Source organism: Harmonia axyridis, chromosome 1, assembly GCF_914767665.1.
Source record: "Harmonia axyridis chromosome 1, icHarAxyr1.1, whole genome shotgun sequence".
Taxonomy (NCBI): Eukaryota; Metazoa; Arthropoda; class Insecta; order Coleoptera; family Coccinellidae; genus Harmonia; species Harmonia axyridis.
In genome coordinates this window covers 63668589-63812767 of record NC_059501.1, presented here as the reverse complement: position 1 = coordinate 63812767, position 144179 = coordinate 63668589, and the positions used below count along the sequence as shown (strand labels likewise).

General features: G+C 34.5%; 6 protein-coding genes across 13 annotated transcripts; 4 read left to right on the top strand and 2 right to left on the bottom strand.

Moving 5' to 3' along the window:
* Nucleotides 1-42282: 42282 nt before the first annotated feature.
* On the top strand, nucleotides 42283-44401 carry LOC123685878. The gene is made up of 2 exons (XM_045625742.1): nucleotides 42283-42387; nucleotides 43005-44401. The coding sequence occupies exon 2, from the start codon at nucleotides 43061-43063 to the stop codon at nucleotides 44201-44203; it is 1143 nt and encodes a 380-aa protein (XP_045481698.1). The 5' UTR covers nucleotides 42283-42387; nucleotides 43005-43060; the 3' UTR covers nucleotides 44204-44401.
* A 3268-nt stretch (nucleotides 44402-47669) lies between these two features.
* Nucleotides 47670-49757, bottom strand: LOC123685864 (high mobility group protein 20A). The gene is made up of 4 exons (XM_045625725.1): nucleotides 49389-49757; nucleotides 49070-49332; nucleotides 48688-49006; nucleotides 47670-48145 (listed from the first exon to the last, which is right to left on the bottom strand). Exons 1-4 carry the CDS (start codon nucleotides 49564-49566, stop codon nucleotides 48003-48005), a joined length of 903 nt encoding a protein of 300 aa, XP_045481681.1. The 5' UTR covers nucleotides 49567-49757; the 3' UTR covers nucleotides 47670-48002.
* Nucleotides 49758-50752: 995 nt separating this feature from the next.
* On the bottom strand, nucleotides 50753-52198 carry LOC123685871 (translin-associated protein X). Its single transcript, XM_045625735.1, has 4 exons — nucleotides 51949-52198; nucleotides 51507-51738; nucleotides 51047-51453; nucleotides 50753-50955 (listed from the first exon to the last, which is right to left on the bottom strand). The coding sequence occupies exons 1-4, from the start codon at nucleotides 51956-51958 to the stop codon at nucleotides 50771-50773; spliced, it is 834 nt and encodes a 277-aa protein (XP_045481691.1). The 5' UTR covers nucleotides 51959-52198; the 3' UTR covers nucleotides 50753-50770.
* A 9-nt stretch (nucleotides 52199-52207) lies between these two features.
* On the top strand, nucleotides 52208-130284 carry LOC123685826 (cAMP-regulated phosphoprotein 21). 6 transcript variants are annotated; one of them, XM_045625712.1, is made up of 17 exons: nucleotides 52235-52401; nucleotides 86779-86833; nucleotides 95732-95832; nucleotides 97532-97663; nucleotides 97729-97842; nucleotides 101785-101990; nucleotides 102476-102614; nucleotides 104999-105353; nucleotides 111980-112262; nucleotides 115375-115616; nucleotides 116265-116720; nucleotides 119915-120098; nucleotides 122271-122791; nucleotides 125341-125479; nucleotides 128414-128510; nucleotides 128569-128617; nucleotides 128770-130284. In XM_045625712.1, exons 4-16 carry the CDS (start codon nucleotides 97566-97568, stop codon nucleotides 128606-128608), a joined length of 2874 nt encoding a protein of 957 aa, XP_045481668.1. In that variant the 5' UTR covers nucleotides 52235-52401; nucleotides 86779-86833; nucleotides 95732-95832; nucleotides 97532-97565; the 3' UTR covers nucleotides 128609-128617; nucleotides 128770-130284. The 6 variants fall into 6 exon arrangements, 5 of the variants coding, with proteins under 5 accessions (XP_045481660.1, XP_045481668.1, XP_045481661.1 ...); XM_045625704.1 differs by having other exon boundaries at nucleotides 52208-52401; nucleotides 97532-97842; XM_045625705.1 differs by lacking the exon at nucleotides 52235-52401 and adding an exon at nucleotides 80492-80659 and having other exon boundaries at nucleotides 97532-97842.
* A 2668-nt stretch (nucleotides 130285-132952) lies between these two features.
* Nucleotides 132953-138187, top strand: LOC123685803 (putative gamma-glutamylcyclotransferase CG2811). Of its 3 annotated transcripts, XM_045625701.1 has the most exons (4): nucleotides 132957-133088; nucleotides 135096-135287; nucleotides 136275-136518; nucleotides 136586-138187. In XM_045625701.1, the coding sequence occupies exons 1-4, from the start codon at nucleotides 132995-132997 to the stop codon at nucleotides 136620-136622; spliced, it is 567 nt and encodes a 188-aa protein (XP_045481657.1). In that variant the 5' UTR covers nucleotides 132957-132994; the 3' UTR covers nucleotides 136623-138187. The 3 variants fall into 3 exon arrangements, with proteins under 3 accessions (XP_045481649.1, XP_045481657.1, XP_045481659.1); XM_045625693.1 differs by having other exon boundaries at nucleotides 132953-133088; nucleotides 136275-138187; XM_045625703.1 differs by lacking the exon at nucleotides 132957-133088 and adding an exon at nucleotides 133374-133446 and having other exon boundaries at nucleotides 136275-138187.
* Nucleotides 138188-139853: 1666 nt separating this feature from the next.
* Nucleotides 139854-141796, top strand: LOC123685794 (protein CDV3 homolog). Its single transcript, XM_045625682.1, has 3 exons — nucleotides 139854-140108; nucleotides 140217-140617; nucleotides 141335-141796. Exons 1-3 carry the CDS (start codon nucleotides 139932-139934, stop codon nucleotides 141477-141479), a joined length of 723 nt encoding a protein of 240 aa, XP_045481638.1. The 5' UTR covers nucleotides 139854-139931; the 3' UTR covers nucleotides 141480-141796.
* Nucleotides 141797-144179: the final 2383 nt, after the last annotated feature.

Here is a 144179-nt window from a genome sequence, read left to right as displayed (position 1 = left end):
TTCTTTGTCAGTTGGTATATTACCTCGGCTTGTATTGTTGCAAGGTGGGAGTCGTATAACTATTATGGAACTTCATCAGTAAGGAATACTTCATGACTCAGGAATCAGGATGTACCCAACTAACAGATCTTAGTGAACTAATTGATGCGTGAAATAACACAATAATACATAAATCGGCTTGCGAAGCATCAAGCAACTTGCTGGGTGAATTCAAATACAAGGATTAAGATTGCTGTTCGGCGGTCTACCAATATGCAACCCCTCTGAAGCCTCCCGCAGAAAGTGTAAAAATGTTACAACCTTAGACAGAGGGCATTCATTATTCCTAATTGAAGATTCCAGGCACGAGAGAATTATTGTTTCACCAGAAATGACGTAATTGACGAACGGAGAAAATGCAAATTATCCTTTTCATTCTTTTTCACACAAAAAACCTCCTCGAATGGGTATCAAAAATAAAGTTTTAGTGTGAAACTCTCAAAGAATCAGTAATGAATTCGCTTGGATTAGCAGTGCTGTGAGGATTAATCTTAAAATCGCCACAAAATAACTTGAAAGGTTTATTTCTGAATTGAAATAATAATGAAATTTCTCTGTTGAAAATATAGTCTTATGTCATATAATCTTTATTCAATAGTATGAAATGAGAAAAGCATGGTTGTAGGCGAAACATTAGTTGAAAAAACGATTAGCTCGGAATCATAAAACTTCGTTAATCAATTTCGTCCATTTTTCAACGTTCGTTCCCTGAACAGACCGCTTACACTGGGTGGTATGAATAAAAATGAAAAACATGTTACTGCTAGAAGTAAGAAGTATTAGCGTTTGCTATAATGGATATACTTCAAACTTTATTTCGAAGTAGATACTTGTTATTTTTCCGAAAGCTACTATATCAAGTTGCACCCTCGTGAAAAGTATTTACTACACTTTGAAGTACTCCTAACAGCAGAAACTTCGATTCAAGAAGAAAATTATAGTATTTACTTAATGATAGCGAAGTTGTAATAGCAACTTCACTGGTCATTGTACGGTTACTTCTCTTGGAAAATGGATCGAATACGCAGAAGAAAATTATACTGTGCAATTCTTTGAATGACTGGATTTTTGTTGTTAATCATTAGATTCAATTTTCTATTCTCTTCGATTATGTATTTTTTTCATTTTGCTTTTCTTGTTATTAATTTTGCTCAATACTTCTTTACTATTTGAATATTCTAAATGGTGTTGTGAATGTCTATTAGAACTAATGGTTGGTTCTTTGAGGATTTTGTCTTTTGCAGACTTGATGGCTGCTCTAATTTTATTTCATCCAGAAGTGTTTGTAATGTATGTCTTCCATTTGGGAATCTTCTTCATTGGGCATTTCTTCACCTGGTGACATTTCTTCCAGTCCCATGCATACGCAACCAATTCAATACAATACAATACTGGCAAGTATGAAAAATATTATGATTTCTAAATTGACTCGACAAAACGAAACAAATAATAATGAACAGTATAGTTATATCTTGGTCCCAAATAGACCAAGTGGGATATATGCGACACATAACACGCCAATTGAAAAGTCCTCGGTCTACCATAGTAAAACAAATTTTTTTTGGCAAATTCGATTTTAATATTCGACATAGTTACCTTCGAGGGCGATACAGCGATTATAGCGACCATTTCTGTAGTACGATTTTTCTTTCGCTTCACAATTGGCCTCAGTTTCGGCGATTACTTTTTCATTGGCGCTAAATTTCTTTCCAGCCAGCATTCTTTTGAGGTCTGAGAACAGAAAAAAGTCGCTGGAGGCCAGATCTGACGAATACGGTGGATGCAGAAACCATTCGAAGCCCAATTCATGCAATTTTGCCATTGTTTTCATTGATTTGTGACACGGCGCATTGTCTTGATGAAGCAGCACCTTTTTTTCTTCAGGTGGGGCCGTTTTTCAACGATTTCATTCTTTAAACGATCCAATAACGCTATATAATAATCGCTGTTGATGGTCTGGTCCTTTTGGAGGTAATCATAATGAATATTATACCTTGCACATCCCAGAATACTGATGCCATAACCTGCATACTGTTGGTTTTTCCTCGCTTAACAACTAACTGTTGGTTTTTCCTCGCTTTGGATTCGGTTCATCGTGTGCAGTCCACTCAGCAGATTGTCTATTGGACTCCGGAGTGAAATGATGGAGCCATGTTTCATTCATTGTCACACATCGACGCAAAAATTCAGGCTTTTTGCACTTAAACAGCTTCAAACACTGTTCAGAATCATTCACACCTTGTTGCTTTTGATCGATTGTGAGCTCGTGCGGCACCCATTTTGCACACAGCTTTCTCATCTACAAATATTCGTGAATTATATGATGTACACGTTCAGATGATATCTTCACAATGTCCTCTATCCCGATCAACTTCACTTTAGGGTCATTCAAAATTATTTTGTGAACTGTTTTGATTTTTTCGTCGGTGACAGCCTCTTTTGGTCGTTCACTGCGTTCGCCGTCTTCGGTGCTCATTGCACCACGTTTAAACTCAGCATACCAATCAATGATGGTTGATTTTCCTGGAAACTTTTTATCAAGCCAAGATTTTGCTTCAACTGTCTGTTCATTATCACCTTTTGGGAAGAAGTTCAATATTACATTACTTCTAGAATAGTGAACCGATTTTGAAAATTTTAACTGAATTGTGCACAGAACATAAATAACTTTCAAACTACCTAACACTCGACACCTCTCCCCTATTCAAAGAATGTTGGGGGTTGATGCCACCTTCATGGGGTGGTTTTTTCGGAACAAACTCATGATGGAAAATCATCCCCTTCAAAACAGAAGTTGACCTATTTTCTCAAAGTCTTCGAAAATTCTTTGTTTCTGAGTTCTGGGGCGGTCAAATTTTCGTTGGGACATACTGCATAATATAATAAACAGTGTAGTACCTACATACTTCGACCTTCAATTACTACTATCGGAACCGAATTTGATAGAGTAAATTGAATACTTCGAAGCAGATCACGAATGTCGCGTTCAATTAGGGGAAATCCCAACTAAGGATTTCGTAATTATCACAATTTAAAATTATGTTTTTCTGATAAATTCAAAACATAAAAATTCATCGAAATGAGATAAGAACTTCATACAATATTTTAAGCTCATCACATAATCAGAACCATAAATAATCCAAGAAATATATTGGAAAAGAAAAACCCATTATATAAAATTTCTAGTGCAAAATTTCTTAATGATAGTGTCGTCAAGACAAAAGAAAATTCAAGTAGAATATTGAAAAAATGAGGTCTGCAGACATTTGCGCCCTTGCGAACGTTTCGAGTGTATACACTTCTGTGGTCTCTAAAGGCCCCAATTGGACATGAATGAACAAGCGTTCAAAAGCTCCTGACTTCACTGACGTCAATGCTTTCCTTATTTTTCTGAAAAATTATTGTAGTTAGAAAGATGATCCAGAAGTGAATGGGAGAATAAGAGATTGAACTACAAAAAAAGTCTTGATATACAATATCTGAAGAAAGAAAAATCAATAACCAACAGATAATTGTAACATGTAAGGTAACGCAATTCAATGAATTCTTGGTTAAAATGATAGTTATTATAGAAAAAAATTATCAAATCTGAATTCTTTCAGTCATTATATATTTTATCTACCACCTCGAAATCAAAATGTATTCGTTAAAAGCACCAAACAATATTCTGATTGATGACTTGAATAGATGTCTCATATTCCATTGTCTGAATATTTTTGTCTTTTCCCGAAACAGGTGAGATGACGAAAGTAATGGAAATAATATGAGTAATGAGTACAATGGTCTTCTCCAAGAGCATTTCTGAATAATTAATTTTTTCCTCTCGAATACCCAAAATTTCAAAACAACATATGGTAAGTATATAGAGAACTATAAGACTATATAAGGATCCTTTTTTTTCCTCTCTCTTTTCGAAATAATCAGATATCATGAATAGATCGTAAAATAATATCTTGCTTCGTTCTCTACTTACAGGGCGTTTCTGAAAAACGACTCTTTCAAATATTTCGCTATATCTTGGTCTGTGTCCGAGATATTAGAAAACTTCTAAAATGTTTATCAGTCATTTTATGGTTTATATGATATTCATAACAGATCATAGAAATTAATAACCGTTTTTAAGATATAGAGGAGAAGTGTTGTTTTTTAAATGAGACGCCCTATATTTTTCAAGGCATTTTTTCAACAGCAGATTTTTTGAAAAGCATTCCTTTACTGGTTTTTCAAAACTGTCATTCATTACCAAGATTTCAAAAATGAACTGATCATTTGAGACCAGTCATCTGTTGTACCTAATTACTTTGCAACTTTCACTTTTTAAATAAACTTTGTATGAAAAACAGTCAGAATTGAACAATGCAAAGATAAAATACATATCAATCAGAAGTTGGCAAATAGTTTTGTAAAATGCATAAGTAATGCATGATTTTGTGCATTATTCTCATTTGGAAAATTTAACAAAATGTAAAGGGCGAAGTGAAAAAATTGCAAAGTATTTTGAATGGATTGGTCCTAACACCGTTCTCGGAAAACGATACCTTAATATGAAGAAGAATATCATCGAAATGGGGTATTCAGTTTTTTTTCGATTCCAGAAATGTTTCATTCAGTTTTTTCTAACTTAAGTAGTTCCTATCGTAAGACATCGAATATGGACAACTCTGTATAATTGGGATTTCGTCCGGACTGAAAATATATATATATATATATGTCTTTGTGAGACATAAAAGTTGATCAAGATACATATTTCAGGACTTTTTTAAATTAAATTTTTTCATTCTAACCATTTCATCAAATGGAATTGAAAAACCTTTTGCTGAAACGATTCTAAATCTTAATAACTGTTTACAATACACCGCACAAGCCATATTGGCTCGAATATTGTGAACAGTAATCTATTTGCTATGCTGAACTGCTAATTTGTGTTCTAGTTCGTAACTGAGTTCACATAAACTTTTTTTTTAACACCAGGAAAAAAAGGAGTTGGAAATGTATCCTGAATTTACATTTTATTCCGTCTACTGGTGTTATTGAAAGCAAAATTGAATTATACACGATGCATATTAATCATTTCCATTAGATTACCTGACATAATATCGATGTTGACGTGCTACGTGGACCTTCTTATAGAAAAAAGGACACATTAATTTGGTACATCTTCAGGATGGAATCTAGTTAAATCTACGGATGAAAAGTTATGACGTGTACAAATTCTCCAGATTTTCGAAATATGTGCACCTGAAGTGTAATAATTGTGGAATAAAATAACTCAACTTATCTTCATAGTGACTTGCCATGGAAAAATGGAATAAGAAAGCTTACTATCAACAGTGTCAACATCATGTCATTTATAACTTTGTTGGAAAATTTTTGTTGGGGAAATCAAAAAGCTTATAAAAAAATCCGAAAGTATCTCAGTCATCTCGTATTATTCCTCATCTTTCATCAGAAAATCAACACCTGTTCTAGAAAGAATCATATCTCTAACTACCATGGTTCAAAATTTGTTTCGAAACATTATTTCAGCCGTACCGCCGTATATTCGACTCAGGTGATATTCTATATACAGGATGAATCTGAATAACATCGAAAAAATGTAAATTGGTATAGAATTTTTTCTCGGCATTCTTTTTTAATTTTCTGAGGCTCTATCAACATGAAATTTTGCAAGATGCTTTAAATTATCATTCAATATCTAAATCTCAATCGAATATGTAGCACAGGAATACAAATTTTGGATTTTGGTCATCATCGAACTCTACCGCAATATCCGAACCAGCTCTGGAAATTGTCTGGAAAATGTCTATGTTCTTAATTATCTATATATGGACAGAAAGAATCGTTTTTGAGCACGAATTCTTCTTCATTGAGTCGATCTTTTTCTTTTGAGACTCCTCCCGGCTTAGGATTCCAAAATTGCTGCTGTAGACCGTAGTGTCGATGAAAACCCAGGTTTGTATATTTAGGGAATTAGGCATTGCAAAAACGATATATAAACGATACACCGTATTTTGCAGGAATAATTAGGTCTTAACGTTTGTTTTCAGCAAGGCGACGCTACGTGCCACACAATCAATCGAAACAAAAACGATTTTGCGGGAAAAGTTTCCTAGTCATGTCATTTCTCGAAGAGTTTATCACAATTGACCACCAAAGTCTTCTGATGTAACACCTTATACTCCTTTTTTATATCAAAATGAAACTTCTTATTGGAAAAATCCTGCACATCATTCCTTTACATTCGAAATTTAAAAATTCCAAGAAGCTTATGTATACCAAAACAATTGTTGAAATTTAATAACCGTCAATCAATATTAATGTTAATTTGTTAATACAAATAACAAAATGAACTAATGAACACTTGGGTGTAGGAGGCACTGATGATGATGATATTGAAAATCCCTTTGCATTTAAAATTATTCAGCTTCTCAAACTCAAATCAGCAAAAGGGAAATAATGTCGAATTAAGACGTGACCGCCAACAGAAGTTAACTGGTTGAAATTGAAGCGTTCTTAGAATTTGTATATCTGAAAAGTTCTCAAAAAATTCATCATTACCAACCAAATATAGTTGCTGTTCTGAAATAAAAGCAGAACTATAATAAACCATTAGTCATATAATTCAAGTAGTATCCCTTCCCACATATAAGACTGAATTTGAATAATCCAGAAATGATAACCTCGTGAAATCCATGGAAATCCCCCAATTCTATCGGGCTCTCGTTTTTTTCAAGTTTTCTAGGAATAGATCTGAAACCTTCTGAAGAAATTGGTTGAATATTGAGAGAGCAATATCCAACCTGTCGATTTTATCATTGAAATAGAGTTAACGTTAAGATGCACAGGGTGGACAAAGTTCGATGTTTTAGCACTACAACTTACAAACCAGAGGAGATAGACAAAATTTGATACCCCATACTCGTTCTCTTTTTCTGAGGAACTAACAAGAGTAATATTCATTTTTGGTCACCTCCTTTTATTTTCGAGTTATAAGCAAAAATTGGAAAAATGGCGATATCGAGAAAAATATATATCTCCGCTAATATTGATGATAGAGCTCTGATATTAGAACATCTCAAAGGCACTTTTTTTACGTAGAATCCAGTGGCGTGCTCACTTTTTTAACAGGATTTTCAATTACGAAGCTATGAAATAAGGTTATGTTTTTTCAAATGGGAACACTAGATTTCTGTGCCATTTTTTGAAATCTTAATTTGTCTGATTTCAAAAATATATAACATTGTATGTTATAGCGTGTAATTTTTTAATAGTGAAACACTGTCAAATGCCTTGTTCAAGTCAAGTTTATCTATGTTTATTACTCTGAAAGTAATTGGCGCATGAATGAACAAGCGCTAAAAGCTCCTGGGTTCACCTCAGTGTTTTTCCCATTTTTTCTGATGTAGGAAAGACTGCCAGTGGGATATTAATTTAATTCCTTATACCATCGATCTTGAATTATGACGATGTGATATCCAATATCACCCCGTGTATGATTATAATTTCCGGTAATTACCAGATGTGAACGATCCATAGCCTGTGGGGTCACAAAGTGCTACGGTTGGCAATCATGATTGCACAGGCAGTCATGACTCGAAATTTGAATGTGTCAATCCGAAAAATTTTTAAATACCTGACATTTCATCAATATTGCTATTCTACCTGAGTTTTGATTAATTAGTAGGAGTTTCAATAATTTGATTAAACTGAGTGAAATTCGTCGACAAGAAGGATTGAAAGGAGCTGACTGCTTTTGCAGGATTTTCATCTGTCCATATACACTCAAAATTTACCCTGAAAAGACTATAAAAAAAAAGTTATAATACAGACCGTCTCCCAATTTTACGTAAATACAGAGTTATTAAAAATTCAGTATCAAGATTTCAGAGGCATATATTTTTTAGTTTCCTCTTATCAAGTTTTAAATATAGGTTACGTTTTAGGGTTCACATCATTTGGCATGAGTAATTGTAGAAAACTACAGGGAGTTATTTTTTTCCGTCAAGGTCAAGCCCTTTTTTGTCCCATAAACTTTTTTTAGTACGCCTCTGGTGCATTCAAACATATGAAATGAATTCTATATTTTGTTCTTAATTTTTTTTTCTTTTAATTTTTACGCATCTGCGATCGTTATCGAGGAATGGGTTGAATCATTTTTTGTAATTCGCTACATTTAATAAAAATTTAGGCACCTATTATGACAATGAATAAAAAAATCTACGTATTTGGTCTGTGATCTAAAAAATAAGATTCCCCGAAAAAATAGGAAATCTAACGGACCTATATTGTCTTTATGACCTTTATGATCTTAATTTCTCAAAAACTGAAAAACCTATGACGAGAACACCAAAAAATGTTGAAACTTTGTATATTTCACGATGTGATTCAATAGGAGGTCGAAATAAGGAAAAAATTCATATAAAACTGAGTTCTTTAATGTTCCTCTGAAAGCGTTGAAATCCCTTTATGATAATCTCAATAAACCTATACTTTTGCGGAAATTTCCTCAGAATTATGTGGATATAATAAAATTAATGATGATACCGATTTCGATAATTTTTTTACAGATTGCTAATGCTTTCTTTTTCATCATATCCAGGTATCGATTTTACGAACAGGATAAATGAAAACGATGGCAAACAAGGCAAAACAGAAAATTGAATTTGAGCTCAATTTCTGAATATCCTGTGAAAAAATTAAGAACCAGAATGATATTTTTTCGGCAACAGTCCGGGAAGTGCTCACTTCCCGGACGCTTTTTCTCTGAGAAAGTAGCATTTCCCGGCCTAGTTCGGAAAGTAGGTACGTACTTCCCGGACTAGGCCGGAAAAGAATCATAGAATTCATAGCAACCGAGATAACAGCTGACAGTTCATATGAAACTAGTTGTCAAAAATTTGCATGTTTTTTGATCGCAATCGCAATAAAATATGGAAAGCAGCAGCGTTAGTGTTATTTTACATGGTTGCCGAAAAAATATTGTACGCAACACGCCCGAAAATGGTTTTTTTGGACTCACAGACTTCCAGGACGAGCGTAAGCTCTATTCGTCCAAAAAAACCCTATTTTCCGGACTTGTTACGTAAATTACTATTTCAGTATGACATTTCCAAGTCCCAGTTTTCCTGAACAATTTGTTTTTTCATCTACACCGTTATCTCTATCAACAAAATATCATGAAGAACATACAAAATTTGCGCAATTCAAATAAAAACCTGACCTTGAGGGAATTTCTTCGTTCTTTTCAAATTTCTATTTGATTATTTTCATCGCATATACCGAGTGATATTTTTCACTTGACATGTTAATTGAAATTTTTCGAAACGAACCTGCAATTTTAATTTTTTTATGAGCTGATGGGAATGCATATAGTAACAATTCTGTAATACATATATCGAAACATTTGCCGATTCAACGAAGATATGGGAATTCACATTTTCAGCATTTTTTAATGAATTTTTATAACTATTGTTCTTATGGGTTATTTAATTTTTGGTATTATGGAGTATTGAAAATGATAAAAGATCACATACGCTATACCTACGTTAATTTTTTTTTTGAGGAATTTGGGTGGTAGTGATGGCAATATCTACAATATCGACATTCAATGGAATTGAATTTGGTTTTTTGAATGTTAAGGTTGAATGCCTATTATTCATGAAACTAACGTACTTGAGCTATTTGGCTATTCTGTATATACAAGCGAATAAGTCGTCTAACTATATATTTCATCTACCTACTGCGTTTTTCACAAGAAAAGCAGCAGTGGTACCTACCAAAACTTTTTTCTGTCGGTTGATGGAATATAAGAGTTGACAAAAGTGAGAGAATTGAATTTGGTCGAGATTGGGATATGCTGCCAAGTCTTATTAAGATCAAGGGACGCATATCCTGAACATCGTCCTACCCGAACATTCTGATATCATTTAGCCTTCTCACAAGAATACCTCGAATCAATCTATTAGATTAATTTTAAGCTACAAACTTGATATTGAAAAGTATTTATGCTATGATATATATTTAATTTATTGATAGGTATTTTGAATTCTTCAATTATTTATAACAATGAAAATTTCAAATCGTTAGAGAATTTCTTCGGGTTTTCCGTAAATGAGTGGTATTTTAATTAATTCAGGTGAATAATTCGATATGGGTAAGAAGATTTTGTATGCTCGTTCATTTGTAATAGCTGAATAATTTACATTATTCATAAAGAATATTTCTGATCTTGTGATATCTATCATTCCATTTATATGATGTCAACTTTTTTGGAAAATTTTTTTACACAAAAAAGTCTATATAATCAATAAATCCATGCTTGAAAGGTTTCGATTATTCGATATATATATATATATATATATATATATATATATATATTCTTTTGAGAAAGAGCAATACAAAATATTAATTTCAAACAATCAAGCATATGTGTCGATGAATCTCAGTATTAGCAGAGGAAATGTAACGGGGCATCATACATTTCAACGTATGATACAAGAGAACAGATAAAAACCTCAGCAAAAACTCTGTCTCCCCGTATCGGTGTAGTGACTGGTTTGTGTAAACGTTTACAGAATAAGCTGACATAATTTATATTGAAGGACTTCCTCTTCAACCAAAACAAAATTTCCTTTATCCTCTCTTTTCGGTTGACGACTCTATAATTTCCAATTGGATCCTAAAACAAAAAGAAAAGAAGCAGAAAGGAGTACTAAATATTAGGTTTCATTATATCGATTTGAAGTTAACTACCCATTCTAAAAAAGAATCTGAAACTGAATGGATAGCTTGGAAACCATCATGAAATTTATAAATCGGACAATCATTCACCAAGTGGTCAATGGTCTCTTCTACACCACACTCACATAGTGGGCTATCAATAGAACGCCATTTGAAGAGGGTACTATTACAACGACCATGACCAGTTCTAAGTCTATTCAAAATACACCAAATTTTCCTAGGAAGATTGAAACCTAGAACTTTTTCTGAGGGATCAACAATAAGACTTTTGTTGAAAACGTTAGAAGAAGTCCATCCCGAACGCCAAATTTCCTTGTCGCTTTCATTGAATTCAAGGAAGGTGTTAGTCCATAAAGGTTTGCGTGATTTCAATCTAGCAGTTCTAGAATCTGGGAAATAGGATAAAATAGGAAATGAGTTCGGATAGAAATGAAATTTATCCCAAGATTTCTTGACTGCAACCTGTCTACGAATATGAGGTGGAACTATATGTGATAGCACCGGTAACCAATCTAAAGGAGTAGATCTAATAGTCCCACTAATAATTCTCATAGAAACATTAAGCTGTGCATCAATTTTATGAACATGAGCACTATTAAACCAAACAGAACAACAGTATTCAGCAGCAGAAAAAACCAAGGCCAAAGCTGCTGTACGAAGAGTGTTGGCATCAGCACCCCATGAAGATCCTGCAAATTTTCTAAGTGAACCTTGAAATTCAAAGAAGAATCAAGTTTAACTCCAAGATATTTGGGGGCAAAATTATGATTCAAGACGGAATTATTGAAAGTTACTCTCAATTTTCTGTGTTTTTGTTGATTATTCAAATATCATATCATGTCTGATCCAACCATTGTCCGAAAAAAATTCTTTGGTTCATAGAGATCTCAAATTATAAATATTTGATTATTTTATTGTGTGGGCGCTACAAAGATGAATTTTCGAAAAAGTCACTTCATCGACGAATTCCATATACCTACACACAAAATTTCAGTGGAATCTGATTCGGAGATATAGCTGATTCACCGAGATAGCCTGTTATATGTTTATGGAAAACTGCTGAAAATTTGCTTGATAGATTTTGAAATCCCTAAAATATTTTTGGACCTACTATTTTTCTGGCAGAATCAAAACTGAAAAAGGTTTTTTCCAAAGAATCTTCTTCTGTCTTCTCTATTGAAATAATTTTAAAGTTGGCAGAAACTATGAATTCAGAGACACCATACTTTCTACAAAATACCTCCAATTTCCATCAAGTCACTGACCCGAGATTTTAATAAGTATCATTACTGATTACTGTTGAGAAGTTAATTTTCACCGTGATGTTGGTGTCTACCAACGCTCCATCAGAGCTGCATCTACAGTATGCCTTCCAGTTCTAGAAATCTAATGAATTCTATTATCTGGTATGGCTTCAAAGAGATTACAACCTCACCCCTACAAGGTTTCCGTCCAAAGAATTTTTGGCGATGCAATCTGAATTGGAAAATCGATATAGAGTTTCTTAAGATTCTTCATCCTCACCACAGAATATGGATTGATCAGATATCCCTATTAGCATCAGGTGTTTCTTGTGGTGGCAGTCGAAGTGGCAGTGCTCTGTAAGGAAGCCAGTGAGGAGGTATAGCATGTTTTTCTGCAATTCAGATACTTCTTCGATCTTACTTCATTAAAGGTCCGAAAAAACTCCCTAGAAGATTCCACCAGAGTATTTCCCTTGCGGTTTTCACCTTGTTTCGAAACTTTTTCTTATAGGTATATTTTTCTACAACACAGAACGATTGCGAACCACTAAAAGGTGTGAGTTACCAGAAACTTATAGTAAAAATACTTCATTCTTCTTGTCTAATTCATTATTTTTCTTTAGGTCCCTCATATCATCTTTGAATTGGTGACAATGGGAGCTCAGTGCTTTAAAATTGACTATAATAATGGATTACTATGTTATATTTTTGTTAATTTCTTTCTGGATTGATTCCCACGCATCTTTCGATTATGTGTTTCTGCCTGAAAGGCATTTGAATAGAAGCCTTACGATAGTGAGCATTTGGTGCCTGTCACAAATACTACAGCATCGACCCTTATTGCCGTTTTTGAATTATCTGTGTATTTGATGCTATTTCTTTCGTAAATTTTGCTATTCTGCGTCATATTAAAGTTTTTTTGAGATGCTTACTTTTCTGATCATTTCGTCACCAAGATATTCGCTAATGTAACTATCTCATTACCTGAATCTTCCTCAGATATTCTGAGAAAGTCATCTACGAAAATCCAAGTGTTCTAGTAGGGCACGTTCTCCTAGCGACAGTATAATGCACATACAAGCCAGCCTTTGTCTTTTGTAGAGGATCTTCATCATGCTATTTTTACTTTGGCTTCTCCATACTACTGCTCTATAGGTAATTATTTGTCTCACAATCATAGTTTAGGATAATATCCCCAAGTTTCCTCAGCTAGAAATCTGCACGCCATCAAAGCATTTATAGCTCTACTAGCAGTGTTAACATCCTTATTCTGAGAAAAAATTTCGATCCAAAGTTTTTCGTAGATATTCAACATCAGTCTTAAGATAAATAATTTTTCACTTTAATATTCACGCATTGGGTCCCCAACCAAGATAGATCAATGAGGTATGTATTACATGTACAAAATTTAGAGAATACCGAAAAAACTTTGGATTACATTCATCCATTTTTTAAGAATTTAACATATTCTTAGATGAGAATTTAGATAATTTCAGGGAGGCATGCAGAATTTTTTGTCGCATAATTACATAGCAATAGGAAATAATAAAGCAAAATTGATATTGAACGACTTCCAAATTCAGGATTCACATGGTATAATTGTAATTTTGAAAATGTGGGCAAGTTCATCCCTGATACCGTGTTTCATCATCTGTTGAAAAGGACATCATGATGATCTTTCCAGTTACTGGGTAAACGCATTCATTCATCACCTCCTACCTAATCAAACAAGGATAGTAACAAGCAAATTGATTTCATTCTGTTCTCCCATGATTAAGAACATATGATTCAGCCGTTTGTTCTGGAACGGCTAATCTGACAGATATTTATGAATTTCATCCCCCCAAGAATACCGACTAAATAAGCCTTTCTTGAGTATCACGGATGGACGTAATGGAATTTGGAAACGAAATTTTGCACGGAGTTTAAAATTGTTGATTTTAATACACTGCTCAACAATTGATAGGGATCACTTACTTGTTCTAAATTTATTTGTGAAATATTCGCTCCAAGATTATAAATTTAGTCAGATATCAGAGTATTTTCAGTTGATAATATGGTTCACTTGAGAAAAGAATGAAAAAATGGAAAGTTGGAGAGAAAAAAAGACTTTATTAGGAACACTCAAAATTCTGTGTTTGAATAACATAAAAATTTTATGATGAAACCACAAGAAGGCTGAAGTTTCGGTTAAGCTAGTACCTAGTTGGTCCCCCACGAGCTCGTCTCAAGCATTCTACCCTACGAGGCATACTTTCGATCAAACGATTCATAAAATTTTGTGGCAAATTCGTCCAAATATCCCGTAAAGCGTTAGAAAGGTCCTCCAGGTTATTGATCGGTTGTTCTAAGGTTGACAATTGTCTAGACATCTCAGACCAGACATGTTCGATGCAATTCATGTCTGGAGAGCGAGCTGGCCAGTCCATCCTATCAATAGCATGAGTTTCTAGCGCTTCATTAACCAGACGACTACGGTGTGGACGGGCATTATCGTCAATTAAAATGAAATTCTCTCCCACGGCAGCCGCAAACGGAACAATTATGGGTTCAATAATCATATCGTGATATCTCTGGCTGGTCATGGTGGTGTTCTGCAGAACAACCAACTCTGTGCGTTGGTTCAAACAAATGCCTCCCCATACACATATAGAACCTCCGCCAGAAGCTGTTGTGGGTACCATAAACTGTTCTACATACCTTCGACCTCTTTCCCTCCAAGCAAGAATACGTCCATCGGAGTTGACCAAACGAAATCTAGACTCATCCGTAAATAAAAATCGGCTCCAATCTTCAAGTGTCCAATTGCGGTGCTCCTCAGCCCATTGCTGTCGATGAACCCGGTGTTCCCTATTCAAACGGGGATGTTGTACCCTCCTACGTGCTCTCAAACAACGAACATGTAGTCGTCGTCTTACAGTCTGGTTCGAAATTAGAACTCCTGTTGCAACTCTCAGTGATCTATTGAGCCGCGACGCCGGGTAAGTGGGATTTCTCCTAGCATTGAGGGTCAAAAGACGATCTTGGGCAGCTGTTGTACTGCGCTGCCAACCTCCCCCATGAACATAAGCTACTGAGTCGTTTTGGATGAACCTATTCCAAGCCCGACTCACGACACTTTGCGAAACATTCAACCGCCGGGACACTTCTCGCTGGGACAAACCTTCCTGTATCCACCGTATGATTTCGTCCAGTTGCACAGGAGCCAAACGTCTTCTCGGCATGACTGATAAGCTGATATTGTTCTCATTTCTCCAATTATTGTTACCTTATGTGTTTGAACGAGAGAAAAAACAGATTTAATAACAAATACCACATTGCTTTTCACTCCACCTGTAACAGCCTACAGATAATAATCGATTTTGTGAACAAGAGCTGATGAAGTGAGGAAGACTTTGATATAATCAACTCAAAACATCTTACTTTTTCCTTAGAGAACATATAATGTACAGATATTCACGAAATAACTTGAAAAAAATACAAATGAAGAGAAATTCATAAGTGATCCCTAGCAATTGTTGATCAGTGTTGACGTTGTCGTGAGTGATCCACTTTTCCTCAAATTTTTCAAAAATGGGTCGATTTTGTAGCGATTCAGCAGCGATTCTCAGATGGAAATTCGGTCCATAAGGTTTTTTGCTTAACTCGGTCGGACTCGACAATGTCCATGATTTTATCGACATTTTCTACAATTGGCCTTCCAGTACGTGGTGCATCTTTGACATCGAAATTACCAGAACGAAATCGACGAAACCTAAATTGCGCGTGATTGGCTGTTACAGTAGCAAGACCATAAACTATCGCATTTTCGCCTTTATCGAAGAAAAACTGTTAAGTATAGCGTATTTTCTTTTTGCTAGTGTCCATCTTTGACGCGCACCCAAACTAAACTGAGCCAACTTCAACTAATCACAACACTGTCGAAAAAGTTTCTGTAGTACGAAATCTCATTCTTCTAATGCCATATAGTGGAACTATATCGGACTCATACAACGCGAGATATAGATAACTTAAGGAGTACTGATAGATTTTTTTACTACCCTTATATACTTAATTCAATATTTTCAATTCAAATCACATTCCCTTATACTTGTTTCTACTTTTTTTTCAAAATATACCTAATTTTGTTATGTTAAGCTATATTCGATAGGGAACGTTTGCCTACGAATTATTTCTGAAACAACTGATGCAAATTAAATAGTCAATCATCACTATTTTAATGAATTTTATAAATAGTTTCAATCAAAGCATACAATCATGGAATTTGCATGTTAGGGTGGATATTCAGAATTTGTAATATTCGAGAAATTGATTTCTATTCGAGTTCACAACGAAATCTTAATACCCTCAATTTCAAATTCCTCATCTGCTCAATATCTTCAACTTTTCAAATCATCAATATCGATGAATGACCTTCATCAAAAAGGTTATTGAAAATACGTAAAATACTTACTAGTATTAATATAAACCGTAATGAAATGAACAGACTGAAAGTATTCGAATTAGCCATGCATGAATTTTGTGGCATGGAATCCGTAATTTGTGAATTTCCGGAGAAGAGATTAAGCCCGAGAAATTTCTAGTTGAACAAAATAAAAATCTGCTAAGTGCTAATTAGCAGATTGCAAACGTAGGAAGGGCTTGATTGGGACAAAAGGATGAAAGCATATTTATAAAAAGGGAGACAGATAAGCAGGAAAAAACCGATCGATCATTAGAATATTGTGAAGGATAAAAATATATTTGATATGGAGGCATTCTGAAATTAATCCCAAAATGTTTTCGTATTTGAACCTAATGGGACGAAATAGCTATTTGAATCACCAAATAATCATACACTCTTGAAATTCATCATCATATTGGTTTATTCCTTCCATTACCTGCAAAATGGTTCGAAAAAGTAGTTTGCAGCCCTTTCTGTAATTTTTGAGGGCTCGTTCATCGAACTGATAACTATTTAGTGCCGATACACAGGGTATGCTTTATTATCTACGGTTGAACGCTGAATATTTGAAATTTATTTCGACACACTATCATTAGAAGTGGTTGTTGTTTTTTATTTACGTTCACCTGACGTTTCTCCCAAAATTGAGGCTTCTTCATTCACATTAATAAGTAATATAAAACATTATTTGAAATTAGCAGCATTGGGAGTTACTTTACTATCTCACTTTAATATTCTTATGGCCAGTTGCACCATTTGCCTAAACATTGATTAAAATTCAAACATTGATTCAGAAGTAATCAATGTTTAAATTTTGCCAGTTGCACCATTTGCCTAAACATTGATTCAGAAAGTAATTAATGTTTAAATTTTTAATCAATGTTTAGGTAAATGGTGCAACTGGCCATAAGTTGATTAAAGAAGTGTGTTTTTATAATAGTAAAGTATGTCCTCTCCTGTTTATCATAATAATGTTGTAATTTTGTTGGATGAATGAGTTATCTAAAACGAAGATATTTTACTGTATTTTTTCTGTTTTTTAAAAAAAGATAATTTGAAATTGAAAGTACTAACCTATAAATCTTAAAAAATTATCTACCAAATGAGGATTTAAATATATATTATGTATTTGAAATAAGTCCAATATTAACATTTGAATAAGTCATTAATGAATCGTCCCATTTTGTGAACCCAGGTTCTCAAAAAGTCAGTTCTTATTTCCGTTCTTCTAGTTAGAACTAATTTTTCGAATCAGATTTCGAAAGTGACTATTAAGTCACTTTTGAAAACAATTTCAAATAAATTTATTCATTTCGAAGTTATTAGGTTTTTCCAAAGACTCTCCAATTTATGAAAAATCGATATATGTATCTCAAAAATGGTAAGTTTTAAGCATATGAAACTTCTAACCAACTTGAGTTCTTGCAATCTGAAAATTCAATGAAAGAAAGAGTGTTTGATTTCTCGTTTATCCAAGAAAACTGATTCAAATTGCGAACATTTTATTAGCAAAATTCTTCAAATAATATTGTTATTTCTTATTTTCCGCCCCCAATGAGCCAAGTGAAGTGCATATAATGCATTTGTCGCTTTTTTGACAAATAGCCTTAAGCTCAAAAGAGAATATTTGAAGTATGAATGTATGAACCCTCTTTCTGCACATCATTGCTTTCGTCGAATTCATTTAAATTACATAAATGACCTCTCATTTATTTGTGAATATTATTTATTTCGAGGAATATGTAATCCATAATGAACCAGATTTGTACTGACTAAATTACTTTCCTATCAGCTGATCAATTATTCTATAGGGAACTATTTCTTTACACCTCATCGGAGGTAGGTATCCTATTGCAATTTTTAAAAGAATATTCTCTATATTAATTCTATACAATATAGAATATTCTCTATATTAATTCTATACAACTCAAACTTTAACATCCCTCATTTTGATAAAAAAATATCATACATTTTCAAGTTTAATCAAGATTGAATTATTGAAATTTCATATTATTTTATCTTCAACCCTAAATAAAGGTTGCCGTAATAGCATAGTGTGGTTTAGTTTCAGTTGAACATATTTCTATAAAGAAAGTTTCATTTTTTTTAGCTGGTATTGTAAATAGGTTATTTAAGAATCTACTCTATCAGACTTTTAATGATTGTCTTATAGACATCATTTTTCCATTATCAGATGACATTCCTATTTCGATCTGCATTATCCATTACATTCTCACCGAAGAATACTGAATACATGAATACATTATCAAAATATCCAATGTACATTAGGTGATGAATAAATCTGATAAATGGAAATAGGTACTAAATACACATCTGCAATGATTAAGGATCCTCAGAATTTCTTGCATCGTAAAATCTTAGCACCTACTGATGAAAATTATAGGTATTCAATGAGAAAAGCACTGATCTGATTTTGAGTGCTTGTTCAAATTCGTAGATATTCATTAAATTTTATCCAAGAAATTTTGTAGGAAGATTGTCGTTTCACTACTCATAATTCAGTATTGTGAACACAAATCTGTGATCATGTAAATTAACTACCATGAACTAAAAACCAACGCAAAATTTGTCTTTTTTTTATGTGCTTGCATCTTCTTGGTATTTGTTTGACGCAAAACTGAAAAGCACAATAACATTCGTCGAGTGAATTGCGTATCAGAGTCATAAAAAATTAAAGCAGTAAAACGAAAAAAATGAGAAATCGCTGATGTGAAGCCAGTCACTTTGTGCGCTCGTCATTCATGCGCCAAATGCGCCCTTGGACACCACATAACTGTATATATAGGTACCTATATGTGATTTTCAAGACCATAATTGACACATGAACGAACAAGCACCCAAAATCGACTGGCTTCAAGTAATTTTTTCGTTATTCTGCTGAAATTTTCTGTTTCTGGTGACGCGTTTTTGATAATTGCATCACTTGTGGTATTAGGGTCTCCTAGGAACAATCCGACAGAGTTTATATTTAATTTGAATATTTGAAATATGTAATCAATATGATCTTCATGCCTTATCTCAAGAGGATTGTCTCATACAAATGAACTGACCGACAACAATGAAAACTCGCATGTAAAATACAGGGTGTTCCATCATAAACTAGATAAACATATAAAGTCATGTAGAGGACACCGTGGGAATCATTTTTGCCTTATGAGATATACCTCGTTTTCGAAGCATAATCGAGATACAGGGTGTTAAACATCATTTCTGAGCAATATTCTACTGAGTGAGGTCAGTTATGTATAAGGTCTGAAGTTACGAGTTCTGGTAATATCGAAGTATTTTTGAGTGCTCAATACAGAAAAGGTAAAGAACCCGGAGAAAAAGTTGATGAAGATGGCGGAAAACTTGCAATGTTCGTGATTATTTTTTAGTTGAAGATTTGAATTTTTTTTTTATGAATGAATTGAATTGTCTAAGAATTTCTATGTTTTTAGTTTTCTTTCTGCATTGACGTCGATTTTCTGTGTATTGTGTATTATTTGCTTTGGGAAATAAAGTTGTTATTATTAATATTGAGGCAAAAATGATTCTTCCGGTGTGATCTACACGGATATATATGTTCGTCCAGTTTATCATGAAACACCCTGTATATCCATATACAGTTCTGTCTTGTCCAAGACCGCAGTACTATCGTGACGCCAAGTCGATGCATTCCTAGAATTTGCTATTATTTATTTTTTCAGTGTAATATCTTGTCAATATTTTCGATAATCCGATAAATGTGAATACGTATGAAATTGTAGAAGGTAGGTACCCAATGTTTTACTAATTCTCGTCCTCGTGAATCAAATAGTTACTGAAGAAAAGATACTGAAGTTCTCTTGAATCAAATATGTAATTCCAAATTCATCACTAAATATTCATCACGAATGAAAAATATTTTATTCATAATCACCTCGACTTCTTTTTTAGGTTCTATGTTGTATAATTGTCCAGTAATAATTGTTTTATCTGATTTTTTCAACCTGTTAAATGTTTGGCCATTATTATCAAGGTTCGATACGAAGTAGCAACCCAATTTTTTTTTAAATACTTACTTCCAGAGAAATTCTCTGGATAGCGGAACGGTGGATATACGATTATTCTCTGGAACGATTTTAAAGCTATATTATTGAAAATAATAAATCGAAAACAATTCATCTTATCTTAATCTACGTTTTACACCTTATTTTATAGCGAAACATATAACGGAATCGTTTAAAATAATAAATCTTTCTAACCATTTCAGAAAAATAATTTATATGCCCTCGAAATGTTTTCACTTTGAGTTGTGTATAATACGATAATCAAATAAATGATTTCCGGTAGGTGAATTTTCATTTACCACTGATATTTTCTTGGAAACTATAAAAGATGATTAGAGAAATGAATTTTTGTTCTATATAGGTATCCATGCTTTCAACTAGATGGAAAGGATGGCAATCAAATTCAGAACTGATCTGATTCGGTAGATGAAATGATGTCTCAAGTGAAAAGCACTGACACAAGAAATTGTAATAATCAAATATCAAACTTAGCATGCAAAACGTTAGTAGCATTAGGTACTGTACTATGTTTTCTCCTAGGTGATTCTATATGAAGGGTTTTCTTAAATTGGAGGTACACATGGAAGTGCGAGATTCCTTGGATGATTTTAGGAAAAAATGTTCTGTAAACATGGACTCTCAAACACTTCCTTTTCGAGATACAGGGTATTTCTTATAGTCCTACGTCCATAAGATTTCATTACTACACCAAAATTAAAATAATTAATTTTTTCATCACAGCCTAGTAATTGGATTTTTATGATAATTTTGTTTGTCCTGAAGTTTTCGAGATGAGTATTTGATTATTTCTCGAGATTGGTAGCAGATACGATAAAACTATAAGGAAAAATATAATATCGAATCAAAGTTTCATGAAGGAAAAGGCAGGCGTTGCTTTAGAAAAAATATCACTCTGTATAATTTGCATTTAAAATTCACGTGAGGTAAAATCTTATTCGCAGCATCCATGCCAAATTCCAGTTGAATATCTCCTGAATTTCAGAGGATGTAAAAAAACTCGAAAAAAAATCAAAATTCATCACACTATATTTCGAAAACAAAGCGTTTGTGTGCCCATGTATATAAGACTTTTTTTCTTACAATTATTATCTGAGAAATCTCATTGTCGTTTGTACCTCCAATTTAGGAGCACTATGTATATTGATATAAGTTGAATATTTAGGTACTTATTTTGGCACAGTCATGTAAAATTATCACATACTTAGAAAGCAAATTTTCACGCATTATAGGTATTGCTATAATATTTTATTATATTTAGATAATAATTGGTTTGTACAGTTTTTCAGTATGCAGTTTCATGTATTATGGTTCTTAAATTTCATAATTCAGGATTCTGTGTGATATCATTTTTCCTTATTATTGTTGAGGCTTCAATATTCATAGATCGAAGCAGAGAATGATTTAGTATTTTAAACGAAGGGATCAAAAAATATTCACTTTTATGAATCTTGAAAATAATTATTACAGAAATGTTTGAATTTAGAAATATGTATGAATTATAATTTTAAATGAAATATATCAATAATTATAGGATTGCAAATCTCAAATATTTCATGATAATTTTGTTTTTCCTGAGAATTTCGAGATGAATATTTGATTTTTTCTCGGAATCGGTAGCAAGTATGATAAAACTATATATTTTTCTATTTTGGTGATGAAATGATGATGAAATTTCCGAATTTGAGATGCTATGAAAAAATCCAAAATTAAAATTTATCACCCTATATCTCGAATATAAAGCTTTTGTGGGCCTATGTATATAACACTTTTATAACACAATTATCTGAGGAATTTTCGTTTGCATATCCAATTTAGGAACACCAAGTATTTTGATGATTGTTAAATATTATACTTATTTTCGTACAATCGTGTAAAGTCATTACCGATCTACAAACCAAATTTTTCACAGAGTACAGGTATTGCTATAATAATATTTGATTATATTCAGATAGTAATGTAGTATAGTTTTTCAGTATACTTTGTCATGTATTATGATCCTCACAATCCGTAATTTGGGATTTTGTGTGATATCATTTTTCCTTATTATTGTTTAGATTTTAAAATTCATTAATCAAAAAAATATTTACTTCCATGAAACTTGAAAATAGGTATTACAGAAATGATTGAAATTCGAAAAATGTATGAATTAGAATTTGAAATGAATTATTATTAATAATTATAAACTGCAAATCTCGAATATGAAAACCAAACGGTCAGAATGATTATAGTGATTTTTCATAATTTTGCCAATATTTTCCTCATTTTTTGACATGAATGATTTAATTGAAAAAAGTATTATTCAGGACGTGTCAGTTAAGTAATGAAAAGAAAAATTCAAATAAACCGAATTGAAATTCAAATCAATCCCAATGATGAAACGCTCTGAAAAAGCAATTTACGAGACATCATCAAAACCCAAATTTACGCACAAATATGAAGACGTTAAATTTTTCTTATTCCTGATTATCCGGAAAGGCTTGAAAAATTTAATATATTCCTCGACTTTATTCCTCATGAAATTCAGTAAATAAGATAAAATAAATATTTTTCGAAAAAATCCAAAAAAAATTTTTTTCAACTAAACAATAAAATGTGTCCAAAATTCAAACGGTTCTTATAATTTCACTCACCTGTTTCGGTTTTTCCAATGATCAGAAAACCCTTTCGCACTCGCAGCACCTAATAGGTATGTTTGGTGGTAACAACTAGACCAGGTGGAGAACAATGCGCAAATGAAAAATTGTTCACGCTGTTGTTCTATATAAAGCCTAGGACGCTTGTGCGTTAAACCCACTACCAGTAAGCCATTGATAAACATTTTCAGCCCACTTGTTGCTGGCCGCACATCATAGGGGCTAGTAATAGAGTTGCGAATTCTTTATTTTTCGCTCAACCGGCGCATTCGGCAATTTGCAAACGGAGGTATACGTTGCAAGACGATTTTTCATTATTTATACAGGGTGCTCAGATTTTGGGCCATGTTTACACTAGTCGAGACAGTTTCGAAACAATTTTTGGTTGATGGTTAATGGCTTAATTGAGACTCTACAAGGGGATTTCTTGAATAAACTATACAGGGTGGCCACTTTTTCAATGGGATTGTATTGGTAACTTTTAAACCATAAGAGTTAGAAGGTCGGTCAAATGGAAAAAAAGTTGCATTCATAGGAGCATTGTCAAGCAGTTCAAACAAATCGAGATTATCAGGGCCGGTTATTGAGATATCATAGGAAAAGTAAATTCTGTCATTTTGATTTTTCTTTTTTTCCCACTTTATTTCAAATATTATCAAAAAATGTTTCAGTAAATTATCCTCAATTTGTCGTAATCAGATTTCGTATCCAACGTTTCGTACTCCCTGGGCCACCCTCAACCTCATTATTTTCAATACGGACCTGCATATTTTATAACACTTTTCGAAATAACTTTTAACGCTGAATTCAACGATATATCATACGATGTCATTCAAAGTTGATTTTCAAGTGATTTTGACCCTTATCCAAATTTATTTGGGTCGGATCTGTATTACATTTAGGTACTTTTAGTTTAATTAACAACATACAATACATTTCGATAAGAAAATCAACTAACTCATCTTGAACTAAATGGAACATATTAGAATCAAAGCAAGAAACAAGTAAAAATTATTTACATATTTCAGTTCATACTAATTAAACGGAACTATCATTTAATCAAAGAAAAATCAAATGATTATTCGGAAGTAAATGAAAATTAATGAAGTAATTGTTCGAAATGCCCATCATTTTGTAAAATGCACTTTAAGGTTCTGGAACCCATACTTCTTATACATTTGCTTATTTCATCTCCTTGAATACCTTCCAATACATTCTCAATCTTCTCTCGAAGAATATTGGGTTCGTAGTATCATAAATTTTATTTTTGAAATATCATTAATTTTCATTTAGGTAGTTACTTTCGAATAAAAATTTGATTTATCTTTGATTAAATGATAGTTCCGTTTAATTAGTATGAACTGAAATATGTAAATAATTTTTACTTGTTTCTTGCTTTGATTCTAATATGTTCCATTTAGTTCAAGATGAGTTACTTGATTTTCTTATCGAAATGTATTGCATGTTGTTAATTAAACTAAAAGTACCTAAATGTAATACAGATCCGACCCAAATAAATTTGGATAAGGGTCAAAATCACCTGAAAATCAACTTTGAATGACATCGTATGATATATCGTTGAATTCAGCGTTAAAAGTTATTTCGAAAAGTGTTATAAAATATGCAGGTCCGTATTGAAAATATTGAGGTTGAGGGTGGCCCAGGGAGTACGAAACGTTGGAAACGAAATCTGATTACGTCAAATTGAGGATAATTTACTGTCGAATAAAAAATTCCTGAAACATTTTTTGATAATATTTGAAATAAAGTGGGAAAAAAAGAAAAATCAAAATGACAGAATTTACTTTTCCTATGATATCTCAATAACCGGCCCTGATAATCTCGATTTGTTTGAACTGCTTGACAATGCTCCTATGAATGCAACTTTTTCTCCATTTGACCGACCTTCTAACTCTTATGGTTCAAAAGTTACCAATTCAATCCCATTGAAAAAGTGGCCACCCTGTATAATGTTTATTTGTCCTATGCGAACGGTTCTACTTAAATTAATAACCAAGGGTTTAAATATTTTTTTTTCTTGGGGGGGGGTTTAATCGAAAACAAATAAACTGCTCCACATGAGTTAGGGATATTGACTTAAATTGCAAAAAAATAAAGTTTAAATGGAATTTTTGTGATGAAAATTCATATTAATATGATTTCAAGTTGCAGGAAATAAAATTAATTTTAGCCTGTAAGTCTGCAGCGTATACAGGGTGGTCAAGAAGAATCGAATAAAATAACGAAATTTTGTTCTCAGAGTATTCAAGCATTTTAAGACTTTCAATACAATGTATGGGCTCCACGGGCATCAATAACAGCTTGACATCTTCTTTGCATACTACACAAGAGGTTCTTGAACATTTCTTGAGGAATTTGGATCCATAAATGGGGCAGAAGCTCTCAGATCATTTAAGGATTCTGAGGTAGGTTGATGATTATCTAATCTTCTTTGGAGCATATCCCATGCATGTTCTATGCAATTCAAATCTGGTGAGTGCGGAGGTATTGGCAAATGTGGAATACCAAGCTCCTCGCGCGAATTCTCAACTATGGCTGCACGGTGCGGTCTAGCGTTATCGTCTAGAAATTGGAAAGTTTCACCAATAGCAGCGTGAAAATTTGGAACAACATTGTCAATGACATGTTCCCTATAGTTAAGGCGGTCATATTCCCAGGAAATATGTGTAGATCTATGCGCCCGTTGAAACATATCCCGGCCCATACCTTAACACTACCCCCTCGGAATGGATGGACTTGGGCATAGCGACGATTACGGGGTATGCGTGGGATTGTCCATACCCTTATTCTTCGAGAATCTGAAAATCATCCATATCTGGATTCATCAGTGAAAAGGACACTACGCCAATGATCGTTCCAATTGATATGTTGCCTTGCCCATCCCAGTCTTTGACGCTTATGGTCACGTGTTAATGGAACTCCTCTTAATGGACGTCTAGAACCTAGATTCACCGCTCTCAAACGTCGTCTGATGGTTCCGATGGAAACTTGGACCCCATCTGCATTTTGAAGAGTATTTCGTAGCATTCTACAAGTAGATGTAGGGTTTCTTCTCGCCGAAACGGTGATGAAACGATCCTAAGCAGGTGCTGTTTTTCGTCGCCCACCAAGTCTTGGTCTTTCCAACACGGCACCTGTCTCCCTGAACCTATTCCAAAGTCGAGATATCACACTTTGGCTGACTTGGAGCCTTTCCGCTACAGCAACCTGAGTTAGGCCATCCTGGAGCATTCCGATAGCCCTATTAGCCTCAGCGTTTGTTAATTTACGTCTTGGCATTTTCAGAAAACTCGTTTCAAATCGAAGCCGTTGATAAACTGACTCCATTTCAAAATAAGAATATTCATGAAGCATATGCAAAGAACCAAACTTCAAAAAAAAGACGACCAGATCGACGAAATGTCTCATACTGATTTTTATTGGATCGATTCAAGTTGTTATTGAGTTTTTAATGATTTTACAGCGATTTTCTCGAAGATTACATACTTTTCAAAACGATTGAATACGATATCCCCAACTCTTGTGGAGCAGTATATTTTGACGATAACGTTTAATCAAATCTGTAATGTGAAAAAAGAAGTTGGGTAACGGAGTTTGAACCAATTTACTCGAAAACATTTTTTTTATTACCAATTCGGCTACTCTTACCTTATACTGGGTGTTCCTAAATTGGAGTTAAGAAGGAAAATGAGAGATTCCTTAGATAATATTAGGAATAAAAAGTCCCATGGATATCACCCCGCAACCACTTTGTTTTCAAAATACAGGGTGTTTATTGTAATTGATTTATTTAATGAAAAAATTTTCGTCTTCGTCTTTGCGAGAATTCTGCAATTTATATTCTGGAAATCTTGGCGGGTAATTACCCCAAGTACCCACCCAATTTCTACGCCCTTGTTAATAACTTTGGTATGGCTCATTCGATTGTGATGAAATCTTCAGTGTAGTACCCACAATATCAATGAGTATATTCGCTGATTTCAATATTTTTCAAAATACAGGCTTGTGATGTTTATAGACTAATTGTGCGAGTTGAAAAGAGTATGAATGGTAAGGCTCGATTTTTGAGAGAATTAATTTGATGAAAAACGCAACTTAATAAGTTCAACTGTTTCAAGTTATAAGAGAACATTGGAAAATGGCGTGAATGAAAAGTTCTCATAACTTCTTTATTGCTGGTGCTGTCACCACAATTATACTCCTAAATATTTTGGAGTTAAACTTCTTTGAATTTCAAGGTACACTTGGACAGTGTGTTCATGAAATTCAAGTCGAGGAATAATATTTCTCCAAAGTTAGCTGGTTTTTCATAGGGTGCTGATGTCAGCACTCTTCGTACGGCAGCTTTGGTCTTGGTTTTTTGTGCTGCTGAATACTATTGTTCTCTTTGTTGTTTCTATTAGACATACACAAACCTTTCACTACACCTGTACACCTATACGTGGGGACAGAGAGTTTTTACTGAGGTTTTTATCTGTATTCTTGTATCATACGTTGAAATGTATGATGCCTCGTTTGCATGTCCTTTGATAGACCCGAGATTTTATCTACACGTGCTTTATTATTTGGACTTAATATTTTTCCCAAAAGAATATATGTTATATACACACATCGGAAAAGTCTAAGGATATTCTTCGAAATGATTGGTTTTGAGTTAAATGAAAGAAAATTCGAGGAAATTATGTATAGATGTATTCAATAATTGTTTATATACTTCAAATAAACCGAAATTTTTATAATGAAAAAGTGAAAAACTGAAAAAAATCGAAGTCTCTAAATTGCGAAAAACATAGTAATTATTCTTAGTAATTTTTTATCGAAAATCAATTCAAGTTTGGCATTTAATACAATGTGTGGCCTCCTCGTTGATTAATTACGGCTCTACACCTACGATTCATAGACAAAATCAGATTGTTTAGGTCTTCCTGATTTAAATTTGTCCATTCAGCTGTCAGAAGCTCCCTGAATTCTAAAACATTTTGGACGTTTCCCATATTTGGCGTAATCCTTCTTTGAAGCATGTCCCATACATGTTCTATCGGATTCAGGTCCGGAGATTGTGCTGGCCATGGCAAAACATCAATTCCCTCATTATCCAACCATTGTGTCACAATACGAGCGGTATGGGGACGAGCATTGTCATGCATCAAATGGAAGTTTTCACCAACAGCTTCTGCATAAGGTTGTACAATTGGTTGCAGAATATTTTCCAAATATTGCTGAGCTCTTAGAAAACCATCAGGAAAAACGAGCTCTGTTCTACGTCCAATGGAAATTCCTCCCCACACCATAATTGTACCACCTCTATAACGGTGTACTTCCTGGACGTGTCTCAAGCGTTCTAAATTACCAGATCGTCCCCATAGTCTTATTCGACGAGAATCTGGATGATATCCGAATCTTGATTCATCTGTGAATAAAACTGTGGACCACTCATTGACACCCCAATTTTGAAACTCACGACACCAATTCAATCTTGCAGCGCGATTTCCTCTGGAAAGTGGTGGACACCTAATGGGCCGTCGGGAATGAAGATCGGCTTCATGAAGACGATTCCTCACAGTATCTCGCCCAATGGTCAAATTATGAGCCCGTTGAAATTCCATAACCAACTCAGGAGCCGTTATAGTGGGTTGCCTTCGGGCGGTCAAAACCAAAAATCTGTCTTGAATAGCAGTTGTACAACGTCCACGTCCTGGATGATTTTCGGCAGGATTTCCAGTTGTTCTGAAACGCCTCCACAAACGACTTATAACACTTTGTGAAACACCCATTCGCTCAGCTGCATCGACTTGTCTCATGCCCCCTTCAAGTAAACCAACCACTCGATTCATCTCTTCCAAAGTTAAATGATGTCGTTCCATAATAAAAAGAAGTTGATAGAAAAATATTGTCGATGTTATAACCCAAAATCGATCTAACGAATGCATGAAATGATTAAAATCAAATACAGAAATTTTAACTGCGACATTCATTTTTTTTATTTTTATCATATCTCCCATATTTTCTTGGCTAGCATATGTATACAACCAAAATTCATTCCGCATGATGATTTCAATTGATAGTCTGCAAAAAACTTGAGATAAAAGCAATATGCGATTTACCATGCGAGATATACTGAAATATCCTTAGACTTTTCCGATGTGTGTATGTTAGAGGCAATGTGTATATACAATGCCTAGGCAAAGTTTGAAATAATATTAATGCGTTTGTCCATTTCAAACCTTAACTAGGCAATGTATAAAATGCCTGCTGGTATGATACTTCTGGGGGGATGCGCTGAATCATTTCCTCACAACGATTTTTGCGCTTCACGTAATCAGCAGCACTCAACGTATGATTTCATACGAGTGGAATGATAAATCCTCATGCAGAATACTTCTCAAAGATCGGTCTGACATTCCTAAAGCTATAGCATGCCTCCTCGCAGAGCGTATTGGTGAATGCTCGATTGCTACTCAAACAGCCTGCACATTTTCCGGTGTTCTTACCGTTTTCGGTCGTCCATGTCCTCACCCTCGTCGTGTACTTCCTGTTTTGTAAAGTTGACGAGCCCAAGTTTCGATTGTGTTTGCAGAGTGGACTAAAGCGTTGTCAGGAATGCCTGCCGAGTCGCGATCACAGAACGGTAATTTTCGTAAAACGTGCGGACGGCAAAATCTCGATGCACTCGGGTCCAAATCATGGTGTTGACTAAAAACTACTGACTCTAAGGAACACAAAGACCCATTTCGCACTTACCTGCCCCCTCCACATCCCGAGTTATTACCTGTCAAAACTCGTCAATCGGCTCTGCCGCACCCTGTACTACACTGAAAATTTCATCACAATCGAATGAGCCCTATTAAAATTAATCATTGAAGAAAAATTAGTCGAATCGGATAAATCACTCTGTAGAGTCTCAATACAGGCTCCCAACCGTCAAGCAAACATTGTTTCGAAATTGTTTTCACAAGTGTAAACCTCTGCTAATATCTGACGGTCTCCTCATGAATCATCCTATATGTATATTGTATATTATGTTTCACTGATAGAGGTCAGCATTTGAACTGTAATTGTATTCCTCAATAACTCATATTCGGTATTCTTTGGTGTAATCGAGTTATGGGGCTTTTATGCATTAACTCTATTATTATACCTTATCGTAACGAAACACTTCTTATTTTAAGCGCAGATTCTCCGAATTAATAGCTCTTTCATTTCGTCACAATGCAAATTTTTTCGTGACTAAAAAACCGACACTGCTGAGCTGAACTTGTTTGTATAATACAGGGTGAGTAAGTGGTAGATCAGTCGATAACTCTCGTAAATTTTGGACCAGGAGAATCGACAGCACTCAGCGAAAAAATTTCAATAATCTTTGACACTGGTCCGAGAGTGTTGAAACACGATACCACCCTTTTTTTATACCCAATTTTTATATCATGCTCATAATCTCCTTGGAATTCTGATTTCGAAAGAGGTACCCCACTTGTCATCATTCATCTGTGGTACTTTTTTACGTATGCCACTTTTTTCGAAAAATTTCATGGTTATATAATGGTTTGAACTGAATACTATATATTGAAAACCGTTAAAGTTAATTGTACGATTTATTTTTCAATTGAATTCCTGATAATTTTTCAAGTCTTCTGCAAATTTATGGATCTCTCTACATGTGATCCGAAAGATACTGAAATTTTTAAAATATGACCTCTAAAAAATGTTGATGAGTCCATTTTTTCAAATGGCAAGCCCTGGATCTTTTTTGTCTGTCGGATACCCTAGTGAATAGTCTTCATTTTTTATTGAGACATGTTTTGTGCATTTAATGTTTTGTATTGGGACTGACAGTATACTTTTCACGCATGCAATTTCAAAGGGATAATATTACTGAATTCTACCCAATATCTACTAGTAATATCATTAAAAAAAGCCAAATCAAAACAATTATCAAAATATTTAGAGACATACGGATACAAATTCGTGAAAAGTAAACTGCCAGCCCCAATTCCTACAAAACATGAAATGGGGACAAATTTAAAAAAAAAAGTGAAAAAAAGTTAGCATAATAATATGTCAGTAACAACAGATCCGACCGAGTTGAGATTTTTCGTTAACTCGTTAACTTGATAGCGTATCAAAGACAGAACTATAGAAAATTCGAACAGAATATATTCAATAATTACATCAGAATATGGAATATGGAAGTAGAAATGTTTTTCCTGCATTCTATCACAAATCAATAGTCCCATTGAAAAATCCACAATAAAAATTGCTTGTGAAATATGAAAGAAGCCGCCTCAAAAACACAACTATATTTGGCGAGGTCTTTCAAAGAGTAGGCCGAAAATATTGTTGATTTATTGCATAAAGAACACCTAAAAATAATGCAGTGCGTGGGAGCACATGCCGATAATAGTTAAATTTGTCGATATTTCTTTTCTGACTCAATTGAATTTTTTTCGGTACATATATACAGAGCTTTTCATTATAAACTGGAAAAACAAATATAGTAGTGTAGATGAGACTGGCAAAATAATTTCAGCCTTATAACATATACCTCTTTTTTTAAGCATAAGCGAGATACAGGGGTGCAACGTCATTTCTGAGTGAGGTTAATCACAAAACGTGAAAAATTTATCAAGAAAAAAATTAATATGGCGGAAAACCTGCAACGTTCGTTATTTTTTTCTTGGTTGCCAAATAGAATTTCATTTCCTGATTGAACTCTGTTTTCTGTGGAGAATTTCTTTCATAAATCGAAAAAAAAAATTTTTTACCTTTCTACAGCGTAATGAAAATTTCGATATTTATGAAATTTTTCACGATTATATTAGGAGTACAACTTTGCTTCCGCAGTTTTGCAATAGACAGCTGTAGCGGTAAGGGTTAGTCGAAATAAATAGATCGTTGATGTCATAGTGTAAGCTGAGGTATTTGTAAACATAATGCCATCGAAATATTAGTCGATTTTTGACTGCAACATAAGATTATTCTCGATCATACATGTCAGCTTACGAGCAAAAGTTTCGTCATTTGCGGGAGGTTTTAATTTTCTGCTTTAATAAGAAGAAATCTGCGGCTGAGTCTTATAGAATGCTCTCAAATACCTGGTGAGGCCGCTATTAGTGAAAGAACGTGACGAGAGTGGTTTCAATGCTTTCAAGAATGTTGATTTTGACATCGAAGACCAAAAGGAAGAGAGAAAATTTTCGAAAATGAAGAATTGGAGGCATAACTTGATCAAGACTCGTGTCAAACGCAACAAGAATTGGCAGGATCATTGGGAGTGACGCAACAAGCCATTCCGAAATTCCTGAAAGTCATGGGAATGATTCAGAAACAAGGAAATTGGATTTCCTTCGAGTTGAAGCCCAGAGATGTTGAACGGTGTTTGTTTGCTTGTGAACAGCTGCATGCAAGGCAAATACGGAAGGGATTTCTGCATCGTATTGTGACTGGGTTCATAACGGTAATCCCAAGTGCAGTAAACCAAGGGGATATGCCTGCCATAATTCCACGTTGACCGAATATTCACGGTTCCAAAGTCATGCACAGTATTTGGTGGGACCAGCTCGGTGTAGTGTATTATGAATTGTTGAAATCGACTGAAACAATCACATGCTATCGTTATCGCACCTACCCCACCCGCCGTATTCTCTATACGTTGCTCTCTCGAGCTATCACTTGTTCCGATCAATGGCACAAGGCCTGGCTGACCAGAATTTCCGGTTTTATGAGGAAGTAAACAATTGAATCGATTCATGGATCGCTTCAAAAGATGACCAGTTTTTTCAACGCGGGATTGCCCGAAAGATGGGAGAAAGCAGTGGCCAGCGATGGAGAATATACACACATCGGAATAGTCTAAGGATATTCTTCGAAATGATTGGTTTTGAGTTAAATGAAAGAAAATTCGAGGAAATTATGTATAGATGTATTCAATAATTGTTTATATACTTCAAATAAACCGAAATTTTTATAATGAAAAAGTGAAAAACTGAAAAAAATCGAAGTCTCTAAATTGCGAAAAACATAGTAATTATTCTTAGTAATATTTTATCGAAAATCAATTCAAGTTTGGCATTTAATACAATGTGTGGCCTCCTTGTTGATTAATTACGGCTCTACACCTACGATTCATAGACAAAATCAGATTGTGTAGGTCTTCCTGATTTAAATTTGTCCATTCAGCTGTCAGAAGGTCCCTGAATTCTAGAACATTTTGGACGTTTCCCATATTTGGCGTAATCCTTCTTTGAAGCATGTCCCATACATGTTCTATCGGATTCAGGTCCGGAGATTGTGCTGGCCATGGCAAAACATCAATTCCCTCATTATCCAACCATTGTGTCACAATACGAGCGGTATGGGGACGAGCATTGTCATGCATCAAATGGAAGTTTTCACCAACAGCTTCTGCATAAGGTTGTACAATAGGTTGCAGAATATTTTCCAAATATTGCTGAGCTCTTAGAAAACCATCAGGAAAAACGAGCTCTGTTCTACGTCCAATGGAAATTCCTCCCCACACCATAATTGTACCACCTCTATAACGGTGTACTTCCTGGACGTGTCTCAAGCGTTCTAAATTACCAGATCGTCTCTATAGTCTTATTCGACGAGAATCTGGATGATATCCGAATCTTGATTCATCTGTGAATAAAACTGTGGACCACTCATTGACACCCCAATTTTGAAACTCACGACACCAATTCAATCTTGCAGCGCGATTTCCTCTGGAAAGTGGTGGACACCTAATGGGCCGTCGGGAATGAAGATCGGCTTCATGAAGACGATTCCTCACAGTATCTCGCCCAATGGTCAAATTATGAGCCCGTTGAAATTCCATAACCAACTCAGGAGCCGTTATAGTGGGTTGCCTTCGGGCGGTCAAAACCAAAAATCTGTCTTGAATAGCAGTTGTACAACGTCCACGTCCTGGATGATTTTCGGCATGATTTCCAGTTGTTCTGAAACGCCTCCACAAACGACTTATAACACTTTTTGAAACACCCATTCGCTCAGCTGCATCGACTTGTCTCATGCCCCCTTCAAGTAAACCAACCACTCGATTCATCTCTTCCAAAGTTAAATGATGTCGTTCCATAATAGAAAGAAGTTGATAGAAAAATATTGTCGATGTTATAACCCAAAATCGATCTAACGAATGCATGAAATGATTAAAATCAAATACAGAAATTTTAACTGCGACATTCATTTTTTTTATTTTTATAATATCTCCCATATTTTCTTGGCTAGCATATGTATACAACCAAAATTCATTCCGCATGATGATTTCAATTGATAGTCTGCAAAAAACTTGAGATAAAAGCAATATGCGATTTACCATGCGAGATATACTGAAATATCCTTAGACTTTTCCGATGTGTGTACTTTAAATCATAAATGTATTACCAGTTTTGTACAAAAAGTCTCGAATTTCGGAAAAAAACGGCGGAAGCAAAGTTGTACGCCTATGTACTTTTTTTTTTATACGAACACGAATATGAAACAGAATCGAAAAATATCAAACGGTTCGTTCATTACGGTCCTCCTTCGGTCCTCTAACACGATTGATAAAAAAACTGGTTGGGCTATGAGGACCAAAATTTTGAAATTGGGCTGTCGAAATATTTCAGTGGGTAATATAAAGCTTTCACAAAAAAAAATTCACTGTAATTTCAATGAATCTTTATTGCGAGTCGAAATTTCGACCTTGAGGTGTTACCTGTGAAATGTAAATTTGAAGTAATCCAAAGGTACTAATGTCTTAAATGAAGGAACCGTTTCATTTTTTCGATTCTTTTTTCATATTCGTGTTAGGTATAAACAATTAGGTTTAGGTTAGGTTTCAACAATTTCGGGTGAAATTTTTCGTTCACTGTATACCAAGACATGTAAAAAAGAAATTTCGTTCTATTCATGAAAAATTTTTCTCACAGAAAACTGAGTTGATTCAGAAAATGAAATTCAATTTGGCAACCGAGAAAAAAATCTCGAACATTGCAGGTTGCAGGTTTTCCGCCATTTAGAATATTCTTTTCAGAGTTCTTCACCTTGACCAAAAATCGTAACAAAGGTTATACATAACTGAGCACACTCAATAGAATATTGCTCAGAAATGACGTTGCACACCCTATATCCACCCAGTTTATAATGGAATGTATGTGAATATTTTTTGTTTCTGACCTTAAATGTAGGCACTTAAAATTAGTTTCGAACTGAAAAAAAACCCCTCTCTTCACATCAGTGCTTTCTTTTTTTCCCATTCCATATAATTCTCAGTCTGAAAATTGTGGGGCACACACGTGACTACACACACGAACATCGAACTTATTAATCAACATCGCTAATCGTGTTGAACATACAACCTTCATTTAAGTGTTCAAACTCGAAATGCTATTCAAAATTCCATGGCTCTCTAACTATTTAGCATATATGAAAGAATTTTTGAATGAGTAATATCCATCCCAACCATTAAATATTACGGCTTGCATTATTCTGTTAGGTGCTTTAATTGGTTATTCGAGGCCGCAAATTTAAGGATATTAGTTTACAGCTTGAGCTTGAACAATTGACGTTAGCGGTAAATATGATTTCAAAGTTCGTGGGTGTTTCACGAAATATACCCAGTGGTATCGCTAGATGCAAAATTTTATGTTGATCAAGTCGTAGAAAATTCAAACAGAATTTCGAAAAAAAAAATGCGGAAAGCACTGAATTGAAGTTGAGAGCTTTTGAGCGTTCTTTAATATATTAAGCTTTAGGAGACCGAGATCGCATTACTGTGGTCTCCAATGGTAAAATTAGCTCATGGACGAACGGAGTAGGATTTGTTGTGAAAGAGATATCAATTAGGTATTATTTTTTCGATATTCTGCTTGAATTTTCTATATGGTTCTGAGAATGCTATCAACACTATATTTCGCATCAAGTTTGAAACGTAAAATTTCAGAAACTCAAGTGAAGAGTACACGCGAATATGATCAGAGTCTCAAAACTCTCATTCAAATTACATGTGTAATGTATTTCACTAGAATAATTCAACTTGGTATGATTTGTAGTATTCTCAAAATAAAATTATTCATCATATTCTGTCAGAACATTCTATGCAAAATGATCAGAGTCCAGGACTCCGATCGTTGTTTTATGGAATAGCAGACACCATCACCAAAATAATGTTGAAATGATTCTGTTTTATTTATTTTTTTATAAAGCATTTCATATATTTTGGTTGATATTTTAGAAACAAATAATTAGATGGGTAACTATTGCACTAACTGGAATCTCATCATTTTCAATGCCATCAGAATTGTTGTTAAAAAACAACAGGAGTTTTGAATAAAACTCTTGCGCAGGGTAGGTAGCAAAATCGTGTGAGGAGTTTCAATCTGCAATTTTTTGGGTTTTAGATTTATTGAACCAGCATAAATTGCTTTCATTATGATTTCTGATGGTATCGATATCATTTGTTCCTTCCTTGATTTTCCATTTTCTAAGATTCCTATCAGTGGAGCAACATATCCATAGGAGCTCTTGTGGAAAACAGATTCTTCTGAAGATTTCATATTCCTTCATCGCTGAACAGAAATGAACGAAATCGAATCAGCCAAATACCCATCTTGTTCTTTTCGTGTGTCAAAAACAAGGGCGTAGATCTTTTGTTTTTCTTGGGGGTGGTAATCGAAAAACTCTTTTTTTAAGAAAACGTTTACTGATATCTGTATTATGAGAAAGAAAAGTTCGATAACGAAGTTTGAGCCAAAAATTACTCGAAATAATAGCATTTTTTTTCTTCGAATTTTCTTAAACTGGAGGTACGAAGAAAAATGAAAAATTCCTGGAATAATTTTAATAATAGAATTTCCTATGCATGGGCCGGCAAATCCTTTGTTTTCGAGATACAGGATGTTTCTTGTAGTCCTACTTTTTTGTGATGCATATAACAGTTTATCGAATCTTTATTGCTCTTCTCTGCAGATTGGGTAAATTAGTACCAAAACTTATAATTAATTATTTATTCACTGGATCTTATAATGATTTGAATTTTCCAGAAGATTAATGAAGAATTTCTCGAAAAAGCAGGTGCTCTTCCAGGAAAAATATCACCCTGTAGATTAGCATTCAAAATTAGCATATCACATGATGAGAACTTTAAATTGGTTTATATATGCCAAATTTAAGTTGAATATCTTATGAAGGGAAGGTGCTATGAAAAAAAAAACTTGAACTTCAATATTTGTATCTCGAAAAAAAATCGTTTCCGGACCTATGTTATAGAACTTCATTTCTTAAAATGATCCGAGGAGTTTGTCACTGTCGTTTGTAGTTACCTCCAATCAAGGAGCACTCTGTATATTCAATTCAAAACTGATGTCTTTGCTTTACAAATAATTTGGAATTTGAATGAAACATATTTAATTGTCAAACACAACACAGACAATTTTTCGATGCGAATAACTCAGTTCAGCTCTTTTATAACAGCAGTATTGAAATTTTGTGAGCAAAATGATACAAAAAAACGAAAACAACAGGTAAGTGTATACCGATGACGAATGCAAAAATCACAGATGGCAAAACAAGGGGGACGCCGACAAAACGTGTAGATAAAGGAAAATAATCAACTTCGGACATAGACGTGCTCGTAGGGGAATAAAAGGGAATCATCTTGAAAGCGATAATAAACTCATAAACCGTAAAAGGGTTCGATTTTTTGTGCCGTGTCGATTTTAAAGAAGAGTAAAAAGAGTGTTGGTTCATTTTATGGAAGAATTTTCGTTCTTCGTCTTTGAGAGAATTCTGAAATTTTATATTTTGGAAATTTTGAGGGGGCTAATTAACCCCAGTACTCCGCTATTTCTACGCCCTCGGTCGAAACCGTTGAACTGATCGATCAACTGGTCTGTCTCAAGTGCATTATTGTTTTTCGAGTTACAAATAGTGCCGGATCAAAATATTTTATGAAAGGTGCTATGAAAAAAAAACTAAAATACCATTTATCTCGGAAACAAAGGAAGCCTATGTTTTGGTATATTATAGGATTTTCTTGATGAAAATGATCTGAGGAATCTGTAATTTTCGTTTGTGGCTCCAATTCAGTTATATTACTAGGTATTACTCATTATTCGAATCGATCAATACTCCAAGAAGAGGATAAATCAGCTCAATAAATTTTTGAGTTTTTGAACTGTCTTTTCCTAAAAATCACGTTCTTATAATCAAAATAACCAATAATAAAAAATCCTGGAAACGGATAAACTTTTCCATTCTCTTTTGCGTCAAAACAATTTGCTTCTGATAATCAATTCATTTACATCAAGCAAACATTGTTGTATTTTATCTGAACAACTAATTAGGGAGCAAATAGGTAGAAAGAGACATCAGCAGTTACATGTACCCTATCACTAATTATCAGTTAATATAAAACTTGGGCAAATATGTAAGATTGTCAATTGTCTCCGTTGTTACAGTTTTATGGCGGCATCAAATCTTTTTTCTCTTATCAATCGCCATATGTTCAATAAAACGCAAATATCACAGTTTCGGTGAAATGGTTACCGAATTATCCATATACAGTATGGCCCCCATAAATCATCCAGAATGTTTCTGTATTCATGAGTTTTACCAAACAACGTCGAGTAAGGTCAATTTGTTATATGGAGAGGTACAATATGATTGAAAAGTCAAATTTTGAGATGATGAGGAGATGAAGTGATTTCACACCCACAAGTGTGAAATCTTATCATCACCCCATCACCTCAAAATTTGGACGGCAATATGAGTAAAATAACACATTTTTGAAGGTGATTGTTGCCTTAATCTATCTTTTTCTTTCAAAATCACTGACGTGAAGAGGACTGTTAGGAGGTTTCAGAGAGCTTGGACCCTTGGAGATCACCTATACAGGGCGATTCACCGGGATGGCCTATTAGAAGTATATGGAATACTAATCATAATCTTGAGCTGGAAATTTGCACATTGGGGTTCGAGACAATGATTTTTCTCCCTGAAATATTTTCAGATCTTTACAACTCCGGTTATACCGGAAATAGACTACTATTTCCTTATTTCAAATAGCACACCCAGAATATCATTGCATGACTGAATTAATAAAAAATATAGGTTCTATTTTGTAAATCTTTAGTATTGATGAATTTAAGTTGTCCAAGTTCATGATCTTCTCATAAACACCCTGTACATTTTTGATCCAAACCGCAAACAGTTTTATAATACTACGTATTTGCAGAATTGAAAATTTTTCGAAAAATGTTTTTTCTGACGAAAAATTCGAAAAAATGCGAGTCCTCATCCCCCACCATTTTTTTCATAAGAATCTCATTAACTCATGAACCGTTGAGTTTTCACCTTAGTTATGGCATATTGCCGAAATTGCCGTCAAAAAAGCTATCTAATGATGCAAATGATATTCTAGGTGTGCCATTTGAAATAAGGAAGTAGTAGTCTGTTTCCGGTATAACCGGAAGTTGTAGAGATCTGAAAATACTTAAAAGAGAAAGATCAATGTCTCAAACTCTAATATGCAATATTTCAGCTCGAAATTTTGATTATTTTTCCATAAACGTCTAATAGGCCATCCCGGTGAATCACCCGCCTGTATATATCTACATACAATGATGTGTTCTCCAAGGGCTCAATTGACGCATAAATAAACAAGTGGACAAAAACTCCCGACTTTCCTCATTTTCTTTCGATATTCGGCTTGATTTCTGATGCAGCCATCGACATATTACAAAACATGAACTGTGAAAGTTTCAGTGCAAGAAGAGGATAAACATTTTCTCACTGAAGGATTTCTCCGATTTATTATTGAAATTGTTCCACAAGATTGATCTTCCTAGCGCGAAAAATGAATCCATTCATTTAATCCAGGCGCCAGGTAGTTTGAGCTGGAAAGTATTTTGGAGTTAATGAAAAGTTTATAAGATACTCAGGATGCCAATACTGAGTTTTCAACTTGAAACTGAAAATAAGTTTCTGAAACACAGGTCCTAAAAACGTAGAAACGTGAAATATTCAAGATAGATTCGCGATTTAGTTCATTAAATGGCAATATCCATATAATTCTTATAATTCATTGAATATTCATCAACGAATTCAATAGAAATAAAGCAGCATTCATGTAAAATTTAGGTTGATCGTTTCACCAGAACCATATACAATATTGCTGTTCTAAGCTTTTTCATTAAATATCAGAAGACACAGAAGTTACGATTTGATAGATTTATTCAAACGGAAATAAAACAACTACCTTATTTAATTTGAAGAAAATATAGATTGTACAGGGTGTCCCAAAATTCGATGCTCACTGAAAGCATCCCAAGAACTATATAACACTTTGAGAAAAAATCCTCAAGGTCCCCCGATCACTTTCTTCGAAATATTAAGGTATCAGAAAGCAGATCACATATATCTTGATTCCTTCTCAAGTTACAGGGTGTTTCTGATCAATTACTGTTTCTGTTCGAAAGATTCGAAAAATTCTAAGACTTTTTTTCAGTAATTTTTGTGGTTGAGTTTGGTTAATATTAGCTTACCTAAGTTTCAAAATAATGGTGGAATGAACATAGACAAAAATCTCTTAATTTTCAATAGACCATCAAATTTCTTCAGATTTCAACCTTATATAGGAGGGCACCACATTTTTTGGACTTCCTCAATGTATTGAATGTCTCAAATTCGTTATTAGTGATGGCATCTTACCAATCTCAGGATCCCTCAGAGAAAATTTCAGAAAAAATGAATGCCATATTTTTGGGCTCGATTTTTGAGAGATTTAATTTGTTGAAAACAGCAACCCTAAAAGTTCAACTGATTTTAAGCTATAAGAGAAAATTGAAAAATAACGTGATATGAGTAGTTCTCATAACTTTATTTATTACTGCGCTGCTATGAGCATCAGTGCCCTATTACCGCCTAGGCCAACATAGGCCATGGCCTAGGGGCGGCACAATTTTAGGGGCGGCAAATTTTTCGGTGAATAAAAAAAAATTCTTCAACTCCTCTACGAAAATGTAGAAATAGCCATCTTCGAAAATTTCGCACATTTTTTCATTACCGATGTATAATTCTTTTGAATAAAAGATAGAAATATTGTTGCATTTTTCACACCCCTCGGTAATCTGAAAATCAAAGGAGCCGCCCTAAAACCGAACAGCAGTCGGCACTGTCGGCGGTTAAGCGCATCAAAGAGAACGTGGAAAACCTATCCTATCGTAAATTGTAATTACTACTAATAAAACACGGATTACTGTCAGGGAAATCAGAGGACTGGCATAATATTTAAAATATGAATGCGGCACGTTTGATGAGTTGCCCTAGTAGGTATTATTTTCAATGGATGCAAGTAACTAGTTAAATTTTTTGCGTGAATTTCGGAATCGGCACTGGCAGCTCGTCAGTCCTATTTTTCCGTCCATGCAATACACTCAGAATCGAGAACTAACCACTATAGAGTTGTCGCCAGTCATTTTTAAACATTACTTGTGCAATTTTTAGTATAAATAAATTTTGTGGGAACTTATCTTCAGATCTACTTGTTCATTCTTTTTTTCGCAATGTCAAGAAAACGTGTCAAGGACGTCTCTACTTTCTGCCATGCCGTTTATTCAATGGAAAAGGTCCATTTGCATCTACCGGATTTAATGATTGGAAAAATCCTATTACTATTGAACAGCACGAGAATTCACAGAATCACAAAAATTGTGTCCTAATTTTACTCCAAAGGCAAAAAGCAGCTGGCCAGGTAGATGCACTTCATGTTAAAGAATACAAGCGGGAAGTACAGTACTGGAGAGAAGTTTTAAAGAGAGTTGTTGCAGCGATCAAGGCATTGGCATCAAGAGGACTTTCATTCAGGGGTTCGACGGAAGTATTTGGTAGTCTACATAATGGCAATTATATGATGCTATTAGAATTTCTAGCTGAATTTGACCCTTTTCTTGCTGATCACATTGAAAAGCACGGAAATCAAGGCAGAGGGAACGTCTCTTACTTGTCATCATCGATTTGTGAAGAAATTATCCAAATTATGGCTACAGAAGTTCTAAAATCAATTGATCAGGAAGTTACAGAAGCCAAATATTATTCAATAAGCGTAGACTCCACACCAGATATAACGCATACCGATCAACTGGCTTTTATTACTCGCTATAATAAAGAAGAATGAAAACCAGTGGAAAGATTTTAAGGTAAGATTGAGAAAAGTTGTATTTTTTTCTTAATGTTTTCTCATTTACCAATACTGAAATGATGTTACTTTCAAAAAATGTTTTTAAGTGTAGCTATTTTATCAATTCCAGTTTATTAGTAAGAGCGATTAATGATCGAAACGTTTGAAATAACAAATTCATTACATATTATAATAATTTTGACATAAAATTGAAAATTTGAATTGATTTATGCAATGTAATTGTTCTTGTCCACGACTATTCTATAATATGCACATATGAATTATAGCAGTGAATAACTTATCAGCATCGTGATAGACTGACTGACAGTAAGATCAACCACCAAGCTATCAGCGCGGTAAAAAAAAAGGCTACTGATGGAATCGATGTCACGTGAAAATTTTGAACTTCATTTTGAGCTTGCAATTTTCAGTGCGAACGCAGAAAATGTTGTCATCGCTTTGGAAACTACTCTAATTTTTGAAAATGCAGATTAATTCGAATTTTACCCAGGAAGTCGTGGATAAAATCTAGTATTCTACTCACACATAATTACTGATATTTACTAGGGTGAGAAATAGTTATCTTTATGAGCTCATTGAATAATTTGGTACTAACTTAGGTAATTTTACTCACAGGATTTATACCAAATCCGGGACACAAGGCTGAAGACCTTTATAACGCTGTTATTAAGATGATGGAGGAGCATAATTTCAATTTTGCGAATTGTAGAGGTCAATCCTATGACAATGCGGCAAATATGTCAGGTATATATAATGGACTGCAAGCAAAAATAAAAGAAATCTCTCCTTTGGCATATTGGATCCCATGCGCGGCTCATTCGCTGAACCTCGTCGGAGAACACGCTGCTGGATCGTGTAAGGCATCTCGGAATTTTTTCTCACTTCTTCAGGATATTTACGTTTTCTTCTCAATCTCGACTGCTCGCTGGGGGATACAAATGAAACATCTGACTGGCCCTTCAGTGAAACGATTATCTACAACTCGCTGGTCGGCGAGATATGAAGCTTGCAACAGCATGAACCAAAATTGGAAAGAAGTTGTCGCAGCTTTGAGTGAAATTGATGAGCGGGACAGGTCTAAGACTGGGAGTGAAGCAAAAGGATTGAAAATCAAGCTAACATCTCTGGAAACCGCAATAATGTTCGCTGTATGGAGTCCAATTTTGGAAAGATTTGATAAAGTGAGCGAAGCAATACAGAAAGTTGGCATTGGTATAGATGAAGTAGTTTTGTATTATGAGTCATTGGTTGATTATATCTTAGGATTAAGAGATCAATTTGATCGATTTGAGGAGAGAGCGAAGATCAATTCTGGATTTGAGAAATATCGAAGTGAAGAAAGAAGAGCCACAACAAGAACTGTTCCTGCTGATGAAACTCGAGTGGGACATACTGCTTTGAGTGGGAGGGAAAACTTCAGAGTAGGGGTTTATCTTGTTATAATTGACTATCTAATAAGAGAATTGAATCAACGTAAAAATTGCTACAAGGGTTTTGCTGCGAAATTCTCCTTTTTATTTAAACTGCAATCGATTAGTTCTGAAGAATTAGGAGTAGCGGTTACTAATCTCATCTCTAGTTTTCCTCAGGATTTAGATGAAAAACTCCACGATGAATGTTTGCACTTCAAATCCTACTTAGCACAGTTAGAACAACCTCCAAAAACTCTACACGAGATGAGTACCTTCATTAGAAGTGATAAAAGCTTAGTGCAAGTGTTTCCCTACATCGATATTACAATTAGAATGTTTTTATGCACTTTTGCAACGAACTGTTCAGCAGAGAGGTCGTTTTCAGCATTGAAGCGAATTTGATCCTATTTGCGATCTAGCATGTCTCAAGAGCGTTTGAATTCTCTGGCCGTTTTGTGCATTGAAGCTGAATTGTTGAAAAAATTAGACTTCGAAGCTGTGTTGCAACAATTTGCGGAAAAGAAGGCAAGAAGAAAACCATTATTAGTTTGATTATGAAAGCTGTAATTTTTTACTATGAAATATAACTCTGAAACATTAGATTGTTTTATTTCCAGATAGAAAATTGTCTTTATCAACTTCTGCGAAAATCACGTATTTAAAAAATTTGAATTTTTAAAATTCTCTTTACTCATAGGGGCGGCAAATTGTTTTTGGCCTAGGGGCGGAAAAGAGTTTAATCCGGCCCTGATGAGCATGAAACAAAAACATTATCTAAGTTCACAGATCATCATAGATAGGCACCTGGTTAATTTGCCGTGTGAAATTGAAATTTTTGATGATTATTATAAAAAGCAATTTGTTACAGCAATTTTGATAGTTCATGTTGGCGTTATGGGCCTCGAGCCACACTCTAGTGCGGCCCTGGTGGGTTTTATCACAGATTACTCTGTGGTTTTATAGTGGCCGCCGCATTACAGCAGAGTTACCCCTCCACGATGGAGTGGGAGCTGGGAAGGTGTAATGGGCAGAAATCACTGGATTGCCAAACTGAAGATTCCACCAGTGATCTCGGGATGAAACACCGCAATCCCTAGAGAAAGAGCGCACCTTTAATTTGGCGCCACAAAGACTAACCAAAACGCCATTTGAGTATATCTATCAGTAATGTATAATCCTTTCTACTAAGTCATTCAATAAATTCCGGCCTAGGCGCTGTCCAAAGCGACCAAAATCTCAAACATTAGCTGGGAAGTTTATAGCATCCGATTTTGGCATGGTATATTCTAGCATGCTATATATTGTTCATGAATTATCTTGACGAAGGAAAACCATCAACAGTGAATACTACATAACGTTATTGTATTGATTCAGTTCAGAAATTAAGAAAAGCAAGTCAAAAAGAAATGCAGAAGAAGATCATATGTACTCTTTCTCCAAGAAAATGCTCCTTGTCACAAATCGATGAAAACCATGGTCTAATCGAACACAGCTTATTCTCCAGATCTGGCCCCCAGTGATTACACTGGCTTTTTGCAAATCTTGAAAAAATATCCCAGGAAAAGAGATTTGGCTTTTATGAAGAAATGATTACAAAGATTGAAGCTTACTTCGAAAGCAAAGACGAATCATCCCACAGCAAAGGTGTTGAAAGGTAAGGAGTGTTGGTGTACCTAGGTACATGTATTTTTAAATCTTGAGAAAATTGTCTTTACTGGTTAGGCCTAGGACTTATTATAAATCCTTCCTTCATACAATCAGTTACATAAATGATAAGTATTTCTCAATGTTTTTTTTATTATTTTTGCTAGCAATTCATGAAAGACTTTCCAAATTAATTTATTTCAAAAATTATGTCTGTTTAACTGTAATGTCTTGATTACAATTTGAAGTGTGTGCTACTTTGATTAAAAAAAGAAGGTTTGTGACAAATTCGACCCTTAAATATAACCATTATAAAAAATTTAATTTATAATTTTTAAAGTTGGTAATAATTTAAATGACCCTGTGTAAGAATACCACCGATATTATATCTGATGTCAAATGTTCACTCATTCGAGTTTCAATCTGCCTGCCAATTAGTAGATACTTGACAGATATTAACAATATCAAAAACAAGGCATAAGTTGAATTTGTCAGAATGTACAAAAACATAATATCCAATTAAGAGCTGAACAGTTTGCCAAACCTCAATTAATATGTAACAAATATTGTAACATGCACTTGAAAACAATGTATCAATCAAAAATGGTTGTGTCAATATTCTAGGAATTGTGAAGTAATTAGAAATTTGACAATATACAGGGTGGCCACTTTTTCAATGGGATTGTATTGGTAACTTTTAAACCATACGAGTTAGAAGGTCGGTCAAATGGAGAAAAAGTTGCATTCATAGGAGCATTGTCAAGAAGTTTAAACGAATCGAGATTATCAGGGCCGGTTATCATAGGAAAAGTAAATTCTGTCATTTTGATTTTTCTTTTTTTCCGACTTTATTTCAAATATTATCAACAAATGTTTCAGGAATTTTTTATTCGACAGTAAATTATCCTCAATTTGACGTAATCAGATTTCGTATCCAACGTTCACCCTCAACCTCATTATTTTCAATACGGACCTGCATATTTGATGACATTTTTTTAAATAACTTTTAACGCTGAATTCAACGATATATCATACGATGTCATTCAAAGTTGATTTTCAGGTGATTTTGACCCCTATCCAAATTTCATTGGGTCGGATCTGTATTAAATTCAGGTACTTTTAGTTTAATTAACAACATGCAATACATTTCGATAAGAAAATCAACTAACTCATCTTGAATTAAATGGAACTATTAGAATCGAAGCAAGAAACAAGTAAATATTATTTACATATTTCAGTTCATACTAATTGAACGGAACTATCATTTAATCAAAGATAAATCAAATTTTTATTCGAAAGTAACTACCTAAATGAAATTTAATGATATCCCAAAAATAAAATTTATGATACTACGAACCCGAGATTTTTCGCGAGAAGACTGAGAATGTATTGGAAGGTATTCAAGGAGATGAAATACGCAAATGTATAAGAAGTATGGGTTCCAGAACCTTAAAGTGCATTTTACAAAATGATGGGCATTTCGAACAATTACTTCATTAATTTTCATTTACTTCTGAATAGTCATTTGATTTTTCTTTGATTAAATGATAGTTCCGTTTAATTAGTATGAACTGAAATATGTAAATAATTTTTACTTGTTTCTTGCTTTGATCCTAATATGTCCCATTCAGTTCAAGATGAGTAAGTTGATTTTCTTATCGAAATGTATTGCATGTTGTTAATTAAACTGAAGTTACCTAAATGTAATACAGATCCGACCCAAAGAAATTCGGATGAGGGTCAAAATCCCCTAAAAATCAACATTGAATGACATCGTATGATATATCGTTGAATCCAGCCTTCAAAGTTATTTAAAAAAATGTCATAAAATATGCAGGTCCGTATTGAAAATAATGAGGTTGAGGGTGAACGTTGGATACAAAATCTGATTACATCATATTGAGGATAATTTACTGTCGAATAAAAAATTCCTGAAACATTTGTTGATAATATTTGAAATAAAGTGGGAAAAAAAGAAAAATCAAAATGAAAGAATTTACTTTTCTTATGATATCTCAATAACCGGCCCTGATAATCACAATTTGTTTGAACTGCTTGATAATGCTTCTATGCATGCAACTCCATTTGACCGACCTTCTAACTTTTATGGTTTAAAAGTTACCAATACATCCCATTGAAAAAGTGGCCATCCTGTATATTGTTTAATTTATAGTGAAAGCATTTGGAGAACATTTATAATTTTTGGTAGAATCATAGTCCATAATAATGTTTAATATGAAAAATGGTCTTTATTGAAATACATGGAAGAAAAACAACCTGAGGAGGATTCTAGTGACTTCAACTCAACCTCATTGCATTATTTTAAGAACATAGCTATGAAACATCAAATAGAAGCTCATCAATTACTAATAATTCTAAAAACTTCAAAACCAGTATGGAAATAATAATATAAAACCTACTGACATGTACACCAACTATATAACTTCCTATTTACAAATCATTCTCAAAACTTTATCAGAAAGAAAACTGTAGTGTTAATAATAATTCAGTACTGTCTTTTTATTTTTCTCCTCCGCTTGGAAGGTTTTTCACCCTGTCATCCGTTAAAATCCAACCTTGCGACAACATCCCGAACAGTCTGCAAGAGGTTTGCATCATTGGTATTATTCTCCAATAAGATGGAATGTAAATTTGTCATGTAAGCATCTATGCTTTGAATTGTTGGCTTATCTTTGATACCTGAAATGAAAATCTTTTTAATGAATTACATATGGGTAAATTTCCGGAAATCAATCTGTCTTAATAAAATACACAATTCAAAATTGTATGATATCTTTAATTCAATTATCAGTATTATTATTATTATTATAATTATAATTATAAATGATGAGGACCTTGCATATAAAAATGCAAAATCAGATATCATCTATATTAAATGTCAAGCAAGATCTGAAACAAGGTTTCTTTTCTCACCAACGTTATACAACTTCAACTGTTCGGACATTTACACATAGATTCAAAAGTTTTACATCACCTTATTCTCATAGGAAGGAATTTTTTTTGTTTATCACTGTTTTTATTTCTAAATTGTCACATAGTTTTTGCATGAAATGAATCGTAGAATGGTAAGTGAGATTGACCGTACTCTAAAATTGTGGTTCTCATTGAAAAAGGCCATGCTTAAAGGTTTATGGCTATGAATTGATGTGACGTATCTTAAACATGGAATCTATATCTCCTGACCAATTCTCTTCATGACAGACCATGGATTTTTAAATTACCTGGTAATTTAACTGCAGAAAATCCTGAAGTTAGTGTTGTACGAATGTGATCTAAATGTTTCTGTAATGCACAGTTATTTTTATCCTGTTGTGACATCTCATTTTCCAATTTAGTGATTGCAGATTTCATATTTTCAATATGCTTCTGTAAGACAGCATTTTGTTGTTCAAGATCAGTATTTGCCTTCCTCAATTGTCTCAATTCTGCATCTCTAGTCTTGTTATGATCCAAAAACTCTTCAGTAAATATGGGAATATCGAAATTGTTGAAATCCAACTCATTGTTTTCTTTGGGTAAAATTACAGGATTCGGTTGAACCTGCAAACATTCAAAAGCTCTATAACTGACATTTTGTTAACTTAATAAAGCTTATATTATTACCTTAGGTTCATCTCGGTTTTCTTTCAATTTTTTTTCATTTTGTTGTGCTGTGAAAAGTTTATAAGCTTCCGTTTGTTTATAGGCATTATATTCTTTAGTATATCTTTCTCTATCTTGTTCAGCAGCGTCTAAGTACTGTTGCTTTTTTTCTACAGGTAAATTGCTCCATTCACTGGCTAAAAGTTTAGTGATTTCAGCAAAAGACGAGTTTGGATTTTCAGTTCTGACAGCTTCTCGACGGTCGTTCAAGAATCTAACATAGCCTTAAATTTTAATAATTATTATATATCGAACACGAACAACATTAATATTACCATACCAGTCAATGGTTGTCTGGGTGCTGTGCTATCTTTCGGCTTTTTACGTTTTTTTCCTTTATTTTTATTACCTTGTACCACGGAATTTTCAGAACTGTCGGGTACCTTATCCTCTAATTTCGTTTCAGTATTCAGAGAATTTTGTAACTCGATAGTGGGTTCTTGAGGAGTTATATCCATTCCAATTTTAATTATTAGTAAGAAGATAAATTATTGTTGATTTTTTATTGATAATTAGAGCAAAACTTTTCAAGGATATCTGTGTTTAGTTTAATCGATGAAATTTGGTTAGGATACAAAATACATAGAGTAAAGAGTCTTATTTTATCTCTTCAAGAGTAGTGGACTTGATCTTAAATATTATAAAATTGCAATCCATATTACAAGTATACATCGCTTGGAAACTCTTTTCTCTTCTTTGCATATTTGATAGTTTCTGCGAATTCTACAGAATCCTAGGTATTCTAAAGAATTCGCATAGCACTTGAGAATAAATTTATCTATAGATAGAAAAAAGGACCCTGATTTCTTTTGTAAGAACTGATCTCAAAATATTGTAATCCTTATGCAATGCTCAAAGCTTTATCTATCAGAATTTCATGGGGTTTCTTTATGAGCCTCAGAAAGTATCTATTGACAGTGAGCTAAAGTTTAGCAGCTATTGAGAAATTTAGGCTCTGTAGTGAAGAGAAAGCAGTAAACTTGAACTGAACACATGAAAAGTAGTTTGTCAAAATACACCTTGAGAAAGGTGAAACAAATCATCATTAGGTCTTAGTCAATTTATTTTTACAAATTCAAAAAAAAATATAAAAAAAATTCTTTTATGACAAGCAAATTATAATATGTTATGATAATAATAATAAATACTTATTTGATCATTGTTTAATGATGTTTATTTATATAAGCAGGAATACATACAGGTGATGATCACCCAACACAGTATCCACTATTTGGAAACTCAAAGTGTGCTTAATTGCAAAACAAAAATATATAGATAAACATATATAATGAAAAAGAATGAATAAAAAAGGAAAACCAAAATATAGTGAGACAATAATAAAAAAAAAGAACAATGATATATATTGAAACAGCAATGAAAATGATCACAAAAAAAAAATCTCACTGACTCAAATACATCCTTTTGAGTCTCTGCTTGATTGAATCTTGACTCATATGGAACAAATCTATATCACCTAAATAGTTACAGCATCGCATCATCCTGCAGAGAGGTGAATTCATCGCGCTATTAGTTTTGCGAAAGGGAATATGGAACAATTCGCTATTTCTGAGGGGACGGCATGGAACATGGAAAGTTATGGAGGAAAGGTTCATTCAGTAATGTAATGGTTCAATAAAAAAGACATCAATTAATCAGTCTTTATTAATAAAATCCTTCATCGTCTTCATTCAAATCTTGTTGGTTATCCAACACAGAAACTAACATATGTTTAGGTATTTCACTTCCTCTAATTCTCAAATTGTAACATACCAACTCCATTTTTGCCAGACTCTGCTTCAAAGTATAAACTTTTCGTCCAATTTCCTTCTGCCCATGTGTGATAGTCCCTACAAAATAAACATATTTAATCAATATTGAAAGCTATTCTCATATGATTTAAAAAATCTAATATAATGAAATTTATTTATTTATACCAACCCAAAAATCCTGCATTAATGTATCTAACACAATCACATAGTTTGAAACAATCCTCAACATTCCCTATGCCTAGATTATTGATGCATCTTCTCATTAATTCTCCAGTAAAATCGGCTATACCCAAGATAAAATCATTATGAGAAAAGTGAAGAACAATTTCACCTTTTTCTTCATCTTCATAAGTAAAGTTCTTATTAATTACTTCCCAAGACTCGATGAAACCATTTTTTAAGTATTGAAAGAAAACCATTGCTTCAATAAACTCTTGCATTCCATTTGTATATGCTTTTTGATACAAATAAGGATCTAATCCATGTAGTTCAAGGGCAATTTGCTTGAAATTTGTCTGCACCAAATTATTTAATCTAGATTCTACATCAATAAAAACTGCTTGTTTTTTATCATCCCTAAAAAACAATATTTGAATATAATGTACTCACTTATAAGAACAAATGCTTACATATCTGTATTTGTGCTATGTAGAGCAAAAATAATTCTTTTACTTTCTATAGTAATGTCTCTACTCAATTTAACAATTCTTTCATATCGATCATGCTTTGTATCTAATTCTTTCGAAAATTCTTTGAACATTTTGAATACTCTATTATTTTCATCAATATTTGATAGAACTTCCTTAGCCTTATCTCCAACAGAAGCATTGCTGGATCTTCCATATTTCTTATTTTGGTATCCTGAAAATTTGTCATTGATAAACTTTTTTTAAAATAGCTATAATCAGAAATATTATTGGATGTAATAAATATATTTTCTAAGCAATAAAAAAATCATATGAATTAACTTTGGTAGCTTGTCCTAGTTAATTTCTTGAATAAAATAATATTTTATTGAATTGTTAAACACAGCATTATTTAATATTTTCGATAGTAATAGACTGTTCTTACTTTTAGACATAATTGAAGTAAGTAATTTTCAGAAGTAATAATAAACACTTATTCAGTAACAAATCAACTGTATGGAATACACTTATTTTGTCAAATCGTGTTTGTTTGGATTTATTGACAATCTCCGGAAATCGAATATTATTCGATTTGAACTACAGCTGTAAGGACTACGGATATTGCAGGACACTACAGTTTTATCAGGATTTGACAAATCAAAAATCAAATACTTCAAATTCAGACATTGCAGTCATTTGCAGACTATTTTTGGTTAGATATCACAAGTTAATGTAAAATCAATTTTGAACAAATGTTTTGATGCGATTTCGATTATGACGTTGTGATGCCTTTTCGGAAATCAAAACTATTTTATTTTTTCTGCTTATCCTGAAGTGATTGTGTTGTCTAGCATATTTGATTTTCGATAATTTGTGCTCTCTTGTTTAATAAATTCAGGTAAGAATATTACCTATATGCAATTATAAATGTTTATTGTTATAGCTGATATTCAAGATGAGGTATTTTATCTTTTATCTGGTTATATATTTTTGATCTGATCAAATAGGAGATGGAAGAATGTAAGGAAGAAAAATTTAGTTAATTTTTTGATTGTATTTACCTATTAGTATCAGAAATGATTTCAAACAATGTTATCTTTTTTCATGGAAGGTGAAAATTTGTCAGAAATTACAGTCTACAATAATATCTTTTTACTTTATCATATCATTGAATTCTGAAGTTGTAGTCCTTTATTTGATTACAAATAGGCGTATATGAATAAGGATTTGAAATGTTTATTTACGTTATTTTCCGTATTCATATTTTTGGAGTGCCTCCAGCAATATGAATTTTCGTTAAAATTGGAGTGAAAGATATAAATTTAGGAAAAATTATGAATCACATCAGGAGAGAGAGACATTTCAGCGATTGCTATCGTCTACTGTACGCGTGTTTTTTTTATTATTAAATATTGGTCATCATTATTTTCAACCTGGAAAAATTAATTTCGATCGGTATTTAGGTGAGATGCAGAGAGACGTGCGTGCGCGTCTGACACAGTTTCCAGCGATCCCGCAAATTTTGGTGGATCGAACAGGACGGATCCTCAGGTTACTGACCTATCCCGACCTCACCAATATTGTTTGCACAATAAATGCAGCTTCATTATTTCCTCAACGCAAAAAAAATATATAATATAATGTAAAAAAGATTGATGGGTATCCTGCGGCGGGTTTCGAATCCTCCGTTATTGGTTTCGAAATTCAAATAAAAATGTCAAAAATTCACATCTCCGAAACTATACAGACCGGCAAAATTCGTGGAAAGCGCAAAATCTCAACGAATTTTGTGGTTCATTTTTTCTTGAACCCATTGGCTTATTTGAGCAATTTTGTTTCAATTGTAGCTTGTGGTTTTGATTCATCGGGAACATAACTGTTTAAATTCTCAGTTACTGCATTGTTATACACAGTGATGAACAAAATTAATGGAACACCCTTTGACAGACGAGAATGTTCACGAAAACTTAGAGATTGCCTCATCTTCTCTGAACATTTTTATTTTTTAGTAATCAGGTTGATAGCTTAATTTCGAGAGAAATTACAGCACTTTTAATGATTTGAGTCTTGGTTTGAGTGCACTGCATTTTTTTATTGTATTAAAGAATAGCAATAATTAACTTGATGTTATTTATATTTTTTCATATATCATATATATCTCTTCCGTCGGCTAGCAACTTCAACTTGCACTGGCACCAAGGTCTGTAGGTGTAGATACACAGGCTGCCTCGTAACTTAGGTTGAAGAGTGGGGTAACGCGTCATCCGGTGTCTGTCAAGGTCTATAAAGTGACTGTATCGCCATTGGGCATCATTGACAGACAATTTATCGTAGCTATTTTATGATTGAAGATATTGAAGACTATTTTGGATATACTACGAACGATATACGCGATCAAACTGTTATTTATTTGAATGTGTAAACCGAGTGACGTTAAGAATGGTTGAGGCTGATTGGTTGAAAGTTACGAGATAACCTGTCTAAATCTATAGACCTTGCACTGGCACGTACGCTGTGTTCCTTCCACAAGTTTCGTGTAGAAGCCATAAAACACGTCAATTTGCGCGTTCCTATTCAGTTTAATAGATCACAACAGCTGTACTATCCTTCGTATTACAGCTGCGTTAGACACGGGTTGTTTTCTGCTGTAGGTTTTCACATATGCCTACTTATGCGTTTCCTCCCTGGCGCACACACCGGACTCATCAGTGTGACTTTAGTATATTTGTGTGTGCCGTGTCACAGACGCTTGGGGAATTTATTATTATCGGGAGCTGCCGGGACTCGAACCCGGCACCTTGTCGCATCTCGGTGAGTGAGTCTACACTCTTAACCTCTAGCCCACCGATGGCTGTGTTTATTGTTGCTATGTGGAGCTTAATGAGAAGCCGCCACATGACTCCCTCCTCAGTGACGGAGAAACGGAACTTATGCGTTTTACGAGGTCATCGGTGCAGCCGGGTGATTGCCGCCTAATCAGAGCTGCACCTCGCGGCATCGTGCGGACGGTGAATGGCGCCTATTCAGGTCCGCTATACCGCGGCAGACCAAGGAGCACGTATTGCACGTCATGGAAATGGGCGTCTAGAGTTTCGTTGGGAATTGCAGATATATGGGAGCTACGCATCAACCTTCTGCTTTCCAGGACACATCGTTAAGACGGCCATCGCCATCACGTCGGGGTCACCAATGTAGCATTTCACATATGCCTACTTCTGCGTTTCGTCCCTGGCACACACACCGGACTCATCAGTGTTATTTGGTATATTTGTGTGTGCCGTGTCACAGACGCTTGGGGAATTTATTATTATCGGGAGCCGACGGGACTCGAACCCGGCACCTTGTCGCATCTCGGTGAGTGAGTCTACACTCTTAACTTCTAGCCCACCGAGTGCTGTGTTTATTGTTGCTATGTGGAGCTTTATGAGAAGCCGCCACACTGCGTACTGCTCCTGTGCTCCAATATACGACTCACCATTAGGAATAGTGGTTGACAAAATACGGTACCACACCATGCCATCCTGTCGTGCCTTAATATGCGCCGGGGTTACAGAGATTAAGCCCCGTCGCTCATGACCCCATTAGTCTACATCAAGCAAATATCTGGAATAACAGTCAGTGTTCAAATGGCCAAGAAGATACATTTGTACTTCATAGCAAACCAACCTCACGAAATGAAATTAAGGATTTGACTGACAGGAGCAAATAGACACGTCTTTAGAAGACAAAACATAATCCCAAACCGAAAATCATTTCACTTAAGCCGATGAGGATAAAGTACCTATCTAATCTAGCAACGAGACGTGAACCATCGGCTTTGAATTTAGAAGAGGAAGCGAATCATAGTATTCGTACTGCGTGGGTACCAGAATCAAAGGCTTCTTCTATGGCTGCACGAGTAGGAACAACACTTGACCAGTTATTAAAACATGGAATGACCCTTTTTGAATGCAGCCGTAATTGGGGTACGGGTACTTACTTGGAAGCTGTTTACAACTTCGATCCTCGACTTAATTTCCACCAATCACAAACCCCTCAATTTTGAAAAACAAATGGTTTCTAGATAGTTGGAAAAACTAGTCGGCAGATTTTTCGAGTTTACCCGCGGCAAAACTTGACAGCTGTTCCCATGAAATAAACACTTTTATAGGTACTATAGTATGTTTTTAATAGCATAAGACCTTTTTATGACCATGTTTAATAGGTTTAGTACAAAGAGTATATACGAGTATATTGTTAATTCCCTAACTCGGATATATTGACTTATCTGGCAGTCTCACTAATGCATTTTTTATACCACAACCATTGAACTAGAAATGATAGTGTTTTATTGAAATTTTAACGGATTCCGTTAAATTCTGCCTAAAACCAGAATTATATTTTTCTTTTCTTATTCCAATTGCAATTGAAGCACATTCACATTCAATTGTATCGGGTGTCCCAAATTCGTTGTATAGTGAGGAAATTTATGAACCACTTTGAGCTAAAAAAAAAATGAATGTCACATTTTCTAAGGGGTTCTGAGATCCCCTTACTAGAGAACTAATTTGGGAGACCCGATACAACACAGCACAGACAATTTTTCGATGCGAATAACTCAGTTCAGGTCTTCAACAACTTTAGTGCAGTATTGAAATTGTGTGACTGAAATACAAAAAACCGACAAAGACACGAGGTAAATGTATACAGATGACGAATGCAAAAATCACTAATGGCAAAACAAGGGGCGACAATGCTGAAGGTCATAAATATACAATTTTTTGCTTGCACCCTACTTTTGCATCAGCCCTTGCTCGCGGATAACTTCACACCTGTACGTCAACAAGTATATTTCAATTAATGTGAAAACCATCAGGGCCTGCGCGACTGATTTTGGGGTCTGAAGCAAAACATTTTTTGACGCCCCTGCTGAAAAAGCTTAAATAACAGCTTGACCACCCTTATAACCCCGTCCCAAAAGAAGTAGCACTTGCTCCGATAATAATACAGAACTTCCCTCTTCCGATGAAGAATTTTGCAATCGAGTGCAAAAAAAAATAATTCTAGTGAATGAAGAATATTGAAATGTTTCAAGATATATTAATATTGAAACGAAGCTTTTCCTAGATTTTCGAATCAAATAAAACAGAACAAATACTTAATCATAAGTCAAAAATATCAAAATACACATATTATAATATCGTAAACATAAAAATATCCAATTTCCACATAACACTGCGCACGATCGAAGAAGGACTACCAATCATACCACAAGATATAAAGGGCGATAAGGCCAGTAGGGTATGCAAAGTTTCAGTATTACTTCGAAAACTAATCGGGATTACAATTACAAACATGTGTCCCGTTTAGTAAATGTGGTTTTGAGATTTTTATTGAAGGAAATGTTGACAAACCCAGCAGACCGTAACAACCTTATGTTGTTTTTGAAAATCAAAGAGGACATATGAATAGGTGGTTAGCAAATTCTGCCGAATTGCCGCCGATCAAATAGAGGCGCCTGAAACAGTCACTTCACTGTTTCACCCCTAAAGCCGGGCCTGAAAACCATAAGTATTCGTCGATTGTTTTGCAAAGGTTTTCCAACAAGTTCGAACTCTGCCACTTTTCAATAATTCGGGTTCTGTATACCGCACAAAACTTCTGGAGACTTATCGTTTCCGAGAAAGTCGAAAATCCTTTCCGGGAATCGGCAGATCTGGGTCACCAGGTTAGCCGTGTTTCAACTGTTTCCCGTAGCTGGAATTATCGACTCCTCTCATGAACGACGAGTGCGTTGGTGCACATTGGGGAGGTGTATTGTTTCTGACGGTTCCTGGAATTTTAAAGCCTGACATTTCTCGGAATGCTGAGATGGCATATTATGCAACGCGTTTTGTAATTATGTGTCGAAATAACCCTTATGGTGGATTTATGCCTAAGAACTAAGGACTAAGAACTATGAACTAAGAACTAAACCTAAGAATTCAGTGGCGTTTATGCATTCTCTTGTTAGTTCTTAGTTAAGGCATGCGCACGTGCTCGAACTACTTTCTATTTGTTCTATACTTTGATGTTTGACGTTGATAATTATTGTGAAAAAATTAAATTAAATTTTTTCAAATACACCTAATACTTTTCATCGATAAACACGAATAAAAAACATAAAATGATAAAAACTGGTACTCGTTAATATTGAAATTCTATGCGGCGCACGTGCACTTCTATATTTTACCTGAGCCCTTAGGTCCTAGTTAACAGTTGGCAGGGCCCCTGCAAGGGACGTCAACGCCCGCGTGCGGAACATATTTTGGCGCCCCTTAAAGGGGGGAGGTGGAGAAAAGTACTACTGTATAATCGGAAATTTTTTTTGAAGTTTTGTTGAGAATTTAGTGTAGAATGGTTGAAAATCTATCAGCAACCTTCATTGCCTTAAGAACTTTATGGCGTTATTTGTAACATGATACATTTCAAATGTGTTTCAAAACTTAAGCTGTATTCTTCTATAAATTATTCATAAAGGCATAAACATTTAATTAGGATCAATCCAGAAATTGAATGGATGTTTTTCTAGATTTGGCTGCTGCAAATTCTTTTATATTATCAATCAATCAATTTTATCGAGTATCTCTTGCTCTATATCTAAGATTGCCAATCCAGAAAATCTTTCTTAAGACATGGTGGACTTTAAATAGTTTTAAAAAAATTTTAATTCAGTGAATGATCTCTCACCAGAAGCAACAGACACAGGACACAGGTAAAGTGAGAAGAATTCTTGAGGCAATAATAAGATTCGGTAGAGAAGAAGTTAGATTATTTTCAAAAATATATTGTAGAATTTCAAGAGGATTTTCGCTTCAGATAATGAAAACAATCTTAGGGCTTTTATCTCGTTGAATAAATCATTTTCTTTCAAGTCAGTCTCTTTTTTTCCTGTCATCAGTTAGCTTTTGTTGAAGAGCATGACAGCATTTCCACCATTAATAGATTGTGCTCTCACGTTCTTGAGCCAACATGTTGGAGTTCGATTAACAGGGTTAGGACTATTGAAATCAGTCGACCAATTTGGACTGAGTCAACGTTTCGTCTATATATAGGGTGTTTTTTTTCGAGGTATATAACTTTAAGATGGCATTACTGTTCAAGATGGCTACCGATTTAACAGCTATTTTCAGTTTGGTTTGGCAATTCATCACGAATAGACTCACGATTGAACAACGCTTGAAAATAGTGCAATTTTATTTCGAAAATAATGGTTCTGTGCGGAATACGTATCGCGCTATATTTTGTTCAGCGATGAAGCGCACTTCTGGTTGAATGGCTACGTCAACAAACAAAACTGCCGCATTTGGAGTGAAGCTAATCCTCAAGTGTATGTCGAAACACCGTTACATCCAGAAAAACTGACTTTTTAGTGCGCTTTATGGGCTGGTGGAATCATTGGTCCCTACTTCTTCAAAAACGATGATGGCCGGAACGTTACAGTCAATGCTGATCAGTATAGAGCCATGATTACTAACTTTTTCATTCCTGAATTGAACAACCATGATGTCCAGGAGCTGTGGTTCCAACAAGACGGCGCAACATGTCACACAGCTCGTGCCACAATCGATTTATTGGAAGACACGTTTGGTGACCAGCTAATTTCACCTTTTGGACCTATGAATTGGCCTCCAAGATCTTGTGATTTAACACCGCTAGACTACTTTCTGTGGGGCTATGTAAAGTCATTGGTCTATGCGGATAAGCCACAAACCCTTGACCATTTGGAAGACAACATTCGCCGTGTTATTGCCGATATATGGCCACAAATGTTGGAAAAAGTCATCGAAAATTGGACGTCCAGATTGGACTACATCCGAGCCAGCCGTGGTGGTCATATGCCAGAAATCATATTTAAAATGTAATGCCACAAGATTATCTTGCGGATAAATAAAATTCATGTCAATCGAATAATCCATCGTTGTTTTATTGCAATTTAAAGTTCTATAGCTCTAAAAAAACACCCTTTATTGAGACTTTATCAAGGCAAGTTTTTTTAGTATTTATGCCATTCTGTTTTAGTTTTCATACATTTAAGAAAGTGTTAATGTATATTTCCAATATTCCGTGACTCAGATTAATTCATCTGTATTCGACTAAATGAACTTGCCTTGTTAAAGTCTGAATATATAGACGAAACGTGGGCTTAGTCCGAATTGATCGACTTATTTTAATAGTCCTAACCCTGTAAATGGAACATCAACATTACTGTCAACGTTTCTCATGAAGAAAAAGTACGAGTCGAATTGGCTGGAAATTTACTATGTCTGATGATAAGTAACTGATGTCTTGATCACATGTCTTCTTGAGCACAATATTATCTATCGGAAAATTTTTGAGATATAGGGATTTGAAGATGCGGAGGTAGGGTTATTACTTACTTTTAGAACAGCTATAATGAGGCGATTATTATGGTATAGTAAATCCAAAGTCACCTGGAGCAAGCCAGAATGTTTTGAACGAAGGTTATCCTAGTTTCCAGCATTTCAGTAGGAGCCAGGTGTTTATTGCCTAACCATACTTAAATAAATCCTGGTATTATAGCGTATCTTCTCTGGTCCCAGAATGTTTAGGTTTGGTTGTTTATATTGGCTTATATACTTCACGCACCACCGTATGTCGATTTGGTTTCAAATTTATTATCAAGCAGGGCCAGCAGGGAATTTATTGTCTTACCAGTCTTTTTGAAAAGATCCCAGCCCAGTATGCTAGTTGATCGTCATGTGAAATAGTATGTGTCGATTTGGTCACTTTCATTGCCGAAAAATAGTACATATGCTACAGCGTGGCAATCTGATAGCTCTTATTAATGGTACTTGTACTCATCTCCATAACTGGTTTCGGAAGTTTTTAAAGGTCTTTAAAGAACATTTAATTAAACACCGAAGATTCTACAGTCATCAAGAAAAAGAGAGAGTTTTTTAATAATATCGAGGTAAAATTCTGTGACACATCTTAAAAAACTTATTTTGCGATCAAATCTATTCTGGAGGAATACCTCCAGTTGATTTTTAAATCGGTAATGGTACTTCAAGTTTTCAAAAAAAGGATTTCGCATCATACCACAAAAGGAATGATTTTCGGTGAAATACGAAAAGCACTAGGTCAAATGATTTTGAAATAGTCACCACTGCAAAAAGATGCATTCGTACTTAATTGTGAATTTTAGTTTTGCGCAATTCCAGACAATTTTTTCAGTTTTATTTTTTCTTATTCATTTATTTCTCCTTTTTATTCCTTCTATTTATTATATTGCTTTTATAAACCGCCTGAGACTTTGAACAGAGGATAAAACTCTGTATTGCTAATCTTTTGAACATTTAATTAGGTGGAATGTGTTTTTTTCAATTTTGTTTTGCATTTTTCCACTGAAAAAAAAATTTGATTCGTTATTTGTCTCTCCACGAATACTCCAAAGATGCCCAGGATCATAACCATTCTAAGCATAAAACTCTTCATATCTCCACGAATATTCATTTTAATGCAAAAATGGAGAAGACAAAATATTACCAGTTTTCAACGGAAAATTAGATTCTGTAAAGAAAAATGTATAATCCCTATTCAAAAAATTGAACCTTGCAATGACCTCGAAGTCAAACTTCGAGGTCACATTTCATGTCTGCATTCCATCTCTCCCGAAAACTGAAAAACTTTCACTTGAAACATTTTTGGATTCTGTTTCTTTCCTTGGAGTTATTTCAGTGATATTTTTAGATGGGTCACCCTGTATTTGACAAACATTCCGATTCGGCAAGGTTGAAAAGATACAGATTGTTGAAAATCCATAAGAAAATGTAATTTTTTTTGTTGTATCTCGCGAATAGAATCGAAGGAAATTATTTTCGGAATTCAGTTTTTTGTGATGTGATGAATATTTTCCGATCATAAAATTTCATCAAAGTCCGGACAAAAAAAAATCTGAAAAAATGTAAAGGAAAAAAGTGTTTCTTTTGATCTCAGGAATCTTCGGTTGAAATATAGTACAAGTCGAAGGCTCGCCCTGTATAATAATTCCAGTGAAAATTTAGTGAATTAGAGAAAATTATGTATAATAACCGTACATAAGTCTCTTTCTAACACTCGTTCATTCAAAAACTCACCATAAATAATACCCATTCCTTCAGCCCTTGTATTATAAATAACTATTCTTCCATCATTTATTCTCCATCAGGAAATGAAAGAACTGGACAAAATACCGCATTTAATGTCTCAGTAGGAAAGGAGAAGCGGAAAGGGACCGAAAAATCTGATGAATGATAATAAATCATTTATCGCTGACCCACATTTTCCTCTGTTCCCCAGTTGTGGATGATTTGTTTCTGGGAACAGTTCGATGTTGTGGTATGTTTTGCCGAAAACGATAATTGACATTTCTCGCTAGAAACTGGCGCCGACTGGCTCCAAGAATTTAGAATTTTCCGGGAAATCGACTCGGGGAAGCTGTGCAGGATCGCATCATTCGTTTATTACACCTTTGTTGGGCATGGCGTTCTTTTCGGCATGGCGAAATACAAGAAGAATACGAACAAAAATCAACCAATAAATTCGTGAACACAAAACCGACGGAGTTGAGAAATTGGTTTTTGATATGAACTATACTAACTGACGAAGAAACTGAAGGAGCTGTTTAAATTTAATTTTTTTTTTGGCAAAACATTGATAGTATATCAAGGAGTAAACAATTGAAATTTGGAGAAAAAAAACGAACGGTTTACAATTTTTATTTAATAAATTTGTAAATGTGTTTATCCGCCGCGATTATCTCTACACTTCCCAACACGTTTCGGCATTGATGCAATAAGATGGTCTGTTTCTTCTTAAGGGTGTTCAATACCTTGTTCATACCACTGCTATTTCAGTGCTAATCAACTGTATTTTTGAATTCCAAAATACAGGTCCGATTCATTTCATTTTTTGAGTGAACAATAACGTGATAGTGAACTTGAACGTGTCGTCTCGATTTTCAGAAAAAAATCGATAGTATTCTGTAAATTGAACTTTGAAATTAAACACATTCTTTAAATGACTATTCAGCTTTAGAGAGACTTCTCATTTCAAGTAAATCAACGTTAAATGTTCAGAAATATTATGAGTTTTGAATTGGTGCAAACATTTTTTAAAAATTGCTTGATTTGCTCTAGTTATTGATGTTTTTCAAATAGAACTATGCTTTTTGGAACGGCTCCCAAAGGTTTACGCCTTTTTGTAGCATAAACCAATGGAATCATGAACTGTATTTTATGGCTCAAAATGAATGACACTCTTATGATTTACGAGGGTAGGGTTTCTCTGGTTGGCTAAAATTGTGAACATTACTAGTTCATGTCAATATTGCAATGAGAAATAGGGATAGATAGAAAACTTCTAATGAAATCATTGTTAAAATTACAAACCATAATGTTCATAAAAATATGTATGCCAGCTGATTCTATTCGTAATGATGTCTAGAGAAATACATTTTGAGCGTTTAGTAGCATAAAGAAAATTTCAAAAGTCATAAAGAAATTAACATGAAAAAAAAGTATTTAGATTTTTGCCTAAATATGAAAAATTATTAATATTTGAGAAATCTGAAAAAAAATTCTCAAAAAAAAATTTCTTTAAAAACTCCCTATTCCCGAAACTCCATCTACAATATTTATCGTTTTAATTCAACGCTAAAAATAGACAATTCTTTCTCCCTGGCGTCGTCTAACCTTTCTTCGGCTATCATGTGCACCCAAGGAGAATCGAGATTCATCAGAAAAAACGACCTGATGCTATTCCACATTCCAATGTTGAGGTTCTCTGCACCTCTGTAATCGTTGCCGGCGATGCTCAACCGTCAGAGGTAACACAAGATGGGGTCGATAATGCTGCAGTCCAAAAAACCTTATCCGGTGGTAAACCGTTCGAACAGTTACAGGATGGCCTTGTACTCCTAACCACTCATCATCCAAAAATCGAGTTGTCGCAAATCGGTCTCTAATGGCCATAAGTCTTAGACGTCGATCTTGAACTTCATTTGTGCCCTTTCGACGTCCGGTGCCTACTCTTTTTCGATTTTGGGCATTATCAAACCACGCTTGACAACATCTCATAACAGTAGTTGGATTTCTGTTCGTACGGTTAGCGATTTCTCGAAATGACAACCTCGCTTCCCATAATAATAATTCGATCTCTTTCAAATTCACTTAGCTGGCAATAAATTCCGTATACACGTGCTCTAGGCATTTTAACAACAACTAAAAATCGACTTTGGATCTCCTCCAACAGCTGGTTTGTTGTAAAATTTAAAAAACTTGCAAAAAACGACTACAATATTCAAGTTACAAAAATTGTTTACATGAAAAAACATTCCCGACTTTTTCTCCAAATTCAATCATTTACTGCGTGCTGTACTATCTATGTTCTATCAAAAAAAAAATCAAAATTTAAACAGTTTCTTCTGAGTCTACAAAAAATAACAGGTACTAACATTTGAAATTAACCGGTAACCATTTTCATAGATTCAAGTGCCATGTCCTTTCTGGTGCACTTGTGTGTTTTGAAGTGTGAAAATGATAATCCAGAAAGTATCACATGATCAAATAGCTGTCGGACTTTCGCCTCATCATTCTTCTCGCGGAGTAGACATTTTTTTTATTCAAGACTAAATTAAAAAATTCCATACCACCAGCAGGTCGCTCTCTATTGATTTTCCCACGAGATTGCCAAGCGAAAACGATTATTTTTCCGTCCGCTCGAAACTTGAAGGCTACTGTTGGAAATTAGCTCACGTGATACCCCTGAACTTTCGAAATGTTATCGAAATATGAATAACTACGTCATTAGCCCTACCTCACCGCTGTTTCTTGGAAATGTGATGCCACGAAAGAAAACATTGTCGTGGAAAGTTGGAGACGTTAAGGTTAGGTGTAAAAGAACCATAGAAAAATCAACATGTGAAATTATAAAATTCCTCACGAATGAGACAAAATGAAATCTTTATGTTTTTCAAATATGAACGATACAATTTGAAATGGTTATAATTGCAAACAGTGTATCATTTTTGACATTTCTTATGTCATTTGTATTCAGTAGGCTATGCAATTTAATCATGGGAAGGTACACGGTTCCGCAACGTTTAGAAATTGTTAAATTGTTTCATCAGAATCAGTGCTCATTTGTGAATACTGAGAGAGGGAATACCACTACATGACTTCTCCCTTCAAAACGAAATTTAAGATATTTTTCTTAAAACCATCGATTTTTAGGAGAGGATTCACATAATTTCTTCAAACAATAATACACGTTGTAAAATGACAATATTTCAAATTTGCGAATGAAAAAAAAAATTGGTAACTTTTCGTTTTTCGCTGAAGAATTGATGATATGTCCAATGTACAAAACACTGATATATTTTCAAGAATATTTTTAACCTCTTAGTTAAACTATTATTTTGTGAAAAAAGAATTGACCATCTATGGTGCTCTCCTCTACATATATATGCTTCGTAAAGAGAAAGAAGATAAAGTGAATGTACAACTTCGTAAACCGTACAAAGTTTTTCCATCGCAAGTGCGCCAGAGGGTAAATGAATAGGAACCTGATGTTTGACTGATACGCGGAAAGCCACGTGGTGGTAATCCCTCTTAAAAACACTTAATTATTTAGTTGAGTGGTATCAAATTTGTATTCAATATGACGAATAGAATAGTGAGTCTATTAACTGAATTCTTCTCAAATTTCTCTCAGTATTTACAAATCAGCATTTTGATAAAACAATTTAACAATTTCCTAAAGTTGTTGAACCGTGTATGTTGTCATGATTGAATGGCATAACTTACTGAACATAAATGACATCAGAAATGTCAAATATTAAACAAAGTGTTGCCATTATCACAAATTTAAATTGAATTTTCATAATAAGATATCACGGCATAGAAGACAATATTTCAATTCCGGAAAAAGTACCTCCTCTAGCGGAACTCGAACCCACAACCTCCGAATCACTGATCCAGTGCTCTTAACAACTGAGCTACCGAGCTCCGAGCTGAACGTTCACCGTATATCGAGGGACCGCTTCTCCCAGAATTAATTGAATTGAAAAATTGTCTGTTATTTCTTGATATATTTAATGATTATTTAATCATTAGAGATGTAAACATTTTTATGTTGTGGTTTTGACAGATTCTATTGGAAAACCTTTTATAAGAAAAGAGAAACTTTTTAAAATCCAACTTCTAATTTCATATATTTCTTTTTTGTATTTATGTTTCTTCAATAACTTTGGGGGAGATTGAAGGAAAATTTTATCACCAGATAATTTTCTTTTCTTATAGGTGATATTGAATGGCGAGAACAAAACTAGAGGAATTTATGATCCATTCCTCTTTATTGTCTATTATGTAATGAAAAAGTAGCCATGCGATTTCCAGGAATTTATCGCTTTCATTATTCATTACTTCACGACTTCAGAATGCTGAAGTATCGATCTCATTCCATACCTACATGCTTTCGACATGAATCATCAGTTTACCAAGGAATAAATTCCTAATCAATCTCTTTATGATGAGATTTGGTGTGTTGTCTTTTTGGATTATCATTTTAAATAATGAATTAAGGAATTGTATCCAAACTTAAGGAATTGAATATTCGAGGAAAACACTTATTAAGGGTTTTTCAACAATAAATTTCATTTTGATATCAAACAAATGATTATATTTTAGGAGAAAACAATGGATGTTTATTCAATTGTAAAGAGGAAGGTATGCCATTAATGATGGAAAACGATATCAGCCAAATGGCCGCCACTGCTAAAGTTGCAGCACCATATACTTTTCATGAAATTTTTCTTGACTAATTCGCACATTTGTGGCTGTGCTTGTCATTAGAAATTCACGGCTTGACTTAATATTCGAGCTACTCGACTTCAAATCAAGTGAAGTTCAAGTCAAGCAGTAGTTTCTCAATGTCAAATCAAGTACTTGAGAAATACATCCTATCAAGCTACTCAATTTTTAGCAATTTTATTTATTGTGCACATCAATAAAAACATGATGAAATGAGAAGTAACCTTGCAAAAAACACCAGAAATATCAAATATTTCAAAAAAGAAACAAAACTAAATCACTATGAATCATAACAAAATGAAAAATATTGAAAAAAATTTCCGTTTCTTAATATTGAGCAACCTTGAAGCACTGTTTGCTTACATGTAAATGTACATGTAAATGCTTAATGTAAAAATAATGTAGACATTCTGAGGCACAAGGGCTTAGAACTTGGGGGCACTGGGGGTAATTATCCCCTCCCCGATTTTCGAAATATAACATTTCAGAATTCTCTCAAGAACGAATAACGAAAATTTTTCCATAAAAGATGATTACTTTTCTTACACTACGAGCACGTCTATGTCCGAGGTTTATTATTTTCCCTTATCCACCCACTTTGTTGGCGTCCCCCTTGTTTTGCCATCTGTGATTTTTGCATTCGTCATCTTTATATACTTAGCTGTTGTTTTCGGTTTTTTGTATCATTTTCGTCCCAAACTTTTGATACTGCAGTTATCAAGAACTGAACTGTGTTATTCGCTTCGAAAAATTGTCTGTGGCGTGTTTTACAATTTAATGTAACTGTTTCATTCAAATTGAAATTTATACCTATGTGAAGACATCAGCTTTGAATTGACTATAAAGGGTGTTCCCGAATTGGAGGTACAAACGAAAATGACAGATTCCTCAGATCATTTTAAGAAATAAAGTCTGCAAATGATTTGTTTTCGACATTCAAATTCAAGAGTTCAAGTTTTTTTCTCATGTCACCTTACCTTCACAAGATATTCAACTTGAATTTGGTATAGATATTCCAATTTAAAGTTTTCATCATGTGATATTCTAATTTACAATTCAAATCTACAGGGCGATATTTTTTTCTGAAAGGGTGTCGGCTTCTTTTTGGTGAACTATTGGTAGTTTAGAAAATTGTTAATTGTTCTTGTCAAACAATTCATCAGTTATCCTCGGGAAAATTCAAATCATTATAAAATCCAGTAGGCTGTGATGAATAAAATCAATTATTAGTTTTGGTACTTATTTACCCAATCTGTAGAGAAGATTGATAAAGATTCAATAAACTGTGTTATAATCATCACAAAAAAAGTAGGACTACAAATGACACCCTCTGTATCTAGAAAACCAAGCGTTTACTAGTTTCAGTCGAATAGGTGGTCTGGGTTGATAGGTTGTAGCTAGCCCGGAACCTATTTTGCAGAAATGTAAGTGCTCCTATGCAGAAAAAACCATCTGATTTGCTACGATACTGTCCACAGCCTCATATAATGACTTCCAGGTTTTGATGACTACAGGTGAAATCGATCACGTTTTCAGGTGTGATGGATTCATTGAGGATGTTGGTCGAAGAAGCTCAATCTTGAAAATATGTATGCAAATGGAACTTCTGGTCTCTACCCAAAAACTCAATTTTCCATTGAATTCCACTAAACCAATATAAACTATGAAAAATTAACTTAATCTCAAAATGCATTACCAAAAATATCTAGATCAAGTACTAAACTCTGATGACTTTCTCATTCACCAGACAAAGCAGAAAGAAAGAATGAAATCTTCGAATAAGCGATTAATATCTTATCTGATTGAAAACATACGCCAAATCTGAAAATCTAATATTTCATCGATGCACGTACAAATGGCTTCGGTGGTGGTGCAACAAATGTAATGAATAAATTTTAAATTCAAACATAAAGAAAATTGTATGTGATTTTATGGTTACAACTTTTTATTCTAAGAATTATTCAAGAAGTCTCTCTTTTTTCTTCGTACCTCCAATTCAGGAGCACCCTGTATAAGGTAAGAACAATCGAATAGGTAATCAAAAAATGTTATTATTTCGAGTAATTTTTGGATCAAATTTCGTTATCAAACATTTCTTCCTCGCATTACAGATATTAGTAAACGTTGTCTTCCAAAAAATTTTTTTCGATTACAACGCACCCCCCCCCCCCCCCCAAGAAAAAAAAAGTCTAAGCCCTGGAATCTCGCTCTTTTATTATCTTCAAGTTTGATTGCCGATCCCGCGGTAGAATTTCGAAAATTTTCATGCGTTATCGCATTTCACCTTTACGTATTCCCATGATTGATTCTCAGAAAAGTTCGTGAAATCGAATCGGAGCGACAGACCGTCCGATCGATTCCCATCAGGATGAATCATGATGGCGATGCAAGCGTTTTGATGTATAAAAACTACTGAAAGCTGATAAATTCCTGGATCGCGTGCGCTCAATACGTTCAGAAGTGATTGCGTACAATAACAATTATCCGTTATTCCTGCGGTATTTCGAGGACCTTGAAATTTTGCAACTGCAAACGATCGAATTTGAATGGGGGGCCTATTGATCCGAATATCAGATGAAAAATGTGGAATAACATGCATGATTGGGTATGGAGCTTATTTGACTTTTTACCAGTGGTAGATATAATAATAATATTTATTCACCATCAAATTTTACATGGTTCGTCAAAATAACAATCATATTGAAAATTGAAACATGAAAATTCTTCTAAAGAATAAAATTTTACATGGTTCGTCAAAATAACAATCATATTAAAAATTGAAACATGAAAATTCTTCTAAAGAATAAAATTTTACATGGTTCGTCAAAATAACAATCATATTCAAAATTGAAACATGAAAATTCTTCTAAAGAATGTAATTTTACATGGTTCGTCAAAATAACAATCATATTCAAAATTGAAACATGAAAATTCTTCTAAAGAATAAAATTTTACATGGTTCGTCAAAATAACAATCATATTCAAAATTGAAACATGAAAATTCTTCTAAAGAATAAAATTTTACATGGTTCGTCAAAATAACAATCATATTAAAAATTGAAACATGAAAATTCTTCTAAAGAATAAAATTTTACATGGTTCGTCAAAATAACAATCATATTCAAAATTGAAACATGAAAATTCCTCTAAAGAATAAAATTTTACATGGTTCGTCAAAATAACAATCATATTAAAAATTGAAGAATGAAAATTCTTCTAAAGAATAAAATTTTACATGGTTCGTCAAAATAACAATCATATTAAAAATTGAATCATGAAAATTCTTCTAAAGAATAAAATTTTACATGGTTCGTCAAAATAACAATCATATTAAAAATTGAAACATGAAAATTCTTCTAAAGAATAAAATTTTACATGGTTCGTCAAAATAACAATCATATTAAAAATTGAAACATGAAAATTCTTCTAAAGAATAAAATTTTACATGGTTCGTCAAAATAACAATCATATTCAAAATTGAAACATAAAAATTCTTCTAAAGAATAAAATTTTACATGGTTCGTCAAAATAACAATCATATTCAAAATTGAAACATGAAAATTCTTCTAAAGAATAAAATTTTACATGGTTCGTCAAAATAACAATCATATTCAAAATTGAAACATGAAAATTCTTCTAAAGAATAAAATTTTACATGGTTCGTCAAAATAACAATCATATTAAAAATTGAAGAATGAAAATTCTTCTAAAGAATAAAATTTTACATAGTTCGTCAAAATAAAAATCATATTAAAAATTGAAACATGAAAATTCTTCTAAAGAATAAAATTTTACATGGTTCGTCAAAATAACAATCATATTCAAAATTGAAACATGAAAATTCTTCTAAAGAATGAAATTTTACATGGTTCGTCAAAATAACAATCATATTAAAAATTGAAACATGAAAATTCTTCTAAAGAATAAAATTTTACATGGTTCGTCAAAATAACAATCATATTCAAAATTGAAACATGAAAATTCTTCTAAAGAATAAAATTTTACATGGTTCGTCAAAATAACAATCATATTAAAAATTGAAACATGAAAATTCTTCTAAAGAATAAAATTTTACATGGTTCGTCAAAATAACAATCATATTCAAAATTGAAACATGAAAATTCCTCTAAAGAATAAAATTTTACATGGTTCGTCAAAATAACAATCATATTAAAAATTGAAGAATGAAAATTCTTCTAAAGAATAAAATTTTACATGGTTCGTCAAAATAACAATCATATTAAAAATTGAAACATGAAAATTCTTCTAAAGAATAAAATTTTACATGGTTCGTCAAAATAACAATCATATTAAAAATTGAAACATGAAAATTCTTCTAAAGAATAAAATTTTACATGGTTCGTCAAAATAACAATCATATTAAAAATTGAAACATAAAAATCCTTCTAAAGAATAAAATTTTTCATGGTTCGTCGAAATAACAATCATATTAAAAATTGAAACATAAAAATTCTTCTAAAGAATAATATGCACCCTTCACCAATATTTCATTAATTTTGCTCTTGCTCTTCTGGTAAATTCTTTATTTCATTAGGAAGCCTGTTGAAGAGCTTTATTCCCCAATAACTCGAAATATTCTGAGTGTTCTTTTTCCTGTGGACTACCTGTGTACTAACTGACAAAGAAACTGCATCACCCAGAAGGAGCTGTTTAAATTTTAATTTTCTTTTGGTAGAACATAGATAGTATAGCAAGGAGTAAATGATTGAAATTTGGATAAAAAAAATGAGGGGTTTACAATTATTTTTTAATAAATTTCTTAATAATGTGTTTGTCTACCGCGATTATCTATACACTCCCCAAAACGTCTCGGCATTGATGCAATAAGATGGTCTATTTCTTCGCTAGGGGTATTATCCCAAACTACCTGTACTTGATGTCTCAGAGCCGCCAAAGTCGGTGGGGGCTGGGGTAAATTTCCAAGCCTTCTACCCATGATGTCCCAAACATGCTCTATGGACGAAGGATCGGGAGATCTGGGCGGCCATGGCAAAATATTCAAATGGGTCGCTTCGAAAAAGTTTAAACTAACTCTGGCAACATGAGGTCGGGCATTATCTTGCTGAAATATTGGATTCTCGACCCGGTTAAGGCAAGGGAGAACAAATGGCTCCACTATTTCTTGAAGATAATGCAGCGCTGTCATGTTACCTTGAATAAAGATCAAAAGTGACCTATTTGCATGTGCAAAAGCAACCCATACCATCAAACTGAGGTTCACGTCTTTCTCCCCGGCGTCATCTAACTCTTCTTCGGTCATCATGTGCGCCTAAGGAGAATCGAGATTCATCAGAAAAGATAACCTTATGCCATTTCACAATGCAATGTTGACGTTCCCTACACCACTGTAATCGTTGCCGGCGATGCTCAACCGTCAGAGGTAACGCAAGATGGGATCGATAATGCTGCAGTCCGGCGGTAAACCGTTCGGACAGTTACAGTATTGCCTTGTTCTCCTTTCCTATCCTATTCCATCAGCCAAAGATCGAGTTGTCGTCGATCTTGAACTTCATTTGTGCCTCTTCGTCGACCGGTGCCTATTCTTTTTCGATTTTGGGCATTATCAAACCACATCTCATAACACTAGTTGGATTTCTGTTCATACGGTTAGCTATTTCTCGAAATGACAACCCCTCCTCCCGTAGACCAATGATTCGACCTCTTTCAAATTCACTTAGCTGGCGATAAATTCCGCGTACACATGCTGTAGGCATTTTAACAACAACTAAACATCGACTTTGGATCTCCTCGAACAACTTGTTTGTTGTAAAATTTAAAAAAATTGCAAAAAATGACTACAATATTTAAATAACAAAAATTGTTCATAAGAAACAAACCTTCACGATTTTTTCTGCAAATTCAACCATTTAGGAACTCCTTGTTATACTATCTATACTTTACCAAAAAAAAAATTAATTTAAACAGCTCCTTCTGGGTGTTGCTGTTTCTGTCAGTTAGTATATCAATATATGAATACTCAAATCAGTGTAGGAAATTGAAAACTGACTAGTTTACGGTAAAATCGGTTGTGTGCATGAAATCTGTCAAAAAAATTCAGTAACCCGAACTTTTTCTATGATTATGAAAAAACGAAATTTTGCATAAATCTTGAAATTGTCATTTTAAAGGATTCTCTTATAAGAGCTTTCATTTTGATAAAAACGAGTAAAGTTTAAAAGAAATCGATGCCTGTTATATTTCACAGAAAACAAGGTATAGCGAAATATTTTATGCAGTCATTTTTCAGAAACGCCCTGTAACTCAAGAACGAATCAAAATATCTATGACCTGCTCTCTTATATCTTGTTATTTTGAAAAAAGATATCGAGTCTCCTTGAAGATTGTTCTCTCAAGTCTTGAAGTTCTCGAGATGCTTTCAGCGAGGATCGAATTTGGGACAACCTCACCAGTTATAGGAAATTATATTAAATTGCATCGACGTTCTTCATATTCCAATAAAGTTTGGACCATCCTTCGTTGGAATTCTGTTGAAAACGAAAAGATAAGATACCTGCGCATTCGCCATTTTGTTAAAACATTAGTACGTTCATTCTTAGATAATCTCCTTTGTACTCTCAAGAAATATGTAAATTCAAGTACAAAATACTCGATTATTCCCAGTTCTCTATGGCCTCATATTGCCGCCAGCAGCCCTCCGATAAGTATCCCAATTCCCAATCAATAATAGACCCATAAGTCCTTGAGGTGGTATGTAGTTTACACAACGATTTGAAATTGGTCTGGAACTAACCGAATATATTGATATCGAATTTCAGTTGCAAAAACCAAGGAAAGTATTACCGTCAAGCCGGTAGCTTTCGGAACTTGTTCATTCATACGCCAATTGCGCCTTTGTATACCACAGAACTGTCCATACATCGAGCTTTCAGGGATGAAATTGATCTGGAACTAATCGCATATATCAATATCGAATTTAAAGTGTAGAAAACATGGAGCTCTGGAAGTCTGGAGCTCTTGATTTATAGGCAAATTGCGCCCTTGGATACCATAGAACTGTTGGTATGTGTATTCAAGAGTGCAATTAGCATATGAATGGCCATAGCGCTTAAATTTCTACCCTTGTTGAAGTTTTATTTCATCTACCCTTGCAGTCAAAGGGATACTTTATCTAATAAAAGAGTTGCTATAACATTTCAACATTAGCTATAGAAAAAAATAGTTATTTTCCTAACAAGTGCGGAAAGTGATACTTTTCAGCACGAAACTGATACTTTCTGCAAGAGTTAGGAACAACATTATTTCTACAAGCTCTTAAAATAAATTGAAACTTAAAAGATTTGATTAATAATAATTTACATACACATGAATGACAAACGTAATTCTGCATGTCGTTACCATACTTATGTCATCCATTGGGCGTTCGGTGCATAAAAACATGAAAGAATTTAATTTATTCTTCAATACTTGCGTGCGGAAAATCCCCTGCTATTTCTTCTCCGCACTGTGTGAGAAATATGATTTTAAATACGTGTGGAAAAAGAGTTTAAAGGGCACGCTTGTAGAAAAATAAATTATCGTTCAAGTTTTGCAGAATCCTTCTGTTATGAGATATCGCAATATCATTGTTCACAACAAGCATTTGTGGACAATTCAAAATTGCCCGTTATTTGCATGACCGTCATTACATCCTTCTCGTCCTATCAAATCTTCCCCCGTCGCAAATCACGATGAAACCCCTCAACGCGTTGCTCTTTAATCGTTTCAGATTAATACCAATCACTTTCAACATTTCACCTCGCTCACGAACCCCAATTATTGTTCTGATTATCTCGCGCTTCATTCGACCTTGACCCTGTGTGCACGCCACTGACTCATCGGAAGCCGGTGCCTGCCTGCGGCCTGATTCATGGCCGTAGTCGAGCGTGCCTTTCCCTTGTAATCTCCACGATTCCTCGGAAAAAGGGCTTATTGAGAATGGGGACACGAAGGGTTTTTCTCATAGACATCTGTGGATTGATGTACGGGTAGCGAAATCTTTCAGTGTTGTCTCAGAGAATTTCCGAAAATTAAAAAAAAATGTAAATCCTTGGGAATATACTGTTAAGATCTCATCCTCATTTAATTCTTCTTTTTGTTATACAGGGTGGGCAAATAAGCGAGGTAAGAGGCTATATCTCAGGAACCACTCATCGTAAAGACTTGCGGTAAAAAATTTTACCTCTAAAATAAACAAAAGAAAGCACTGGAAATTATTTTGAAGTTCATACCTCCACCGCTAGGGGGCGTAATAGCTATCGTCGAGTAGAAAAATGTATTTTACTCGAAAAATTTTCATATTAAGTTGGAAAAAAAATATCATCACTGTAAACCTTGGAAAATTCTCTATCTGTTTGAATTGTCACTTTCGATTTTGCGACATCAAATAAGGGTGGGGGAAAGATAGAAATCTGACTGATTGAAATGTCTGTAACTTCAGTTTGGCTCAACATTTTTGAGCAAATTAAATCTTATTTGAGATACAACATCTTGTTGATTAAGGAAAAAATATACTCATGATGAATTTGATTCAGCTGCTTCCGATAGGGAGCGCTGAGTCAGAAGTTCATTGTTTTGTTCATTTTTCTCTGAAATTTCAAATGTAATGATAGGATTTTCTTAACAGAAACAAAAATTTCATTGAATTTGCATGAAAAAACTTGAAGGTCGCAAAGCGATAATTTCAGGCGTTCTGAAGTTATGGCCGAAAGAAGATATTCTTCAACTGATGCACTGCGAGAAACCAAATTGAGTCTTCAAGTTCCAACAGAAACAGAAATCCAATCAAATTTGTATGAAAAAACCAAAAGGTCGCAAAGCGATAGCTTCAGGCATTCTGGAGTTATGGCCGAAAGAAGACACAATTTGGTTTTTCAGTGCATCAGTTGAAGAATATCTTTTTTCGTCCATAACTAGAGAACCCCTGAAGCTATCGCTTTGCGACCTTTTGATTTTTTCATACAAATTTGATGGGATTTCTGTTTCTGTTAGAACTTGAAGATTCAATTCGGTTTTTCGCAGTGCATCAGTTGAAGAATATCTTCTTTCGGCCATAACTTCAGAACGCCTGAAATTATCGCTTTGCGACCTTCAAGTTTTTTCATGCAAATTCAATGAAATTTTTGTTTCTGTTAAGAAAATCCTATCATTACATTTGAAATTTCAGAGAAAAATGAACAAAACAATGAACTTCTGACTCAGCGCTCCCTATCGGAAGCAGCTGAATCAAATTCATCATGAGTATATTTTTTCCTTAATCAACAAGATGTTGTCTCTCAAATAAGATTTAATTTGCTCAAAAATGTTGAGCCAAACTGAAGTTACAGGCATTTCAATCAGTCAGATTTCTATCTTTCCCCCACCCTTATTTAATGTCGCAAAATCGAAAGTGACAATTCAAACAGATAGAGAATTTTCCAAGGTTTACAGTGATGATATTTTTTTTCCAACTTAATGTGAAAATTTTTCGAGTAAAATGCATTTTTCTACTCGACGATAGCTATTACGCCCCCTAGCGGTGGAGGTATGAACTTCAAAACAATTTCCAGTGTTTTCTTTTGTTACTTTAGTGGTAAAATTTTCTACCGCAAGTCTCTACGATGAGTGGATCCTGAGATATAGCCGCTTACCTCGCTTATTTGCCCACCCTGTACAGACAGGGTGATTCGCCGCGATGGCCTATTAAGAGTTTATGGAAAACTGATCACAAATCTTTCACCTTAAAATATTCTCAGATATCTACAACTTCCGGTTATACCGGAAACAGACTACTACTACAACTACTCTACTACTACTCCCTTATTTCGAATGGCACACCCAGTATATTATTGCATCATTAGATAGCTTTTTGGTTGACAATTTCAGCAATATGCCATTCCTGGGGTGAAAATTCAACGGTTCATGAGTTAATGCGATTTTTGTGAAAAAATGGTGGTGACGATCAGACAAATTTTTTTGAAAATTTTTGCAGAAAACGTTTTTTTGGAAAAATCTTTATCAATTTCGATTTTGCATATACGTAGTATTATAAACCTGTTCGCGGTTTGGACCAAAAATGTACAGGGTGTTTATCAGAGGATCATTAACTGGGACAACTCGAATTCATCAAAACTCAAGATTTTCAAATTATAATCTATATTTTGTATTATTATATATATATATATATATATATATATATATATGAAAAGAGTGGGGGTTACTAAAGCAAATGAAAAAAATATGAACATTTTAAGAGTTATCGAGAACGAACTTTAACTGAGGAAAATCAGCAATTCCTAACTGTGTGGAGTAGTCTGCGATATTTCAAGAATTGTAATGAATTATTCTCAATTAAAAATTGTATTGGTTTAGTGATTTCTCAACAATTCCAACATAGAATCGACTGAAATAATAAAATATATGAGTTCTGATGAATTTGAGTTCATGATCTTTTTATAAACACTCTGTACCATTTTGATCGAAACTGAAAACAGTCTTATAATACTATAATACTAAGTATTTGTAGAATCGAAAATGAAGGTTTTTCAAAAAAAATTTTTTTGCAGAAATATTCAAAAAAATGTGAGTCCCTGTGACCACCATTTTTTTCGTAAGTATCCCATTAATTCATGAACCGTTGAGTTTTTACCCAAGCTATGGCACATTGCTGAAATTTTCAACAAAAAGCTATATAATGATGCAATAAAATTTATTATTATATTATTATTATAATATACTAGGTGTGTCATTTGAAATAAGGAAGGAGTAGTGTGTTTCTGGTATAACAGGTTGTAAAGACCTGAAAATATTTTAGGAAGAAATATCATTATCTCAAACCCCAACATGCAAATTTTCAAATCAAAATTATGATTAGTTTTCTATAAACGTTTAATAGGGTCAATCACCCTATATACAGGGATGAATAATTGACAGAAGAGATTGTTTGCGAACACACAGTCTTATCATTTTTGATTATTTTATTTTATTTTCTATAGCATATGTTGAAATGTTGTTATAGCAACTCTTTTGAGTAGATAAAGTATAACTTTTACCGCAAGGTTAGATAAAAAACACTTTAACAGCAAGGGTAGATAAAATGTTATAACTTTTGTATTCAATTAAATTTACATCTGATGGCACGTTTTCTTCTTGTTGTGTTATAATAATTCTTTTTCGTACATTATTCGTTTCGTACAAGAAACGCAAAAAGACTGAATACTGCGCAAAAACCGTAATTTTTTTACATTTGTTGAAACAGTAATTCATATCCCTAACGGAACAACTCAATTTCGATTTTTGTGCCAAGAATTTTACAATTCGAAATTTTATTTTCCACTTGAATTTGAAGTCTTATTATTGGAATGTTGTATTGCATACGATGATAAAATTGCATTATACTCTCGAGCGTAATTAGCGTTTCGACTGAAGTCTCGACACTAAAAAACACTCTCAAAGATAAAGTAAAAATGTATCATCTTGTACAATGAAGAACTATTATTTATTGCCATTTATCAACTTTGTGAGAAATCACAGAACTTCTTATGATACCGTTGTTAAACGAGAAATAAATGATTTGATAAAAATAAACAATTTTAATTTCTACAGATTTTTATCAAATATTAATTCAGAATGGAAATTAAAAGTGTTTATATTTATTTTCATCAAATCAATATGAATTTCCAACAAATAAGGACTCAGTCCATTAAATAAAGAAATTTATATTTAGAATCGCCACACTCTCAAAACTAATTTCATTGCATACACTGTGTATAGATCGAGTCGTTCCAATAAAACCACATCTTCAACTTAAAATGTATGTTTGTCCCCTTTTATTACTACACTATTCATCTGATCACTATGAAACTTTGAGAAGTTGTAGAGTGCATTCCGGAAACGGTTTGTCATAAAAGGCTTGTGCCGAATTGAAAATTTCTTGAAAAATTTACTCGTAGAAATACTAAATAGGCGCATCCACTATTTTGTCACTTTTGATTTGTGTCTTGGGTTGGGTTATTAAACATTTTGATTTGCCAGAGAACATTTTTCTAGTGCCATTTGTTCAATTCATGTTTTGGAATGTAAATTATCCAAAATCGAATAAAATGATGCGACCGCCATTCAGAGATATTCTCAGAAACTATAAGAGCTAATTGCAAGATATTTGAAGAAGAATTGACCTTTTCAACTCTAGCGCCGGCCCTGATCATAAATGAAAACAATGTATTCTTCTCCGAATTCCGGGATCCATTCTTACAGAACAATTCCACTCGCTGTCAATCTTTCGCTCTTTCCGAAAATTCGACTCAATTATGAAAGCATTGTACACGTCAGGAATAACTACAATTCAGATTCGTAGAAATTTCTTTGAGAATTCGGATTATTAATTTGGCCAGAGGTTATGTTGATGCCTGACAGTTTCAATTCCGAATTAGTATCTGGATAGTGGAAAGACACAATGACGTACCTGGAATTTTTAACCTTTTGAAGTTTCGGACGTTTTGTGCAATTCATATCAAGTTTAGAGCCCTCGCCCTTTTGTAAATGTCAATACTCGTAGATGTGAAACAAATGTGTTTTTCGCTTGTATCCAATAACATAAAGGGGTTTCCAATGAGAGGTTTCTTTTTGATATTGAGTATATTTTGAACTTTCGTTTCAAACCATTTTCAGAAGGCTGGGTTCAAAAAAAGCATCGAAGGAGGTCGATTAATTCGAGCCATAACTTCTCATGCAAAACACCTTTGATGACGCGCCAGAAGCTCTGGGAGAAGTTACAGATCGTATCTGGGACCATAATGGAATGGAATAATGGTTCTGTGCGGAATACGTATCGCGCACTACGTCCATTTTATTTTGTTTAGCGATGAAGCGCACTTCTGGTTGAATGGCTTCGTAAACAAACAAAACTGCCGCATTTGGAGTGAAGCTAATCTTCAAGTGTATTTCGAAACACCGTTACATCCAGAAAAACTGACTGTTTGGTGCGCTTTATGGGCTGGTGGAATCACTGGTCCGTACTTCTTCCAAAACGATGATGGCCAGAACTTTACAGTCAATGGTGATCGGTAAAGAGCCATGATTACTAACTTTTTCATTTCTGAATTGAACAACCATGATGTCCAGGAGCTGTGGTTCCAACAAGACGGCGCAACATGTCACACAGCTCGTGCCACAATCGATTTATTGAAAGACACGTTTGGTGACCGCCTAATTTCACGTTTTGGACCTGTGAATTAGCCTCCAAGATCTTGTGATTCAACACCGCTAGACTACTTTCTGTGGGGCTATGTAAAGTCATTGCGGATAAGCCACAAACCCTTGACCATTTGGAAGACAACATTCGCCGTGTTATTGCCGATATACGGCCACAAATGTTGGAAAAAGTCATCGAAAATTGGACGTCCAGATTGGACTACACCCGAGCCAGCCGTGGCGGTATATTCCAGAAATCATATTTAAAATGTAATGCCACAAGATTATCTTGCGGATAAATAAAATTCATGTCAATCGAATAATCCACCGTTGTTTTATTGCAATTTAAAGTTCTATAGCTCTAAAAAAACACCCTTTACAAAAGCAGGGAATTTATTGTCTTACCGGTCCTTTTGAATAAATCTCTGTTTGCTAGTTCGTCTATCGAAATGTGTTGTATGTGTGATTTGGTCACTTTCATTGCTCGAAATAGTACACGTACTGCCACGTGGCAATTTGATAGCTCTTATCTTATTGGTGGAAGTTGTATCAGATCTAACGAACATCTGAAAAAGCGTTTTTATGCAGTTGTAACATTCGAAGAAATACAACTGTCAAATTGATCGCGTTCCTGATAATTCAGTGTAAAATCCCTAAATCCCCATCGTAAATATCGTACGCGACCTTGAAACTTCAGAATCGACCCCTATCCAAATTCCAGCGCCCTAACCCATCGAACAGCGATCGCGGTGTCGATTCTCACCCCTTCGTCAAGACGTCTGGCCCAATTACGCGCGTCCTGGCGCAGAATTTCAAGAAAGGGAAATCGGTTAGGCACATGTTCGACCTCGCACAGAAAAATCGATCGATGCCATAGAATTCCAGGTATGGCAAGGATCGATGAGTCTATGGTCCGCATGTCCACAATATCAAGTTCATTGCTACAGTTCAGTGGGCCAGGAGAACACAGTCACACGCTCGGTTGCCGTCCTGCCAAGCGGTTGTGTTTTGTTTGCCGCTCTGCTCGGATCATCGCCTGCTTAGTTCGCGGCTGTTTTTCCCCTCGTTTCTTCTCGTCGATTTGTTTTGGAGATTAATCGGGAGATATTTCTATTGAAGGTTTTACGATGTAGAAAGGTGAGTCACTCGTTTGGGGTTGTATAGGAAGAGGAATATTCTGTTTGTTGTTTTATTTTTTTTCTTTTCGAATGGATGAATGGGAAACAAATTGTTTACCGTCTTAAATGTTATTAGAAAAAACATAACTTTCTTCCAAGCATTCAGCGGAGAACCAGAGACCGGCTCTTCTCCACGTGGCTATTCGAGATGCATGTTGTTTCAAATAAAGTTATTCGGATCATCTGTTTTCTACACTGTTCAGTTATACAACTCCAAGTTTGAAATTTTTGTTATTGCAAGTGTGACAAGAACGTACCGGAAATTGATCAATGAAATACAGATTATGTTTTCATTCACTCAAATAATTTATATCGTTTTTTGGGTAGACTAATAATTATTTTTGTGTTTTATCGACTCGAATTGGTCATTTGAGTTTTGGAGGATTCGAAGAAAGCAGTGAAATCATTGATGTGTCTCAAAACGGTATATATCTAATATCTATACAGTGTGTTAGTGGATAAGTGCGACAAACTTCAGGGAGTGATTCTGCATGGAAAATGTCGACATTTTACTATATAACTTTATATGGAGTTCTTCTTGAAAACTGACGATTTATTGCTCCCAATATTTTGAAAGAAAAAAATGGTACGCCACAGGGATATTTCAAAATAAAGATAAATTTTTGAATGACTCGTTCAATTAGTGACAAAAAATCTGTCATGTCTATTTTGGGGCGTTTTTATGCAAAAAAAACATAACAACAATACATAATGTACTGCACAAATGAAAACTACGTACGGAGCCCGACACTAAAAAAAAGGATGAGAGATTGTTTGTCACAAATGGAACGAGGAATTCAACAATGACATTCAGCTGAAATATTTCAGTAGGGTACCTTTTTTTTTAAACGGAGATTATTACCAGTATGATGATTCTTAATTGCATGTCAATAAATGCGCAATAACTACCTTTCGAAAAACACACCAAATCACATTCGAATATCTCGACCGGTTTCAGAGCAATAAATGTATAGTCAGTTTTCAAGAAAAAAGAAATATTTGCGAACAAAAATTATATAGCAAACTGTTATTATTTTTTTACCCCATAAAATTTGTCCCTCTTATACAAGTAACATGATGAGTTGATGAGATCCTCCTGTAATTCGGCATAAAAATTGGAGTGATTATTCCAAATATTGACTGTTGAAAGGCAAAAGGGCATAAGCGACATTTCCAGTTAAACTGAGTTGAATACATCGTTAGATTTTGGTCTGTGCTTCAATTCTTTGTACAAATCCCTTTCGTCTTTGCCTTGCAAGCAGCTGTTCACAAACAAACAAACGCCGTTCAAAATATCTCGGCTTCACCTCGTACGGGACCCAATTTCCTTATTTCTAAATCATTCCCATGATTTTCAGGCATTTTGAAATGGTTTGTTGCGTCACTAGCAATGATCCTGCCAACTCTTGTTGCGTTTGACATGAGTCTTGATCAAGTAATGCCTCCAATTCTGCATCTTCGAATACCTTCTCCGATGGAATGATAAAGAGAGCTATTCAGGGTAGATTTCATGCGAAACAGCATTGTTGCAAATCAAAAAGAAAATAATACAAGTGAACCCATTTAAAAATAAAATTGAATAAAAAAAAACTATTCAAAAACGTAAAACGAACTTATCACAAGAATTGAAAGCTAAATACGTCTTTAGTCGACTTCTCCTACTGATTTCTTCTTGCTGGTCTATAGTATTCATGTAGAATAAATAATAATAATAATAACCGTCTTTTTTGGGCAAAAATTTAGCTATAGCTATTATTACACTTTTACGTAGCCTTTACCTTTTCAAATCATCGAAATAATTTTTGTGAAGAGACAAGACCTCAAATCCTATAATGTGTATATTTGGATGAAGTAAGATTAATTTTGGGACCTGTTACTGTGATATTTAATCTTTTAATTGTTGTGCAAAATGGATCAACACATTATTCAGAGATAAGCAGGTCCGTATTCACAATTACTTGAGGTGAATTCGATATTTCACATGGAATACGAAGAAGACTTATTTGATTTGTTTTACGTTATTAACACCAATAATACAATTTTTCCAGTTCGCTACTGACAATTAAATAAAACTGAATTTTCCTTATTGTTTCAGACTTAATCCTTGAAATTTTCATGGAAAATCGTTCAAGAGTTGATAAAATGCATAACACAACTTGTATCTCATGAACTCACTTGAGCACAATGTCCAACACTGATTAAGACTACCCAAATTCAAATTGTCCTGCATTTACAATGAAAACAGTATTTATCCGCTGTCCAAAATTCGTTGTCTAGTGAGGGGATCTAAGAATCCCTCAGAGCTAGAGAAAATGAATGGCACATTTTTGGGCTCAATTTTTTTAGAGAATTAATTTCGAGAAAATCGCAACCTTATGAATTCAACTGTTTTCAAGCTATAAGAGAAAATTGTAAAATGGCGTGAATTGAAAAGTTCCCATAACTTCTTCATTATTGGTGCTAGAAACATGAAACAAAAACATAGGCACTTTTTAGTGGAATATATTGATGTAATCATTTGTTTTTCATTGCAGTTACTTTTGAAATTATAATATTACTTAGTTGTACAAGTTTGCTTCAGTCGTTTTGCAATAGAGGACTGTAAGTGTAGCGGTAAGTGGTAGTCGAAATAAGTAGATTGTAGATGTCATACAATGAACTCAGGTATTTGTAAACATAATGCCATCGAAATATTAGTCAATTTATGTCTGCATCATAAAGTTTATCTCTATCAAACATGTCAGCTTATGAGCCAAATTCTCGTTATTTGCGGGAGGTTTTAATTTTCTGCTTCAATATGAAGAAATCTGCGACTGAGACTCATCGAATGCTCTCAAATACCTATGGAAAGCCGCTATTAGTGAAAGAGCGTACTGAGAGTGGTTTCAACGCTTCAAAAACGGTGATTTTGACGTCGAATACCAGCATGGCGGTGGAAGAGAGAAGGTTTTCGAAGATTGGAGGCATTGCTTGATCAAGACTCGTGTCAAACGCAACAAGAATTGGCAGAATGATTGAGAGTGACGCAACAAACCATTTCAAAACGCCTGAAAGTCATGGGAATTATTCAGCAACAAGGAAATTGGGTGCCGTACGAGTTGAAACCGAGAGATGTTGAAAGGCGTTTGTTAGCTTGTGAACAGCTGCTTGCAAGGCAAAACAGGAGGGATTTCTACATCGCATTGGGACTGGAGACGAAAAATGTTTTTTTACGATAATCCCAAGCGCAAAAATCATGGGGATATCCCGGTCATGCTTCCACGTCGACGGCAAAACCTAATATTCACGGTTCCAAGGATATGCTCATTATTTTTTGGTGACCAGCCTGGCGTAGTGTATTATGAGTTGTTAAAACCAATCACAGGCGATCGTTGAGCATTGAAAGACAAACGGCAGCACTAAAACGAAAAACATGATAACGTGAATTCACAGCACTCAACCGGGATTCGTACGCTGCCCGAAAGACGAGAGGAAGTAGAGGCCAGTGAAGGACAATACTTTGAATCAAAAATACACAACCGGTTTTTTACAATAAAGCCTCGAATTTCTGAAAAGAAACGACGGAAGCAAAGTTGTACGCCTATGTACAAATTTGTGTTTTTTTTTTAATGTAAAACATGAACATTACAAAAAATATCGTTTTTATTCACTTTTCAAAAATACATCATGATATATAAATTTCTCATCAAACTATAAAAATCATCAAAACTTTCAGTTTCACACGGCAAATCAACCAAGGGCCCATCTTTGATAATCTGTGAACTCTAGATTGTTAGAATATTCGGTAGCAACCAAGGTGTCAGGATGAAACACCTTCAGATTTGTTCAACAATACAAGTAATACAACAGTTTCAAATTGATGAATTTTACCAAAGGAAAGAATGCAAAGGTGTTGAATTAGGAGACCTTGGTGTCCACCGAATATTTCAATTATCTGAAGTTCACAGATTATCAACGGCACTTGGTTGATTTGCCGTGTGAAACATAAACTATTACTAATTTTTTTGAAAACAGTAGAATTTATGAGATTGCGGTTTTCACCAATAAAATAATTCTCTCAAAAATCGATTCATTTTTCACAAGCTCTGGGGGATTTTTAGATCCCCTCAGTAGACAACTAATTTGGGACAACCGATACAGTTATTCATGAAGCACCCTGTATTTCTCGTCGCGAATCATTTCCTTCTAAACCAGCAATGGTCATTTGCCACGAGGAGATCAATCAAGAGATTTTCAGACCTGGTGAACACACAGGGGTTTTTCTCGGCCGGCAATTCTAGGGAGTAAAAATAGAAATATCCTACGGCATGAAAGTCCATGTCGTAAATCGGTTCTAAATTTAGGTACCACGCAACCTAAGTCAGTGTTCAGGCAGTGTTAATGAATGATAAGGTATATTTGTGATCGTTTTAAGTTCTGCAGTTCAATTCTCGCTATCTGCAATCTAGGTAATTTGTTGAGATTGTAAATTTCTCGTGAGTGCTGGTAATCGTCTCTTTTGATCAGCTAAGAGAGATTTTTTTCTGTCCTGGATTGAAGCAATGTAGATTGTTCCGGGACATATTTCAGGTTTGGATAATTTGAAATGAATATTTATCGTGATCAACACGAATATCCTCCTCAGTGTTTTCCAAGGACTCAGTTGATTCAATCTCGAAAAAATTATACTTTATTATCTGACTGAAAGAATAAATATTTGTTAAAGGAATCTGTATCTCACATAAGAAATGTATGGAAAATATAAACATTGGAATTATGAGGATCTTAAGTAATTAATGTATCAAATGACATATATATAGTAACACTCAAAATTAATCTTTCGAACAACCAGTGTGGATATTACAACAATATTAAAATTTTCTAAATCAATTCATATTAGGAATAAACCTAAGAAAGGTTGAACAGTAATTATAATTCCCTATTCGGTACTTCGAACGATTAAGAAAAAACAAATTTCAGTTGGAAGAAATTTGTAGAATTCAATGACAGTGATAACAAAATTTCATTTATTCTTTTCCAAATGCTTTGCTACAATTTGAGATCTCATAGAACAACTTTGTCACTCTATTTGGAAGATTCATTCAGTGAATTATTATAAGGTTTATGAAGTCTTCTAGAGTTTAAGCAATTACATATTTCTGCTTTAACATTCTCAGAGGAATCTATGTTCAATTAACAAGGCATTATTCCGTAATAATTATTGTAATAGCTCTTGTATCAATACAAACAAATCCACCATTGAAAATTCTAATATTAATTAATATTTAATCAGTGTGTTTCATAAATAACTGTATACCTACTTCCAGTGAAAATGCAGTGCAATTTAGTCTGAAACAGTGTCGAATATTTTTCGTTAGGCAGAGATTAATTGGTCAGTGTTTACAATGATTTGCAGTGTCTACTGTCGATATTTAATGATACAGTAAATGTGGAAACTTATTGTTAATAGGCTTGTTCAATGAAGTATTTAGAGAAGTTTATAAGCGTGAATTTGTTTGTGAAAAAATTGATGTACAGGGTGTTTCACTATTATTAACATCAAGAATTGTTCCTCAAAGTTTTCATCAAAACCTATGAAAGCGTAAAAAGTTATACATGTTGAACATTTTTGATATAATGAATAAACGATAAACGACACGTAGAAAATATTCTAACACGTATTCAGACTATCTCAATTATCCTGCGTGTATATAGTTATCGCTAAAACACTCTGTATGAGTACATAGTACCGAAAACAAATATTAAGTAAGTTGTTTACAGTATTCGAGCATGCACATGCATGTTCTCGTCAATGAGGTGTGATCAAAAGTAAATCTACCATTTTGTATAAATTTATATTCATTTCATCGATATTAATTTTTAATTAAAACTTTATATAACTTCTGACAGTGTAGAGAAACATCTTCCTCCAAATATATAATTACCTTACCACTTGTACCTATTCATGTTTAGGGCTGTCCAGAACAGAATTCTTCTCATATCTGATTTTGTTCGAGACTTCGAGTGCGTCCCTATATTTATCGATTTTCAACTATTGTGTTGGTTTTTAGGAGTTATTGACAATTTCATTTGTTCTAGATGATTCCAGTGTGAAGTTCTGGTAAATGGTTCCGATGGACAGTTCACAAAATATGTAAGTAGATTTGAGATATCTCGAAATGAAAACAAATGTGATGAAATTCAATATTGAGTAATGGGGAGGATCTATGACGGCATTGAATGTACACATAGTGATTTCAAAGATGTTTTTCCTACAATTGCTATGGAAAGTAGAATATTTTTCATAGCTTACTGAATTTTCAAAACTATGTATTGCTCATACTGTTAGAAATATTATTCCACAAATAGTATATTCTAAAACAAGTTGCAGAATGGACTCCTATTCCAACACGAATGCGAAAACTCGCTCCTTCGTCGCTCGGTTTCGAACGCTTGAGTGTTGGAATTGCCTTCTGCAACGATTATTACACGATATTTCAGTCAAGTTTTTTGAAATATTGTCGAAATTCAATGAAAAATTTAGATTATATGTAGGATCCGGTTTATTGTTCCCTGTAAATAATTGAGATGGTCAACCGGATGCGTGGAGCCCTATTAGTCTCTTCAAGTGCCAAGGGCATGACAAATTCAATGAATTTACAGGGAACGAATGGTTATTGTACATAATGCACAAAGGATGTGATTCTTCGGGGTGTCGAAGAATGTGTCAGAGATTTATTGGGGGGTTGATAAGGTTCGAAGACAATACGGTCGTGCCATATGTTTTCTCAGGCTCTAGTCCTTCTAGAATATTCGATTCCAGGAATCAGCGAAGATCTTTGGGGGCGGTAAGGCAAAAGATTTCATTGGACTAGGAGATAGTACTTTCCCCCACGGGTGTGGCCAAAACGAAAAGAAGGGATATTCGAGAGGGTAGTTCCAATCGACAGAGAGCACAGTTGAGATTAAGCCGAAGACGGGGACAGTTAAGAAAAAACCAAAGACGGGTACAGACGGTACAGTTCAACTTAAGTCGAAGACGAGACAAGTTCGGTCGGTCAACTTAAGACGCACGACGTAAAGACGGTTCGCGGACTAGATTAAGACGAGTCGCGAACAAGTTAAAGACGAGACGACCGAAAACTTGAAGTACGACGAAGACGTTTCGAGTAATCAATTAAACGAGAGTTAAAGACGAAATTCAGTACCGTATACCGTATAGTAGTAAGAAACTTGTTATTAGGACGTTATTGGGATCTTCTCAATACTGAGTTTTCACTGTATAATTGTGGCTTTGTAAATAGATGTGAATAATTCAAAAGAGTTTCATTATTACAAATCCAACAAAGTCACGGAGAAAAGACGAAAGGCCAGGTAATCGAATCATACCTCTAGACGATCGATTAACCAAGCCTACATTTATATCCTAGCGACATTTGTATTGTATCTTGGCAGTTGGTGTGACTGTTACGAAAATTGACAGATTACGGAATTTTAATTTGAATCGTACGTTTCGAATTTTGAAATAATTTACAATTACGCCTTAAATTCGTGAATTATGTCTGACGAAATCGATTTAATACCACCAGAATTAAATCACTCTAGACAGCCACAAAACGAAAAATATAACTGAAAACGATGCTGTAATGAGTTCATTACAGCACTGTTTTTAGAACTGTAATGAACTCATTACGATACTGAAATAGACAATCAATTTTCCCACACCTCGCTTGGTAGACCAATGATTTTGGGTTTTTGTACAGATACTGTCAACGAAGTCCATTTTGAAGTGAATTAGGTTCATAGAATAGAATAGAATAATGTTTATTGTCCCAAAACAAAATTAACAAAAAAATATCATTAATTGAATTATTTAAATTTGTGCAGTTGTAGGAAAAGTATAGTGTGCAACATGTGGAGACAGTCAAACTTGGACTTTCCTACTTGTTGCACAATATACTATCCCATAACAAGTAGTCATTGAAATAAACTCTTCAAGACTTCACCCTTAACCGTGAGGTCTCATAAAATGCCTAGCTACCAGTACTAGTTTACAGTGGAGGCGGTGTGTGTTAAATCTGGAAAAATTAATTATTGGGCGCTAGGTGAATTCACAGTCTCTCAAATTACAATTACAAATTCTTAAATTAAAAAGAATAAAGGAAGATACCAAGTTACTACTAAATTACAAAATGCAAGTTATTTAGGTTGTACAGGGTGGGCAAATAAGCGAGGTAAGCGGCTTTATCTCAGGATACACTCATCGTAGAGACTTGCGGTAAAAAATTTTACCACTAAAGTGAACAAGAGAACACACTGGAAATAGTTTTGAAGTTCATACCTCTACCGCTAGGGGGCGTAATAGCTACCGTCGAGTAGAAAAATGAATTTTACTCGAAAATGTTTCATATGAAGTTGAAGAAAAAATATCATCACTGTAATCCTTGGAAAATTCTCTATCTTTTTAAATTGTCACTTTCGATTTTACGACATTAAATAAGGGTAGGGGAAAGGGAGAAATCTGATTGATTGAAATGCCTGTAACTTCAGTTTGGCTCAACATTTTTGAGCAAATTAGATCTCGTCTGAAAGATAATATTTTGTTGATTGAGGACAAAATATATTCATGATAAATTTGTTTTGCTGCCTCCGATAGGTGGCGCTAAGTCAGAAGTTCATTGATTTTTTCATTTTACTCCGAAATTTCAAATGTAATTATAGGATTTTCTTAACAGAAACAAAAATTCCATCAAATTTCCATGAAAAAATCTACAGGTCGCAAAGCGATAGTTTCAGGCGTTCTGAAGTTATGGCCGAAAGAAGATATCCTTCAACTGATGCACTGCAATGAACCAAATTGTGTCTTTAAGTTCTTACAGAAACGGAAATCCCATCAAATTTGTATGAAAAAACCAACAGGTCGCAAAGCGATAGCTTCAGGCGTTCTGGAGTTATGGCCGAAAAAAGAGATTATTCATCTGATGCACTGCTAAACTAAATTGTGTCTTCTTTCGGCCATAGCTCCAGAACGCCTGAAGCTATCGCTTTGCGACCTTTTGGTTTTTTCATACAAATTTGATGAGATTTCTGTTTCTGTAAGAACTTAAAGACACAATTTGGTTTTTCGCCGTGCATCAGTTGAAGAATATCTTCTTTCGGCCATAACTTCAGAACGCCTGAAATTATCGCTTTGCGACCTTGAGGTTTTTGCATGCAAATTCGATGGAATTTCTGTTTCTGTTAAGAAAATCCTATCATTACATTTGAAATTTCGGAGTAAAATGAACAAAACAATGAACTTCTGACTCAGCGCCCCCTATCGAAAGCAGAAAAAACAAATATATCATTAGTATATTTTGTCCTCAATCAACAAGATATTATCTTCCAGACGAGATCTAGTTTGCTCAAAAATGTTGAGCCAAACTGAAGTTACAGGCGTTTCAATCAGTCAGATTTCTCCCTTTAACCTACCCTTATTTGATGAGGGAAAATCGAAAGTGACAATTTAAAAAGATAGAGAATTTTCCAAGGATTACTGTGATGATATTTTTTCTTCAACTTCATATGAAACATTTTCGAGTAAAATTCATTTTTCTACTCGACGGTAGCTATTGCGCCCCCTAGCGGTAGAGGTATGAACTTCAAAATAATTTCCAGTGTGTTCCCTTGTTCACTTTAGTGGGAAAATTTTTCACCGCAAGTCTCTACGATGAGTGGATCCCAAGATATAGCCGCTTACCTCGCTTATTTGCCCACCCTGTACATTAACAGTGGTTTATAGTATATTCGAGTGGTATCAATCATCAAATAATGATGTAAGGTGTAAATAAATGAGAATTATGGATTTTAAGTAATAGCGGAAATTGGATGGATATCTCAACAAAGCTAGAGGCACGTCGCGTCGTATGAGTTCAGGGGAAGGCACCTTACCAATTTCTAGGTTGCATGGAATCTTATACAGCGAAGTTTGAATTCGATATATGATATCGAACTAGTACATTTTGGGATCAGTAATTCAACTCACATGATATCGTGAACTGACAAACGTAATTATATGGTAAATTGAAACTTTTTAAGTACATCACTTTGGTTTCTCTATTTGTCCCTCTTTTTCACATTTAATTTCACAGGGTGTCCTTGATTCGATGCCCACTGGGCGTATCTCGAAAACTATAAAAAAAAATCTTCAGGGATCTCCTTTCTCGAAATAATGAGATATCAGAAATAAGATCATAAATATCTCACTTCATTCTCGAAATTATCTGAAAAATGACTTTTCTGTTCAAGATATTCGAAAAATTCTAAAACGTTTTTTCTGTGATCTCTTATGAGTATCATATAAACCATAAAAATTAATAACCGTTTTAAAGAGATAGAGGAGAGTTGGTGTTTTTTAAATGGGACCCGTGAGAAAATATTCTGAATGAAAACCTCCCATTTCTACACCTTTCCTAGTTCTCAACAAGAAATTATTTATTGTTCTTCTAATCATATCACGGTTGTTTCCTACATCTGCGCAAGCTTTTAATATTCTCTGTCGCGTATTTCTAAGCCATGCATCAATTTTGAATTTCAGTCCTCGATTTAGACAGCTATTTTGAGGAGCAAGAATATGTTTTCTGCCGAAACATCACATAAATGGTACGATACATTGCTGACCACGTCCATTACCGTGCTTTGTATCCTATTTCAATTTGAGACTAGTAAAATTAAAGGACATCATTTCCAAAATTTTTTTTGATAGTTCCATTGCAATACTATATTATGAAATTAAATGAATAGGTTGTAATTTTCTCAAGCAACTAATTGTTAATATTTATTTTTGCAGTAAAACAAATACATGCACAGATCTCATTTTCCAAAATGGGTCGCTTTGTTTTAAATTCAATTTCTAACTTAATATTTCACACAGCTTATTACAAAACTCAGTTGGTGCTAAAAGTTCACAATAGAATGGAGTTGAACAGAAAGCTATAAAATCCAGAATCTAGGCTGATAACATCAAATATTACCACGAAATAAATAAAAGCATGACCGTAGTTACAAAATACATTAATTCCTTTATTTTCTTTACTCTTTTGACAAAAGTGTGCCATATCAAGTAAAAATTGAATTCATTAGATTGAACTATTTATTTTTTCATGGTAACAACGACATTCTCTAAAACGAGTGATTTCAAAGTTAGAAAGAAAAACCTGAGTACTCCTCTGAAATTATTAAAATTTCAAACGAAATCGGGATGCTGATTCCCGTTCATGAATCACCCTGTATGTCCGAAACTAGCAGCCGTTGGATACACAACAAGCTACTTTTCCGAAATGCCTGCATTCACCTCTAGGCTATGGCCAACCACTCATGTAACACCCTGTAAAACTATTCTCCCTACCAGACGTCACTCACCAAGTACCTAGACAACAATAAGAAGCCACAATACTTGCGTAACATCATCAGATATCTCCTATAAAAAATATTCAATATTTCCCCAAGAACTCAACTGAAAATCGAAAAAGAAATGAGAGGAAATGTATTCATCTCGCGATAATTGTTTTTTTTTTCATCAAATCAAAATATTTATTCAGATTCAACTTGAATGTTGAAATTAAATGACGAATTGGCTTCTTCTTGAAATGGCAATTTAATGCTATTTAAAATTTTATTTTACGATTTCTAGTGATATCTTTCATTTTAATTAGAGTGCTTCACCTGACAAAAAAGACTCCGGTCTGAAAACAGTCGTATAAATCTTCGAGTTTAACGATGTTCAAAACCTCTACGACGTAATTGATCAGAATTATTCATAGAAATTGTTCGAAGTTATCACTGTTATTTGTGCGCACAGTTTTGTCCGCAGTTTGACGGATTACAAGCAGCAACAATAAAATCAGTTTGTCCACAAATAACTTTACACGCTTTTCAGATGCAACGACTTCAACAGTATTCATCTGTGCTTTACCTCACATCCAGGTTTTCAAACGACATCAAAGAAATGCATAATAGGCGGCATCTTGAAAGAAAAAATCACAATAAGCGATAAATTGTCTGAACCGTTCGATGTTTATCGATATTCAGTAAACATGCGATTAAACATAGAGCCCTAAGGCGCAGTTTCACCAAATGCTTCAATCTTGACTTGGCTCTTAAGTGAAGCCTTAGATCACGATTAATGTAATGTAGCGTTTCACCACATTCCAAAGCGCCATTTAATCGACCAATCGCGATTTAGCAATAATCGGCCATTTTTGGAGGATTATAACCTTTCAAGTTGAGATTAATAATTATTTATCAGTATGGAACTCTTGTCTATGTAATTATTTTTCCGGAAATTTCTAATTTTTGGGTCAATTTTATCAAAATATGACTATATGCATAGGCTCAATATTTCCCATTTAAAATACACGTAAACTTTGTTTTTGTGTTTTATGAAATTTATTGCAAAGAATAATTTATTGATATGTTTGATTGAAATATTATTTGAGAAGCAGTTAAACTTGTTAATAAAAATAAATAAGTTAATAAAATTACTTATATAGTTTTTTTTCCAGAATGTGTGGTTTTGTGAAATGGGATAATTTCTTTATAACTTCTGCAAGTTTCCGACATTTCGAAGCACATCACTCGACATTTTCGGCAAAAATAAACTTTTTTTGTTTACAAGATGACAAATGATTTGAAATGTTATAATTATGAATGAATGACACCTGACACCTAGCGCCAATGGTGGTCATCACTGCTAATACCATACAGAACACTATATAACTTTTTGTTCACAACGTTGCCAAATGGTTTGACTATTTAATCGCGATTTGGTTAATCGCGATCATCTTCGGACGGGTTGATGCATGGTGAAACAGAAAACACTGTTAAGCCTGCTTTAGTAACAAGCGGAGTTTAATCAATCTGGGATCAAGTGCTGTTTGGCGAAACTGGGCCTAATAGACATTTCGTGAAATCTCAGTCGACTTCGGGAGCCTCATCTTCTATATTTTGTGTAGGCGAATTTTGGCAAAACGATTTATTGTGAAGATTTCTACGTTTTGTGAAGAAAAATACTCACTTATGAAAACACCTTGTATAGCTTCAACTAATAACAAACTCTAAATGTTTGCTCACTTATCTGAATAATTTTCTGCCCAAGTACAAAATCAGTTCACTAAAAAAACAAGAAATGAAAGAATAAAGTTCAGTAAAAAGTATGGCCTCTTCAAACATCAACCACAGCTTGTCAACGCCTTTGCATACTTTCGATCAGATTGTTGAAGAAGACTTGATCAATTTCTCACCAGAGTTGCGGTAAAAGCCGTTTGAGTTCTTGGAGAGTATGAGGAGGTGGTTGGTTTGGCTCTTTGTTGCTGATCCCAAGCGTATTCAATGGGATTGACGTCTGGCAACCGAGGGGGGGAGGACTAATGTGGATTACCAAGGATTTTCAGAGCTTCATCCACAATTCACGCACGATGAGGTGACGCATTATCGCCCAAAAACAAGAAATTTGGCCTAATAGCAGCATGAAACAATGGAATAATATCGTCAGTAACTTGCTCTATGTAAATTTGCGCATTCATGGTAGCCTCAAGCACCAACAATTCTATACGTCCCAAACAGTAATTGTACCAACTCTGAATGTATTAACTTCCTGAACCGATCTGCGATTCCTGGGCACCAGAGGATCGGTCCATGCCCGAACACTGACTATTCGAAAACCGTCCATTGATCGTTCCAATTCACGTGTTCATTGACCAATTCAAATCTCTGTCGCATATGATTTTACGTTAATGGAATCCTTCTCAAAAGTCGTCGAGAATGTGGTTTGGGTAATGCCTCAAAGTCTTCGACGAACTGTTTCAAACGAAACCAAAACACTAGATGCATTCAAAAGCCGCTGTTGCATGATTAGACATGTAATCAAAGGCACCTCTACGTGAAGACGCAGTCAGGCCTATTTTGTGCATGAGTGGTAGATCTTGGGTGTCGACTTCTCGGCCTTTCGACTAGGGAAACTATGATTTCACTAACTTGAAAGAAATTCGGGACATTTCTCTGATTTCGTCCCGCCTCGATCATACCAATCGCCCTATTGGCTTCATCCGCACTTAGTTTACGTCTAGGCAAAACGAATTTTCAGATTTTGAATCAAAGTTGATTTTAAGAACGTAAAACAACAAACTGAGTCGAAATTCTTAGAAACGCAAACGAGAAGATCATGCCTGAAACTGAAAAAGTTATGAAACGAGGAGAGAAAAAACAATTCATTTGGTAGACAAGAATGGGCAACTTCTGAAAACGGTCACAAAGTTTTTGAACTTCCCTAACTTCTGGAGCAGTATATACTCGTATCTTACCCAACAAGTAGAACCTTAAAGTTGCAAAATGGCGAATGCGCCAGTATTAGCTTTACTAAATTTAATTTTCAAATGCATTCATTTTAAGATAATTATACTTGAAATGGTATTTATCCTTCAACATGAGGAATCGATAGATTTTATTTACAATAATAATAATACTCTTTATTCCATAGTATATTGGAGAATGACAAAACCAATTTTCCTTTTAGTCACACCGCTGAATGGTTAGTCGAATGTCCTTTCAGCAATATCAAATCAAAAATGTATAACGTAATTTACTTTTGAAAAGAAAAAGCGACCGGTGCAAGGATTTTTCGTACAAGAATCATAGGTTTGTTGCGTTACTGTTTTGGCACTGTGTCAATTGACGTGCCATCTAATTCACTCATTGATGTTCAACAGTATTCTCTATGTGCTTTCAAATGATGTATCACAAGTAGATGGTTCTCATTAGGATTTCTTGTTTTGGGGTGCCTAGGGCTTAAAGGGTGTATCGGGGTGAGGGCTTAAAGCTGCCTTCATTATTCCTTCTCTATGATATTGAAACATGTTTTTGAAAACCCACCCTGTATGTTTTTTTGTGTATCTATAGCTTTACTCGAAAATTGTTGGAATATTCATTATGTGTGAATTATAAATTGAAAAAGTAAACTTAGATATGATTTCAATGTCAAACATGAATAAAATAAAAGAACCTTAATTTTTTTCAGAAATAATAAACTTAGTTAACACAATGAAACAGGGGGAAACCCGTGCCAGCATGGACGAGGAACTGGAGGAGGACAATTCTGAAACGCAGACACGAGTCTCGGTAAGTGATTTCATACATTTTTTTCTACGCTTACACCATAAGAGAGCTGAGGGTATATCGCTAGCTGAACCAATAATGGCACAATTCGAAAGAGTAATAATGAGGAATGCCAGTTTGAAAAAATTGCAATCCCTGATTAATGACGATTAAAAACCTTGGTGTAGCACTCGGTGTAGCATATTAATCTTATATCCTTAATCTCTGATTGTGTTTGGTATCAAGGATCTAGGGAATCTAATTCTGTGTAATTATTAAGAAAACATAATATTTAATCAAATAAAAAAAAAATGTCTGAGTTGTACTACGGCAACAATCTTACCGATTTTGTGGGACACTTAGCGGTACCAAAGGAAAAATTCAATATTGAAAAATTTAGAGTTGTGTCATTCTACAAGCGATATACTTTAGGTGTACAACTTTGCTTCCGCCGTTTTGCAATAGATGGTTGTAGCGGTAAGTGCTAGTCGAAAATCGAAATGAATAGATCCTAGATACAATAAACTTAGGTGTTTGTAAATATAACGCATCGAAATATTAGTCGATTTGTGTCTGCATCATACAGTTATTGTTGATTGAAGATGGAAGGTTTTAATTTTCTTCTTTAATATTAAGAAATCTTCTGCTGAGGCTCATCGAATGCTCTCAGATACCTATTGTGATACGCTAGTAGCGAAATAACGTGCCGAGAGTGGTTTCAACGCTTCAAAAACGGTGGTTTTGACGTCGAAGACGAGCAAGGCGGTGAAAGAGAGAAGGTTTTCAAAGATGCAGAATTGGAGGCATTACTTGATCAAGATTCGTGTCAAATCCAACAAGAATTGGCAGGATCGTTGAGAGAGACTCAACAAGCCATTTCATAACGCCAAAAAGTCATGGAAATGATTCAGAAACAAGGAAATAAGTGGGTGGCGTACAACTTGAAGCCGAGAGATGTTGAACGGCGTTTGTTTGCTTGTGAACAGCTGCTTGCTAGGCAAAGACGGAAGGAATTTCTGTATCGCATTGTGACTGGAGACGAAAAATAGGTTAATTCTGATAATCCCAAGCGCAGAAAATCATGGGAATATCCTGGTCGTGTGTATTACGAGTTGTTAAAACTGACAGACTGAAATAATCACAGGCGATCGTTATCGAACGCAATTAATGCGTTTGAGCCGAGCATGGAAAGACAAACGGCCGCAATACAACTAAAAACATGATTAAGTGATTTCATAGCATGACAATGCTCGACTCCATGTTATGAAAGTGGTCAAGACAAACTTGGAAACGTTGAAATGGGAAGTCATACCCCACCCGACGTATTCTCCAGACCTTGCTCTCTCGGGCTTTAAATCAATGATACACGGCCTGGCTAACCAGCACTTCCAGTCTTATGAAGAAGTAAAAAATTAGACCGATTCGTGGTTAGGTTCGAAAGATGACCAGTTTTTTCAACGCGGGATTCGTACGGTGCCTGAAAGATAGGAGAAAGTAGTGGCCAGCGATGGACACTACTTTGATGTTTAAATGTATAGTCAGTTTTTCACAATATAGCCCCGGATTTCTAAAAAAATCGGTGGAAGCAAAGTTGTACGCCTTTGTATTTACTTCATTGGGGAAGTATACATATACTACTCAAAATGACACATTTCGTTAATCTGAAAATAATCATTGGATTTCATTCTTCTGTCAGTTACTAACGAAATATTTCTATTTTCAGCGAAGCATGAAGGCAAAACTTCTGGTCCGAAGCCATGCAATGCGCGAAGAACAATCTCCCCCGCGTCCCCCCTCGCCAAGAAACAATACCCCCCATCATGTTAAGTTATCATCTCTATCCCAGCCCTCTCCTGTAAGTCCGTCTAATCCCGTTGTTGTTTTAAGTCCTTCTATTAGTAGAGGAAATTCTCCTTCTAGGTCCCCTTCTAGTGTTAAGTTGAATGTGTCTCCAAACAAAAAGTGTTCACCCCGATGCCTTTCTCCCTTAGAAGATGACCTTCATCAGAGGATGAGGAATGTTAATCTAGATAGGTAAGAACTGTACTACATTGTGAAGAAACACTTAGCTTTTGCATGTTTCTTCAAAGCGGTTACGTTATATCGGACATAAAACTTAAACAAGCTTATTTAATGAAATTTCTAGACGAAAAAATTTATATTATCCAAAAGATGTATCAGACAGTGAAGGTCAACATCAACCAAACAATAAAAGTAAATTCTCAAAATTGTTATTTCATTTGTAAATGTCGATTTGTATACCCATTTCACAGAGGAGTAAGAGAGAAGATCTGTGACTATCTGACTATCTATTTCAGAGATTGTTATCTTCGTATATTCTACCAGAGATTTAGTTTTTTCAGTTATAGTACAGTGTTCTCAAATGCAAGTTCATGAAATCGATGTACAAGTTGACATTTTGTAAATTCAATAAGTTTTTGGAAATATTAGACACTGATGAGGAAAATTGTATCGAATAATACAAAAATTCCAAAAAGTATGTTTGTCTCTATGTTAATTTAGTTTTTCAATCTATTAACTGCTTACTCAATTTTTACAGTTCTGGTTAATTTATTTTGGTTGGTTTTGATTTTTTGTCAGTTGTAATTGTATTTTTGGACAAAATGAGTATCAAAAAGATATATCAGAAAGTGAAGCTTTTGGCCCAATAATGTCATTATTTTGATATTTATATTAGAGTGCCTTCATCAAGTAGACTCATTTACAAGTAGGGTGGAAACGAATATTGATGAAACGTTTTAAAGATCATATCAATGGGTTCAAATCTCGAACAACGCAGTTGAGTATGTTAATGGACAAAATTGGACTTAGTGTTCCGTAAATATGGCAGTTTCAAATTTTGTTGTTGTTAATTTCAAAACTGTAGATTCGTTAGAAACGAAAATTTGCATTTGGATGTTGAATGTCCATTTAAGCAAGCTTTTAACAATGAAAGGAAATAGCTTTATTTCATAGACTCATAGAGTAATAAACATAGATAGAGGAAGAATATGCAATTTTTACATGTTCCCAACATGGTTAGATTACGTTGTCGGATTGTGATATATTTTCAAATCAACAATTTTACTATATCGTTATGAATGTATATTATATTGAATGAAATATATTTATTTGAGTGATTCCCGATTAAATATGCAAATTTTAATATTTGGAATCCGATACTTTTCCTAATTGTCGAATAATAATAAGCAGAATATTTATTATTTTCTGTATCTACCTGCTGAAATTCAATGTTTGGCAACTTTTGCTCTCCTAATGTAATCAGTCGTTTCACGTCGTTTGGCGCGCTTGAAGTTTGTTTTCTGAATTTCTGATATATTTAGGTATTTATTTCAATATATTTTATTTGATATAAAACATTGATTCACTATAGGACATAAGGAGTGCGTTCTTTGTGGAGAAACTCGCGAATTCAGTGAAATATCGTATCACTGATATGTTTTAATTTCCGTGCGCTTCATGTCAAATTTCATAGTTGATGGAGACAAAATTTTATTACTGACAATGAGAGAGGCTCGCTCTATCTATGCTTGAAATTGAAATTTTCGAAAAAATATCATCTCGTGATACAGCTTAACGAAATTCTGCACAAACCTTGATCTCATTATTTTATAACTGATTACTATCCAATTAGGTCAATAAGAATAGTTTTTTGGCCGGATTGAATACAATTTGTCAACAAGTTTTCCATCATTGAGTCCTAACCTGCCGTTTTAAAACATTTTCGTATAAAAAATCGTAATAAGACACATTTGGGCACCCTTCTTCTTAAGACGCAAAAATAATTAAATACTCTATACGAGCCATGATATTAAACACGCAGTGACATGCAACGCTCATTAAAATATCCACACAGTTCGTGTTTGTGCTATTGATAGCTCCAAAATGATGACAAAATGTTTCATTCGACTTGAATATTCCTCGAAAATGGGGCCAGTAACTGATGGTGCGATTATATGGTTCAATTAAAATTCTAAAAATATTGTTATGATTCCAAATCAATTCAGTAACGTGATTTCTGAAAGATTCCGTGATGAAATGTATATTTTATTCGGAATTATATACTCGTATAAATATTTTGAAGTAAAATCTTTCAAAATGGAAGGATGGAAAGAATTTTGCAAATTGTACATTTTTTGACAATGCAGATTGTGCATTATTCATCTTTATATCGGTATCTCAGCTTGACACAAAAATTATATATTAGTAAGTTTTATCCAAGGTTTAAACACAAGATCATTCGTTTCAGAAACTACATCATTCCAAATCAAGATTGTGGTATAATTGTAGTTTATAAATGGGTCAACAATGATAGCTATTATATAATGGTATTTAGCGTCTGTGAATATAAGGAAAATAATATCACGGCATGCGAACAATTTTTGTACCACCTCCAGCGGGACTCGAACTTGCAACCACCGAATCGCTAGTCCAGTGCTCCATCAACTGAGCTACCGAGGATTTGAAAAATCCAAATGCATACGAAGAATCGCTTCTCCCAGAATCCAATGTTAGTAGTATTTTATATATTACAACCTATATAGTTCGCAAGGGTTTAGGAAAGGTTGAATATGTTGGAAAGGAACTCATTCACTGTCAGTGATCATCACGATTCTATAACCGTTATCTTGCGAACTATGTAGTTTGTAAGGTTGGGAGAGTCGGTTCCTCGTATGCGGTTGTATCTTTCAACTTCCTGGGTAGCTCAGTTGGTGGAGCACTGGACTAGTGATTCGTAGTTTGCGGGTTCGAGTCCCGCTCGGGGAAGAAGAATTGAAAAATTGTCTGCATGCCGTGATATTATTTTCCTGATAGCTTTCATTTAGAAAAGTTATAGAGTTTGGTAAGCGATGGAGAAGTAACATTTCACGGTACTAAAAGCCATTGATGCATGAAGTATACTTCACTTTATCTACAAATAATTAATTAATTCGAGATATTTCAAAAAATAATTCAAATTGCCAAGAATATAAAATTAGTAAAGCTGCAGAATTTTTATCACAATTTGTTCATAGCATTATTGTAAAAGATGATTTGATCATGGCCATATCTTCTTCACACAATATTAAAAAATATTCAATGTAGTTATTATGTACAATTTTTATTTTGATTTCTCATGCTGTTTCTCGCAATTGAATTAAATATATGCCTAACAAGTAGAAGTACAATTATTAAACATAAAAAACAAATGTCTATTCTGACCTGCAGGAGACGTATAAGAAGGTGCAGTTTTTGAACTTATTAAATTAATGAATTCATAAAATTCTAGTTAAGTTTTATAGAATCTCCCAAACATATTTATCTGCTTCGGTAATATCAAGGAGACTTATTTTCAACTAAATTACAGCACATTACTGTCATGAGAAGATATTTTTTATGAATGTATTTTCATGTTTCCAGTATTAAGAGTGGATGTTCTTGCAGTACAAGTTGTACAATTTTTCTTATTCTCATTTGAAAATAGAAGTATTTTATTTCCATAACTCTCAATATAATTACACTACGTGTTTGTCATTGGCAAGGCACGTGAGTTTTGTTTTGCATTATGATATAATTGAAGAATTTCATGAATGGAAAATGGAAATAAATCTATTAATCGCTCGCTTATTCCCTGAGTGATTAATATAAAATAAAAATAATTATGGAGTTTATTTCGGTAAATAAACAATGATATATAAACAAATGATGTTATAGTACAAAAACCACAAGTGTACCTACATCTTATTTGAATTGGTCGTAGATGAAATATTTTGTTCAATAAAATTCTACCAAAAGATATTATGAATTGCATGAATATTTCTAAGATTATTTTTTGAAATTTTATTCTTTTTAAACTTTCAAATCTATAAATGGTCGATCCATAATGCCTAATTTCCTTTTGACACTGCATCTATTCATATCAATAAAGATCATCCCCTTCAACCTAGTGTACAACTAATTAAAAATTTGTTTTAGGGATACTGAACCACCCAGAAACGAAACTTCTAGTCACAATGAAAATCGAAGAAGATACCGAAACGATTCAAATCAGGATTCTATGGATAGTTCCAAAGAAAAATCAAGCGTCAGCACTAGTGGAAGTTCCAATATTCTGAACATATTTAGAACGAACAGTAAAACAAAACTCAGACATCAAGGATCTTCGCAGGGCAGCTTTGATGGTAATTGTTCAAAATAGACAACTGGCCAAATAGATTTTAGTGGGACGGACGTCGGAAGAAAACTTTTCAAGATTTTATTATGTGAAAAATGCACTAGAATGCTGGAATTCAAACATTCAGACCTGAGACCGGTTTCAATCTTTAGTTATAATGTCCAACACAATCTGAGTTGATTTCGTCAATTTGCATATCACTTCAATCAATCCGACTTGCGTCTGAACAGTAAAAACACATTTTTCCCTGAAAATTCGGCTTCAATCATCAACATATAGAAAGATTAATTTTTTTAATTTCATCAACTTCGGAAGGATATATCTCCCCTAATATGCATTTTGTGCTTTGAGTTTATTCATCAAACTATACTTATTTTTCAATGTACTATCACCCCAGAAAGATTGGTAAACATTTTTGACTCACCCTGTATATCTTTTATTGATGTTCAATTTGCGAAAGCCTGAAGATGATGAAATACTGTGGATTTTCAGACAGTGGAGAGCAGTATAAGGACACCACAGGAACAGATCTCAATGTTTTCATTCCAGAAACGTTGAATCGAAACCCAAAGGATAGGGCTTTTATGCTGCGCATTGAGAAGGAACTAGTCAGCTTAGCAAGAGATGAAAAGTGAGTATCGTAATAAATTTTTGTTCAACAAAAGTTGTTGTAATCAGCTTTTTTTACTTGAAATCTAACATGAAAAAGTCTTGATATTCGTCGAAAAAGCCTCATCTTCCATATCACAAAATAGTATATTCTAAAACAAATTGCAGAATTGATTTCTATTCCAATATGTATGCGAAATTCAAAACGCATGAGTGTTGGAATTGCCTTTTGCAACGAGTATTAGACGATATTTTCTTTATTTCAGTCAAGTTTTGTGAATTATCGTCGATACTCAATGATAAATTCCTATTCTACATCCTAGTGACTTTTTTATTGTATCTTGGCAGTTGGTGTGACTGTTACGAAAAGTGACAGATTACGGAATTTGAATTTGAACCGCTCTTTTAGAATTTTGAAAAATTTTATTATTACACATTGAATTCGTTAATTATGTCTGACGAAATCGATTTAATACCACCAGAATTAACATTATCCAAATTATATTATATTGACAATTGACGTTTGTTGAAATTTGATAGATATCAGTTTATCACAAAATGAAAAATATATCTGAAAACAATACTGTAACGAGGTCATTACAGCATTGTTTTATATTTCTGTAATGAACTCATATAAAAATTCATATTAATTTTTTTTAAATCAACATGGCCGTGAAAAATCGGACCCTTCTACTTTTGTTCATTAATGACATTATGGAAGTAAAGTTGAATGTCATCAAATAAGACTTGATGAATTACAAACTCGAGAATATGCCAGCCGACACAATTCTCTGTTGATAGCAAGCTTTGTTTTATTGAAACGGAGCGTTAATGCAGAAGTTTGATGCTAAAATGAAAGTTGGTTATATTCAAGCGAAAGCTGGTTATTCGTGGTTATTCCCAAAGGTCTATAACCGAGGGCAAGACCAAAGATAACCGTGGTTATTTTTGGTTATTTCTTTGAATTCGCATTCTCCAAGGTTTGTTATATTTCTTTATCTATCCGCTTCGTCGGCGTCGCTCCTTGTTTTGCCAACTGTGATTTTTGCATTCGTCATCGCTATACACTTACCTGTTTTTTTCGGTTCTTTGTATCATTCTTGTCACAAAATTTCAATACTGCAGTTATCAGAGAACTGAAATGAGTTATTTGCATTGAGTGATTAAATGTGTTTCATTCAGATTGCATTTTATTTGTCAAGACATCGGTTTTGAATTGGTGTTCCTTAATTGAAGGTACAGACGAAAATGACGATTTCTCGTATCATTTTAAGAAAAAAAGTCCTATAACATGGGCTCGCGAGAATCAGGGTATTAAAATTTGATTTTCTCAAGTTTTTTCTCATAGCATCTTCCCTGCACAAGATATTCAACTCAAATTTGGCATAGATATTCCAAGTTTTCATCGTGTGATATGCTAATTTCGAATGCAATTCCACAGGGAATTTTTTTCCTCCAGAACTTTTTCATGGTGAACCACTAGTAGTTTAGAAAAATGTAAAAAGAAACTCTGGTCCAGTACTACACTTTTTGGTTTCTTGTAGTTTTGTCGTATCTGCTACCGATTGAGAGAAAAAAAATTCAAACAACTCTTTAGTACTCCTCAGGAAAATCAAAATTATTATAAAGATCCAGTTAGTAAGCTGTGATGAATAAATTAATGAGTTTTGGTAATAAAAATTCGATCAACTCGTATAAGCATCACAAAAAAAAAGGATTACAAGAAACACCTTGCATCTCGAAAACAAAGCGTTTGTTTATTAGACTTTTCATTCTTAAAATTATCCAGGGAATCTCTTAAATTCCTTCGTACCTCTAATTTACATAGAAATACCATGTATAAGGTAACCAAAAAATTCTATCAAACCTCTTCTTCTCACATTATAGATACATATGAGTAAACGTAGTCGTCAACAAAAAATTTTTCGATTACCCCTCCCCAAGAAAAAAAAAGACCTACGCTCTTGTGTTTTGGGAAAATACCTACATACTACGAATATTAAAGAGTAAATTAAATTCAGTCATGTCTCTATGCACCGAACGCCTAATTGACGCCAATGATGAAATAACTATAGTAACGACAAGCAAAATTACTTCTTGTCTCTCATCTAAATGTATATATGAATAATTAATCCAACATTTGAGTTTCAATTTATTCATGCACGTGGAGAAAATAATCTCCCAAGCTGCTGAAATGCATCAGATATTTTCGCTCTTATATGACTTCATCAGGTTTGAAAAAAAATTAATAAAAACGTATTATAAAGGTCAATAATTTAACCTGTCACATGAAAATAAAATGAATCATTATGAAAGCTCGTTTTTTTTCTGTTGTCAGTATGCTCTATTCTCTCAAATTAATATGGTTCATTTTCAGTTTTAAAAAAAATATTTTTTGTTCCACAGAAAAGAGTATCTCAAATTTCCTCCAATGTCGAGTTACCAACGCATGCTGGTCCACAGATGCGCCGCCTATTTTGGTATGGATCACAATATAGAAGCCTCTGGTAAATGCGTCGTTGTCAATAGAACCCGAAACACCAGAATACCAGAACATCCATTTCGGAGTCATATAAAGGATGACATCATCTTCAGCGAAGAACCGAGAAGATCTATTCTCAAGAGGGAGTCCAACAGCAGCGACGATTATAATTTTAAGAGTCCAGATAGGGGATACGGTATGGAGAACAGACGTAGTAAGAGTTTTGAGGAAAGAGAAGAAGAATACGAGAAGGTCAGAAAGAGGATATTCAAGGGACAGGTGAGGTGAAAATCATTATGTATTCAGCATGTATTTTTGCTTCGTTTTATTCGTTCGCATGATTCTATTTGATGTAACGAAACTTCTACACCTGACTCCTCATAAAAATTAATACCTCGAGCATCAATACCAAAACTAAAATATGGATATTTCAAGAATTGTATAAATCTTTAAATGTTTCTCAATTCTAGAACTATTGATACATTTCAACACTTATGTACTATTGCTACCTGATTTTTCTTTATCCTAGGAGATGAAGGAGGTGAAAAAGAATTGGACCAGCTTTCATTGTCGTTATTTGTTCATATTAGGTGTAGTAAAAATGAATTCATTATTTTTCCAATAGATAGCTTTAGTTGTACGAGTATGTATCTCGCGTTGTATAAGATGCACCATGCATTCGATAGTGAAAACATGGACATTGTCGATTGTAAGCACTGTTTCAATTGCCCAAGAGCTAAAGATTGCACAAAAAACCATTTGGAACCATTTGCATAAGAAGTAGAAGCTCGATTTCTGAGTACCACACGAGTTGACGCAAAAAATCTTATGGACAGAATTTCCATATGTGAATCACAACAAAATCGATCCATTTTTGAAGCGGTTGGGACTGGTGATGAAAAGTCGATCACGACAACGTCAAGCGAAAACGGTCGTGGTTTCGAAACGCGGTGAGTCGGCGGAAATGGCCAAGAAGGTTTTGCTGTGTTTTTGGTGGGATCGGCAGGAAATTATCTACTATGAGTTGTTCCCCTACGGCACAACTGTGAACTCGTAACTGTAGTGTCAACAGTTGGACCGTTTAAAGAAAGCCATCGCCCAGAATCTGCCAGCTTTGGCCAATAGAAGAGGAATTGTGTTCCATCAGGACAACGCCAGGCCACACACATAGATAGTGACTCGCCAGAAGCTCCGGGAGGTTCTTATGCATCCACCTTATAGACCAGACCTGGCACCAAGTGATTACTATATGTTCCTGTCCATGGCGGACAATTTTACTGGTGACAAATTCGCTTCAAGAGAGGCTTGTGAAAATCGTCTGCCTCAATTTTTCGCCAATAGAGGCGAGGACTTCTATCAGAGAAACATAATGATATTACCTTCAAAATGGCAATAAGTTATAGAACAAAACGGCACATATTTACCTAAATCAGATCGTTCTAACTATGGTAATCAAAGCCTTGTTTTTCATGTAAAAATATTGGATTTTTTTACTACATCTCATATAAAGTAATATTGCTGTGTTGTGTGTGGGCTTTCACAAAGGCCTAGGAAAGTCGGAATGAAAAGTATCGAAACATAATTAACCTTGATTGAATTGAAAACTTTGCATTCAATCCCTATGAAAGACAGCAGACTCCACTTTTTTTTTAGTTTTTTATTTCAATTATTCAATGTGAGTTTGTGGATGTTCTATTCAGGACTTGCTTTTTATTTGGATCTTTTTTCTGTTTGGACTATACATTTTCTTGGTCTTGAATTTATATATCATTTCCAAGTTTCACGGATTTTTCCACGAGTCGTGGCAATCAGCTATTCACCTGGCGTTTCGGAACTATAGGCCTCTTCATAGTTATCTCATTCATATCTTGAAGATTCTATCAACACGACAGGATTTCTTATTCTTAACTGATGATTTTCATGGTCAGGCATAGCATTATCTCAATAAATCTTTTTGGCCGCTATACCAATTTTAATGGATTGATCAAAAGTAAAATGAACAACAATTGTTTCGTCGACTACATTTTGCCTTCATCAGGTGAGTATAACCTTACTCGCCTCAATGTAACCTTAGACATTTGATGAAGGCAACATATCGTCAATAAACAATTGTTGTTCCATTCTGGCTTACATCAGTTAGCTTAGACACATAAAAGGTAAAAACGATGGGATTTTGAAAATTCCAGTATTCCATCAAATATGGTTGAGTAACTGTCTGGTCATTAAGGACTTTGGTCGTTCCCGAAAGATAATTGAAATAAGAGGAATTTCGATAAAAGAATGTTGACGTTCCTTTCTCCTCTGTTCAAAAGATCTTCCAGGTTGACTATCACTGAGTTGAGTCTATTCAAGTAAATTGATGTAAACTTAAATCATTAACTATACCTAAAAATTTTTTTTCGAAAATAAAGTCACTTAACTTTTAATCAATCCAGCATGAATTTCTTCGAAGTAGAGACCAAAACAATAAAACACACTCCAACAATAACAGTCTTAAATGTTAAAAAAAAAAAGTTTTGAAAAATATTTTGTTAGGTCAGAATTCAGCATTTTAATTAATCTAAAAAAACAACCAACCAACATCGTTCTTGAATGCCATTGCCAAGTGATGAAAATTAAATACTTATATTTGAGATGCTGGATAACTGACAGTCTAGACCCAGACATCGAAATTGGTTCAAGAATACAGTTTGTTAGGTAAGCATTTAAGCGATTGAAATAAATTCTGAGCAACGCATACTTAGACATGAAACTACGTCAACGAATAGTTAAACGGTTTATACACTTTGTTCTTTTTATATTGGATGGAAGTAACGGGTGTTTTTTTTCGAGGTATATAACTTCAAGTTGGCATTACTGTTCAAGATGGCGACCGATTTAACAGCTGTCGGGTGATTCATTCTCAGTTTGGTTTGGCAATTCATCATGAATGGACTCACGCCTGAACAACGCTTGCAAATAGTGCAATTTTATTTCGAAAATAATGGTTCTGTGCAGAATACGTATCGCGCACTACGTCCATTTTATTTTGTTTAGCGATGAACGCACTTCTGGTTGAATGGCTACCTCAACAAACAAAACTGCCGCATTTGGAGTGAAGCTAATCCTCAAGTGTATGTCGAAACACCGTTACATCCAGAAAAACTGACTCTTTGGTGCGCTTTATGGGCTGGTGGAATCATTGGTCCGTACTTCTTCAAAAACGATGATGGCCAGAACGTTACAGTCAATGGTGATCGGTATAGAGCCATGATTACTAACTTTTTCATTCCTGAATTGAAGAACCATGATGTCCAGGAGCTGTAGTTCCAACTAGACGACGCAACATGTCACACAGCTCGTGCCACAATCGATTTATTGAAAGACACGTTTGGTGACCGCCTAATTTCACGTTTTGGACCTGTGAATTGGCCTCCAAGATCTTGTGATTTAACACCGCTAGACTACTTTCTGTGGAGCTATGTAAAGTCATTGGTCTGTGCGGATAAGCCACAAACCCTTGACCATTTGGAAGACAACATTCGCCGTGTTATTGTCGATATACGGCCACACATGTTGGAAAAAGTAATCGAAAATTGGACGTCCAGATTGGACTACATCCGAGCCAGCCGTGGCGGTCATGTGCCAGAAATCTTATCTGAAGTGTAATACCACAAGATTATCTTGCGGATAAATAAAATTCATGTCAATCGAATAATCCATCGTTGTTTTATTGCAATTTAAAGTTCTATAGCTCTAAAAAACACCCTTTATAAACAGTCAAGGTAACTCTCAATCGAATCGAATCATTTGAAATGTGGGTCTTCCGCAGGTTGAACAAGTTTTTCTTTTGAGCGGATAAAAGTGTCGAATGAGAGGTTGTGATCAGTATCAATTGCGCCAGTTGATCGAACTAGGGTGAAATAGAGGAAAAACGAGGACTAGGAAGGGGGCAACGCTCCTGGATGAAGAATATAGGAGACTGGACAGGGATGAATGTCCAAACGTTAGTAGGGATTCACGGCTTGGCTTGATATTCAAGCTACCTACTACAACATTTTTGAACTTCCTTAACTTTTGTGGAGGAGTATAGTTTATTGTTCAGAACATGACCCACCATGCTGCATTAACTTTTGCTCCTCTTCGTTTCTAGTTATGAGATTCGAGTCATCTGCATAATCAACAACACCCAATTTATTTTCATTTCGTTGTACAATAGGAGAAAAGCTCCCAGCTTGTGATGACTGCAATTCTCGCTGCAACAGGCTCCGAAAAATACAATGAGATTTTCGATCATTCAGTTCTACGGTCAAGAGTAAACGCGCCTAATCACGCAATAAAAAGATTTCCGGTATGATAATCTTCAGGGATGTACCTCGATAGGACAATGCTACGGTTCCAAACCCCAAACACGAGAAGTTTCGTGACAAATCTCACTGACGATCAAACAGCAAATTATCAGAGAAATTCAAACAAAAGACAACAGCAATCACTCGCGATATCAGGACGGTATTAGAAAAAATTCAGGCCGCAGAATGATAATCATAAAATAGAAAAAATGTCGAAAAAATATATTTTTCGCCTAACGCAACTAGCTGATGAACTTACTTATGCCTTCATCTCCTTTATCTTGTAGATTTAACACCTATTCTATACAAACTCATCTACAAATTGTATTCCATTCCGGAGTACACAATATTTAGCGTCCTTCTCACCACATCTAAATACTGAACTTGATCTCAGATTGAAAGGCATGAGGCTCTATCATCTTGAGAGGAAATTCCTTGATAAACTTTTAAACACCACCTTTCAGTACTGTATAGATTACACTGTGTTCCACATAAGCGGATCACAAAATTTTTTGACTTACTCGCTGGGGAAAATTGAACATTTTTTCCAAAACAAAGTTGCAAATTCGATAGTTCTTCAGAATTAATTGATAGAGAGACAATTTATGACCAATTTTTTTTCATTCGAACTCTGAGTATTCTCGTATACGACAAATTTTTTTCTGAACATACTTTTTTCCCATATTTTCTGAATGCATTTATTGAACCATTTATTTTCCGAAGATTGATTTTGATATAATGATATAATGATTTTGATATAATTTTCGAAATAAATATGAAATGCCAATATAATATTGGAGGTGCAATTGAGAATGATTCCTTGAATAATAAAAAAAAGAAGTTCTATACACATGGGCTTGCAAACGCTGTATTTTCGAAATGCAGGCAGTTGTCCTACATTTTTATGATGATCATACAAGTTCAATCTTTATGAATCATTGTTACAGATCAGAAAATAAGCACTAGAACGAATAATTAATCATGAGCTAACACACTAATTTTTATGAAGGTTCGAATTTTACCGAGGATTTAGAGAGAATGTTTTGAAACTTTTCCTCGAAATAGGTAGCAGAAAAAGCTTAAAAAAAACCAAAAAGTATAGTATTGTATCATAGTTTCTTTCTACATTTCTTTCAAACTACAGTCCACCAAAAAACAAAATCACCCTGTATATTTTCAATCAAAATTGGCATATCACCTATTGTAAACTCTCAATAGAAATATATATGCCAAATTTCAGTTGATTATTTTTTGAAGTGCAGATTCTATAGTAACAAAAACCTGAAAAAAGTCAATGAAGCGCTTGGGAGCCCATGCTTATATTCCTTTTTTATTAGAATAACGCGAGGAATCTTTCATTTCAGTTTGTATCTGCAATTTAGGAATACCCTTTATATTCGAATTCATAATTGATTGGGTTTTCAAAAAGTATGGAAACATTTCATGTTTGCTTGATTCAATATATGAAGTATATGTATTGCTGGAAGGAAAACCAAATGAAAATATCTGTCAGAAATTATCATTTTTTCATATAATTTTGAAGACCAGTCGAATTTGCTGATTTTTTTTCCATGCCTATGTTCGATAGTAAACGTATTTGTTGACGTCTTCTCAACTGTAGTTCGGGTACTTCGCTCTTTACTTCGTATTTTATAGCCATCTGTACTTTATGTTTTCATTCTCAAACCCCAACCTCGTCCTTCAGGATTTCTCTGGTTCCATCCTAATCGATAAAATTACTCTGCCAACTTGAAGCAAATAGGAGAGCACGTCCAGTGGCGTTGAAAAATAAATTGGCCTTATCTATCTTTCGTTAATATTTCACAGATTACAACCACCTTAGGCGATAGTACCTTATGGGAATCTTCAGCGCGGTCAAGTTTGGATTGAGGTATTAGTTTCACTGTCAACTAATTATGAACAAATTTGCTGAATGTTTCGTTCGTATATGATTTCATAGTGTATTCGACCTTCCGACTGCTTCTTGTTTTTAATTGTTTCCCCATTATTCGCGTTTTCCTATGCCTCTATTAGTATTATAATCTTTTTCAATCGAATAATTCAAACTTAGTCTTCTTATATTTTCTAAAAGAAAGATTTTGTGTTTTTACTAATGATTGTTCAAAAATTACTCATAGAGATTTTACTTTCTATTTACCATCACAAGGAAAACCGAACTGGATTCAATACAGTTTGATGACTGAATAGAAATACTAGCTCATATATGTACTCACAGGCTTTCCTAGGTAGAAAAAAATATTCTTGGTTGGATTTTTACACAGATAATTGAGAAAAACTTTGCAGTGAGTTGGTGAGTCCGACAAAACAGACATGCATGCGCTTGGATAACTGGCATTTGTTTCATAAATAATTCTATCATCCATCTACCCAAAATTTTCCAGAAAACCTCTTCATATCCTTCCAAAGTTAAACTCGTCGTAACATTCATCAAATCTCATATCATCTCTTTCTATTGAATCAGAAATCAAACCCAAGTGGCTGATAGTGATTGCATGTGTTGGCATGTTTTTCCTGAAACTCGTTGTCGAGTGATGAATAAAACTGACCTTTTTTTAGAGAAAAGACATAAATTCTCTAGACGACATATTGCATTGGTCAGAAGTCGCACCATGGTCGAGTACAGACAGTGAAACGTCCACTAGATATAAACTTCAACTGCCAGATTCTCATTCCAGGAGACAGGGTAAACTGTTAAAGGTTCACTCGGAAGAAGTGAGCGAGACAATGAGGCCGCACGTGTCAAAAAGTTACAGTTTTGGAGGATACGGAGGTTCCTTGAGCAGAGGCGATAGTGTCATTTCAGGTCATGGTTCTGGTCCCAGGCTGTTGACTAAACAAGGTTAGCTTTGAGTTCATCCACAGCTGTGATTCCCCCATTTGTCACATATTTGAAAAACCAGAAAAAAATCACTCTTGAACAGAGTCGCATCACGAAAATTTATTGAATTTTAACAGTCGATAATAATGTTAAAGAATATCAAGATGAATATACTCATAAATAGTATATTATTCCATAGAAGCGGAAATGTCACTTTTCATGGAGAGCTTGGCTGGTCATGAAAAGTCACTTCTCCGAATTAAATATGTAATTTTTTCAAACCTTTTGAAATTCATAAACATCTAGAGATACACCTTTAAATTAGCTTTGTATCAGGTGATTCAAAAGTTCTTTTATAAACTTCAGGAGGGATTTTTCGCAATATTCTAATATGAAATGTCCAAATAAATATATGTCGGGAAACACTTAATTTCCAAGATACAAGGAGTTGAAGTTTCATTTTTATTTTCTTTTTTGAATAATTAAAAAAATAACTAAATATTAAGAAAGGTCTATACCGTTTCAGCAATCAGTTGAAAAATTTGTACGCTTTATTTTACGCTAGAATCCATCGATTTACAAGAGGTTTTTACTATTATTCATTTCAAAGAGTTCGTCATTGCAGAAAGTCCTCATTTATTGATTTTTTTGGAATGGGAAAAAAATAAGATGAATTTTTTATTGAAGAAAAAATATATGCTTGTTATCAATATAATCTTATGATTTTTCACATAAAAATGTTATAGAAAAAGTCTTATCAAAGGATGAAAATGCGGTTCTTCTAAAATTGAAACTTGAGACATGAAAGCATATTTTGAATTATTGCATGTAGTAGAAAAGGACAAATCAGAGAAACGTTTGAGGTTGCTTCAATCGTCTTGAAAATTGGTGAGATTTCAAAAACGCTGAGAATAGAAGAGTAGTTGAACTTTGGCAGATAACCAGAATGTCACGTGGTATAAACCCCTCTTAACCCTAATTAAAGGAAAATTGTTATCGAGAGGTTTTTTGAGGTGTCGAATTCGAACCTGATATTATTATTACTGTTATTCTTAGGAGTTGCCACCTACACCTCTTTTTCTTTTATGGAGATTCATAACATTTTGAGCGTACTTTTAGCACATTTTTCAGTAGAATAATCGATTCCTCTATCATATCTACGTGATAAAGCTACTCTAGTTCCAAGTCGCTATAGGTCACCGTTTTCTAGATATTTCTACTATTTTCAAGTCTACATTAACCGATATTTGAACTTAATCAGCCTCATACAATTAGCAAGGGGCAGAGACTGGTAACACTAAGTGAAATCGCAATATAATAATAAAATTCTAAATTATTGTCAGAAAATTTTCCTTCTTCCATATACATGACACTCGTTTTAGTTGAACCTGGTTACAGACTTTAAAAGAAATATTTTTTCCTAGAACTAGTATGAAAAGTAGCGTATTCTTCATAGCTTACTGAATTTTAAAACTATGTATTGCTCATACTGTGAGAAATATTATTGCTCACGACACTTCGCTCACACCTCGTTTGGCAGACCGATGAAATTGGGCTTTTGAAAAGTCGTTTCTATGGAAACGCAAGGAATGCATTTTCTAGGTACTGTCAACGAAGGCCATGTTGAATTGAATCAGGAACATAACTTGAATTATTTAAATTTGGGCAATTGTAGGAAAAGTATAGTGTGCAACATGTGGAGAAAGCCCTTTTTCTCTCTCGTGTGTTTGCACACTCGTGAAAAAAGTTGAACTTTCTCAACTAGTCACAATATACTATCTCCTTGTTTCCAAGAACTAGTAGTTATTCAAAATACTTATGCAGAAGGCATCGATATTCTCTCACGAGTTCAAAATTTGAATACGAACGACGAAGTGGCGAGCTTTTGAATGAAGTTGAATGCGAGTTAGAATGATTCCTACGAGTATTATACATTATTTTCTCTAATTCACTCAATTTTTATTGAAATTAAAAGAATATCTGAATAAATATAGTTTAGTGGTTACTGCATTGAAAAATGTGGATTGGCTGAACAGTTTTCTGTATCACAAATTCAACAGATAATAGATGAATCCGTAACAGGAGATTCCGAGTACCAACGTATAATAATGAAATATAACCATGAAATCTGTGAGAAATGACAAACCTGACTGCTATCTACAACAAATGGTTTGGCTATTAATGCCAGTTTAATTATACATTTTTGATCTATTTGCTAATTCTCTCCTATTTGAAGATGCACAACCCAGTGGCTTTTTCGATCACAATCTACACTTCTGCAAGCACTTGCAGATCTAGGAATTTTTTATTCGGTACTACGAAATTTCCCCACATGTGATATCGTTTCCAAGGGCAACTGCTTAACTCGTCACTATTTGGAATCCTGCATATTCGGGTTTTTCACTGGTTCCTATGGGGGTTGCCCGAACTACAGCACACAATAGAATTTTTAAATAGGTTTATGATAAGTAAGAATATATTATACGTCATCAATTGCCGAATAGGAGAAATATAATTTAATTTGGCTTTAAAAAAAATGACTAAATACCATGAGAAATTGAGATTCCTAAACACAATGTATATTTCATAAGGACGCGATTGAAAATGCGAACCATTGTAGGACAATTGTTCGTTTTCATTGTAATTGTGGATATTAAATTTCTTTATTATTCGTATAGTATTCAGTATTCGTTAGACCTTTTTCATATCTGTTGTGACACCTATTTTCAAGTCTTTTCTGGGCTGATTTCTGACAGATGTCTGGCACTATTATATTATTCCTATTTTACTGGACTAATTACAGTACTACAAACCTTGAGGTTATTTCGAGGTATCTTTTGTTCATCAATATTTGAAAGATTAATAACACGTTGAACAAATAAAAATTGTATTGAATTTTGATTTTTTAGGGTGAAAAGTTGAATAGAATTTCTCACTCAACAATATGCCTAAAGGCATACGTTTTCAAACACGGACCGGCCCACTTAGAAATTGATACGAAAAAAGGCCTAGTGTGATACGTGGTTAAGGAATACTACATAAATATGTTATATTTACTGGATACATAACCTAACAACACAAATTGACTAGCCCCCTTTCAGTGAAACTCGAAATTAACCTCAAATAATTTCAGATTCAGCTGCTAGTTCCGTCAGTTGGAGGTTGAGTCCGTCGAGTTCCGGTTATAAATCACAATCACAAATGTCAGAATCGGTGACTCCTTCCCCGACCTCTACCCCGCACATGCTGAGGGAGTCCAAAAGGCAGGACTCGATGAACAGCGAATACTCAAACGATAAGCACGATAATCCAATCGTTTGGGCTGTAACGGACATGGAAAGCGTGCCTAAAGGGAGCCTCATCATCAACCCTCAGGTGATGAAAAATTACATCTCTGCACTGTTGCTTTGAAGGCCTTGTGGTTAGTGATGAGCGATAATCGTGATTTTGAAATCACGTTGTGAATCATAACTGTGATTTTTATATATCAGCGATTTTAAAACGTGATGGGATCACGGTTTCAAAATAATTTTTGATACGCCAACAATCCATAAATTGCCTCAAATTCAATGTAATAGTCCTGAAGGATAATTTTCATTGACTTGTGCGAAGAAAGTCCAAAATTCGTTAGTTTTGCACCTATTCATAATTCCAAAAACACACAATCTTAATGAAAAACTGAACATCTGGTCACTAGCCTATTACAGTATCTATCACGATTCACATTCACAGTATACAGTAAGGGAAATATCTGGTACCAAACGCGTATTAGATCAAGATCGTTACTGATTATGTCAATAATCAATGTTATTCCTACTGTGATATAGGAATATCAACCTTATTAGTTCGAACGTCTCGCGATCACAGCTGTTAACTGTGATCACAATTCACGTTGTTCATCACAGGCGAGGAACTGTGACTACCTGTGATTTGGAGATAACAGTGATTGATTCACAGTTAGTGAAATATCGCTCATCACTACTTGTGGTGCTAGTATGAATAATTGTGTATGATTTCTTGTAGACTGGGCAACCTATTAAGAACCCAGATGGATCTTTGTATCACTACGATCCGAACAACATTCCTTCCGTCATAGTACCTAGGGCGAAATCACCGGTGTCTCCCAGAAAGAGTCCACCGACGTCGCCAAGGAGGTTGACGAAACTCTCGCCAGTGTCTTCTCCGAAGAAAAAATCGTCCAAGTGCTCGCCGATCAGGAGGTTCAACACCACGAACAGCGCCACGAGTCCAACGTTGCCGTATACGCCTCCGGTGAACATGAACAAATCGTTCTCGTTTCCGCCCTTGCAGGCGGAAACGACGCCTCAGAATCTGGCGTATCCGCCATTCAATATATCGCTGCCACCTCCGCCTATGGTGGGAGATCCGGCCCTGTCGTTGTATAATCAACCGTATTTTATTCCTGGACCTAATTATGGAGTTCCTGTGCCGCCCATGTTCGATGGAAGAATACCAGTTGTGAGTACATTTGGATTTTATCAAGATTTTTTAAAGACATCACATAAGAGGCTGAATGAATTACATATATGAATTATGGAATCTTAACTTTACAAAATTTATTGTGTCAGTAAACTCAATAGATAGTATCAAAATCAAAGGAAGTTTTTCAAAATGGCAAAAATTGGTTAAAAAAAGAGGTTTTGGCGCTCTAACTATAAATCTTTCTAACATAGAATACCTAATTGAAATCTATAAATACACTGCTCAACAATTGATAGGGATCATTTACTTGTTCTAAATTTATTTCTGAAATATTCGCTCCAAGATTATAAATTTAGTCAGATATCAGAGTATTTTCAGTTGATAATATGGTTCACTTGAGAAAAGAATGAAAAAATGGAAAGTTGGAGAGAAAAAAAGACTTTATTAGGAACACTCAAAATTCTGTGTTTGAATAATATAAAAATTTTATGATGAAACCACAAGAAGGCTGAAGTTTCGGTTAAGCTAGTATCTAGTTGGTCCCCCACGAGCTCGTCTCAAGCATTCTACCCTACGAGGCATACTTTCGATCAAACGTTTTATAAAATTTTGGGGCAAATTCGTCCAAATATCCCGTAAAGCGTTAGAAAGGTCCTCCAGGTTATTGATCGGTTGTTCTAAGGTTGACAATTGTCTAGACATCTCAGACCAGACATGTTCAATGCAATTCGTGTCTGGAGAGCGAGCTGGCCAGTCCATCCTATCAATAGCATGAGTTTCTAGCGCTTCATTAACCAGACGACTACGGTGTGGACGGGCATTATCGTCAATTAAAATGAAATTCTCGCCCACGGCAGCCGCAAACGGAACAATTATGGGTTCAATAATCATATCGTGATATCTCTGGCTGGTCATGGTGGTGTTCTGCAGAACAACCAACTCTGTGCGTTGGTTCAAACAAATGCCTCCCCATACACATATAGAACCTCCGCCAAAAGCTGTTGTGGGTACCATAAACTGTTCTGCATACCTTCGACCTCTTTTCCTCCAAGCAAGAATACGTCCATCGGAGTTGACCAAACGAAATCTAGACTCATCCGTAAATAAACATCGGCTCCAATCTTCAAGTGTCCAATTGCGGTGCTCCTCAGCCCATTGCCGTCGATGAACCCGGTGTTCCCTATTCAAACAGGGATGTTGTACCCTCCTACGTGCTCTCAAACCACGAACATGTAGTCGTCGTCTTACAGTCTGGTTCGAAATTAGAACTCCTGTTGCAACTCTCAGTGATCTATTGAGCCGCGACGCCGGGTAAGTGGGATTTCTCCTAGCATTGAGGATCAAAAGGTTGGGCAGCTGTTGTACGGCGCTGCCGACCTCCCCCATGAACATAAGCTACTGAGTCGTTTTGGATGAACCTATTCCAAGCCCGACTCACGATACTTTGCGAAACATTCAACCGCCGGGACACTTCTCGCTGGGACAAACCTTCCTGTATCCACCGTATGATTTGGTCCAGTTGCACAGGAGCCAAACGTCTTCTCGGCAATTATTGTCACCTTATGTGTTTGAACGAGAGAGAAAAACAGATTTAATAACAAATACCACATTGCTTTTCACTCCACCTGTAACAGCCTACAGATAATAATCGATTTTGTGAACAAGAGCCGATGAAGTGAGTAAGACTTTGATATAATCAACTCAAAACATCTTACTTTTTCCTTAGAGAACATATAATGTACAGATATTCACGAGATAACTTGAAAAAAATACAAATGAAGAGAAGTTCATAAGTGATCCCTAGCAATTGTTGATCAGTGTAATAACCAAGAATCAATTGGAGAAAATAAATGGAATAAGAACAATGGTAGTATTGTACACAACAACACAAGCATAGGTACACAATCTATAAACAAAAACTTGATGGAGTCCGGGGTCCATGGACATGTCTGGTATGGGTGTAGAGTGAGATTTTCCTCACTACCATTCTTTTCACAGCTAGCAAGAACTTCTCTCCAACGTCAGCAATTTGAGCTGGAGCTGCTTCGAGGTTCTTGAAAATCTCCAATCTTGTGGAGAAGTCGGGGGTTTTCTGATACATCTCTGTATCATCTTTTCTTCCCAATACCAAAGGATGCTGAGGCGGTGTCACACCTACTTATAGCGTGCAGGAATAGTATGCCCTGGAGAAGAATAAACGACTGTTTTCTGGAAGTAGAATTTTTTCTTCGAATACGCCAAGGCATTCAGCAGAACAAGAAGAACAATGTCTTCTCCCATGATGACTACACTGTTTTACTCCTAAACTGAATTAAAAAGATGCTTCCATTTACCGACACCGACTCTCACTGAAAACAACAAAAGAAAAGAATAAAATTACATAATACAATATTTTTCATCGCAGTCCTGGACATGAATTTATGATATTGATGACTTTGATGATTTTTTGTGGAAATATTTTGAAGAAAGATGGTAACTAAATCACAGTATTCTTTTTTGTTCGATAATCATTCCTTCAAACCAGTTTTAACAATTGTAGAGAATGTATTTGAAGGGATTTTTGATATTTTGGATCATTCATTATTTTTAGGACTCGAATTGGAAAAAAAGACACGAGAACTTTTGTGAGATTCCTAACTCATATTGCTGTATGATTAGACGGTCTTAAATCATCGCGTAAGGAAAAAGCGTTATACCTCCTAATACCTAGATTGAAGAATTGTGCACAGCCTCCCGCCAACCTGCATGATTACATCATGCAAAGCTATCCTATGAGGATTTTCTATGTGACTTATTAGCTAGCGAAGATGTCTTTTTTGAAACTAAAATATGAATGAAGAATAGGCCCATAAAACAAATTGCTAACATAACATAACATTGGTTGTTCTCACAGCTCACCTATTTTCGCATGGAGGTAGACATTCAAGTATACATGAAACAAAAGAGAATAGATCTCTTTCAAAAAGCAGGTGTTTGTTAAACATGGATAAACAGGGAACTTTTAACATTATCATTATTATTTGAACACCATTCATTCGAAGACAATAAATTGGAAAACACAGCAATCATGTTGTATAAAACGCACTTATTTCATCTTAATAGGTTTACGTAGTACTCTGAAATTATTATATTGTTCATTTTATCTGTTTTAGATTTCCTTCGATATCTATTTTGGAAACGACTCATTTGTAATATGAAATTAAAAATTATAATATTTAAAAAATTTACAGGATACTTCCCAGATGGTAGAAACAAACTGCAATTGTTATATGGGCAGCATGGATAACCCTCTTCAGTTAGGTGGTCAGATGGTATTCACGCAACAGCCAACATTCTGGCCAAATGGTTCGAATTATTTCCAGAATCAAGGTGGAAACCAACCAAGGTATCCACCTTTATCGCAATCCGCACCAGGTAAAGTTTTCTTTTTTTACACTTCTGACCTACCATCGCATTACCTACATGAATATTAATTGATTTCTAATTTATAGTTTCTCAAACACTTATCACATTTAAATGTTTCAATCAAAGCTCAATGATGAATAATGAATAACCTGTTGCGAAAAAATTTACAAAAATAAAAACAGCATATTTTACAAGAAGTTAAATAGCTTCATCATAACACCCAAGTATTAGTAGCCAGGTTGAAGTATGCAGATTTGGTGGTCCAGATTTTAGTTCAATAACTTTGGCGTCAGGTAGAACAACTTTTTTCATGAAAAGTATTTCATATAAACATATATCCTTACAAGCTGCGTTTTCGAGATATAATGTGTTAATATTTGAGGGAAACAAACCAACCATCATTGATTGGTATGCTGAGTTAAAACATGGTGAAATGACCACCGAAGACGGCGAACGCAGTAGACGCCCAAAAGTGGCTGTCACCGTCGAAAAATCAAAAAAGTTCACAAAATAATTTTGAATGACCGTAAAGTGAAGTTGATCGAGATAGCAGACATTGTGAAGATATCATCTGAACGTGTAAATCATAGCATTAACTATTATTTGTACATGAGAAAACTATGTGCAAAATGGGTGCCGCGCGAGCTGTTAATCTATCAATAGCAACAACGTGTTAATGATTCTGAGCAGTGTTTGAAGCTGTTTAAGGGCAATAAACCTGAATTTTTGCGTCGATATGTGACAATGGATGAAACATGACTCCATCATTTCACTTGTACAGGAACATCTTAATATGGTAGAATCTTGGGCCAGCAAATGGAAAATCAAAATGAATGAAATAAAATCAAAAAAGGTAGACTTCACTTTGAGGAAAGAAGGATGCCCACCAATTCACCTGAATGGCACAGCAATACCAGAAGCAGAAACGGCCAAGTATCTAGGTTTCCACTTAGATACCAGACTTACTTGGAAAGAGCACATCAAAAAGAAAAGGAAACAAGTTGAACTCAAAATCAAGGAAATCTATTGGCTTATAGGGAGAAAGTCAAAACTGTCTCTAGAAAATAAAATTCTTTTATATAAAACAATTATAACTGCAATTTGGACGTACGGAATTGAAATTTGGGGATGCGCGAGCAAGTCCAATATAGCTATCATCCAAAGGTGCCAGTCTAAGATACTGCGTATCTTGGTGCCAACGCACCATGGTATGTTACAAATCAAACACTTCATGGAGATCTGAAAATACCCCCTGTTCAGGATGTCATAAAAACAAGAAGTAGTAAATATCAGTCTAAACTGGAAGTACACACAAATATCCTTTTACAACCTTTAACACAAGTCAACGAAACAAGAAGACTGCAAAGGAAATGGCCAACTGACCTGATGGACTACTAAGAGATTCTCCCAATGGGGAGAATATCTTCACGACATGTTTCATTTTATTTTCTTAAAATTAGCTCATAGAATGTATTCTGATTGCTGATAAATAAACTCTTATAAAAAAAAAAAATTTCACTCCGGAATCCAATCGACAATCTGCTGAGTGGACTGCACACGATGAACCGAATCCAAAGCGAGGAAAAACACAACAGTCAGCTGACAAGGTTATGGCAATCTGTATTCTGGGATGCGCAAGGTATAAAATTCATTGATTACCTCCAAAAGAGTCAGACCATCAACAGCGATTATTATATAGCGTTATTGGATCCTTTAAAGGATTAAATCGTAAAAAACGGCCCATTTGAAGGAAAAAGGATGCTGTTTCATCAAGAATATGCGCCGTGTCACAAATCAATGATAACAATGACAGAATTGCATGAATTGAGCTTCGAATCGCTTCTGCATTCACCGTATTCGCCAGATCAGGCCCCCAGCGACTTTTTCCTGTTCTCAGACCTCAAAAGAATGCTCGCTGGAAAGAAATTTAGCGCCAATGAAGAAGTAATCGCCGAAACTGAGGCCTGTTTTGAAGCGATAGACAAATCGTACTACAAAAATGGTATCGAAAAGTTGGAAGATCGCTGTATCGCCCTCGAAGGCAAATATGTTGAATAATGAAATGGAATTTCGATTAAAAAATATGTTTTACTATGGTAGACTGGGGACTTCTCAATTGACCTGTTACTTCGTTAAAGTCGTAAGTCAACTAAAGTACAATTTCTCTCCTCTCACTTTCAGGTATATCCCCTGGTTTCGTATCATCACAAACGAACGCCAATAACGAAATGGTGTATTCCAACCAACCGCAAATGCAGTATGCTTATACAGCATCTCAACCAACAACTGCCATGTACTCGAATCAAAATCCCATCATGTTCAACCACAACTCTTTTCCAACATCCCAGTATGCGCCACAGACAACTACACCAACAGCACCTTGTTCGATCTCTTCCCAAAGCATGTCGGTGGAGCCTCCGCAACAAGTTTTGTTGTTCAACGATCAACAACGACCAACTAGTCGGACCAATAAATGTATGTCGTACGATGAAGACAATAATGTCGGCAATCAGGCAGGTGGACATGGAAGCCGGTCAAGCAATATTAGGGGATTCCTATTAAATTCTAGTCAAAATAGTACAGCTACCAGTTCTCCTGCTACTTCAGTACAAACGAATTTCAATTCCCAGAACCAGAGGCTGTGCAGGCAATTTTCTGAAAACTCTTCTTTCATGCCGAACAATTTCATGATGATGAGACCTGTAAGTAGTTCAGTATCAATTGATCTAATCTAATCGAAACAATTATCGCATATTCTGAAAATGCTTTTCAAAAAGTATAACAGAATCTAAACTAGAATGCATTCATTAATGGTATATTTGTTTCATCACTTGAGTCTACATGAAAAATTAATAAACTAATTTATTTATTTGGTAGTATAATTCCTTACAATTCATATTTGTTTGCACTTATCAGACATTTCTTCAAAGGAAAAATAAAATATTTGTTAAAAAGCCAAACACAATAAAAGGTTAAAACCAGCTAACAGCGGGACCAAACTGCTCTTACATCATAATTCAAAAGCTCATCAATACTATAAAAAGCACATTGAAGCAGCAGACTCTTAATTCTTTGCTTGAACTCATCTGAGGGCAAGTCCTGAATATTCGAAGTTATCCTATTAAGAAGCTTTATACTCACATAGGAAGCACCACTCTTAGTCTTTCTTGAGCGACATCTTTCCGTTCTAAATTCATGCCTTCCTCGCTTACAATAATCATGATTAGACCCAATAATATCGAAATTATCCCCATTCTTGTGCGCAAATATCAAAACTTCCAGAATATATCATATAAAGAGGGGAATGTTATAATTTTCCTATCTTTGAACAGGGGTTTACAACTAACCTCCAACAGAAACTATTCTGAGGGCTCTCCTCTGCAACGCGAAAATTCTGTAGCGAAAGAAGTAGTTACCCTCACGTCAATATACCATATTTAAAATGCGATTTTTCAAGTGTAAAATAGGCCACCCTCAAAAAACACCCTTGCACAGCTTTATCGCAAGCTGATCAACGTTAACATCCCAGCGTATCGACGAGTCAAGTACGACCCCAAAAATCTTATATCCCCTAACAGATTCTCAACACTTACGTGTCGTAGAGTGAAAAGCCTCTTAACAGTTTTTTTGCTCATTTACAACGTGTCTTTAGTGGTAAAACATTCCTTCAAGAGGAAAGGAAGAGTCCCAGATGCCAAGGAGACTGTTGTATCGTCTGCAAATAGTGTGACCTCAAAGGCGTTAGGATAAGATGAAAGATCATTGATGAAAATTAAAAAGAGGTGATGTCCCAGAACTGACCCTTGCGGGACGCCCAGTTCCATTCTCTTCCGATTTGACCATTTCTCATTAACATAAACAGCCTGATATCTATCAGACAAATAAGCACTTAACAAATCACAGCTGTCACCAGAGCATCCGTAAGCCCCCAACTTCCCCAAAAGGATCAAGAGGGCCACACAGTCGAAAACCCTCGACAGATCAATAAAGGAAGATAGGGAATGGCTCAAAGCACACTAAAGAGTTACTCACAAAATCCATGACAGCGTTAGAAGTAAGAAGTACTTCTTCCCCTTCTATAGCCAAACTGTTCAGAACAAAATAATTTATTTCTCTCAAAATATTCCAGTAATTGAGAAAACAAAAGTGTTTAAAAAAGTGTCAAAAATCTAGATCAAGAGTTAACTACAGGGAAATGTGCCGTCGGAGTTTTCGCTCTTTTTGGAGCCCATCAGTATCGCTTAACCCAACCAATGACCAAATGAAAACAGAGGGTATATATTATCATAATATGTTTGTAGACTTTTGGTCGATTTACCTGTTATTTTTTTTAATGCCACTCACATGAAACTGTAATGAAAATGTCTTCATGTTGATTGAAACAAATGAAATATCAATGAATTTATGAATGATTCAATCATATTACTGAATTGTTGAAAAAATCACTTAGAGATTGTAGAAAATGATTGATTTCAATTCTCTACCTGCTTTCGGATTGATTCTTTGCACTCTTATTCATCAACATCATTATCGATGAGGGAGCCATATTAATTTCAAAATCAGCCATTGTTGTGTCATAGTTCAGGATATGCAAAGGTTATGTATACGGAGTGCTCCTAAATTGGAGGTACTAACAAAAATATCAGATTCCTCAGAGACAGAATCATTCAAAAAGAAGTCCTATAAACATGGGCCCGCAAACGCTTTGTTTTCGAGATATTAAAGTTTATTTTTTCTTCAAGTATTTCTCTCATAGAACCTGCACTCCACAAGATATTCTAATAAAGTTTGGAATAGGTATGAGACGATTTAGAAAGAGAAACTTTGATAAACAGACCCACCAAAAAAATGTTGATATTGAAAAATTCTTTCATATCAGATTGAGTGGATGCAAAACTTTTGAGTCCATACGTAATTTTCTATTTCGTTCACAATGACTGATAATCAAATCACTTTGTTTCACATTCCTACATCAGCAGATATCGGGACTAGTCTGATTATCTGAAGTTGTTGGATCGGGTAACCGGGGCCAATCTAGGTGGCCCGAGGGTGGCTCCATCTGAACTTTGTGGTTTGATCCCTGTTTCGACGTCGACCGTAATAGCACGTTAACGAATTGGATCGGAGAAAAATAGATTCAATGTCAGTCCAGCCTTAGTTTTCAAAATTCGAATAAAAAACCTAAAAAAAAATTATTCTTCATGAATGATGATATGAGTTTGAGTTGGAGTGAATGATGATATGTCTTTAGATAGCCGTCCGATGTTCTACTCCAGGCACCACTAGAAGCAGCAGATCTCCAACCCCAGCCAATGACATGTCACATTTCGGGGCTCAACGAGTAGCCATTCCACAGTCAGTTATCCCTGGTATGCCGGGCATGATCCAACGTAAGTGTCGATAACTTTATATAGGGTGTTTTTTTCGAGGTATATAACTTTAAGTTGGCATTACTGTTCAATTTGGCGACCGATTTAACAGCTGTCAAGTGATTTATTCCCAGTTTGGTTTGGCAATTCATCATGAATAAACTCACGCCTGAACAAATAGTGCCATTTCATTTCGAAAATAATGGTTCTGTGCGGAATACGTATCGCGCACTACGTCCATTTTATTTTGTTCAGCGATGAAGCGCACTTCTGGTTGAATGGCTACGTCAACAAACAAAACTGCCGCATTTGGAGTGAAGCTAATCCTCAAGTGTATGTCGAAACACCGTTACATCCAGAAAAACTGACTGTTTGGTGCGCTTTATGGGCTGGTGGAATCATTAGTCCGTACTTCTTCAAAAACGATGATGGCCAGAACGTTACAGTCAATGGTGATCGGTATAGAGCCATGATTACTTACTTTTTCATTCCTGAATTGAACAACCATGATGGCCAGGAGCTGTGGTTCCAACAAGACGGCGCAACATATCACACAGCTCGTGCCACAATCGATTTATTGAAAGACACGTTTGGTGACCGCCTAATTTCAAGTTTTGGACCTGTGAATTGGCCTCCAAGATCTTGTGATTTAACACCGCTAGACTACTTTCTGTGGGGCTATGCAAAGTCATTGGTCTATGCGGATAAGCCACAAACCCTTGACCATTTGGAAGACAACATTCGCTGTGTTATTGCCGATATACGGCCACAAATATTGGAAAAAGTCATCGAAAATTGGACGTCCAGATTGGACTACATCCGAGCCAGCCGTGGCGGTCATATGCCAGAAATCATATTTAAAATGTAATGCCACAAGATTATCTTGCGGATAAATTAAATTCATGTCAATCGAATAATCCATCGTTGTTTTATTGCAATTTAAAGTTCCATAGCTCTAAAAAAAATCACCCTTTAGAACTTGATTGGAAATTTTGCTTTTATATTGCCAAGAAAAACGGAAAACGATCATGATATTAAGTATAGTATAAAGAAATCCATTATTTTTTCCTATAGATGGCTTTAGTTATCGGTATCTCGCGTTTTATGAGTCCAATCGGGTTCCACTAGTGATTAAATGGTGTTAGAAAGATGAGATTCCATACTACAAAATATTTTGTAGCAGTTTTGTGATTAGTTGACTCGCTTTAGTTTTAGCGCGCGTCAAAGATGGACACTAGCAAAGAGAGTATACCCTATATTTTACAGTTTTTCTTCGATAAAGGCGAAAATGCAAGGCAGGCGGCTGAAAATTTGAATAGTGTTTATGGTACTGTTACAGCCAATCACGCGCAATTTTGGTTTCGTCGATTCCGTTCTGGTCATTTCGATATCAAAGATGCACCACGCACTGGAAGGTCAATTATCGAAAATGTCGATCATGGACCTTGTCGAGTGTGACCGTCATGTATAACCACTGTTTTGATTGCCCAAAAGCTAAGGATTGCATAAAAAACCGTTTGGAACCATTTGCATAAAGCTGGTCTCGAGAAGAAGCTCGATGTATGGGTAGCACACGCTACCTTCGGTCCTCATGGACCTAATTTCCATCTGCGAATCGCTGCTAAATCGAGCAAATTCTACCCATTGTCCCATTTTTGAAGAGGTTGGTAATTGGTTATCACTTACGACAACGTCAAGCGTAAACGGTCGTGGCCGAAACGCGGTGAGTCGGTGGATATGATGGCCAAGCTAAGATTGACCCCAGGAAAGTTTTGCTGTGTGGTGGGATTGGCAGGGATTTATCTACTATGAGCTGCTCCCCTACAGCACAACTGTTAACTCGGAACTGTATTGTCAACAATTGGACTTTCTGAAGGAAGCAATCACCCAGAAGCGGCAAGCTTGGCCAATAGGAGAGGAATTGTGTTGCATCAGGACAACGCCAGGCCACACAAATCGATAGTGACTTGCCAGAAGCTTGGTTCTTACGCATCCACTTCATAGTCCGGACCCGATACCAAGTGATTAACATCGGTTTCTATCCATGGCGAACAATTCTGCTGGTCAAAAATTCGCTTCAACAGAGGCTTGTGAAAATCGACTGTCTCAATTTTTTGCCAATAGGGACGAGGGCTTCTATGAAAGGGGCACAATGATAGTACCTTCAAAATGGCAACAAGTTATTGAAAAAAATGGCGGAATATTTGGCCTAAATCGGATCATTCTAACTGTAGTAATTAAAGCCTTGTTTTTAATGCAAAAATAATGGATTTATTTTTATTACATCTTATATTATGTTTTTTTTTCAGAATCATTCATTTGCTGTTCACTTTTGATTTTGTTTATTGTCAATTTGTAGTCGACTATAGTATCATTGAGGTTTTGAAAATTCCCAGTTTGCTTTTGATCTCATAGTAACGAACATGCTTTTGATTAACGCCAATTTGAATTTGAAGTTGCCAATTTGATTTTGACTAATGCAATTTTGATAACGATTAGCGCCAATTTGAACTTGAAAAGGTATAGATCTAATCTGTAATTTTGAAATTATCAGAAAAACAAAATTTCCAGTCGAATTTTGCCTTTTAAAGAGCTGAACTTCAGCATTCGATATCAGAACCTGCCCTGAAAATTTCCAATTTGTAGGTCTTTCCGTTTGAGAGTTATCGTTATTCTGCTGGACGGACAGAATCAAATTTAAGAACGTATTGGTCATCAGTGATTCGATCCTCATCGTTTGAGACCTTTCCCGAATCAAAATTCGAAAATTACAAACATTTCAACGAAATAGTAGAACAATATTTTCTGGAAATTACCTCTTTCATCTTTATAATAAACATAAATCAACCGAAAGACAAAGCCTACAGGCTATTATGGGAGAAAATTTTGAAAAGACAAGAATCCAGCACATTGTGCAAGATAATCAGAAGAAATTCAGCAGATATTATTTTACAGATGATCCATCATTAGCAACTTTGTCTCAACAACCAGTTTTGAGGTTCTTTAGTCCCCTTTACCAACAAGAAACTCTTAGACCACGCAAACCCACAAAGTGAGTGTTGAAAAAAATAAAATAATCTTATTTCTGTTGAATTTATTTTTTTTTTCAGAAATTTTAGACCAACTGGTTTGCCGCCGAGTGGAAGGTAGAGAATTTTAGTGAGTAAAAACATAATAAATATTGATAGTTGAATCTTAAAGAAAATTAAGAGATGTATTATTTATAATTTTTTGTTTTGAGCCCTCCAAGTTACTGGCTTCATTTTATACCAGCCTACTTGATATTTCTAATGGTGAATTATCATTTCTAGGTATATATAAAAGGGCACCCACAACCAACGAACTAGATTCCGGCATAAGACACCCTTTGTAATTTTCAACGTCAAAGTCTAATAGCTACCAAAGCATTACCTAATAATTTAACATTCATTACCAGTAAGTAAGATCAAACATATCGAATTTCAAGGTTTATTTATAGATTTGATAAAGAGAATATGCTGGAAAGAACAAGAGAAATATATAAACTTCTAGTCAAAATGGAATTAAGCATTCAAAAGCGAATCTGTGTTCATAAAAATCAAGTAATCTTTTATGTAGATACCAAATTATCAAGACATTGTGTTCTTCTATGGAAAATTTCAAATTTTCATGCCATTCAATATAGCGCTGAATCTTCAGCTTAGCTTGTATAAAGCAAAAATCTCTTTTTGCCTTGGTTTGGCTAAGTACTTCGATATCCTGAATAATTTCGTTTTATAATGAATAAGATTCAATCCATAATAGAAATTTATCAAACATTAAAAAAAAACTTACAAAAGAACCACTTCAATTATGCTTGAACTTCGCAGCTGTAGACTTTTATTTGTGATTTGAAAAGGAACAGTAGAAATGTTGTTTCCCTTAATATAAACTAAATACTGAACTATCGACTAACTTATTTCAAATTTCATTTTAATGAAAAAATGTAGATATTTTTTATTGGGTGTAGAAGAAAATGTGAATCACCATACTAAAAAGACAATCCATTATGTTGTATGTAGAAATAAATGTAAATAGTTATATGTATGTGGGTCCACAAAATAAATTTGTTGAGAATTTTGATATTTTAAAAGTGCAATTGAATTCATGTTATTGATATTGAAAGAAATGATTTTCATTCGATTATTCAGCAATTTCGTATGAAAAATAGATGCTCATCTAGTTTTTATGTGCCATTTAATTTCTATGGAAAAAAAATTATATTGCTCTTGAACTTTATCCAAAATAAAAATGAGTGTTCATCTTCAATGATCTCTGAGGTCAAAAGTAAATAATGAAAATGTAATTGTAAAATATTTATATTCCATTCCATTTTCCTAATCTGAGCAATTTTCATTATTCCATCCATTGAATTGTAGTACTTAACATTATTTTATCGAAAATGCTGTATGGGAGATGTGAAAAGCAATTAGAATCTTGTTTTGATACATGTACTGGGTGTTGGAAAAGGTATTTCTATGAAGGTTTGGATATAAGAAGAACTTCATCAAATTTTCCGAATAATTGCAAACTTTGAAAGTCTCAGTGAATAATTTGTTTGAAATTTTCAATTGTTTGTTTTAAACGAGACAAAAACAGAAGTATAGACCTGCACCTAGCATTTTCATAAATTATCATTTGATAGGCTTGAAAAATAAATGTTAAAAATTGATTAGAGATCAACTAGATTAGACTGATTTTGTAGAATGTTAGAATATTAACGAAATTTCTTCTTTATATTGTACTGTTTCAGAATGTTATGTTCTACTGTGCCTCCAACACCTAATAATAAAAAATTTCGTACCAAATTATGTTTTACTTACACCAAACTCCTGCAGTAGTGATTGCAATATTATCTTTGTATTTAGATGATATGGTAAGACAATAGTAGTTTCAAGGCCGGCGTTAGGGGTGAAACATTGAAGCGACATTTACAGGCGCCTCATTTGAGGGGCGGAAATTCGGCCCATTTTGTTGGCCTTTCATATTTCATCCTTGGTTCCCAAAAACAATGGTTGTTCCGTTCCGATGCGTTTGTCAACATTTCCTTCAATAAAAATCTCCGAATCGCCTTTACTAAGCCGCCTGTATAAAAAATAACACATGGCTGATAACCAATATAAACAGAATTCCCTATTACCCTCAATTTAAAAGAGATAAAATCCTTATGTATTTTACAAAGACAAAAAATAACACTATTTTCACTTTCGAATTATTTGGACGCCGAACTTTACACATTCATCGTGTGGAAAATTCCTACGATTTTTCATTCGAAGCTAGTTACTGTTAAATGCGAAATGGTTTCAACGGAACACATTCTGATAACCCCAATTAGTTTTCGAAGCAATACTGAAACTTTGCATGCCCTACCGCCCTTTGTAAGTTGGAGTATGATAGGTAATTTTTATTCTTCGATCGTACGCAGTGTCATGTAGATGTGAAAATTATTAATCGACGTCGAAGAAATCCAGTAATAAATTGAGATGCCTACAGCGACAAAACATAAGGTAAATAGACAACATTTCAAGATTCTTCATTCACTAGAATTGGTTATGAGGGATGTCATGTTGTTATTGAATTGATGCTCTTTCTTTAGGGGTGCTGACAATTTTTTTACTTCAGGCGCCAAAATTGCTCGTGCCGGCCCTGGTTTCAAGAAAATGCAAATGCAAGAATTTAGGTCAAGTATGCAAAACTCGTACTGTGTAGATTATAGGTCGCAATAATGAACATTTCTTCTTTCATAATTGATAATTTAGGTAGATGAATCTTTCCGTTATCGATATTTTCATAATTCTAATTTCATGCTAATTGGGCTTATATTTACTCATTCTTACTTACTTATCGTGTCTAATGCCGGCAGAGTGGCCGGACAGATATTTTTGACCACTAGTTTATCAGCATCAGTGAGTCAAATCTTATCGTTTGAGACCATTACCGGTCTAATATTGTAAAATTACAGAAATCGTGACGAAATGACAAGAAGAGAACCACTTATGTAGTTTAAGACAAACAAGATACTTTCACCAACCAAAAACTCGGCCACTCAAAATTTTGCTGAAATTCGTAAACCAAGAACTTTGATAATTTTCCATCGATTTCAATTGTTTCTACGTCAAATTGAAGATAAATTCATTGGTATTGAACAAACTCCACAAAAGTTTTCCAAAAAGTTGAAAGCTTATCTGTATAAGGTTTAAAAAAACATGTATTTGTAAGCCAATTTCTTCAAATCAATGAATACAAGTTGATGACTGTATTTCTGAGTACAGCGAATAAATCTTTTTTAATATACTGAAATTATTCAAAGTATGCAATTAATCAAAATTGAGATATCGCAATGTATAATAAAGAAAAATATCTAAAAACTCGTAAACATTCCGGCGTATCAACGATAAACCTTTGTTCTGGATAAAGCATTCATGCTTCATACTTTTCATTTTGTTTTATTCACCCCTGTATATAACAAAATACAAAGTAACTCAGGACAGCGAAAACTTTTTTTTTGTTCGAGAGACAGGGTGGCAAAATTTAATTTTTTTTTTTTTCAAGTATTTTTCTAGTAGCGCCTTCTCTTCACAAGAGAGTCAACTTTAATTTGGCATAAATATTTCAATTCCAAGTTTTCATCACGTGTTATGCTAATTTTAAATCTGAGGATGATACTTTTTCTGTGTCCTCGTCTTTCCTCCTGAACTTTTTGGTTTCTTGTAGTTTTGTCGTATCTTCTAGCGATTTCGAGTAAAAAATCAAACAATTATTTAGTAATCCTCAGGAAAACCCCAATTTATTATAAAAATCCTGGTACTCATTTTCCCAATTTGTAGCGAAGATTAATAAAGATTCGATAAAATCAAAAAAAATATTACTACATAAAGAAACACCCTGTATCTCGAAAACAAAGTGTTTGCGGGCCCATGTTTAAGACCTATTTTCTTTAAAATTATCAAAGGAATATCTCATTTTCCTTTGTACTTCCAATGTAAGAACACCCAATATAATATTATACCTCATTTATGTGTATGACTTGTATAAACTATAATTTATGGGAAAACATCATCAAAGAAAAAAAATATTTTATTCTGGCAATGCTAGTAGAAATGGAACCTACATGATTTTCCATTTCGGTCGATTGACCCTGCCGTCCCTCACGAGCTGCCACTGGTTGGTATCGAATATTTCTATTACTGAATTCTTTGGTCTAACCTCATTTCATTAGGAATTAGGAATTAAGATAATGTTTTATCAGTTAGACTGAGGTAAACAATCAGCTTTTGTCTGTTCTTTTTTGCTTGGTGCGAGTTTTAATTTTTTTATTCTGTGTTTGGTTTCTATAATAGTTTTACATGTGTAAATAGTGACAATCTACAGTTTCATTTTCTACATCTGTTGTAGGATGATGCTTCAAAAAAACTCATTCCGTTTCAATTGAGTTATTGAATAGCATTACAACAATATACAGTGTGGAAAAACCAAATGGAATAAATTCATTATCTTGGTTACTGTAGGTACATATTTATGGAAAATCCCGAAACACGTCAATTTAAATTTCAAATTGTCATTCTTCTTCGTAAAAATGCAAACTCTACCTTCAACCCCCTTCGAAAGACAGGTAGGTACAACCCCCTATTTTCAAATGGAAAATATGCGCTTGCTTGTTCTAATCAAAAATGTTATTGCTTTTAATATCATTGCAAAAATCAAATTAGGTCGATCACTTCTGAGATGTTTGTATTTGAGGTTAGGATGTTGCTAAGGCGTTTGCGTTGATTACTGAACATCTACTTCAACATTCATATTTTTTTTGCTAAATTTTGTTATTTTGTATCACTTTTTTGTTCAAGGTAGGGGTCGCATTTTTCTGAAGAAGAATGACAATATAAAATTTTAATTTGAAGGATTTTCCATAAATATGTACAGTAACCAAGATGATGAATTTATTCCATTTGGCATTTGCACAAGGTATAAGAGTAGGTTGCCTTCATAAAATAGTGTAATTCCTCGATCTTTAACCTTTGAAATTCAAGGGTGGCTCACAGTATCAGTGATACAAGACACATTGGTTTTATTACAAATTTCCTATTCGTTTTTTTATTTCTCATATACTGTTCAAGAAATATGTGAGATCTCAATTTATCTTCAGTTTAATAAAATTGAGAATCATTTTAATAACATATATTTATTGAAATGTAGTCATTGAAGACCGTCTCAGTGCAATAAACTTAGTAAATCGCTGGGACAAAAAGTCCTCTATATGGTATACTAATGGATCAAAATCAGAAAAGGAACAGGTGTTGGAGCATATGGGCCTAAAACAAGGATCTCTAGATCCCTGGAAAGTGAGCCTTCTATCTTACAATCCGAGACAGTAGCTGTCTATACTTGCGCCCAAGAGTGTCCCTAAACAAAACTTCAAAGGGGTGCTTATTTACATCACTATGGACAGCCAGGCCACACTGAAGTCCCTGAAATCATATAACTAGTAGTATCTACTGAAATGGGAGTGTCGTAATACCATGAAGCAGCTGACCAGAGGCAATAAAATAACTCTGTTATGGGTACCGGGGCATTGTGGTATTGAAGGGATTGAAAAAGTCGATGAACTTGCAAAAAGGGCCTCAAGGTTGACCAATACAAGACAGCGGTCCAACAATGGGAGAGGGAAAATAGAAAAACCCTCTGGAGGAACAGTATTCCGGGTCTTGCTCAGGAAAAGAAATTTGTGAGCTTTCACCGACCTATATCAGGAAGCTCCTGAAGATACCACGAGCTGAGCTTCGGGAAATGGTGGGACTGCTGACAGGACACTGTCGGTGCAAATACCTTTTGTTTTTTGTACCGTATGGGTAAGTCAGCAGATGAGATCTGCAGGCTCTGTGGAAAGGAGGTAGAAACAGCCGAACACATAGTGGACCACTCATGGGAAAGTCAGTTCTGGATACTCACGAAGTAATAGCCATGGTTCCTAAGGATGTCATCGGTTTCATTGACAGCATCGACGGCATCCCTGGGTTTGTATGAATAGGAAGGGTTAAGAACAAAAGATCAACTTGGTCGCAATTCCCGGCAGGCTAACAGATCCGTAACGACCCCGATTCAATGAAATAATAATAATAATAATAATGACATACTTGGTACTCGGCTGGAGTCATTGCTAAAAAAATGAATTATTATAACGATGTGTTGAAAAGCAGAATGAGAATGTATGTATATTTGGCTGTCAAATTTTGGGAAAACATTTTGACAATAAAAATGTTATAAATTCAAGTTAATCATAATAGAACAAACATAAATTACAATACTAAATGAAAAGGCTATCAACGATAATATATATTTAGTTACTAAGGAAATAATGACTAATTATAAAAAAAATTTTAAAGTCTTTTGAACATCAAAATTCCAGAAAAATCCAGCCCTTGAAAAAAGTATAAACATTTAATAATGTGTTGAGCCTCCACGATATCTTTTGTACTCAAAAACTCTTACTGTACTGTTAAACTCTTTCAATGGGACGATAGATTTCCTCTTGAGGTATCTCATACGTCGATATATGTTCATTAGAAAAAATATTAATTCTGTTGAGAAAAGATTATAATAAACAGCAGAAGTGATGTTTCAGGATTCATGAAAATGGATGTATATCACAAGGTATTTGTTTATGGGACATTGAAAACTGGGGAACCAAATCATCATGTATTCAAAGGAAACATGGAAGGACGCTACAAACTTCTTTGTGATGCAGCAACTGTAGAAAAATATCCTCTTATAATTGGAACAAAATATAATATTCCATTCCTACTCCAGGAACCAGGTGATGTAAATTTGATATTTTCTAGCAATATAGATTGTATTGAGAAAGTAAACTGTGGTAAACCACAGAAGGGATAATTAGTTTTTTTTTTGGTAGAAGACTAGATAACAAATTTATGACGATTTTTACGCATTGGAGGATATTCTGAGAGGGCTTTATTCCGGAAAAATTACATAGCGTAGCGACAAAGATGATTTCGGTAGATCATTTTGGATTTTTCAAGCGTTAAATTAATGAAAATCAAAAAATTGAAAAACAGTTAGACAGGAAAGAGTTTTTCGGTGCTCGATCAAATTCTTATTCGAGTACAGAAAAATCAAAAATGGTCTCAGAGATTCTATTTTTAATAAAACATTGAGATTCATAAGATTTTCAATTAAATAAAAAACACAGCATTTAGCTATGTTATCTGAAACACCAACCAGATGAAAGTACGCCACTTCTTACAAAGTAAACCATAGATCTACGTAGTATGACTTATATTCTAAGCAGGGCTGCCACCAGATAATGTAGCACCCTGGCAAAATAAAATTTCGCCGCTATGCTTCACCTAATTTATATGAATCCTTCTTCTCAGGCATCTTTACAATTTCATATGAAATCGTATTTTTTAACTTAAAATCTCCTTGTCAAATTTATCATACGACGTTTTTTCAATTTCATTAAAAAATGTCCTGCATTGTTTAAAAGTACGACGCTCTAATTTTAAGTCTTTGGTATAAAAAAAACGTCGTTCTTGAAGGTGTAAAAAGTCTTTGACTTTGCGCCCCTACAATTTGGCGCCCCGTCAAAATGTCCGTTATGCCGCTCCTGGTGGCGGCCCTGATTCTATGTCTGATAGAATCCTACCTCGTGTAGCTTTTTATTGTAATATTGTTTTATTGTTATATATTAATGCTAGCGTTTAGATCGGTTTTTGTACATTCGATTATTTTTTCCTCGTGCACACCAATTTATCATTATAATATTTTCAATTTTAACAAATAGGAACGGGACACAATGTAAAAGGCGAGTTATATGAAGTGGACGATAAAGTATTGACAGTTCTGGATGAACTTGAAGATCACCCAAATTTTTACGTTAGAGAAGAAGTTGATGTTATCTCAAGCAAGGACTCCAACATTCACAAGGCATGGATTTACTTCATCAAGAATTTCCAGAGGCGTCTACTGAACAATATAATGTTGGAATGCTATACAAACAATGGTCAATCACCGAAATACGTTGAAAGGTATCTAAGAAAAGGAGAAAATTTCAGTTACGATGAGGTTTTGAATCGATAAATTTTATTTTCACAGTGAAGAGGCGACGTTGGACGATTTGCACTGTGCTTAGAGACATTACAGGCCACTGGTTCAAATAAATCATTGTTCTTTATGGATTCGGTCCTCACTTCATGGAAACTGATTTGTGAAAAATAAACTTAATTTCCACATAATAATAAAATAATAATACTGCAACAAAGATGTTTGTAGATAGTGTATTAAGAGGGAATGGTACCACTTGACTGGTCAGTTCAAAACTTAAAGGGGAATAACTATTCTTGCAGATCACCGATTTGTATGGGGTTTTCTGATCATTTCTTCAAACAATGATCTGAAAGGCAGGGACGGGCTATTTTTAATTTGCGAATGAAAAAACAAAAAAAAAAGTTGGTAACTTTTCGTTTTCCGCAAAGGAATTGATGATATGGATGAAAGGGCTTATCACTGATTTATTTTAAAATTATTCGTAAAAAAAAAACTACAGAAAAACATCTCAAAAGAGCTGAAATCACTTCGTAATAAAAAAGAATAATCGACCGTCGTATAGTGCTGCCCCTACTTTATAAATTCGCAACGAATCACCAGATTCTTCAATACTACCTACAATTTGATAATTCCGGCAACGTTGCTGCGTTATGAATCAGTTCTCAGTTAGAGTCGTAAACAGTATGTATTAGGTGAATAGAAAGATTTCCAGCTTGTTCGTTTCTTTTCGAAAGTTTGAAGGTATGAACAGATCGACGCGGGACTTCGGGAACGGGGGCGATGCGTTCAGCGGGCAGATTGCATAGCATGCACACCTACGCGAAAATAATGAGACACGATTATTAGTATGAATCTAAAATTATGTATGAAAATGACAGTTTTTCGGATGAAGAAGTTTTACTGCTCAAAGGCGTTGATTTCCATCCCACAAAAGTTTCTTTCCCGCTCCCGCAGTCACGCGTCGGTCTGTTCATACCTTTATTCAGTTTAGTTAGCTGTCAATTCTTTTCGATATGGATAACAAGAGATTCAAGGATTTATTTATTCTGATCCTATTACTTGCTTTTTGGGAGTATCATGTAAAAATATCAAATTTGTCGATCCTAACTGATATTTCTGACAACTTCGCAACCCTCTCTAAAATCGGTTTTATTGCCCATCATAAAAAGCGAGTTATTCCTTTCAAAACATCTGGTCAATCCGTCCTAGAAAGATACCTAATACCATCTCTGTACCTGTCTTTCGAGCTCGAAGTTGCTGCATTGCCAAATGTTCGAACAACCGTTCGTACAGTTCGCTGCGATTTCATTGGCTGGCGTGTAAGAATTGAATGCCGTCAAACGTATCTGAATTCTTAGATGTGGTAGAAAAGGACGGAAGATCAGAAGAACGTTTGAGATTGCTCCACTCATCCTGAAAAGTGATGGCATCTCAGAGGGGCTGGAGGGAGCTGAATAGGTAAACTTTGACAGATGTGCTCAAACGCACGTGGTACCATTACCTCTTAACGAACGTCTATCTAAAATTACAATGTTGGAATAAACATGTTAATGTAAACCTACTGGAAAATATATTGTATTCCAATTTGAATTACATATAGATAATATTTATTAGTATGTATTTGAAGGAAATATATTTTTAGCAAATTTATTGAAGATCTTTCGGAAAACTATCGCCCTTTTCAGTGGCGTCTCCATAATTTGAGAAGTAGAGAAGCAGCTGTAACTTTGTGCGGATATTTCAAATTTTATGAAGGTCTCTACATATTTTACAACAAAGTTCCCATTGAAAAATCATTCTTATCCCCACTGAAATTTCCATAGTTATTGACGTTGTGCAATTTGTAGAATCATGAAAATAATAAATATCCTTGGCATGGAGCTTCTCTGAAATCTTTGAGGGTTGCCAAATGAAAAAATTGATTTTCATATTGCTACATAATAAAAACTGAAAATGAAGAGTTTTTCAAGGGTATTCGTAATGTTATATACATATTTTGACCTAGAACATCAAAACATTTGGGAATTTATCCGAGATCTATACATTAAACAGAATGCCTCGTAACTTTGAATGAGGATACCAGGTGACGTCACGAATGGTTGAGGCTGATTGGTTGAAAGTTACGAGGCAACCTGTCTAATCTATAGACCTTGGCCAATGGCGATTAGAATACCGGATGGCGCGTTATCCCATTCTTTAACCTAAGTTACGAGACAACCTGAGTGATTATTACTCCTTAGAAAGAGGTGTTTTGGTAGCGAATTTATATCTTAAAATAAATTCGCTTCCAAATATGGCGACCGCTACGGAGAATATTCTACGGAGTGGAATTCAGTAAAATGCGTTCAGCAGAAAATCCTTAGAATAATATAGCTGCGTTCAGCGGACTAGGACTTTAACAGACTCTGCCGAATGCCATTATCCGCCGGTCATTAATTGAATACTAGGTATTCAGATTCGGTAGTTTACATTTATCAGTCAGTTGCAGCGTTTACCTGATTTTTTATTTTTTTTATTAAACATTTAAATATGTAAATATTACTTTATAGTTTCTCTTGCACCATGTTGTGGCCTAATCAGCAAATACACTAAACAGGCAAATTTGGACATTTATCTTCCCGATAAGTTTTAAACAGAAATCTGAGAAATCCATTCAACAAAACGCATATGAATTATAGATATAACCATAGACATTATTTCTCTATGGAAATTGGAAATAACCTGATTGTGTCACATTTCCTGTTAATGTGTTGGTTTTGTGAGAACATTCAAAATTGAAATAAGTATTCAGATTATGAATTTTCACTAAATTATAATTTATAATAATAATTCATGTTGATTTTGACATCACAAAAGCACAGAACTAAGAAAATTAAATTCTTGATTTCTCGTCGTACCGTCGAAATTATGCAATGCTGCCAAACATATCTTCTGTTTACCTAAACCACAGACTAATCTGTGCCTAAACATTGGTGATAAAAGAGCAGTGAGGGGGAGTATTATCACAGACTAAGTCTAGTAATATGTGGTATTATACCACGGTATAGAAACACAGTATAGTTTCTATACTGTGATTCTACCCTTTGAACAGAATTATTTTCAAAAAAGAAAAATTTGACATATAAAAAATTTTGGAGAATGGTATGTCTTTATTCAATTCTCAAATACCCCTTTCAAATGTGAAATGCGAAAATGTCAGAAAGGTTCAAATCCTATTGCACATTTGAATACTTTATTATATAAAAAAAAAGAACTACTGACCTTTTATGGACAAGTGTCAATCAAGTATATCGGTAAGGTAGAAAACTAAATATTTCCAAATTGTTCAGGTTCTTTTCAACTTTCGATTACTTGTGTAGTGTACGTATTGTTGTACGGTTATATTTTCTGAATTATGGCAGATTTAGACGATTTTTTCGCTAAGAAAGACAGAAAAAAAAGCAAAAGTAATAAAAAATTTTCCACAACTGACGAAGTGGCAAAAAAGTTAGAAGATAATGCTAAGAAAACGGAAATAAAAAAGAAGCCGGAACGTCCAGCGGATGGAGAGGAACCCAGCACACCTGAGGTGGTAAGTTACTATACTTTGTTATATAGGTTATTCGTTACAAAATTCATGTCGAACAACATATTGTTGCTAACATTTTAAGGAAGCCATATTGACACATTCTCATTATAGGAACAAGATGAATGGAAAGAATTCGAAGAGGAAAAAAAGGATTATACAGGTTTAAAAATTGGTAATTTAAGTATTAACCCGAACAATGATGGAAGTCAAGGAAATACTGATTCAAATTCAGAACAACAACAAGGAGAGGAAGGAGATCAACAATCTGATAGAAAGGCTGGTCCCTGGAAAAAGATTGAAGATATGGAGAATGCTGCACCACCTCCTCCTCCTCCCAAAGTTGAAGAAAAGCCCAAACCTCAAAACAGAACTGGAACGGGAGCTTATGTCATTCCAAAATTGAGGCATCAACAAATTCATAATCGAAACCCCAAACCTGTTGTAAGGGGAGCACCTGATGTTCATAATGAGGAAATGTTTCCTACTCTGTCGAAAACTAATGAAACGAGAAGGTTGGTTCCTTATTTATCTGTATCGTTTGATTATTGTTACCTTGATTTTATACTTCGGTAATCTTTTCTTTGAGAAAATTTTCGAAACAATTATTCTACAGTCAAATGTCATGATTTTATGCTGTCTGTCAATCTCTATTAGAGATGTTGAAGTTTTTGTTGAATCTTCTTCTTTAACAGCTTTTTATGTTCTACTCATCCTTATGCTCTGCAAATAGATGCTAATTTTTAATCATTTTAATATAATACCATCAATTTAAAAAACCAATTCATCTTACCACAATTATCTCATTCATTAGGTTAACAGTGTTCTTGATTTGTTTTAGAATTCTCACCTTGAGAATACTTGAATACTCTCAATTTTATTAAGAGTATACCACATCTGCCTCATGGGCAGAATATTGTACCTTCAGCTAGTTGAATTATATCTAGCAAATCATGACAAATTTCAGATAGTCTTAAATGGCAAAGAAACTTTTAAGCATTAAATAATGAAAGAACTCATTGTAAGTAGCCATTAAAAATGATAATAAGATTAGCCAGATCAAGACTTCTCTGGATTAGAAATCCGCTCAATTAATTCAAGGAATAGAGACTAATTGGATATTGGCACTGATATTCCATTTGCCAATGATATTCATCCGATATGATTGTATTGGGTAGTGAAAAGTTCATTCTAACATTCATTATCTCTAATAATTTTTCTTATTTTTTCAGATCTAGAAATGAAGGGAGTTTTGAAGTTGTGCAACACAGCAAATCGAGTTCATATCGGCATTTGGAACAAACAAGGATGAATGCTTCAGAAGGACCTAAGTTAACTCTTGGAAATCGTTTCAATAAACTTAGCCATGATAGCTAATGTTTTGTACAGTATAGGGACATATTTGAAAAAAAAAACGCGAAAAGAGGTTCAGGACTTGAGATTTTATTGTTTTTATCTTCCTATTTCCAATACTGTACAGAGTGGTTCTATATAAATTTTGAATGAACTTAATTGCTTTTTCCCAACATCGATATGAAGAACTTTGTATCCTTGTAAATTTGAAGTGAGTACATTTCGATAGAAAATTACTAAGGAAAAATTTATTTATATAAATGAACTGATATTTGTTATGTGTTGTGAAAATACTTCCTATTCATTGGTTCACAAGAGTGTCAATAAAACTTTGAAATGAACATACAGGTGAAATTTCATTGTTTTTGGGTTAATATTAAATTTTGTTATCTCTAATAACGAATTATTTTATATTGAACAAGTTTGATTATTTGAATCATATTTAAAATCAGTCGATTTTCAGATGGATTATGAACCATCCTTTTATTTTAGTTCAACTTTTCATTTACTCATCAAGTGATTTTATAATTTCAAGTGGAAAAATTTAGGTTTATAATTGAATATAATCATAGGAAGTTCATACCAATATTTTCAAAAGAACTGAATTCTTTTGCATTGAAGAATTTCATATAAAGTTTTTTCATTGTATAGTGGATATTTCAAAATTTATTAATTAATAAATAATATATTCACTTTTTTTGTTTAATCTATTTACTGAAATCATTTCAATACATCCACAACCTACTGCAAAATTTGATAAAGAAGAAGTTCCTTTCAGCATCAATAGTTTTCCATGTGAAAATTTCAAAGATAAGAATTTATTTTTGTTCACCAAACTGAAAAAATATTTTCCTACTAGTGTTTCGAAAGTCTTACTTTCCACACGCATTGACGTTTGGAAAGTAGTACTTATCCAAATTTGTGCGGAAAAAAGCAACGCAATATCAAAGAAATGCACCTATCATAAAATTTTGCCATGTCTCTATTCTTCAATCATAAAATTCAAATGTTTCTTTATGCGGTTGAGCGCACAAAAATTTCTTATGTCAGTCAGTATCAAGATGAAAACTCTCCTTGAAAGTGTTTCACTTATTCATGATTCAATACAGTAACATTAATAAACATGTTTGCTAGTAGGAAAAATTTTGTCCCTAGCTCATGTGGAAAGTACCTTTTCCTCACTCGACTGCAGTTTCTTGCGGAAAAGTATCACTTCCCACACTTGTTAGGAAAATAACTATTTCTTGATATAACATATAACCCTTTGACAAGGTTTGCAATTATGCATTTTTCAAATTTTATTTGATGAAGTACTGTTCCAACATTATACAATTGAGCAAAGAGTAAATGATTGCTATTTGGCAAAATACGTCTAAATCCAGTATTCCCATCTGAAGTTTGAGAATTAAACATCCAATTTTGGCTGTATATCTTGGGCACACCTATACTATAGTAATGTAAGTTTGTGTACACAACTTTTGTAGGCATAAAATCAAGTAATCAAATTAAAAAATAATAATTTCTCTGAAACTTGGCGATGTATATTCACAAAATTAAAAACATATTGCTTTGAGGATACCTTATAGTTTTCAGTTATGAAGTTTTTCATGTTTCAAAACAAATGATTGTGGGTTTCTCGAAAACAATTTCAATGGTATTTTTTTTAAATTGATGTTTCATACATATTCTTGTTTTCCATACAAAAGAGAACAATGAAGTTTAGTGTAAAATTTGTGGTGTTATATTATTATAAAACATAAACTCCAAAATTTCAGGAATGGTTTTTTTCTCTGAACAATTCCAAAGGTTTATTGTTGGAAATAAACCAAAACCATTCACAGATATAAAATCTAGGTGTTTGAAGAATGCCAATTGACAAACATATACTGAAGTTGTAATAACAACACACGAAACCATGGAATCTTCACAAAAAATTGTCATCTTCAGAAACTAAACGATTCTAGCTAAAGATGACAATATCCTTTGTCTAAACTTTTGTCGAAGTGGCAACTACAACTTCAGTAAAATATTATATCCCTGTGAACTCGGAAAACTTCATATAGAGTCGGAAAAAACCTGATTTTTTAGAATATCAACATTCTACTCGATGAATAATGAAGTACATCGATATAGTTGAATTCTGGTATATTTTGTTATATTTCATGTTAATCATCTGGAGGACACCTTGAAAATCCCCTGTTAGATATTCCATATCTACAGTGCGCAAAAAAACGCACATTCTGAAAATCTCAATTTTAATGAAAGTTAACTCTACATTGACTTTATAACTTATCTTTTATGTTCTCTCGGGAAGGTGTTGAACGAAACAAGACACATTAAATGGAAGAAAAATTCAGGATTTCACCGAATCTTATGTAAAAGAAGAGAAATAAACAATTTTCAAAATGCTGATAAGTGATTTAATACTTGGTATTTCCACCCCTTGCGTTAATTACAGCTCGGCAACGACGGTTCATACTCAAAATGAGTGATCTTAAAATGTTCTGATCTAATCCTTCCCAGATTTTTCTGAGTTGGATTCCTAAGTCATTAAGAGTAGCTAGATGATTTTCTGAACTTCTCAGCCTTCTATTGAGGTTGTCCCAAACCTGCTCAATCGGATTGAGATCTGGACTTCTTGCTGGCCATTCCATTCGAGAGACTTCAACCTCTTCAAGGTACTCCTGAACGATGCGCGCACGATGGGATCTGGCATTATCGTCC

Coding starts and splice junctions, on each gene's coding strand:
- LOC123685878 (XM_045625742.1), top strand. CDS start 43,061: ATGATGGAGGAGCATAATTTCAATTTTGCGAATTGTAGAGGTCAATCC.
- LOC123685864 (XM_045625725.1), bottom strand. CDS start 49,566: ATGGATATAACTCCTCAAGAACCCACTATCGAGTTACAAAATTCTCTG. Junction 49,333..49,388: donor ACCCAGACAACCATTGACTG/GTATGGTAATAT, acceptor TTAAAATTTAAG/GCTATGTTAGATTCTTGAAC. Junction 49,007..49,069: donor AAAACCGAGATGAACCTAAG/GTAATAATATAA, acceptor GAATGTTTGCAG/GTTCAACCGAATCCTGTAAT.
- LOC123685871 (XM_045625735.1), bottom strand. Junction 51,454..51,506: donor CATAGCACAAATACAGATAT/GTAAGCATTTGT, acceptor ATTGTTTTTTAG/GGATGATAAAAAACAAGCAG. Junction 50,956..51,046: donor CATTAATGCAGGATTTTTGG/GTTGGTATAAAT, acceptor TTTATTTTGTAG/GGACTATCACACATGGGCAG.
- LOC123685826 (XM_045625704.1), top strand. CDS start 95,755: ATGAAACAGGGGGAAACCCGTGCCAGCATGGACGAGGAACTGGAGGAG. Junction 101,991..102,475: donor TTCGCAGGGCAGCTTTGATG/GTAATTGTTCAA, acceptor GTGGATTTTCAG/ACAGTGGAGAGCAGTATAAG. Junction 122,792..125,340: donor ATTTCATGATGATGAGACCT/GTAAGTAGTTCA, acceptor ATATGTCTTTAG/ATAGCCGTCCGATGTTCTAC.
- LOC123685803 (XM_045625693.1), top strand. CDS start 132,995: ATGGAAAATCCCGAAACACGTCAATTTAAATTTCAAATTGTCATTCTT. Junction 133,089..135,095: donor CAACCCCCTTCGAAAGACAG/GTAGGTACAACC, acceptor GTGATGTTTCAG/GATTCATGAAAATGGATGTA. Junction 135,288..136,274: donor ATTCCTACTCCAGGAACCAG/GTGATGTAAATT, acceptor TTTAACAAATAG/GAACGGGACACAATGTAAAA.
- LOC123685794 (XM_045625682.1), top strand. CDS start 139,932: ATGGCAGATTTAGACGATTTTTTCGCTAAGAAAGACAGAAAAAAAAGC. Junction 140,109..140,216: donor AACCCAGCACACCTGAGGTG/GTAAGTTACTAT, acceptor TTCTCATTATAG/GAACAAGATGAATGGAAAGA. Junction 140,618..141,334: donor AAAACTAATGAAACGAGAAG/GTTGGTTCCTTA, acceptor TTATTTTTTCAG/ATCTAGAAATGAAGGGAGTT.